The sequence below is a fragment of the Petaurus breviceps genome, unplaced genomic scaffold (genome assembly GCF_028583685.1).
Source record: "Petaurus breviceps papuanus isolate PSGF00001 unplaced genomic scaffold, PetGlider_PUasm1.0 90692, whole genome shotgun sequence".
NCBI classification, from domain to species: domain Eukaryota; kingdom Metazoa; phylum Chordata; class Mammalia; order Diprotodontia; family Petauridae; genus Petaurus; species Petaurus breviceps.
The window spans coordinates 724,362-828,430 of record NW_027187313.1 but is presented as its reverse complement, the minus strand read 5'-3'; the positions used below and the strand labels follow the sequence as shown (position 1 = coordinate 828,430).

Here is a 104,069-nt window from a genome sequence, read left to right as displayed (position 1 = left end):
AAAAATTCCTATCCATGAAAGGGCAATATGTCAAAAACAGTGGGGCTCAGATCATCTTTTCGAAAACAACCTGATTTTTGTTCCCCAGGTACGGGTTAAAAGCAAGCAGGCTGAAGATTAGATCTCCTTTAGCCACAGAAGCATTTGTAAGGGGTGGGGGGAGGGGAACAACAATCTGAGACTTCCATCTAGAAGATGACGACAAAAGACCCTTCCCCCTCCTTTCCCAGGATAATTCTCTCTGGGTTGGGTGAGGGTCTGAGAAGAGACGTTTATTTGCTTGGGGGAAAGTTTCTGTCTGTTTCTGTCTAGGCCCTCCTAGTTTCCCAGCTCAGGTTCATTTGAAGCAGCTTACTGAAAGAAGCCTAATTTTGAGGAGTCCAGCACTAATAGCAGGGGATTCAGCACAAATAGTAATTATGCTCACAGTTGCATAGTTTCTTTTCCCCAACACCTGGCCTGACTTAGACAAGAGTTAAGCTGTGTCTGCAATAGAAAACCAAATCTGCCCCAGGCCTCTGACCCCAGAGGGCTCCCAAATATTGATCTTACACAGACATCTTTTGTGGGGAAGAGATAGAGAAGGGAAGCAGTCAAACACCAATCTACAAAGGACTAAACCTTACTTCAGGTGATCTGAAATATTCAAAGCCTGGACCTTCTCTTCCCAACTCTTCAAATTCTCCTGAATGTAGTAAGTAGCCCCTTGCCAAGTAAGAGAGTCAGAGGGGGAAAAAACTAGTGACTATATTTTTCAGATGGGGCATGAAAAAGAGGATGGTCCTTGGACAGGAAAACTCAACAAGGATATAGCCCAATAAACAAATTATGTTATATTACTGTAATGGAATATTATTTGTTCTGTAAGAAATGACAAAAGGGATAGTTTCAGAGGCATTTGAGAAGATATTAGAATCAGAGTGAATTAATATTTATAAAAATATGAAATGCCCAGGTTAATAGAAAAAGGATTACAGAATTTACATAACCAAATTTTAGAAAAAGAAATAAAAAATGTCATAAATGAGTTCCAAAAGGGAAAAAAAAAACCAAGATCAGGTGGATTTACAAGCAAATTCTATCAAACATTTAAAGAATAATTAATTCCAATACTCAAGTGAGGAATAACCAAATAAAGCTATGGTATATGAATGTCATAAAATACTGCTGTGAAATGATGAAGGGGATGGGTTTCAAAGAAATTTAGTGATATTCACATGATGAAGAATGAAGTGAGTAGTCAGAACAATTTATACAATAACAGCAATATTGTAAAAAACGATATACTTTGAAAGACTTAAAAACTCTGATCAACACAAGACCATCCCAGAGGGCTCCTGATGAAACCTGCTCCCCACTTTCTAACAGAGAGGTAAGGAACTCAAGCCAGAGAGTGAGCCACGTTTTTGAACGGGACCAATGTGTGACTGTTTTCTTTAGCTATCCATATTTGTTACAAGAGTTTAGTTTTTCTTTTCTTTTTATAAAGAGAGGAAAGGTAGGAGAGAAAATAAATGTTAATTTTAAAATAAAATTTAATTTTAAAAGATGAGAAAGAAGAATAATAATCATTATTATTTATAAAGAAAAACGAATACAAACCAATAAGAATTGGGGTTTTTTACTTACACGAGATGACCGAAACCACATTAACTTGGTTTCAGAAAAGGGAAAATGAAGAGATGGGTTGAGGAAGAGGGTCACGATTCCAAATAGGAAAGATGGGGAGGAGAGAGAAGGGACAAAGCTACCTTTGTGGTCAAGGCTGCAAGTCAATCTAGAGCTCAAAGGTAAGGATGGGGAACAAACAAACAGAAAAAAGCTCTGTCCCCTCCACGGACTCTGGGGCCATTCAAACCAGGTTAGGTGGAAAGGGCAGTCAAAAGATCCGGGATCGAGGGAGTTCAAGTGAGGGTCCCATACGTCCCCCTCTCACTCTCAACATACACACTCCCTGGATGGCGGTGTGATTCGGTCCTTTAACTCTTACCTTAGCTCGGGGGGCTGCCGCATGGGTCCGAGAAAGCCCAGTCCCGGACAGCACCAGGAGGGAGAGAAGGAGGAGAAGGCGGCGGAGGCTGGCAGAAGGAAGGCGGGCGGCCATCCTGTACTACTGCTCCATGAGCAAGGAGGCGAGGCGGCAGCCTGGCAGTGGCTTCAATGCAAACCTGCATGGCTGAGTAATTAATGACTTTACAACCAGCTCCACTCCTGTGAGGCAGAGCGGCCCGAGACTAACGGTGATTGACAGGCAGCCCTGAGACACCCAGGCTTGCAGCCCAAAAGGAGGAAGGACTGAGACAGGTTGGGGAGAGTCTGGGATGATGGGACATCTGGGGGAGGGGATGGTGAAAAGAGGACAGAACGAGGTGGGGAGTGCAGGGGGGGAGCTGTGTAACCGCCCAGAGCTTTGATTTTGTGCAACCAAAACGCTTCTCCCCAAATAAAATCAATGAGAAGAAGGGAAACAGTTTACTGAGGGGGAAAAATCTTTGCAGTAAGTTTTTCAAAAAAAGTCAGATACCCAAGATACCCAAAGGAATTGACACCAATATAGAAGAACAAGAGTCATTTCCCATTATGTATATGGTCAAAAAATTTGTACAAAGATCTCAAAAGAAGGAAAGTAAGCTATCAACTACTATATGAACAAATGCTCCAAACATCAACAATAAGAGAAATTTAAACAATTTTGAAGTCCCACACTCCAAAACCATCAGATTCACAAAGGTGAAAAAAAATGTAAGATGTCAATTGTTGGAAGGATTGTGGAAAGACAGGACCAAGTGATTCATCTGTCCGTTACTGATGATATGAGATGCAAACAGCTGAGGGACTTAGTAGTTAAAGGACTGGCCCCATAGAATCAGAAAGGTCTAGGTTCAAGTCTGGTTTTTTTCATATACTAGCTCTGTGACCCTGGAGCAATGATTTACAACTCTCTCCCTCACCCTACCCCCAACTTTTAAGAGCATGGTAGTGTTTCTTGTAGTGAAAGTTAGCAGCAAGTGACACACCCTGGAGAAACAGTGGCTGAAGTAAAAGTCCCTATACAATGACAAGTGTGAGCTGGTGCCAAGGGAAGAGTTGGAATCAGAGAGAGAAAGATCTCCAGAGGTTGAAGACCTCCATGCTGACATTTGATCAGATGTTGCTCAGTAGAGGGAAAATGTAAAATAGTTAAGCAGTCATGAAAAAAATCATTTATGTCTTAACAAGGTACCTTTATTTCTACTGATAATAATAAAGACACTAATGTGATGTGGTAAACAGAGCACTGAATTTGGAATCAGAGGACCTGGATTCAAATCCTGCTTTTGCTACTTACTACATGTACCTACCCAGTACTGACTTCAGAGGGGTCTCCAAAGTGAAATTTCATAAAAATGAAAGAGTGAGCATGAAGGTAAAGAGCTGGAATTATGGCATATGAACTAGTAGGAGATACAGGGTGATGGAGTGAAAAAAGTGTTGGACTTAGAATTAGGAGGCTTGAATTTGAATCTTAACTCTAATGTTTACTACCTGTGTGACCCCCTCTCCTCTAAATCTCAGCTTTCTAGTCCTTAAAATGGAGGTGATCATGCTTGCACCACTGAATCCACGGGGTTTGGACAAAAAAGTGTTTTCTTATCTTTGAAGAGACCTATGGGTTATTATTATGCAAAGGAAAAAGAAAGATGACCACTCTTCCTTCCCGCATCTTATTCTTTAGAGAAAACTTGGGAACAATCAATATTTCTAATACGGATAACAAAAACATTAATATTGAAAAGTAGCTGGTTTGTCTTCAAGACCCTGGAGGCACTTTATAAGCATTTATTTTTCAGTACTGCCCAGCCCCCTCTTTCAATGAATTGTCAACTAACTCCTGCTCAGCCCCATTGCCACCACCAAGGAGCTGGCTCAACCCTTTTAGATGTTACCTCTTCCAACAATGCTCCCATTTTAATTAAAGATTCTTGAAACCTCCCAAAACCAATAGAGTGAACATCTGATGGTGAAATTTCAAATATCACCATAAGTTGGGAGAAATCTTTTGGTCACAGGTCCCTCTCCAAGTCACCTCCTTGTAAAACCTTCTGAAAGATGTGTTTTGATGTAAGGAGAATAAAGACCCAGGTTGCGAGGTGTTCCTCTAGGAGGGCAGGCCTAGATGGGTTACTCTAAAGAAGGGAGAGCATCCCAACGAGCTTGAGAGGGATCATGAGATCACTGGGTATTTTTATAGGAGGGATGCATTATGAAACAGACTTGGATTCCTTCACACTTGTCTGGGGCAGAGTTTGGGGACTGGTCCACTATCTTCATTTGCTTCACAACATGTTTTCCCTTTCAACATCTGAATTCTTTTTGTTCACTACTCCCTTCCCTCAACACAAACTCTTTTTCCTTCAGCTCCTGCCTTCCTGGGTGACTTTCAGGGTCATCCCTGACCAACCTCTAACTAACCTCCCAGATGCAATAATTTGTCAGCTCTTACCAATTCTGTCTCCCTATCATCTCTCACATTCATCTCCTTCTGTCCATTGACATTTAATAACCTTCTAAATAGACTCCCTGCTTCCACATTTTCTCCTATCCAATCCCCAAAATCATCTTCCTAAAGTTCAAGTCTGTCTTTGTAAGCTAGAAGGTCACTCTTCTGCTCAAGGCCCATCAGTGGCTCCCCTATGTTTACCTGTTTGCCTATAGGACAAAATTCAGATTTCTAGGTCTAACATCTAAAGATATCCATCATCTGGCTCTAATCTATTTTTCCAGACCTTCCTTCCCACCCCCACCCCACCCCCAATTCTTCCCTTTGCACTCTCTTTGTTCCAACTCAACTGGCCTGCTTGCTGAAATCTTCACTCTACCTTTCTTCATGCCCTCCTCAAGGAATTTAGTCTTGCTTAATAAAGCATAGATATTTTCAAGTTCAAAGGACCCTTCAAAATAGAATGACTCAATTCCCTCATTTTACAGATAAAAAAACGGAGGTTTAAGGAGCTTGCCTAAAATAAGACAGAACCAGGATTAAACCCCAAATAGACTAACACCCAGTCTAGAGCATTTTATACCATATCATATGCCATACCATATCATAAGAGACCCTTATAGGTCTCTAAGGCATGTATGTGGAAATCTATTTTGAAAAGTTTGAACCATAAAAATTTTACAGTTATTTTTGTGTATAATTATTATATTCTTATTAATCAAAACCCTATATCAAATGACTTTACAGTAAATCTCCAATTAAAAAAAATATTCTACAAATTTGCAATTCTACCAGAAATGAATATATTCATTCCTCCTCGATTTTTTTTAAGCCAATGTGATTAAGTGTAGGAAGTAAAAGTTACAAAAATAGTCATATCCTTTGACCTAATAATCCCATTATTAGGACATACCCTAACAGTATCATCTCCCCTCCTCCCCTCTCTCCAAAAAGTCTATCAGTTCAAGGATTTTCATGGCAAACAAAGGAAAACTGGAAGAACGGCATGAAAGCTAATTATAATTATAGGGGGAAAAGTGAATGGGGATCGGTGGACAAAGGGCCCTGGTGGGTACTTGGAAGAACTGTTATGATTATTTATGTAGTTATAGTAAGAAATTTACATGTGGATAGTTAGTAAGCAAGTGATGTTTGATATTTCTTCTAAAAAGACACTGGATTTTTTAAAAAAGAAAAATATCTTCAACCTCAACTCTGGTTACCCCTCAACCTAGCCCCTCTTTGCCATCTCATATACAGCTTCCTCATTCTTGGAATTCCCACTTCTCCTCTTACTTAGTTGTCCTCCCCATCCCCCATTCAATCACCTTTTTTTAAAAAAAACTAGCCCGAAACTCATCTCTTCCCCAACTCCACTAAAGTGATTTATTCCATACTATCTCAGCATTTCTATTTCTTTTTTTATGCCTGAGTACTTATGCATATATACTATTCTACCCTGCATTTATTTAGGTAGCCCCTTGTATACAGCAAATCCAGTATAATAAATTACAAAGTACATCTTGTCTTTTTCTGTCATACGCTAATTTTTAACATAAAATATGGCTTATGGTAAGAGGTATTGACTAGAACTTAGCAATTTTTTTCTCTTATGGACTTCTGTTGTTGTAATATTTGTCATAATGGCTACTGTCACTATGGCTATTGAATTGGCTCTTTTATAATCATTGCATTCTGTGCACAACTTCATGCCTTCAACTGTCCCTTTGTGACTTGACTCCAGATGCAGACTGAGGATTTAAAGAGTGAAAAATGGAATCAGGTGTTTTGCCCTCCAGTTGGAAGATTCAGCTGAGGATGGATCTGCATGCCAGATGTGGCATAATCAGTGAGAGAAACTGATCAGAATTTCTCTCCCATTCTGGTCTCAAAGATAGACAGAAGAGGAATCACTGAGAGAGGGAATTACTGATCAAAGCAGTTTGCTAAAGTTGGGGATGGACTGGAATGCAGCCAAAGATGACCAAAGAAGAAAAAAGGATGTAGCAGCCCAAGGGAGCTGTCAAAGAGACACAAAGAGGGGAAGAAGGAACTGAGAAGACAGAGCAAGGAGGTTGTTGTAATTCAGTCGTGTCCAACTCTTCATGATCCTGTGGACCATACTGTCCATGGAGTTTTCTTGACAAAGATATTGAAGTGGTTTGCCATTTCTTTCTCCAGTTGATTAAGGCTTGCCATTCATCCTACATTTTCAAATAGGACCAATGATGTCACAGAATGCTATTTTGACTTCTGTGTGAATTGGATTTAAGTGAGGCAGGGTTGAAAAAGTTCTCAGCCTCACTTCCTGAGTCATTGAAGTCCAATGGCAAAACCGAAATCAGGACAATGAGCAATGGCTTGGGATGCAGTGGATGACCCTGGTGTTTTCTATGTCTGATCAAACTCTAAGGCCATCATATGGTACATAGTAGATGCTTAATAAATGTTTACTGACTGACTGACCTTCTAGTTTTAAATCAGTGAAGGTAAGTCTAGGTTCTAACAAAGCTAGTATCAGAAGCAGAATTCAAACCCAGATCTTCCTGACCCCAGCCATAACTCTATCCATGACAATTTGAGGTTAAGTGACTTTCCCAGGATCACTGAACTCAAGTCTTCCTGACTCCAGGTCCACTAAGCCACCTAGCTGCCTCCTGGGGTGGGGTAGGTTGAGGACATGAAGAGGAAGGGGAAAAGGGAAAAGGAGAAAGTAAAGAGAATCCAAAGAAATCAAGAACATAGTAGAAGTGATCTCAAAGGGCCATTTAGACTATACTCTTCTTTCTCCCAGGTTTACACTGTATTAGGAACTACAAAGGTTAGTGACCAAACTCTTGGATTCAGAGCCATCCACAAGGAAGCTCCTCAAATTGATGTTGCCCAATTCATTTCTCTTCTTTTGCTAGAAAGCTAGATTCTGAGATCACACTGCCTAAGAAACTAAAATTCTTCTTCCTCTACACAGGAATTTAGGGTTCGGGAGTAGTTTTCTTGACCTCTCCTCTCAGGCCAGGACAGAACATGTTGACTACTGCTATGCCGCCATTTCTGCCCTTGGTGGCTCAGGCGAGGAGGAATCTCCCCCTCAACCCCAAGAGGTCTGCTCTGCTGCGCGGACTAGATCGCCTTTATATAGCACAACCGATACTCTTTTCAAATATCCAATCAACAGGAAGCAAGTCACTTAGCTGTCTGCCTCAGTTTCCCCATCTGTAAAATTAGATGGAGAAGGAGATGGCAAACTACTCTAGTTATCTTTGTTAAGGAAACCCCAAATGGGGCCACGAAGAGTTGGACATGACTCAACAACCACACATTTTAAAACTATCAACATGGAAGGCACACGTTTTGAACAAATACCCATCAGCTTCTTCATAGGAACAGGTGCTTTTATGAGGATCTGCCTAACATGAAGGAGCCACTTGACTGTTCCCCCAGGACCCAGAGTCCTGCCTGAGCATTGTGATTAGTTTTGGGTTTAGTTCTGAGGAACTCTGACCTCTAATTATGGGGATTAACCCCCACCCCCCATCCTCATACTCTTCGGCTCATTAAGTCCCCTACTGTGGTATCAAATTTATGTTTTAGGGGTGGCCAGGTGGCTCAGTGAGTAAGAGCACCAGCTCCAGTGTCGGGATGACCTGGGGATCGAATCTGGGCTCAGATACTTAGCACCACACCCAGAAATAACTGGCCGTGTAACCTTGAGCAAGTTACTTAACCCTGATTGCTCAAAAAAAAAAATTATGTTTTAGACGATGACTCTAGTATAGAGCCCTAAAGAGAACAGTAATGAGAGATTCAGTGTACAAACAGGAATCAGATATGGGACAAACATAAATCAAATATGGGACAGGCAGTTTATTCCTACACAGAAAGAAATGCTATACCTAGAGGGGAGAAACTGCAGTATATATTAACAGAATCATGTAAACAGAATTCAGTGGCTCAAGTTATAACTACTTTTACAATCTGCTGGAAAGCTGGTAGCTAAACCTCATAAACATTAGTTGTATGTGTGTTCTCTGACTTCATTGGACAAGGACCATAGCACACATGCACAAAAAACTAAATATAGCAAAGCTGGTGGACTAGGCTGTTTATTGCTTGTTCCAAAGGAGTCAGAAAGCAACTTCTCAGTACAAAAGTCTTTTTCTGGCCTCAACTTCATGTATTTCCCCCCAGGTTTTCAAATTTACTGAAGAAGATGATGGGCCCCAGGCAGATAGATAACCTAGGTGTGAAAATCATAAATCAAAATGGAGCAGCACACCAGAAATTTAAGTTTCTTGTAGCTTGTGCCTCTTTTGGATGCTTTCTACATAATAGACATTTGTCTAACTGAATGAACTTGTTCCCACTAAACAGCTGCCTGTATGTCAAGTTACTTCATTGTTAGGCAATGTGGCATACGAGATTGAGCCACAGAATTATTGTTAGGAAGACCCGCGTTTTAATCCTGCCTCAAAAACCTGCTGGCTATGTAACCCTGGTTGAGTCATTTATCTTCTGTTTCTTCATCTATAAAATTTGGATCACCATATCCTACATTACCTGCCTCAAGAGGGTTGTTGTAAGGAACAAATGGAATATAAATGTGAATTATTATTTTATGGTCCCCATCTGTGGATCAAAAATGTATAGTATCATCTAATTTATTGGGCCATTGCAGGTAGGAATTAAATAATGGCATTTGATTTTCTTCATACAATAGAACTCATGATATTTATGCATTTTTTTCTTCTCCACAGCACACTCTGTATGACTTCTCTCTGCATGTAGGACCTTTCTGAAGAGCAGCTGCTGCACCCCCACTGGGTCTCCAAGGCTTGCCAACTCAAATCTGTCAGAGATTTGTTCATCTGTTCATCATTCCCTTTGGTGTGCATGTGCCTGTGTGTTTCACCGCTCAGGTCACTTACAGCCCCGAGCCCCAGCTGGAAAAATCATTAGCCATTTAGAGAACTGACCTGTAAGGCTTGATAGGTTCAACATGTGTGGTCCAGGAAATCATCCATAATGCAAGTCAAACTCAGACACTAACACAACAGTGTCCTCTTGAAGGCACGTGTAACTAAAACTTGTAGCTTTTTCCCTTTCTCAATGTCTGGAAGAGCATATTCCTCACTAGTACCTAAACAGCAAGAAGGAAAATGGCAGGAAGAAATGAGGATATTCTGCCATGTTCATAGCTTCTTAGTCACATTTCTAAGAGTGAAAGGAACCTTTTCCTCTGACAAGGTCAAGGCTACCTAAATACACTAAGGTTGCAGTATTACAGGAGAGTGTTACCTGAAATCACTTGAGATCTTTCTTTGTCTACTGGACATTCCTCCCTCAAAAAAAAAAAATTCAAATAGCAAGGAAAGACAGGCAATGAGGAAAGGTTATTAAGCTGGATAGATTCAGAGGACACATGAAGGTGTTCCCCAATTATGGTAGCATGAGTTAAAATTCTTAGTCCTGTGAGCACTATTTATAAAGGGGGAATCCTTCAGACTTGGTAACCTTGACTTCAATTCCTGGAAAAATTCTAGAACAACTATTGAAAAGGTGTTCTGCAGACACTTAAAATGGGAAGCAGTTTGTCAAGAAAAAAATTGTACGATTAAGGAATTGATGAAAAAGCCATTCTATACTAATATAATGGAATTTGACTATACAATAATAAATGCAAAAATATGAGAAATTTAGAGAAAGGTTGAAAGAATCACATAATCTGAGTCTTTAGAATAAAATATGTAGAACCAAGGGAACAATATAAAAAACAATTATAAAAAGGTAAATTAAAAGATCACTAAGTAACTGGAAACACCAACAGATAATGAGACATACCTCCCCACTCATGGCAGACAGACGGAGGATAGCTGGGACTGAATGATATACATTATCATATAGGGTTATTGTATTGGATGTGTCTACCTAATTATTTTTTTTTGTCACAAGGAAAAATTCAGTCTGGAGAGGGAGTGGGAAATTACTGTGCTCAAAGACAAATAACATCAATAAATGTAATTTTTAAAAAGGAAAGATATCATGCTGTACTAACCATATTTCCTTTTTTTTTTTTTTTTTGGACAAAGTTACCAGATTAGTCACCTCCGTTAAAAGTCCTACTGCAATGCCTCAGGCTAGCATAGAGGTTACCCTAGGTTTTTGAAATCTGTGCAGGTATGGAGTGAGCTCTAGCAGGTCCTACACAGTGTGAAAAGTTTCATATATGGTCTGGGTGATGAATGAATACAAGAACGAATGCATGAATTAGAAAATATTTAAGGACCAAATGTCTGTCATCCAAGTTAAGGTGGGTCATAATCATGGAAGTTGCAGGGTGGTATGATAGTAATGGCATTTAAAGATTCCCCTGTATTGGCTTGGTTTTCAAACTGATTGTGTTAAAACCCAGAGCTTGTTAATCCCACCTGTGGGATGGACTTGTTGATGTGAAAAGAAAGTCCTGAACTGGGAGGAGCTGGTGACGCAGATTTGGAGAGACACAAGAGAGACACAAGAGAGAGGCAGAAGGACTTTTTTTGGAAGCAGCACCTCGTGGAGAGAGAGAGAGACTAAGAGAATTGTTGGTGGCCACTTTGAATTGCCCTGGACTTTTGAGACCTGTCCCCTGAGCTGCCAAGGACTGAGGAGACATGGCTGTTTTGCTGGTACTTTGTCTGTTTTGATGTTGTTTTGCCAGATTTGCCCACTGGTGAAAGACAGTCCTTTTGTTGAAGAAGTCCTGGAACCTGGCTGTTGGCTAAGAGCTCCTGAGACTGTCTTGCAGACAGAGAGTGAATACTGTCCACTGGTGAAGGACAGTGCTGTTGTTGCAGGGGTCTGGAGACTGTCCTGCAGACAGAGTGAATGCTGTCCACTGGTGAAGGACAGTGCTGTTGTTGCAGGGGTCTGGGAACCTCTCTGTTGGTTCAGAAGCCCTGAAGGATTTTCTTGTTGTATGTTTACAGAAATCCTGGGAGAGGGTTTTGATAAAGTTTTCAGGGGTTCTAGGACTGTTCTACAGACAGAGGATGAATTAATGAAGGGACTGGCAATGTATCTTGTGGCCTTGCTAAGCCTTGTCTCCCCAGGAACTAAGATTGCTGAGAACTTGCCTCTTGTCAAGATGAAGAAAAGACCTCCATTTGGGTATTAAGTGCTGTGCTTAAACTTGATGTAACTCTGGGGTAGATTCAATTGTGATCCAGGGGTGGGGAACTTTTGACCTTTTTGTGCTCTGGGATTGAACAAATGAAGGTACTTTACTTATGTTTGGAAACTAATCTCCATTTGAGAAGAGGGGCTTTGTGGTGGACTAAATGAAGGTACAGCCTAGGGGTGGAGAAGTATTTAGAACTGAGACTTTGTAATTGATTGAATGATTGGAAGGTCCTGGGGTGGGGTTGTACTTGGAGATTATTTAATCACTCTTTGTAAATGCTGTATTTGGAATGATGTCATGTTTTGATCTTCTCTGTTCTTGGTTGGTCACTGAATAAAATGGAGAGCACCTATGCTGGTATTTTGAACCTTGGGAAGTTGCCTTTCCTTGGCATTACATTACAGGTGGTCTGCTTCTTGACAGAGGGCATGCTTGTAAAATTTGAAGATGACACAAAATGTAGAAGGGACCATTAACACATTACAGAATGGAGTTGGGATTTTTTTTTAAACTCACAAGATTAGAAAAATGGGTTAAATCCAATAAGCTGAAATTAAATTGGCATAAACATAAAGGTACTATACTTAGGCTCAAAAATCCAACCGCACAAGTAGAGAATGGAAAACAATATGTTGTGTATGAACTGGGCTTACAGGTTTTAGTAGACTACAAAATCAGGAAGAAACATATGACATATAATAGGCAAAATGGCTAATTTAATTTTATTCTGCATGAATGAAATATGAGATAATAAATAAAATGTAAAATAATCCTGATCTACCCCGCCCTTGTCAGGTCACCTTTGAAATAATGCATTATGTGTGACACATTTAGAGAGGGAAATTAGCTAGCTAGAGATTATTTGGAGTATAATCAAGATGATAAAAGAACTCAAAATCACGTCATAATGAAAAGATTAGAGAAAAGACATTGAACCCTGATAACTATCGTCAAATATGTGGAGGGCTGTCACTCAGGAAAGAGATTACATTGGTAAGAACCAAGTGCTCACAGCAGAACCTGAATTCTGTGCCAGTAAACTGGGCTGGATGGTGACTCCTCTAATGACATTCATATGGCTCATGTTTTGCCCCTCATCCAAAGAGTCTTTCTGGGACCATCTGAATTCAGCCCAATTCTGACTCTCTCCCAGAGAAATTGTGTCAGCTTACCTAAAATTGAGCATTCAAGTAAACACTTTTTAAGTACCTACTATGTACTAGGACATTGTTTGAAGTTCTGAGGGTACAAAGAAAGGTAAAAAAAAAAGTCCCTGCTTCAAGGAACTCACAGTCTAATGGGAGAGACAACATGAAAACAACTATGTAGAAGATATATTAAATTAGAGATAACCGCAGCAGGAAAGCACTGAGATTTTAACTGAGACTTGAAGGAAGCCAGAAGGTAGAGATGAGGAGGAAGAGAGCTCTAGGCACAGGTAGCAGCCAGTGAAAATGCTCACTCAGGAGATGGAGTCGTTTCAGGAACAGCAAGGACAATGTCACTGGATTGCAGAGTATATTGGGGCAGAGTGTAAAGTGTAAATAGACTAGAAAAGGGTGTGCTGCAGGGCTTAGTTATGAAGAGCTTTGAATATCAAAGGATTACATTTTTTTTTAGATTTTTCTTTTTTCTTTTTGGAGGGGGGGAAGGTAAGGCAATTGGGGTTAAGTGATTTGTCCAAGGTCACACAGCTAGTTTTGTGTTAAGTGACAAGCTGGATTTGAACTCAGGTCCTCCTGACTCCAGGGCTGGTACTCTACTCACTACACCAGCTAGCTACCCCAAAATTTTTTATCACTGGATTTTATTGAGATAAAGGAGTGACATGGTCAGACATGTTTTTTGGCTAATCAATTTAACAGGAGAATGGATTGGAGAGGGGAGAGATGAGTTAGGGAGACTTGTAGCCACTAGGTTATTGGTAACATAAGCATGAAGTGAAGAGGGCCTGAACTTCTGGGGTGGCAGTACCATAGGAAGAGAGAAGGCAAAGACGTTTCAAAGGTACAAATGACAAGATGTGGTCACAGGTTGGATACGGGGGTGTTGAGAGTGAAGAGTTGAGGATGATACTTTGGTTGCAAGACTGGGTGATTAGTGGTAGCCTTGACAGTAATAGAGAAGTTAGAAAAAGGGCAGGGTTTTGGGGAAAAGATAACAAGTTCACTTTTGGATATACTGAGTTTGAGATGTCCAACAAGCAGTCAGTCAATAAAGGATGTAAATCAAGAGAGAGGTTAGAGTTGGAACGAATAGATGCTGAGAATCATCTGCATGGAGATAATTGGTGAATCTGTAGAAGGTGATGAGATCACCAAGCAAAACAGTATAGAGGGAGAAGAGAAGATAGGGCCTTGGGGGACACTTACAGTAAAGGAGACTGAGGAATGGTCAGAGAGGTAGGATAAGAACTCTGGGAAAGTGATGTAACAACAAAAAAAGTATCAAAGAGAAGAGAGGGATTGATGGTGTTAAAAGCTCTAGAGAGGTCAAGAAGGTTGAGGACTAAGAAAAGGCCATTACATTTGGCAATCAAGTGATTATGAGTACCTTTGGAGAGAGCAGTTTCAGTTGAATGATGAGGTCAGAAGCCAGACTGCAAAGAGTTAAGAAGGGTGAAGAAAAGAAATTAAGGCACCTATTGTAGAATGTCTTCTCAAAGAGTTTATCCACAAAAGGGAGAAGAGATATGGGACAAAAGCTACTGGGATGAATGAACCAAGTGAAGGTGTTTTTGAAGTTGGGGGAAGACAAGGGCATGTTTGAAGGCAGTGGGGAAGCAGACAGGGAGAGAATGAAAATCAAATTGATCTAAATTGAGCAGCAAAGCTAAGCTGGTTTTACATCCTGGGATTGGCTGAAAGAGGGAACCCTGACTTTTAGGTGCGGTTTAGTGATCATGTAAAATGGCATTAGTTTGGACAATTTTCTCTGAGAATAGGGATGAGAAAGGGGATTAGACTGCTAGACAAGACAGGATGGAATGGAATCAAATCACTTATGGTTTTCCTCCAGCTTTGTTGAAAAGCATCTGAGTAGGAGTGAAGGCAGAGGATGGTGGGAGTAATCCAAGGCTGAGGTTTGACAAAGCAGTCTTTGACAAGATATGGGGGCAAATGATTCAAGAGGACTGTATAGAGTGGAACTGCTCAACAAGGGGTCAAAATGGAAAAGGAGGAGTGTGTAAACCTGAACTAGGAATCGGGGTCTATGGGAAAACTTAAGAGCTGTGTGCTATATAGGTGATAATACCCATTTGCACTACCATACACTGCCTGGAAGGTGGAAACTCTTCAGAGACCAGTCAAGGGAAGAGAAGACACTTATACAAATCCCAAACTAAAAGTTCACTACCTCAGCAGTGAAAAGGCTTAGCTCAGCAGAGGAGTGCTCTGATCTGAGCACACAGAACTGATGGTGGGCCCTCACATTAACCCACACGTGTCACGTTCTTCGCCCTCATCACCTCACGGCTGGACTATTGCAATAGCCTGCCTCAAGTCTCTATCTCCCCATTCCAATCCATTTTACATTCATCCACCAAAGCGATCTTCCTAAAGGGCAGGTCTGACCATGTCATCCTATCACTTCACAAACTCCACAATGGCTCCCTATTGTCTCCAAGACCAAACACAGAATGCACTGTCTGTCATCCAAAGCCCTTCATAACAGCTTCCTCCAACCTTTCCAGCCTTCTCACACCTCATTCCCTGCCACATACTCTTCATTTCAGTGACACCGGCCTCCTTGTTCCAAGAACAAGATGATCCATCTCTCAGCTCTGGGCATTTTTAACTCTGCCTATCATGGTATCCTGTAAGTCCCAACTCAAATCTTTTATAGGAAGCCTTCACCAACCCCTCTTAATTCTATTATCTCCCTTTGTTAATTATTTTCTATTTATACTGAATAAAACTTGTTTATATATAATTATTTACATGTCTCCTCTGTTAGTTGTGAACTCCTTGAGGGTAGGGACTATCTTTTAATCTCCAGAGTTTAGCATAGTGCTTGGTTTATAGAAGTTTCTTAATAAAAATTGATTGATTGATTTGTGCTTAAACTTCTAGCTAAAGGACATTAGTTTTGTTCATCTGTTCAGTTCTTTATGTCTGTCAAAATAACTTAGGAGTTTTCTTTATATACCTGTATTTTAGGGGCAGTTAGGTGAATAGAGCACTGGCCCTGGAATCAGAAGGACCCGAGTTCAAATCCAGCCTCAGAAACTTAACACTTACTAGCCGTGTGACCTTGGGCAAATCAGTTAACCCCAATTGCCCTGCTTTCCTCCCTCCAAAAAAGCAATAAAAAAAATAAAATATGTACTTGTATCTTAGATTAATGGCCATGTATCTAAAATTTTGTCATTACTGTAAATTTTTTTCTATTGATTTTGTCTGATGCCTGAAATATATAAAAAACAGATTTTGTTCATTTAGCTTATATCCTGTTAACATTGATAAAATTGTTTAATATCTCAACTAATGTGTTAGTTGAACATTATAGATTTTCTTAAAATATGCAATCATGTCATCTGAAATGGAGATAGTCTACCTTTTACATTGACCATGCTTATTCACAGAAAATCAAAACCTCAGATGTCATACAATCTTTTATGTATATAGGAATTAGCACACTGTCATTTCTTGAATACCTTCAATGATGGGGAGTTCAACACCACATTCTTTTTTGTCTTAATTTTATACCTAACATTTTATAAACCAAGTCAAATAGAGGTTGACTTGTTCTCTATTCTTTGCTCTGGTAATCCAAAAAAATTCAACTTACTTTAATTTTGAAGCTCATAAACTTAATAGGCTGTTTCCTTGAATCCAAAGAACCTTGAAGGGTCTATACCTGTACAAGTGTATCATGGCTTTCTGGGTGTGGCTCCCAGAGAAGGACATCTCTAGTGTCTCCTTTCCCTACTCTTCTCCAAGTATTTTTTCCTTGTTCCAACATGACATCTCTTTGCTACATCCCTACCATTCAAAACGCCATCATAGTGGGACCTTCCCTTTTTTGATTACATCCCTCCCAAAGCAGCAACTATTATTTCACTACATTTTGTAAGAAGCCTCCTCAGGTAAGGCCACACTCCCAGATGAACCCCAAGTTAACCTAACTACCTCAATTTAAGGTTTTGTTTTGCAGGAATATACTACCTATGTGAATAACTCCCACAAAAACACAGCTTGAGATGAAACATTGCCAGAAGTTCATCCCACAGCAATAGATTATAAATTTTCTTCAGTGTCATGGATGGTAGATACATTTCTAAGTAGCCAAAATTAAAAACCTGAAATCTTGACAGAAACCAGACTATATTAGGCCTAGATTCAGTAAAGCTGCTTAGAAACTCTACCAGATATGACACATTGCCATCTGAGGGAGACTAGAGGTTTGCAGCTAGTGCAGAGGGGAGAATGTAAAACTGGGGAGTCTCAGAATGTGAATTCAAGTCCCAGTTCTACAATTTATTGCGTGTGACCTAGGGTAAGTCACATGGCTTCTCCAGATTCATCTGTAAAATAAGGAGGTTGTATTAGATAATCTCTAAGGTCCTTTCCAGCCCTAGATAGATGTGTGGTAGATCCTGTGGGTGAAAAGAGGGGCAGGGCAGCTAGCAGACACAAACCAGTGACAGTAGAAAGGATGTGGGAGGAGCTTCTCTTTTTTCACCAGAAAACTTCTGACTTCAAGTGTCAAATCTAAGTAGTGATAACTCTCAGATGAGTTTGGATACTTTTTCTATAACAAAAACTATCATCTACCACTGAGGTAGGTATAACACAACTCTCCAAAGGAACTAAGCAATGGATAAGTTGTGAGCCTAGATGCCATGTCTAGAAGGAGTCAGTTTAATCAGATCTCAAGCCTGAACAGCCACATAACTTTAATCCACCTTTGAGGACAATCAGTGTGATAGGGACTGAGCCTGTATAAATTTGGCTTAAGTTTTGTATTTTTTTAAACCCTTTTTTTTCTTGTTCTCATGTCCAAAAGCAACTAGGTGAAATTAATTTAATGTCTTTGCTGTGAATGGAACTGCTGCTTTTCCCTAGACGTATATATAAAGTGCTTATAATCTCCCTGAGATACTTAGCAATAGAAATGAATAAAGATTTAAACTGGGCAGCAAAGCCAAACTTGTGTATCCTAGGGTTGGCTGAAGGAACCCCGACTTTAGGGTGGGGCTTCGTGATAATGTAAAATGGTGTTGCTTTGGACAGCTGTCTGTAACAGGCTCTGAACCGAGTTGTAGAGAGGGGTACCTCCTGTCTTTACCACTACCATTACATGTAAAGAAGCTACACTAACCAGGGCCTTTTGATTTTAAAGCTTGGGGATGCAGCCTACCAGAACAAGGACATTCTCATGGAAAGTAGCTGAGATCATTTCTTTTTAGTTGAGCCATTTTTCAGTCGTGTCTCTCTGTGACCCCAATTTGGGTTTTTCTTGGCAACGATACTGGGGTGATTTACCATTTCCTTCTCCAGCTCACTTTACAGATGAGGAAACTGAGGCAAACAGGGATAAGTGACCTGTCCAGGGTCACACAGCTTGGACATGTCTGAGTGTTTCAGAAAGATCAGCCTTTCTGGTTCCAAGCCCAGTCCTTTATCCACTGCACCACCTAGCTGCCCCATTTGTTTCATTACAGGCTAGCTATTAAGAAGGCTGAGTAGTGATTAGTTTTATGTAATTTTAAATCCTGCCTTGACATTTCTGAATAAGGCATAGTTTCTACATGTTCAATAGGTATTAGCATAAAACAAAAGAAATTCTTCATTTAGCCTTTATCATTCAACTGGACATCAAGAACAAGGAAATACTGCCTCAGACTCATGTTGTGCTGGACTGAATGCTCTGTTATAACATTAGGAAAGATTTGTGAGAGATTTTGACAGTAGGGGTCACCTTTCCATTTAAAAGTTCCACAAATTTTCTCTGAAAATCAGATTTGGGGTACTCAACACATTTAAGTAATAATAGTAGCTGGGCAATATTACTGCCAAGTCTTGTTTCTAAGGATATAGCATTTTTTCACCCAAAGAATTATTAAAGCAAATTCTACAAATATAAAATTTCCCAGAAACTAAATCTTACAGTCACTAAATAGGGGAATGAGAAGCCTCAGATATGATGTTTTCCCAGAATTTTTCATTCTTAATTAGGAATGTTGAAAAGGAATTAGATACAAAGAATTTGTCAGCTATTTGGCAGTGCTAAAGGGAAAGCAATACTCTATCTGATGGAAGCAAGTATTCTAGTCACTTCAGAAAATATACTTGAGAGTAAAAATGGGAAAATTCTCGTAGCCTGGATAGAAAAACCCATAAGGGTATGGTGATAGAAGGCTAAGATCTGGAAGAAGACAAAAATTGGCTTTGACTCTCATTTACTATGTCACTTAATTCCTCTGAATCTTAGGTTCCTCAGCTGCAAAAGGGAAAATATTAACGTAACATCTGCTTCACAGCAGAGCAAGGAACAAATAAGATATTTGTAAAGTGCTCTGTAAAGCTTAATTTACTATACTACTCAGCCACTACTATTAATGATAGTTTCCCAAATATGAAAAGAAAAACCAGGAGCTCTGGATAGCAAATATGAGCGTTCTGGTCACAGGAATATCATATCCCAACTGTGAAGTAATATACTGACATCCTAATCTACTAATGAGTCTCTTAAGAATCTGGTAACCCAGTTTCCTAGAGCCTGATCACCTACTGGATGAAATGATAAAACTGAGTTTCTGAAACTGAAAAGTTAAAGATTAGTCCCTGAATGTATGAGGCTCCATCAGAGCTACTGAATGGTTTGCTGCTTCAACATCATCTCCTAGGTGCAACACAGATCATTGAGTCACCTCACTTCCCCTCATACTTACAACTATCACCCACGCTTACTACAGACAAACTATTTCATACTAAATTTAATAAGATCAACAGCAGGTAGAAAGTTACTATGCTGAGGGATGCTAAAAGACGACAGAGGGTCGCTGAATGAAAGCAGTAGATTCCAGGCATAGATGTCCTTACAAAGCTGCTTATTACAAAATCACTTGATACATCTGACATGCTTTGGGCTTTTTTAGACTTAACAGTTGCCAAATGAAAAATATTAACACAATAACTTGACAGCTACAATGTATCAATTTCTTTAGCCTCAGTCAATAATCAATTCATTAGAATAAATTACTGGGCTTTATTTTTGGTTATGACAAGCTATATTGAATAAGGCACATTCTCTATTATCCAAGAGACAAATGCAAAAGCAGCCACTCTTACGTAATGGTGAAAATTCCTGGCAGAATCAGGAATTTTGATATTAATATGGACACCGCTCTTCTAGTTTACATCATTGTATATATTTGGTTTCAGTGTCAACATCCTGTCCTTTTTTAATGGCAATACTTCTTACCCTATTGCTTCAAAGCACTTAGGTCCTCTTTTTAATCAGAAAAATCATCTTTGTAGGGAACACAATTGGCTCTTTGAATAAAAAGTAACCAATATATGGATTTTTACAGAAAATAAATATAAGTTGAAAAACATACCAGAAATGATTTAGGAAGAAAGGAGTCAATTTGGGAAGGGAAGGGATGAATATATAAGCTCTGCAGTTCTTTGCTCTCATGCTCTCCTATGGCTTAGTTTAGTACACTGTATTCTTTATTTTGGGAAAAAGAAAACCAAAAAGATCTGAGAAATACCATTACACAGAGTCAGAGGTAAAGGTCAGTATAAGTGGAAATGAGTTTAATGAAGTCATCTTCAGTAGGGCCTGGGGAATTTGAGTTGTCATCTTTAGATATGTTACAACCTGAGATCTAGAACTTAGCATAAACCAGAAAAAAGGCACATGTGCAAAGTCATCTGAGTGATGCTAGCTCAGGGATATGAGTAACCTCTCCTGGATGAAATCTGATAGTAGTAGCTTCTCTTTGTGTAAGTGTTAGAACAGTCACTAAATGTACAAATGAAGTTCAGAATACAGGAAGAGTCTTAATTGACAGACAAAATGACTCCTGCTTTCTTTTGCAAACTTAATATTAAAGTCTTGGTTTATGAGTATATCTTTGTTTTTTAAATTCATTGTTATCTGGAAATATTTCAGATATATACATGAAAAAATTTAAGGCTACAGGTTATATATTATGTTAAATGTCCAAGAAACAATTCTGTAAGTCAAGCAAGTAACAGATCATAAGTATTTATGAAATATGAAGTAGCATGAACAGGTAATTTAAAAATCTGAATAGCATTTAAAAGACTCTGTTGAGAATAATTTAAGAGATTACAATAGATTAAAGACTTTGGTCAGTTTTTGTTTTTAAAAATGTAGTTTTTAGCTTTAAAAAATATATTACTCATATTGCAATGTCTCTTTATATAGTGCTTATTAAAATGGTCTTTGAAACTGAATACATAAACTTGACATTTTGAGAGAATTAACTTTGATCTTTATATGGGAGGAAAAGTGTGTTATAGCAAAAGCAATGAACAAATCACCAAGAGTTCTAGGTCACATCTTGAAGTGGAGGGGATGTTGAACTGAAGAAAGAAAAAAAGAGCTAATCCCAGGTTCAAGTGCTGACCTAACAGAAAGGCATGCTCCAGTCTGGTTCTCTCCTTAGATAAGACCTGAGGTAGTTCATTTCTGTGGACCGATGTAATAGTTCTTCAAGGCACCACTGATTTTACTTATATTGAGGCCATCTATGATATGTAAATGCTGGGAGAACCAAAACATACTAGATCCCTTTTTCTGCCTCTTTTTCTTAACTGACACTAATGTTTTAAGCTTCTGTTCATATCTTACCTCACTAGTATGAGATTCCATCATTAAGTCAAAAAATTACAAATATGAACCAGTCAAGCTTGGCCTCCTCCTGCCAAACTGAGCCTAACTGTAAAAAAAAAACAACTTGATTTAAATCTATGTGTTTTCTCATTACACTTATTTCCAAAAACACTTTCCTAAATCCTTATGTTTTAAGTATCAATGATGCACTTCAGTTTACCCCAGGGTCTTCTTTTCTTGACAAATTCTAGCTCTTTCCGCCCCTTTAGTCCCTTTAACTATCACTCTCTATGCTTTCTTAGGTATGTATCCCTTATGAACACAAAGTAATGAGGTGACCTCCCCCGAAAAGACATACTAGCCCCGTCAAGAAGTCACACACATCACAAAGAGGTCACCAGATAGTGCTAAGTCAGAGTTCTGGGTCTGTTCTTGGGTCTGTCTCACTTTCGAAGGTCGTTGGTCATTTAAAGCTTAGCTACCTAGTGTTGTCTACTTCAAAACCTTGCAGTCTGTTTGGCGAGAGTCCTCTAACTGAGAACACTAACTCTCTGGTGAGAAGATACCTTCTTATATTCTCACTTGAAACAGTAATGAAGACCCTGTAGTTAACCCTTGAAAGTAATAATATTCTCCTAAGATAGAGACCTGTGATGTTATTTTTTCATATTTAAAAAGAACTCTCAGTTGAAAAAACTATTGTGCTGTATTTCAGAACTGATTGGTTTCATCAGTTTTCATTTAGGAAGCTCTAACAAGAGGTAAAAAGATTTTAAAAGTGCAGATTTGTCCTAAAATTAATAGGATGCTTCTCAGAGTTTTCTCTCAAGTTTTCAAAGACCTATGCTGTCCTTAGTGTAAGCCTATACTGGATAGAATTCTGCGCTTAGCTTCATAGAAAACAACCTTTTTCTTCTATCTTCTTGACTGGTTGGACTGGCAGCACCAGGTGGGAGATGCGACTCCACAAGCCACTTAGTTTGTCTGAATCCATATGATTGAAGGAGCTGGGGGTGTCTGAATTAGTGAACCTAGCCCAAAGCAAGTCCCTCACTTTTTCTTCAGTTTCCCTTGGACCCACACCTGTATCTAGTGTCTCCTCTTCCAGTAGAACTGTCAGCACCAAGGCAACGTCCTTGAAGGCTGCATTCTCATGGTCACAATACTTGTAGAAAATCAAAGTGGAGCCTGCAGGAAGGGACTCAAAGCGATGGACCACTGCGGCTTTCCGTCCAACCTCAAACCCAGTACTTAGCTCGATATCCACAAACAGCTTGATGGTGTCGCTGTCCTCAGAGGTCCGCTGAGCACCATCGATCTTGATGGCCGTGACGTTCTGGGAGGATGTGTAGGCATCAGCAATGAGGTGGCTCAGGCACTTCAAGGTCTCCTTCCCTTCCTGAGCAGCTGTAAAGATGACAGTGGCTGGCTCTGTAGGACTAGATGCATTCAAGTGCTTCTGGAGAAACTTGCGTCCCCGCTGCCAGAGGTAAGAGCTCTGGCCTGGAAATTTGTCCTTCAGTTGGCTGAACTGATTCAGAAAGGCTTCCAAAGCAGGGTTTTTGGGCACATGCTGGGCCTGGGATGAGAAGCTGCCACACCAGGAAATGATGAATACCACAGAAATGAATACAGCCAAAAGACCAATGACACGTCCTGCAAGAAGGTAAAGAAAGAAAATTAGAGAAAGCATGAATCATACATAAATCTTGGGACAATTAAAGAGGAACCAATGAAGACAGACCACTAAGCATACACTTTTACTGGTACTGGTGGCCTTTTCCTAATCCCTCTGACTTTTTCTCAACCCCAAATCCCCTAGACACCCATTCTCTGCTCTGAGAAAATCTTATTATTACAAGGGCCAGGTGAGGAAAATGCCAGCACACATTTAAAAATGACTAACCAAAGATTACTTTTCAGTTTATATCTTGTGACATTTCCTTCCTATTCTGGGAACTTCCATATTGCTACACACGGCAAACTGCTTGCCAGATCTCAATGTTAACACCCATTCTTTCATTCTTTTCCTTTTTTTTTTTTTTTTGCTTTTTGGAGGGGGAGGGCAGGGCAATTGGGGTTAAGTGACTTGCCCAAGGTCACACGGCTAGTAAGTGTGTCAAGTGTCTGAGGCTGTATTTGAACTCAGGTCCTCTTGACTCCAAGTGCGCCACCTAGCCACCCCTTTAACACCCATTCTTACAATTATCTAATGTGCCATTTTTTTTTTACCTACAAATGTATATTTTGAGTTACTTTTTGTAATTTTGGAATAAACAGCTAATTTGCTCCACAGATTCTTTTCAAGGTTCTTTCCCACATCCTGGGTCCTCTCTTTGCTTTCTTCAGGTGAGAGTGTTTCTACTGGTTCTTGATGATGACTTTTAACCTCTGGGAACAAAAGAAGAAAAATACAACAAATCATTAAGAGGATTCTTAGCTATCTAACCATCACTGACCTAAGGGATCTGATTCCTCAAAAGATTTGTATATGTTTTAATACAGATCTAAAATGAAAGGTTATCATGAGAACATTGTATAAAGTAACAGAAGCATTGTGAACTGATCAACTATGATAGACTTAGATCTCCCTAGCAATACAATGATACAAGAAAATTCTGAAAGACTCATGATGGAAAAGGCTATCCTCATCCAGAAAAAGAACAATGGAGTCTGAATGCAGACTGAAGCATACTATTTTCACTTCCCCCCCCCTCTTTCTCATAGTTTTTTCCCTTTGGTTCTAATTCTTCTTTCACAACATGTCTAATGTGGAAATACGTTTAACATGATTGTACATATATAACCTATATCAGATTGCTTGCTGTCTTGGGCGGGGGGAGGAAAAGAGGGAGAAAAATTTGGAACTCAAAATCTTACAAAAATTAATGATGAAAACTATATTTACATGTAATTGGAAAAAAATAAAGTACTATTAAGTGAAAAAGTTTAAAATGTTAAAAAATAAAATCAGGGACAGCTAGGTGGCGCAGTGAATAGAGCACTGGCCCTGGAGTCAGGAGGACCTGAGTTCAAATGTGACCTCAGATGCTTACCAGCTGTGTGACCTTGGGCAAGTCACTTAACCCCAATTGCCCTGCCTTCTCCCCTTCAAAAAAGAAAAATTTAAATGAAAGGTTATTTTTCTTCTCTCAGTTTTCTTTAAGACTTGACATTTGTTTTCCTTCCAACTGGGGGAATACAAAATGTTTCTTCTTGATCAGTAACTACAAAGTGAAGTAAAACTCACTACCTCATAAGGGAATAAGAAAATTTTCTCCAAAGATTTTCAATTCTAGGCTAGCTTTCAGGATGAAGGCTAACTTCCTTTTTTTCTTTTTGGAGGGAAAAGGCAGGGCAATTGGGGTTAAGTGACATGCCCAAGGTCACATGGCTAGTTTTTGGTTAATTTTTTTATGTTAAGTGTGTGAGGCTGGATTTGAACTCAGGTCCTCCTGACTCCAGGGCCGGTGCTCTGTTCACTGAACCACTTAGCTTTCCCCACTATATGATATTGTAAGCAAAATTTAGTTTCTGGCTAATAGATAATTTTTGTATCCAATAACTCACACTAACATGTAGCTTCTAAAGTAAATGACAAGGTAACAATCAGTTTTTATCCATGGTGGCAAAAGTTCTATATCAGTTCTTTCTGTTTACTGGGAAATCTGGATGCAGTCTATTAGTCTTCTGGAAAGAAAAGTACAGATACACCTAAACGATTTAATTTCAGAGATATTTAGCAGGCAAAACTGACAGGTAGACCTCCCTTTGATGAGACAAGCATCAAGGGAAAAATCCACTAAACTGAATATTGTATTGAATTATTCTTTTGTCTGGGTGATTGTGCATAAATGGAATTGTTATAATATACAGGTTTTTCCCATACACAATACAAAATAAATTCAAAAGTAACTGGCTGGGGTGGGGGGTATAGCAGTTAGGAGAACTACAAAAAGACCCCATATAGGGGACAGTATTTGAACTGAGTTTTGAATAAAACTCAATTAGGGGAACTATATAACAGGCTAAGTTAAAGAAGAAATGCATTCCAGGCATGGGGGCCAGCTTATCCAAAGGCACAGAAGAGGGAATGTCATGTTGTGAGGGAGAGTTAATTAGTAATTCAGAAGAAATGTAGGTACAGGTACAGTACCAACAATAAGGGTTCTGAGATAGTTTGGGTTCTGACTCATGTAAACAATAACGTTAAGAAATGTTGATTAGCTACTTTATCTGACTGAATTATTTTTTCTTACCTTGTACTCCAACTCGTTTCCTCACCACAATATCATTTTCTAGTGCTTCTTTAGTAGGAACTGAGCTCTGCGTTTCCATGGTGTCCTGGGGAATACTGGATTTTTCATAATCTTCTCTGAGGACTACAGAGCTGTTCTCCTGGGGAAGGGTGGGACTTTCCTTTTCATTTAAGGAACTGTCAGTGTTTTGATCCAAGGGTCTTTCACATGGTCCTTCTGAATTGTGAGGATAACCTTGTTTACCACTGGGATCATCCTGGCTCTCCTCCTGCTCTGGTTTTATCTCTGGAGAGTTCCCTTCATCAGTTTCACCAGCATTTGCAGATTTATTTTCTGCATCCAGGCTTTGTGACCCTATTGTTTCTACCCCCATGACATCCTTAAGTCCAGAAACAGGACATTCAGCCTGGGTTTCTTCAATGGCACTTGGTACCATTAAAGTCTCCTGAGCCTGAGGAATCATTGTTGGATCTTTTTCCAGATTCTCTTTCATCTGACATTCTGTTTAGAAAAAAATTCACAATTTAGTGTACTTTCTTGAGAATGACTGAAAATGTCCCTCTGCCTTTTAAAAAAGTGGTTTCTGGTATACATTCTTTACTTCCCCTCCCACTAAAGATGTTTTCTTTTGCCTAAATATCATGTTTACATTATCATCATTTCAGTTCTGCTTGGCAGAGCTCCATTTTTCTTTACTTCACCAGTAACCTGGATTCTACTCCTGGTTCTCTTGGCTTTGCTACTAGATGAGCTTTCACCTTATCTTGCCAGGGTCCAGCATCCAGAGCCCACTCTGTATCATGCCTCCTTCTCTATTTGGACCTCTTCCCCACTGGTAACCTGAATTCTACCCCTCAGTACCCCCTGCCCAGTTCTTGCTCCCCTTATTATCTTCTTCCATCAGAATGTAAGCTCCTCAAGAGTAGAACTATCTTGCTTGCTCATATTTTATTCCCCAGATTCAGCACATAGTAAGCACCTAATAAGTGACCTATAAAATATATTATTTTTATCCTGGGAAGACTCTCCACCTATATCTTATATATCTATTAGCAGACTGGAACATTTGAATCGAGTTCTTCTGCCTCTGCTAAAATGATCAGAGCCAACTAAGTATATGAAATCCCAATGCCCTTTAGACTCTACAAACTTTATCCTATAGGCCTTTCCACCATTCTTTTTTAATGTATCTATCATTCTTGAATTTCATCATCATTCTTCAAAATTACAGGTTACCAATTTGGGCATGGCTTCTTAGTCTTTGGAACCAAAAGGTATCTCTATCTTATATTCTGATAAAATGCTAGTTTTCTTTTTGTTTTCCCTGCACTGGAGATTTTATCAGTAGAGTGAATTCCTGGGGTAAATGCTCCCTCCACCAAAGAAGTATATTCTCTGTATATTAGAGAGTTGCCTGAGGAGTGACTAGCTACACGGTCACACAACTAACACAGGACTTAACCCTAAGTGTTCATGATTCCAAGGTTGGCCTTCTATCTGCTACACTATACTTTATCTATCATGTACTTACTATCATTCTATTATTCAGCAAAACTTAATAATAGTAGTCATAGCCAATTAACCTGTGCCAAACTGGAAATACTAACCCAGATATTTTTGTTTAAAAGGGTACTTAATGGACAGTGATTTTTTTTATCTTAATGCATCCTGTTTTCTAGAATACATACCATGAGCCTCAGATTTCAGTACTGCAAAGACTGTACATACCTTCTTGAGGATTTCTGTATCCATTGTCACTCATTTTTGTGCCCTCTCTCTTCTGGATGTGATGTAGTCAGTTTTATTCCCTGGTTTTCCTTATGATGATATCTTGCTTTCTTCTATTTTGTTCAGAAACAACTCTCTCAATCTCAGTAAGTTCATGCCTCCCAGGACCCAGAGACCAGGGCTCAGAGTAACTTAAGGCAAACACAAAAGTATAGTTGATTAATGCAAACACCTAAATAGTTTAATGAATAAAGTTTCTAGGCACATGATGGTAAATAACAATCAGTTTTTTGTAATGTAAAACAGTTACATTCCTTATGCCTAGAACATCCTCCCTCCTCATTTGTTTTACTTCCTTTTGAAATACTATCTAACCTTTAAAACCCAGCTCAAATAACCTGCCTTTCACTGATCCCTCCAACTCTCCTAAATGAAAGTAATTTCCCCTTACTGCTGAAGTCTCTTAGCACTCTGAATTTTTCATATTTATCCTGTTTTATAGTTTTTTTACAAAGATATTTTCTTTCTCCTACTAGGGGCAGGCCCAGTAGTGTATTATTTACTTCTCTACTTCCTTCTGTATCTTGTATAATGCCTAGTAAATAGGCATGATGTAAAAATAATTAGTTAATTTTTTAGTTCTTTAAAAGATTTCTTTCCATTATGAAACATTTTGGGCGAAAAACAAAAACCATCCAGTTATTGTGAGGATGAAACTTATGGTCCTGAGATCATAAACACAACTAAAAATAACCACATCACTGCCAACTATTCTAAATGTTAGAATCTATTATCTTCCTGTGTTAAAGATGATGAAGCTTATCGTAAGCCTATTTTTCTGAGAAGTTATACATGTAATCAAAATTTATAAATGAATTCTAAAATGCTAGAAAGGAACTAAAGTGAAAAGAAAATCATTGCTAAACTATTATTTGTATTCAATACTATATAGATTCTTTATGAGACTTCAATTCCCTTCTAGTTCACATGGATAGATTCAATTTTTACTGCTAATCTGAAGTTAATATTTATCATAATCATAAAATTTCCAAACATATTTAGAAGGGATCTCAGTAACTATCTTGTAGTCTAACTCACACCCAAAAAGGAATCCTCTCTACAATATACCTGAGAAGTGGTAATCCAGTCTCTGCTTAGACTTCTAATGGAACAGGAATCTACTCCCAAGGTACCTCCCTTTACCCCTCTTCAACTTATGGATGCCTCTGAATCTTGCGAAGTTTTTCCTGACATCAAGTTTGAATCTGCCTCTTTGAATCTTTCAACCATTGTTTCCAGTTCTGCCCTCTAGAGAAATTCAGAGAAACATGGGAAGACTGATATGAAATGAAGCAAAATGTAATAAGCAGAACATGGAGAACTATTATGTACCATGATTACAATAATATAAACAGAAAGAATGCTAAAAGGAAGCCAAACTGTGATTGGAAGTGATGATCTCACGGAGAAGAAATGAAATGAACCTCTCTCTTGATTTCAGTAGAGATGTGGGACGACAGTTTTAGAATGTTGTACACACACACTGTCAGAGATTCTTACTGTGTGAATTGGTTGTCCTTAACTTCTTCTTTGTTACAAGGGAGGGGTAAAGGTTGGAGGTGAGGAGGTGGGCTTACCTGAAGATGTGATATAAAAATGGGAATCATCAATAAAACTTACTTTAAAAAGTATCTACAGTAGAAAAGGTCAATTTAGACCAAAACAAGCACCAAGAATCATTATTTGTAATTTGATCTGCAGCTCAGGGATATTGACAGAAAAGCCATACCTCTGACATTCCCACACAAACTTATCCTCCAATATATAAGGAAAGTGCAAATCCTAGGCTTTTTTGAAGTTTCTCCTAAACCTATATTACAAAATAAGTATAGTTCAAAAGAAGATTGTAATTTGACATCAGAATAGAAAATACAGTTTTTTCTCCCAACACTTAAACTTTCAGATTTAATTGGGTTAGAATACAAATTCTGAATGTTCTGTAATTTCCCTTATCACCCAACATTATCTTTTTTCACCACTTGTTTTTTCCTAAATAGAAATTGAACAATTTATTTATTTGTTGCTTTTTGGAGGGGAAAGGCAGGGCAATTGGGGTTAAGTGATTTGCCCAAGGTCACACAGCTAGTAAGTGTTAAGTGTCTGAGGCAGGATTTGAACTCAGGTCCTCTTGACTCCAGGGCCAGTGCTCTATTCACTGAGCCACCTAACCACCCCAACAATTAGTTTATTAAAGAAAAAATCCCCTTGATCTTTCACTAGTAGTGATAATTTGCCATTTCTGACAGCAGATGAAAAGAACTTCCCCTGGGCAATTTCAATCAGCTGAATTTTCATATGGTGCCCAAAACCATAACAGAAGGATATAAAATAACTTCTGTAAAACCCTGGAGTTCTCATTTAAAAGATTTCCTACAGCAATACCACTACTAGGTCTATATCCCAAAGAGATCAAAGAAAAAGTATTCAAATGTACAAAAATATTTATAGCAGGTCTTTTTATGGTAGCAAAGAACTGGAAATTGAGGGGATGCCCATTAACTGGGAATAGCTAAACAAGTTGTGGAATATGATTGTGATGGTATACTATTGTGCTATAAGAAATGACAAAGGGGATGGCTTCAGAAAAACCTGAGATTTATATGAACATCTGGATACAAAGTAAAATGAGCAGAACCAGGAGAACATTATACACAGTAACAGCAATATTGCAATGATGAAAAATACTATCCACCTCCAGGGAGGGAACTGATGAACTCTGAGTATATATTTAAGCATATTTTTTCCACTTTATTTTCCTTGCCTTTTTTTGTTGTAACACGGTTAAAATGAAAATGTGTTGCATGACTTCACATGTATAATAGGTATCATATTGCTGCCTTCTCAATAGATAGGAGAGCATGAGAGAAGAAAGAATCTAGAACTCAAAATTTTGTAATGAATGTATATAAAATACATGTATGTACACATATACATATGTGTGTACATATGTATGTATTTGTATATTTATTTCCTCTATGGTATATTTAATTTTCTTTTTCCTATTGGAGAGCAATTGGGGTTAAGTAACTTGCCCAAGGTTACACGGCTAGTGTGTGTGTGTGTGTGTGTGTGTTTGTGTGTGTGTGTGTGTGAAGTGTCTGAGGCCAGAACCAAACTTGGGTCCCTTTACTCACTCTGCACCACCTAGCCACCCCTGGTATATTTAATTTTCAAGGCTTTTCTAGTCCATAACATTTATTTCATTTTTAGAAGAGTTTCCCTGATAAGTTTTGTATTATGTAATCCCTTGAAAGAGCTCTTAGTTTTACTGTACTCATTTTTTGACAACTACTCCAAGGCAGTGTAGTATAACAGAAAGAGCACTCCATTTAGAATCTGAAACTTTGGTTCAAATTCTGACTGCCACTTTATTATCTGTGTGGCAACTTGTACCACAGGTTCTTACTCCAAGGCCAATGGTCTTTCTACCCTGCTGCCAATTACAAAGCAAAGCTCTTCAGGCCAATGCTATTATCTCTACATTACTGATAAATTCAAATAAATAAAGATTCTGTGACTCACAAAACCAAAGGTTACATGACAATTTCACGGCTTAACTGGTCATCCAGTTCAGATCTCTATATACTACCATACCAGTATGTCCTTCACTGTAAACATTTTACCCCATGTTTCCTCAAGGTGTTATAAGACATCAGAAAACCCCAAAGAACTGGATTAGTGAGGTTAAAAAAAAAATTTAATCTCCCACTATTAGGTAACTTAATCTTTATTACCCCAATGGGTCATTAATTTACTAATAAGATACATTAGAAAAGGTTAGGTTAGAGGCTTCAAAATTAATTTTAAGCCAATAGGAAAGATAAGTTAAGGAGGTATTATCATTATTATTGTTATGATTATTATTTTATATATTATTGTATAATAATGAGTATTATTGTTATGATTATGATTTATTATTGTTTAATGTAAGAATTGAAATAACATAAAAGATGTCTGGCCAGGTACAAGGATCCATTTTAGTTAACAATATAAATTAAAAATATAAAGTTTGGAGAGACTGCTGGCCTCTAAGACTTAGGTTCAAGTCCTCCCTCTTCCACATATAGGCTGTATGACTCTGGACAAGTCACTTAACCAACCCGATAAGCCACCAATAAGATGTACTGCAGGCCTGATCTATTTTGACTGTTAGAGCTCCTCATTGGGAACTGATACAAACAACATCTCAGGTCTGGTAAAAAAGAAATAATAAAGTCTTACAATTCAGTATTTGTGATAATACAAAGAGTTATAATAGGTTTGGTGGGTACAGCTGAGTTTTAAATAATTTTTTTAAAATTCAGTTCAAAACAAACATACTATACTAGTAGGAGGGCTAGACTGGTTTCATTTTCGTCTGCATCTCCACAGCTTTGCAGTGCCTGTCACATAGTTGGTAGTTAATAAATACTTATTAATTGACTGTTACAATGCAAAGTCATTCTAAATATCATGTGTAAAGAAGGACAGGGTAACTTTCTGTGATTTGGAGACAAAACAGGGCATTGCACATTTATATTACATAACCAAAATGGTAGATGCATTAGAGGACCTATGTGTTCAGAAGCCTCAAACTTTCCTCTTTCCCAACTCTTAAAAAAGGCTTTAGAGAAGTTCATCATAAGGTTCTATCTTCAACTCAGCACTATTCTTAATTGTACTACATAGTTAACTGAGTAAGGATTTCAACTAGACCCAGGAGCTAGGTTTCCAGTTCATTCTCTAAAACCTATAAGAGTTCCCCTTTTCCCACCGTTCCACTGAAACACAAAATAATGTATTATTCCTTATTTGGTGACTTTTTTTCCTGAGGGGGGAGGGGAGCTGGGGTTGGTAAACGGGTAATACTGAAAAGCAAGCATTCTAGAAACAAACAATATAAAGTTAAATGTTAATTTTAATCACAGAATTGTTAGTGCTAGGAGTTTAAAGATCAATTCATCTAACCCCTTTATGTTCCAGATGAAGAAATTAAGTTTACTTACTCATAGATTCTTGATCACAGGAAAAGCATTCTTAATAGTGGATTTTGAATCAAAGCCCACTTCAATAATCAAATTCCAAAGGCATGAAACTTTTCAGTTTTCAATCCGGACTGGAAAAACAGGTAGCTACACACACACTCCTGGCCTCAAATCCTTCCTCGGTCAACGTGACAGTGAACTTTGCCTCAAGGAAAAGGCCTCCAGTGGAATGCTGGGAGTAGTAGTTTTTCCTATTTCCTATAAGGAAGCTTATGTAACTATTAAGTTATGACTATTAACAACATGTACTTGCCTTCATTTTTTTGGTAAGCAGTACTTCAAAATTCTTATTTTCAGAAAATTATTAATATTCTAAAGATATGCTCCCATCTTCTGCTGACATCAGAGAGTTGTCATTAGTCCTTTTAACAGCTGAGTAACCCCCGGAAAAGTCCCATCACTTCTCTCAGTCTGTTTCCTCAGTTCTAGAAGTGCTTAATAATAGCACTTACCTCACAGGCCTGTTGTGAGGATCAAGAGGGTTTACATGTATAACGTGTAAAGTGCTTTGCAAATCTTAAAGCATAACTTAAAAGCATTATTATGATTGCTATTATTAATTCTTTAAGTACTTTCCAACCTATAAAGCAGGAACTCTAAATTACTCTGGTCACTTTAAATATATAGAATCACAGAATTTCAGAACTGGAAAAGCCCAGTCCAAAACATGATAAAGAATCCCTTGAAAACCTCCAGTGAAGGAAGAACCCATTATATCCTGAAAAAGCCCATTCCACTTTTGGATAGCTTGAATTATTAGGAAAATTTTCATTATGTAAAGACCCAATTTTCCCTTTTACATTTTTTTATCCACTAATCCTGGTGCTTCCCCTGGAGTCAAGCAAAAGCAATAAAACCCTCTTCCAGGTGACAAGCCTTTTAAATACTTGAACACAGCTATAACATTCTTCTCCCTGCTTACCCTCAAGTCTTCTCTTCTCCAGGATAAATAACCTCATTTCCTTCAACTAATTATCAAACTTACAGGTGGTGGACCATGCACAAGTCATTTACTCTTGAAAGCCTGTATTATAATATCTCTATATCCACAAAGTGGGGATAATAGCACCTGATCTGAACTGCTTCATGTCAGTGTTACTGTGAAGAAAGTTCTTTGTGAACCTCAAAGCATTATATACACATTATTATGGTAACAACAACCAAAAAGTATAACATCCATAAGAAGTGAGAGCATCTAAAAGGAAAAGGTGGTCAAGAGTGTCTAGATCCTTCATAGAGGTATATAGGTAATAATTAGGTAGCACTGAAATAAAAGGCTGTATTAAGCAATTTGATGGTCATTAGCATTTTCTGAGACAGCAATTCCAGTCAAACTGATTGGGTCATAAATTCAAATAACAAAAGTACAGGTAATTAAGGAACTTAGGATCAACTTTTTTTAGCTGTCTTTTTTGAGACAGAAAGCTAAATTCCTTTTTGACCGGGTTAACAATCTGCTATGGGAGATGCTATCAATATAGTTTACTTAATTGTAGCAAAGCATTTAATAAAGTATGTCATGTTATTTATGTAAAATAAAGGATCAACAACCTTGAAATGAAAAAGAAAAAAAAAAGCAAAAGGCTAAGACTAGCAGCTCAGTTTATCTTTCACTTAAAAGTTCAAAATTACTTTATCACCAACAAAAACCCCACAACAAGAGATATAAAAGATACCCTATTTAAAATAACCATAGAAAGTCTAAAATACCAGAGATTATACCTGCCAAGAAAAACCCAGGAACTATATAAACATAATTACAAAATATTTTTATACAAATAAAGTCAGATTTAAATAACTGAAGAAATATTAATCTTTCAAGTGTGGTCAGAGCCAATATAAAAAAAAAACAAAACAACACAATTCTACCTGATCCATTTATTCAATGCCATCCCAATTAAATTGCCAAAAAGTATTTTATTGAGCTAGAAAAAAATAATAAAATTCATTTGGAAGAACAAAAAGTCAAGAATTTCAAAGGAATTAATGGGGGAAATTGTAAAGGAAGGAGGTTTAACAGTACCAGATCTTAAATTGTATTATAAGGCAGTAATAATCAAAACTGTCTAGTACTGGCTAAGAAACAAAGTACACATAAAGTATACTGTAGCAAATGATTATAGGAACCTTATGTTTTGACAAATATAAAGTTTTAAGCTTATGGGATGGATAAGGACCGACTATTTGATAAAAAAAAAGTTTGGAAAACTAGAAAGTAGTGTGGCAAAAATTGGGTGGAGACCAGTATCTTACACCATTTATCCATATAATGTCAAAATGGATACATGACCTAGATATAAAGGAAGATGTCATAAATAAATTAGAAGAACATGGAACATATTACCTATCAGATTTAGGGATAGAAAAACTTATGAATAAACAAGAAATAGAGAATATTGGGAGCTGTAAAATGGATTATTTGTATTACATTAAATTAAAAAGGTTTTGTACAAATAAAACCAATGTTGCCAAGATTAGAAAGAAAGCAGAAAATTGGGAAAAAATTTATAGACAGTTTCTCAGATACAAGTCTCATACTTAAAAAAGATAATTTTGTTAAATTTATAATATGTCATTCTTCAATTGATAAATGGTCAAACAGAGCTTTTCAATGAAGAAATAAAAGCTATACATATGAAAATGCTCTAAATAATTATTGATTAGAGAAATGCAAATTAAAACAATTTTGAGAGATCATCTCACACCTATCAGATAGGCTTAAATGATAGAGGGGGAAAATGAGAAATGACAGAGGGGTTATGGAAAAATTGGGACACTAATACACTGTTGCTGGAACTGTGAACTGATCCAATGATTTTGGAGAACATTTGGAATTATGTTCAAAGAGTAATAAAACTGTGTATACTCTTTGGCCCAGTAATACCACTATTAGGTCTGTTTCCCAAGGTGATGAGGGAAAAAAGAAAAAGAACCTATGTGTTTTAAAATATTTATAGCAGTTCCCTTTCTGGTGGCAAAGGACTGGAAATTGAGGAGATGTCCAACAACTGGGGAATGGCTAAACAAGTAGTAGTATATGATTTTGATGGGAAACTACTGTCCTACAAGAAATGATGAGCAGGCTGATTTTGGAAAAACACGGAAAGACTTGAATGAAATAATGAAGAAATGAGCAGAACCAAGAGAATGTTGTATACATTAACAGCAATGTTGTAAGAAGAATAACTGTGAATGACTAAGTTATATATGAACTTATTCATTGTTATTCTGAGTATTATAAACACTGAAATCAGCTACAAAGGACCTATGAAGGAAGATGCTACTCACCTCCAGAGAAAGAACTGATAACTAGAAGTATGCATAATATAGTTTTACATATACATGTATATATCTGTGTCAAACAGTGGCCTTCTCTACTGCAAGGTAGGGAGAGAGGGAGGGAGACAGCTCAGAAAAATTAAATTTTAAAAAACTGCTAAGTTTCTAAACCAGTGCTTTATACAATTTCATATCATATTTATAAATGAAATCAATGATTTAATTACATAGTGTTAAATTATGTCTGCTACACAGAGATGGGATGGTAGAAGCTGGACAGACCAAAGGAATCAAAGGTCATTTGCTGTTATTGCTAGACAGTACAATAATAGGACACTGGATACAAATCAGATACATCTGGGTCAAATTCAGCCTTAAGACATGTACCAGCTGTGTGACTCTGGACAAGCCATTTGACAGTTTGTCTGCCTCAGTTTCCTTCATCTGTAAAATGGGGATAATAATATCACTTATCTCCCAAGGTTGTTATGAGGATAAAATGAGAAAAGATTTTGTAGAGTTTTTTGCAAACTTTAAGGAGCTATATAAATGCTACTCTAACAGTTTTACTGCTAATGTTTTAATTATTAGAGAGACCTGAGCATGTTTGTAATTCAATCACCATCTGCCAAGTTGCAAATCTTCCCTTGCTATATCACTCACTATTCTCATTCCCATCAACCTCAGCCATACATCTCTGCAATCCTGCTACTCTGTCTTCTCCTTTCCCTGTGCCCTCTGGAACCCTGATCCATTGTTGATGAAACTTCTCTTCTGCTTAGATGGCTTCCTCTTAGTCTTTACAATTTCTTGGACTCAACAGAAACCTGGCTCCCCATTCCTTCAGAAGATACTGCATCACTAGTCATATTCTCCTGTGCTAAATGTACTTAGTATCAGTCAACCAATAAGCACTTAAGTGTATACTCTGTGCACTCTCAGTGCTTGGCACTGGGTATACAAAGAATGGTGGGAGGGGGATGACCCTTACTCTCAAGGAAATTATAGTCTAATGGGGAGATAATAACAAGTAACTAAGTGAATACATAATCTATATAGAGTACATGGGATCAAAGGGGGAAGCGACTCACATCTGGGGGTGGGACAGAGATGAAGCCAGGAAAAGTCTTCCACAGAAGGTGGGCTTTGCACTCAATCTTGAAGGAAGCGAGAAAAACTAAGAGGTAAAGATGAAAGAACATTCCAGGAGGGTGTAGAAGTCTTCTGAACATGCAGAGGTGAGAAAACTAGGGGAGGGACTTTTAGAGGCATGTATGGATTGGATTGGGTAGGGATGGAGGGATTCTTGGAGGGGTGGGTGAATGGGGGATGAGAGGGTGGAGAGAGAAGATATGGTAAAAAGGATAGGGTAAAAAGAGAGGCTAAGAAATAAAATAGTGGGTAAAAATAAAATGGAGGTGTAATGTAATGCCAAGGAAAGGCAACTTCCCAAGGTTCAAAATACCAGCATAGGTGCTCTCCATTTTATTCAGTGACCAAGCAAGAACAGAGAAGGTCAAAATATGACATCATTCCAAATACAGCATTTACTAAGGGTGATTAAATAATCTCCAAGTACTACCCCACCCCAGGACCTTCCATTCATTCAATCAATTACAAAGTCCCTGTTCTAAATACTTCTCCACCCCTAGGCTGTACCTTCATTTGGTCCACCACAAAGCCCCTCTTCTCAAATGGAGATTAGTTTCCAAAACATAAGTAAAGTACCTTCATTTGTTCAATCCCAGAGCACAAAAAGGTCAAAAGTTCCCCACCCCTGGATCACAACTGAATCTACCCCAGAGTTACATCAAGTTTAAGCACAGCACTTAATACCCAAATGGAGGTCTTTTCTTCATCTTGACAAGAGGCAAGTTCTCAGCAATCTTAGTTCCTGGGGAGACAAGGCTTTAGCAAGGCCACAAGATACATTGCCAGTCCCTTCATTAATTCATCCTCTGGCTGTAGAACAGTCCTAGAACCCCTGAAAACTTTAGCAAAACCCTCTCCCAGGATTTCTGTAAACATACAACAAGAAAATCCTTCTTCAGGGCTTCTGAACCAACAGAGAGGTTCCCAGACCCCTGCAACAACAGCACTGTACTTCACCAGTGGACAGTGTTCACTCTGTCTGCAGGACAGTCTCCAGACCCCTGCAACAACAGCACTGTCCTTCACCAGTGGACAGTATTCACTCTCTGTCTGCAGGACAGTCTCAGGATCTCTTAGCCAGCAGCCAGGTTCCAGGACTTCTTCAACAAAAAGACTGTCTTTCACCAGTGGACAAATCTGGCAAAACAACATCAAAACAGACAGACAAAGTACCAGCAAAACAGCCAGTCTCCTCAGTCCTTGGCAGCTCAGGGGACAGGTCTCAAAAGTCCAGGGCAATTCAAAGTGGCCCCCAACAATCCTTTCAGTCTCTCTCTGCCTCCACAAGGTGCTGCTTCCAAAAAGTTCTTCTGCCTCTCTCTTGTCTCTCCAAATCACCAGCTCCTCCCAGTTCCGGACTTTCTTTTCACATCAACAAGTCCATCCCACAGGTGGGATTAACAAGCTCTGGGTTTTAACACACTCAATTTGAAAACCAAGCCAATACAGGGGGAACTTTATATTCCATTACTATCACAGGAGGGAAATTCATGAATGTAAATGTAACGTTTATTGAAGTTCTCTCTTTGTGATGTCAAGGATTGGAAATTGAGGGGATGTCCATCTACTGGAGAATGGCTGAACAAATTGTGGTATATGGCTGTGCTGGAATACTACAAGAAATGATGAGTTCAATGATCTTAGAAAGCATGGAAAGACCTGTATGAAATGAAATGATTAAGAATAAAGTGAGCAGAATCAAGAGAATACTGTATATTGGATACAAATCAGATACATCTGGGTCAAATTCAGCCTTAAGACATGTACTAGCTGTGTGACTCTGGACAGGCCATTTGACAGTTTGTCTGCCTCAGTTTCCTTCATTTGTAAAATGGGGATAATAATATCACCTATCTCCCAAGGTTGTTATGAGCAATATTGTTTTAAGAACGCCTTTGAGCAACTAAGTCATTTTCACTGTTATAAATTCAAAAATCGAAAAATAAAGGACATAAAAAGATGTTCATCGAAAGAACTAATAGAATGTATAATTTTACATATACCTATACATATGTATGTGTAGACACTAGACACATCCTATTTGTGTCTAGTGGTAGCCATCTCTAAGGTGGGGGAATGAGAGAGTCAGGCATGGTAATAAGAGACGAAGCATTGTGACCAAAATACTGCAAGGTCAGTGTAACTAGATCACTTTGTATGCAGAATCAGGTAAAATTTAAGATTTTAAAGGGGAAGGGGACAGATTATGAGGGGCTTTAAAAGCCAAACATTAGTCTTTAATCTGATCTTGGAATAGGGAGCCACAGAACTCAATGCTGTGTCAGAATTAGGTCCATACTTTAGAAAAAAACTAGTCCAGCAGTTGAGTGCAGATAAAATGGAGTGAGGAGAGACTTGAACTAGAGTTCTGGCTTTATGAGACAAGGGATGTATGACAGATGCCATCAAGGTAGAAATAACAAGATCTGACAACAGATTGAATATGGGGGATGAAGTGAGGAATAATGAATGGCCAAGACAATAAGGTTTTGAACCTGAATGACTGGGGACAGGGTAGTGCCCCTCCACAGTAATAGAGAAGTTCAATATGAAATGTAATTCAGTGCTTTAAAAAACAAAATTTTTCTCCATGACATTCTAGGCACTTTACCAAGAAATATTTCAAAATTGTAATCAAACCACCCCCTGGATTGGCTGGCCACAAAATCCACTGGGATCTGTAGTTCTTCCCAGTTTTAGAAGAAATAGGGGTTCCAATCTTGTTAGGTGTTGTTACAGTAATTTTCAGAGATTGGTAACTGACATGACAAAAGTTTATTCTGGTCTTAAAAATAATCTGACAGGAAGGAATTTCTTCTACAAACCTAAGAGATAAGTTCTCTGGTAGGGTACACAAATTAAATTGGCTCTGAAATCAGAGGCTGTGGGCTCAAATCTCATCTCTGATTACCTGTAAACCTTCAAGTAACTTGATCTTTCTGGGCCTATTTTCTTATCTGTAAAATAAGGGGTTAGTCTAGCTGGCCTCTGAAGTCCTTTCCAGCTCTAAATCTATCATCCCAAGGGGGATTTCACTCCTGAAAACAGACAATTTCACTTTTGGACAGCTCTCTGTCATTAAAACTTCTCTAGGTTGAGCTTTGAAGGGTTGCTGGGTGAAACACATATGTTGTTAGGTATATATGTAGCTGCCACCTCACAAACAGAGGAGGGGCCAGAATATAAGTGATCCTCCCAGGTAGACTAAGGCCATAAACAAGCAAACTTCTGTCTAAAATTGTCTATACCTTTTCTTTTTTTAAAAGGTTCATTTCTTTGGGGAAGCTATTCTTGAGCTATTTTTGGCAGTACACTAGTAAGTATAATAGTAGATGAACCCCTTCCTTTCTAGACCACAGGCATAAGAAATTAAGAAAATACCTTCCACAACAAAATGGGCCCAAAGGTAAGTTTTTTATGTGTCTATTATTTTTGCTTATATTAAATCTACTGGTAAAAAAAAAATGAGGCCCTTGAGGGCCCTTTTGACAATGTCTATTAGGTATAGCATTTGATTAATTGTAGACAGTATAATTTAATATTTTACAGTCAACTAATAACGGTGTTTTTTAATGTTAATAATATACTCTCTTTAGACTAGTTTTCTAAAATCCTAAATGCTAGTTAACTTACTTTATACTTTTAAATAACTTTAAACGCAGCAAAAAAACTTGTGGTCTCATATTCCTTAGGCTAAAATAGACCACTTTCATTTTCCATTCCCTGATAGCAATAAAAAGCAAAAAGCAAGTTATTTCTTAGTGTTCTTCCTTTTTTTGTCTTTTGTTCTATTATTTTACTGCAGTCCAGTGTTCATATCAATATCTAAAAAATGAAGCACTGATTTTTAAAAGCACCATTATGTCCCCATATTATGTTACCTAACACAAAGAATATCCTTTATCAATGCTCTAACTAGAGTCTATATGATAAAAACCATAAAACGGCAAGGTTGCATCTACTAATTCTGAATTTATGATCATTTGGCCAAAAGTTGAGACATTGAAGTTTTTATTTACCAAGAGAGTAGTTTAAACAAGATCCTAATAACTTTAAATTCTTTAAACTAATTTCAAAGCAGACTCAAGTATTTGTCACCTATATAAAATTGATATCCTAAACATAAATCCTTTTTTATTTATTCACTAAATCATCTTCCCTGGCCTCATTGGACTAGTACTGGTCACTGTGTCCTTACAATAGAATTTTTTAAAAGACATGAGGCTTTTCACCAATTATGAATATCCCACCCCAGTATTTCAAATTGGTTGTTAAATGCATATAATGCTATTATTTATTATCTTGGTTCTACCTAGTTTTTAAAATTTCTTACTTTAGTCTCTGGCACAGATTCGGTTCTTAATAAATGCTTGATGGATATTAAACTAAAATTGGAAATTGTACAATTAAATCTAGAATAAATCTGTGCAGGAAATTCCTGAAGCAGATTAGAAAAAAATACAGGTGTATTTACCAAATTTCTAATGAAGCAGAAAGCACTCCATAATTTCACATCAGAGGAATGTCAGTTTCCAAAAGGATCAAAAATTTAGAGTTGGAAGAAATGTAAACAATCTCTCAGTTTTAAAGATGAGGAACTGAGGCGCTCAGCAGGACCGAATAAAAGTAAACAAGTAGTCTTACGTCAGCTTGACTCTGCATTGTACCAAGCACCCAGTTTTACAGGTGTAATCGGCTGATAAATGTGTAAGCAAGGCTCTTCAGAATCATTTCAGTATCACGATATGGTTAGCGGATAAACTTTTGTTTTCATTTCTTGCGCTACTCAAATGTTGCTTTAAGTAAATGACTAGGTCGTTCTTCCGGTAGAAAGGGATTTCCCTATTCTTAAGAGTGGACTATAAAATTAAGTGACTGAAAATACAAACATTTCGCCATGATAGAACATACACACACCTCCACTTTACAAGTTTTTTATTTTTTCTCTCCCACTCCTAATTTACAAAGGGTCAGGGAAGGAAGGTGGGAGATCTTTTCAAAGGGTAAATAATCCCAAAAAAACCAAAACCGCATCCCCGCATTATCCACGTCCAGAACCGTCAGTGCCTCCTTCCGACAGGTCAGGAGGAGGTGACCGGCTCCGGCCGACGGCGGGATGGTCAGCCTAGGCACTCCGGCTACGGATTTAACGAAATGGAGGCAGCGGCGGTAATGCCGGCTGGCCTCTGAAGGCCCGTGCCCCGCCACGGCCTCCCGGTGGGGAGGGTCTCGGGCAGGCGGCCGGGCTCAGGAATGCTGCGCCACAGCCAGTCCCCGGCCGAGCCAGCCCCGTGACCACGCTGGCTGCAGAGCCTGGGATGGCCGGCTCCGGCCCGCCGCCTCCTCGGGCCCCTCCCCGCCCCCCGCGCAGGAGGGCCAGGCTCTCCCTTCTCCTCCTTTTGTGGGCCTTCGGCCAGGAGGGCGGGGGTGACACACACACACCCAGCAGCAGCTGACCGAGCCCGGGCACTGCCTGCCTCACAACCCTCGGGAGCTACCATGGGCCCAGAGGAGGCCGGACCCCGCAGCAGCGACAGCGACAAGAGCGGCGGCGGCCGCGGTCCCAGCGACTCCCAGCTACCTCCCTGACGGGCACGGAGCCCCTACCGCCGATCCAGAGAGGAACCCGGCAGGCCAGCCTAGGCCCGCGGACCATGGCAGGCGAGGGGTGGGCAGCGCACGTCACGCCCAGGGCCCCGCTACGACAAGGGAGGCGCCCGCTCGCCCCTCAAGATGGCGACGGAAGGGACGCGCTTGCGTACGGAAGCCCCTCGCCTCAGCGCAGGGGCCGGCGGGAAGTGAGGTTCTCCGAGCTCCCGCCCCAAGTGTACGGAGACTTCGAGCCGCTTGCGTCCGGAGGAAGTGCCCGGGTAGAAAAGCGAACCCAGACACAAGAGTTCCGCCCTGTGCCCGGGAAAGAGGAAGTGGAGGAGAGAGAAGCCTATTATTACCTTAGATCTCGGCAACCCGCTCTCCGCTCGTGCTTGGGACCCGTAGAGATGAATACGAGAAGAACGACCCGGCTCCAGCAGCAGGAGGCTCAGCCACCGCCGCAGCCCTCGCCGGCCACTACCAGGAGAGGGCTTCGGGACCTGCAGTCCTCGGAAGGTGAGTGCGGCGGAGGCGGTCGCCGCCGGTAACGGGCTGGAGAGGCGCGCGCGCGTCCTGGGTGGGTGGGAGGTTTCCCGCCTAGGCGGGCGAGCACCGCTTCGCGCCCCGCGGGGGGTCCTCTTCTCGCACCGCCTCGGCCTCTCGCGAGGGATGGGCTCCCGGCCGGGAGACCAAAGGTGGAGAAGGAAATTGATCGGGAACGGGTGGGACAGGATGGACCCTAGAGTCCCGCGGAGGATGCGGGACGTCCAGGCTGGGAGAGAAAGGAGGACTGGGATGGCGTAACGCGGAACAAACCCTTTCAGCAGCCCCCCACCTCTCCGGAGCTCCCCTGGCGCCTTTCCTCGCCAAGGGGTCCCCTGGATGCTCAGACCAATGGTCCCACCCCCACCTGTTATCCTCCCCCCCCTTCCCCCAGGAAGAAAGAAGAGGGGAGGTAGCCCCCAAGAGGGGGAGACGAAGGGCGCCTGTGTTATGCTTGATGGGGGGCATTGGCCCCACCCCAGGCTCAGTGAGAATTTTGACATTTGTCATCGTTCTTGAGCGCTCTCTCTTGGAGAGTCCATGAGTATTTATTAAGCGCCTACTGTATACCGGACACTGAGCTAAGCGCTGGGAAATGGAAGACCTCCCTGTTTCTTGGGACCTCAGTCCGACGGAGACAAGGCGAAAACCGCGGTGTACGGAGAAGAGCAGGATAAAGGAAGATGATCATTAGGGGGAAGGGGCTAAGGGGCATCAGGAAAGGCTTCTAGTGGCGGGGGGGTCTTAGCTGGGATTCGGAGTAAGCCGGGGGGCTGAGAGGAGGAGGAGGGAAAAGGATACGCGGCGTGGGGATCAGCCAATCAGAGCGCCAGAGCGGGCAGACGGGATGTCGGCGTTCCTGCGCTCAGGGGCCTTTCCTCTCTGTGCGATCCCCTTCCTAAAATAACGTGACCTTGCCCTGAAAGAGCTGGGGAGGGGGCGGCAGCGGAGGGCTTCCACGGCTGAGAAAGAAGAGGAGAAATGAGAACCTGCCCTAGCCGTAAAGAAACCTGACCGGAGGTGAGCTCTGGCCAGGGAGCATCTCTAAGCGCCCGTTATGTGTCCAGCACCTTGCTGAGTGCCTGCGAGTGCAGGAGGGAGACACACCTGGGTTTGTAATGCCAGGTGCAGTTGGGGTTGGAAATTACCCCAAGGTGTGTGTGTGGAGGGGGGCGGCGACAGTGACTCATAGGCAAGGTCACGCAACAGATGTGAGTCAATAGTGAGGTTTGAATTACAAGGCCGTATGGTAAGTTGCATTGATGGGGCACTTATTAAACTCTTACTGAATGCCAGCCCCTGTGCAAAGTGCTAGGGATACAAAGATAGATGAAAAACAGACCCTGCTGTCAAGTGTCTCACATTTTAATTGGTAAACATGTAAACGATTATCAACATGCAAAATTAAAATATATTAACACATATAAATATATATGCAGGGTAATTTGGAAGTAATCTCAGAGAGAAGGCACCATACATTGAGGGGAAGGGGAAGCAAAGGCAACTTGCACAAAATAGGATTTGAGCCTTGAGTCTTTTTTTTTTCTTTCTGGAGGGGTGAAGCCAGGACAGTTGGGGTTAAGTGACTTGTTCAAGGTCACACAGCTAGTTTTGTGTTAAGTGTCTGAGATCAAATTTGAACTCAGGCCCTCCTGAATGCAGGGCCAGCACTCTATTCACTGAGCCACCTAGCCACCCCCAGCTTTGAGTCTTGATGGAAGCTAAGAAGCAGAAAGGAGAAAAAACATTTTAGGAATATGGGACAGCAGATAAAAAGGCACAGAGAGGAGAAATTGTGCCCAAGGAATAGAAGCAAGACTGGTGTTGCCTGATCTTGTGGAGGCTAGTAAAGCACAAGACTTGAAAGGTGGGAAGGGGCCACCTTATAAAAGACTTTAAAAGCCAAGGGATTTCACATTTGGATCCCTAAAGTAGTAGGGAGCCACTGAAGTTTATTGAGTAGAGGAATGACCTGTACTTTATGAAAATCATTTTGGCAGATCACTTAACCTCTCAGTCAGCCAATTATTAAACATTTATTAAGCGCCTACTATGTGTCAAGCAAAAAGGAGGCAAAAGACAGTCCCTGCCTTCAAGGAATGGAATCTCTGGGCCTCAATTTCAAGTTCATCATAAGTAAAATGAAAATAGATGTAATCCTTGTCTGCATCATGAGAGGTAAAGTGAGGTAGTGGATATCTGTCCAGCTGACCTTGAAGCCCAGAAATCCAGATTCAAGTCCTTCCTCTGACATAAACTGACTTTATGACCCTAGAAGTCATTTAGCCCTTCAGTACTCTAGGCAACTCTCTGATACTGTAAGTTGCCAAGAGGGTAGAATGCTGCCCTGCATTGCTAGAGGGAGCAGCCCCCTCCCCTAGTTCTGTGAAAATGGATAAAATCCCAGGTCCATTCTCTAGTCTTATTGTCTGTTAAAAGGGTATTGGGAACAAAGTTCATTATAAATGTGAGCTATATTATTCTTTTTTGGCATTTGATGACATTTGGAGGCTTGTTGATTTCAGAGATTTCACATTCACCGAAGTTTGTATTATTATTGCATGTTTTCTTTAAAATATTTTATTAATTGTGTATGTGTGTTTGTGTTTGTTAAGCAAGATCACACACTTAAGGGCAGGGCTGTGGTCCTGTCATTTTTTCTGGATCCCACACCCAGCACCTGTGCACACAATGAAGGTTCAACTGATAGTCACTGAATGAGAAAAGTCAAAGAATTACTATGTTCTCTACTCTTGAATGGATCTTTGATCTCATCAGCTTGAGCATGTAGCCCTTCAGTGCAGATTGCAGCCCATTCTTCCTTTCTCCTCTTGTACACATTTCCCTCCAGAGGGAAGTACTGGTTTCACTTCTTTAGTATTGCTTCTACATACTTTGCTAGTTAACCTGACTATATAGAAATATTTTCTCTTTCTGACCACCTTCATATGTCTTCCCCACTACTTTCAGTGTTTCTGACTTTGTAAATTCCAAGGTTTGGTTTTTTTTTTTTTAATCTTAACATAATTAAAATTTACCAAGCACCTACACTGTATGCAAAGTACTGTGCTAGGTGCTAAAAAGAATATAAGTGAATAAAGTCTTCTAGTTTGTGGCCTTGTAGGACATACTTAGAGAAGTAATTTTAAAACAATATTTAAATGTTTAAAATTTAAACACAAGTGCAGAAGATATTGCATTCACCAGTTATTTATTCAACAGCTACTTTGTGCAAGGCACTTAAAAGCTAGGGATATAAGAAAAATTATAGACTTTCTCCTCAAAGAAGAGGATGAGACAAATAATAAATATTATGATACAAAATGGAATATGGTAGAACAAGGTAGAGATCAAATTTTGTTTAAAAAAAAAAACCACGAGGAGAGAGCAATGCTTCCAACCCAAGGATTAGGCTTCATTAAAGATGTGGCACCTGAACTGAATAGATGTGTTGTGGTTTTGTTTTTTTTCCCCCCACATATTCTCAGTTTTAACTAATTAACACGTTTTGCTCTTTAGAGGATGAACCATCTTCCCAAACCATCATAAGCCAGACAGTCTCAAAGAAATCACTCAGGAGAGTACAAGAGATACCAGGTAAGAAATGTCACTTTTTCTTTCTTCTTTGCTGTCTTTTGCCCTCTGACCACATCAGGTCTCTTAAAAGTTGATTTTTCAGAACACGTACAATTTCTGGCTTGGCATACTCTCTAGCTTGATAGTGTCCTTCCTGAACTATGGCACCCAGAAAACTGGACACAGTATTCTAGATGGAGTCTGACCACATTTATAATGTTGCCTTGCATTTTAGTACGATAGCTACCTTCCTATTTTATTGTTAAATGTATTTGGAAAAAAACTTGTATTTTTCCTGCTTCCTGGTGATGCTAATAAAGAAGATCCCAATACGCCGTTGGAATATAATCACTGATGAATTAGACAGAAAAAAGTGAGGGCTTATAGATGCAGTGAGATGATACAGGTATAAATACAGATATTAAAGAAGGCTAATTTCTGTTTGTCAAGTTGGAGGGTCTCACAGACCCTCTGCTGATTAGTCCTCTTTTTTTTTTTTTTAATAAAATCCTTATTAGCAGGTTACTGTTTGACAAAATCTATGCGATTTTAAGTTATCCTATTGTGGAGCCAGCTTAAGTCCTACTTCAAAATAGAGAAGGTCGATTATTAAGAATATATAGACTGTTATCCTTGACCAGTGGGTGACTGAAATACTTTACTGAATGACTACAGAAAGACAAATTCTCCTTTCAGGTCTGACCAAGTGCATCAATCCCTATATATAAAGCACTTTGCCAATCTTAAGGCAATATATAAAGGCTAGCTGTCAGTGATTATTATAAGCAGGAGTTTGAAGGAGAACGAGTAACGACTGCTGTGGCATGTACCAGTGAGGATTGATGACTGACTGACTGACTGACAGCGTAAAGCACAACGTGATGATGACACACATCGTGTTATCTTCTTGACAGATGCTGCTTTATTGAGCACAGCAGCATTGTATTATCAACAGAGCAGTCAGTTCCCATATGGGCTAATAATGATATTATTATTAATATTTAATAATAATATGATATTAACAGCTAGAATTTATATGTTGCTTTAAGGTTTGTGAAAGACTTTATAAATATTATGTCATCCTCACAATAACATTGGGAGGGAGGTAACAGCTATCATTATCCCCATTTTACAGATGAGACTGAGGGCAGAGGTCAAGTGATTTGCCCAAGGTCACACAACTAGTAAATGTCAGGCAGGAGTCAAACTCAAGTCTTCCTGGCTCTAAGTCCTCAGCTCTCTTTATTGTAACACCTAGCTGCCTATATCATAACAGTAGAAAAATCTTTAGAATTTCTTTTCCTAGCATATGTGATCCACTTAATTAGTATAGCAAAATTTCAATGTAACAAAATTATTTGAAGAATCCTTCAGAGTTAATGTACATACTTGTTTGTACTTCGTAACTGTTTTTCAGTGTGGGACCTCTATCCACCAATACAGATTGCAATCCCTCTCTGCCTTAGTAAACTATTTTTGCGACTTGCTGTGGCCAAGAATATTCATCACCCAATTGTTAAGTCTTCTGGTGTTAAGCCACTGTGTGCTGATCCTTGGACATAGCTGTAATTCATTGGTATCTTGTACTTAAAGCCTTTCTAGATTAGTAGAGCCTACTAAACTTTTTGTAGCTTTTGATGAAAATCCAAAGTGAACTCTATTCTATAACAAGATATCTGAGTAGGACTTTAGTTGAGACTTATACATTTTTGTTGCTTTCTAATTAATCATTGTGTTTATTGAACATCTGTTATCTCTACTTGAACATTAACAAACTTTTATTTCCCCCACATTTTAAATTTGATTTATTTACTGAGCTAATTTTCAATATTAAAGTCCTACCATAAATCCTTCCTATCCTCCAGCGTATACAAGCATTTCTGCTTGGTGCCACAGTGTCTGAAGGGCTAGACTTAGAGTGAGGAAGATCTGAGTTCAGATGCGGCCTCCAAGACTCATTAGCTATGTGATTCCCCGAAAATCACTGAGCCTCCATCTGCTTCAGGTTCCTCACATGTAAAATGGGAGTAGTGGTAACACCTGCCTGCCAGGGTTGTTGTGAAGATCAAATGGTTCAGTATATACTAAGTACTTTGCAGATGTTAAAAAGCTATATAAATGCTTATTGTTGTTGTTGTTATTTACAACTCAGATTCTATGTACTCTGAGCCAAACACATCATGTTACTTTTTACCACTATTCTCTGAGGTATCCTAGGCTCAAAAAATATAAGTGATAATTAAATCCTTCCTCTTCTCCCATATACCATCAAATCCTCCTTTATAGTCAACAAACTGAATAATTCTTCCCTAGAAATCTGTCCCATTCTACCCTTTCATCTGCTACCTACCTTTTTTATCTTATCTACATTAATGCTACAGTCTGCCAAGTGCCACCAGATTAATCTTCCTAAAAGACCATTTCATAGTATTATTCTTTATTACCTGGAGTAACTGACCTACAGGGAAAAAAAACAAAATTACATGAGATTATAGAGAGACTCTCAATTTCAATCTCCTCATACATAAAGTAGCTTAATTTGATATTTTTTTCTTTCTTAGAGAAAACAAAATATTCATCTCAGTAATTATTAAGTTAAGGACAAGGAGCATAAAAAGAATTCACTAAGTACAAGAGATGTTTGAAAAAATCAGTTCCATATTATGGTCAAAAAGGTAGAGAAACTATGGGAGAAGAGAAGAAGAGATTTGGGGGAGAGTGTTTGAGACATAAAGGTGACTATTTAGTTAGGGATGTTTCATTGTGGAAAGAACAATAGACTTGGAATCCAGAAGGTTAGGTCCAGATCCTGGCCTCTGCCACTCATTAACCCAAGGTGAGAGCTATTAACAATGATAATTCCCTAAAAGTAGAATGAACAACCCCTGTTGCTATTCATTCTCCTTCAGCTGCAATTCCAGCTCTACTCTCCCTTCTACCCAAATTGGAAATCTTTAGGCAAAGATGGAATGTCCACTTGTCATGGGTGCTGTTGAGGGGCTTCTTATTTAGATTAAATTGGAGTAGATAGCCTCGAGAGTTCTTCCATTGGAGGTTCTGTGAAAATTGTCTCTATGAGCCTCAGTTTTTTGTATATAAAGTGGGAATAATGATGCTTGTATTGCCTGTCACACAGGGCTGCTGTAAGGATCAAATGAGGTGATTTATGGGATGCTTTAGACTCTAAATCCCTTTAATAAAAGGATTTGTTCTGTGAAGTTTGGATTCAGTTGAAGGGCTGCTCTTAAGAATGGACCTAGAGGGCCACAAGTTCCTCACCCCTGCTTTAGAGCATGCAAGTTTATTATTACTAATGTTATACATATTTCAAAGTCTCATCAGCTGTCTGAAACCAAATTGGTTCCCAGACTTTGCCCAAAATGATATATGCATCTGTTTGTATTATCACTTAAACCTGAGAAACTTTTTTAAAAAATGTTTTAATAACTGTATTTAAGTATAATTGTTTTCCTTTGTAATCCTGTATGTTTCATATTATGCATTTTAAAATGTTATTCTGAGGAGTCTGTGCCACCAGTTACTAACCCCTGCCTTAGAGGAATGAACAAATGAATAAAAAAGCTTTTATTAAGTTCTACAAACACAAATACTATTGTCCCTGCCCTTTAGAAGCTGCCCCTCTAATAGGGAAAGACAAGACTCATAAGGAATCAGAGTTGGGGCAGGACATGTAGGAAATAAGAGGTGGGTTCAAAGTGGATAGAGGGACAAAGGCAGAACCCACTCCCTGAAATTCTCAGGGAGTCTCCAGTCAGAGGAGTATGGAGTTGGAGCTGGCAGGAACCTCAGAACATCATTTAGTTCAACCTCCTCATTTTATAGATGAGGAAACTGAGGCCCAGGAAGGTTGAGTAATTTGCCTGATGTCACAAAGGGGAATATGCATAGAAGAGAGCATTTGAACTCATCCTCTGGCCACAGAGTCCTTTCACTGTACCATGCAACCTCCCTATCATCTAGGCCTTGAAATGTTAAATTTTCTCATTTCTCTTTTGGTCAGGCTTGTAGAGAGGCTCAATAGAAAAGATACCAAGAGTATCTCAGTACTAGGGAAATGAGTCTTTCCAGCCCTGGTCACCATAGTAAAATCCCCCTGAGGACTGACTGTAATCAAGCCCAGGGCCTGAAGGACCACTCTCTTGTCCCTCTTCTCCCGCAGTTCCTTGGGCATTCCAGAGCTAGAGCCCTCCCCACTTTCCTAACTGGATCCTTGGCTTCAGCCAAAAGCCAGTGTCTCCATTGTCCTCTTTTCCTAACTCTCTAATGAGGCCTTTGCTAATCCTGTTCTTCACAATCTACTCCCCAACTTCATGTAACCCCCACACAAGAGAGAACTGTCCATTGCTTCTGTAGATCATTCCTCAGCGCTGTGCACAGTAACCATATACACAGTAGCCCCTCACTTAAATATCTGTTGAATTGATAGCTGTGTTTTAGAGGTAATCTTAACTGAAGAGCACTCATTGAAGGAACTCTTTCAGCTCTGAAAAAAAGAAGAGAGCAAAGAAGGCATACATACCTTGAGGATTATATTTAACTGACTTAAAAGTGGTTCCTAAAACCTAAAGTGTGTGTGTGGGCGGGGGGGACAGCAGTAATAGGGAAAACTGCCTAGTAAGACAGGAAAGGAGTGGTCACTAACCCTAATCCAGCTTCCATTCATCTTCACATGGACAGGCTTCCCTTCAGAACTACTTCTAGAACTCCTAGGCACATTGAAATGTGGAGGGTTGAAGGATTTGAAATGGTACTTGAAACGGACTGTTGAATGCTAGGCTAAAAACTCTGTCAACAACAAAGTTGTCCTGTCGATTTGACCCTGCGTTATGGCTTCCTTCCTCACATTGCCACAACTCAGTCCAGTTCAAGCTGTCATTGCCTCTGTTGGGCCATTATAACAGCCTCCAAAATAGGCTTCCTAGCCTACAGTTGTTCCTGTCTTCCATCCCTCCTTAGCTGCCAGAATCTTTATTTTTTTTTCTTTTTGGAGGGGGGAGGGCAGGGCAGTTGGGGTTATGTGACTTGCCCAAGGTCACACGACTAGTTTTTGTGTTAAGTGTCTGAGGCCGGATTTGAACTCAGGTCCTTCCAACTCCAGGGCCGGTGCTCTATTCACTGTGCCACCTAGCCACCCCCAGAATCTTTCTAATGAACAAATCTGACCATATCACACCCCTGACCTCCATGGCTCCCTAACTCAGTAGAGCGCGATGCAAACTTGACAGTCAGTAAAAATGTGGTAAGCACCTGTTATGTGCCAGGCACTATGCTAAGTGCTGAGGATGAAAGAGAGACAAAAAATAGGTCTGCTCTCCAGGAGATCATGGTCTAGTGGGGAGACACATGGAAGCACCTGCGCACAAACAGGCTACGTATGGGACCAAATCAGCAGGAAGAAGGCACTTTAAGAGGGGCTGGGAAAGGCTTCCTGTAGGGAGCCGGGGAAGCCAGGAGGGAGAGGAGGGAGAGCATTCCAGGCCTGCGGGACCAACAGAGAAAATGCCTGCAGACGGGATTGGAGTTTGTTGTGCAAGGAGCAGCCAGGAGGCCAGAGGCACTGCATCAAAAAGTACATGGGGGAGTATAAGCTGTAAAAGGCACTAGAAAGGTGGGGAAGGGTCAGGCTCTGCAGGGCTCTGAAAGCCAGACACAGGGTGTTACAGTGGATCTGAGGTAATAGGCAGTCACTGACGTTTATTGAGCAGAGGTGTGACGTGGTCAGAGCTGCTTTTGAGGAAGATCCATTTGACAGCGGAGTGGAAGTTGAACTGAATTGGGGAGAGGCTTGTAGCAGGGAGACCAACCAGTAGGCTATTTTAGTAGCACCTGCACCAGCATGGCAGCAACATCAGAAGAGAGAAGGGGGGCATATATGAGCAATGTTACAAAGGTCAGAATAGCAGGACTTGACAATAGATTTGATATGGGGTGGGGAGGGCTGGTGAGACAGTAAGGAGTCAAAGATGACACCTAGGTTTTGAGCCTGGGGGACTGGAAAGGATGTGGGACCCTCAATAGTAAAAGGGAAGTTTGGAAAAGGGAGAGCTCAGGGAGAAAGTTGAGTTGGACATGTTGAATTTCAGATGTCTTCAGGCCATCCAATTTGAGATACCCAGTAGGCAGTTGGAGATACAAGACTAGAGGTCAGAAGAGAGATTAGGGCTAAATAAGTAGGTTGGAGAACCATTAGCATAGACAATTTGAATCCTTGGGTCCTCTGCAATATGGGGCCAACTTACCTTCCTAGTGTTATTTTACATGATTCTCCTACACATACTCTTAGGATGGCTTACAAGCTTTTCTTCATCTTGTCCTGTATCTTGTGTGTAGACTATCCACATTCCCCTTGTGCCCAAACTTCACTTCCTTCCTGTTTTTGCCTACCGAAGAAATTCTTCCTTCAAAACTCAACTCAGGTGCTGCTTCCTCCAGTTCAGTTCAACAAGCATGTGTTTAGCCCTGGCCATATGTGAGCTAGGTGCTGGTGATACAAAGATAAAAAGCAAATAAACCCTGTCATTAAGGAGTTTACATTTCTACATAACATCATGGGGTTGAACTGGATCTTCTCTTACAACTCGGGATATCTGGTCTTGTTATCCTATTCTGTTATACAAAAATAGAAGATACAAGGTAAGGAGAGGAGAGGAATGAGACTGGAGAAAATAGCAAAGCCTTCCTCTGGAGATGGCTCAGATCTGAGCCCTGAAGGAAGCCAAGGACTCTGTGAGGCGCTGCAGAGGTGGGAGTCTCTTCTGGCCAAGAGTAGCCTGTGTGAATGCGTGGCCATAGCCATGCTATGCTCTGTGGCTAGTAGGCTATTTGTCTAGAATGTAAAGATGAATCTAGAGAAAGGAGTTAACATGAAATAAGCCTCACAAAGGGAGGTTAAAGCTATGTTGTCATGGAGCTGAGCTCATTCCTTTCTTCCTCTCCTATTCTGCCTTTTATTTACTCATGGATGTGCCAGACCCTGGTCAGTCAGGACTGAGGCCATTGCTCCTTTTTGTATCTCCAATGAGACACACAGTACGTTCGTTATTCATTAGTGTTGCTTAATTGAGCATATTAATGAAAAATATTAACATAAAGAATATATATTTCAAAATTGTGTGTAGTCAGTTCCATTATCTGTGCTGTACAGCTAGGGAAGTGATGCACTCAGTGCATATTGGATCTTAGAAGGTCTTACAAGAGTTGCTAAAGGCCAAAAATTCATCACCCTGAAGTGAAGCCAGCTTAGTGACGAATGTCACCAAACTGATCGGAGCTGGGCTGCAGGTCATTATTGAGCCTATGCACATTGAGAGTACTTAGCAGGACTTCATTCCACTGGCCAGAAGACCCCCAAATCAGTCACCTCTGAGTCATAAGGAAGGAAAGAAACAGGGATTTATTAAGAATGTACTATGTGGGGCAGTTAGGTGGAGCAGTGAATAGAGCACCAGCCCTGGAGTCAGGAGGATCTGAGTTCAAATTTGACCTCAGACACTTACCACAAAACTAGCTTTGTGACCTTGGGTAAGTCACTTAACCCCAATTGCCCTGCCAAAAAAAAGGACTTACTATGTGCCAGGCATTGTGCTAAGCACTTTATACATAATCTCTGATTTGATCCTTAAGACAGCCCTGGGGGGGGGGGGGGGGTGGATGCTGTTATTATTCCCATTTTGCAACTTTGAGGAAACTGAGGTAGACAAAAATCTAGCGACTTGCTCAGGGTCATATAGCTAGTAAGTTTCTGAAGTTGGATTTGAACTGTAGGCTTCCTGACTCCAGGCCCACTCCATCTAACTACTGCACTGCCCACTTGCCTCAATGAAGTGCCTTAACACTTCAAGGATAATACCTTGCAAAAATTCTGACAGAAAAAAGGTGCTTGATCGTATCTTAAATGCTAGTGATTAAGATAAAGCATTAGCTAAGCTGAAAGAGAGATTATATTGGGCTTGAGAATACTTTAAATTGGAAGGAGGAACTGTTTTTGTGGGTTTGTTTTTTGTTTGTTTTTTTCCGCAAATGGCCTTTGTAATGCTGTTTTCCCTGACTTAATATTAAAGTTTTAATAATTAAAATAATTTGCATTTCCTGAATGTGTTCAGGCTAGTCAAGTGGAAAAATAATGTACTGGGCAGTTGGAAAACAAACTTGAATTTAAAATTTCCAAAGATAATTCATAAAGCAGATAGTAACGAACATATGAGATAAATTTTATGTTGCATTATATATTTTGGGATTTAAAAAAAATTTGAGTTGAGGAAAGTAAAGGACTTGTATTCAGTTTTCCCCTTTATCAGTGTAGTATTGCTTCTTCACTGTTGTACCTACTTTGATTTTTCATCATGATATAGAGATGTCAAATGCCCACAAAGTACAAATACTGGCAAGCTTTGGAAAGGCTTTGAGCACAGGACAGCAAAAGTTCTGCCTGTTTTCTGAGGACCAGCCTAGCAAAGGGCAGGTTATCAGCCTGCAGCTTGATTTGAGGGATAGAGAGAGGGGGTAGAGTGTGAGGGGAATTACCGCAAGGTTTAAATACAGTATTAAATCACAGATCTTTTGACATTAAATTATTCTTTGATATATGGCAAATTTAGAATTGCTTAGAAATGAGGAGAGAAATTCAATGTATGTGTAATATATTTACTGTTTCTAATCACGTAAATGTATTTTCTTCCTATACTTGTAGCTAATGAGACTTCTGCAATTCTAGTTGACCTTCGTAGACCACCTATAAAAAGTTCAGGATCTGGTAAGAGTTTATTTTCTATATGTTTCTATAGTTCCATTTATTACTATGGTGATTGTAAGACTAAGAAAAAGATTTTCATCTCTACTAGTTAGCGTGGTAATGAAAAACAAAAGGTTGAAGATTTTGTGTTAGATCCATGAAATTGTCTTATGCAGAATAATCAGATTTATATATATATGCCTTTGTTTCATTGGCTTATGAGTTGCTTTCCCATCTGGAGGGGGAGCGAAAAGACCTAAAATATTCCTTATCAGCATATATCTCTACTTAGTATCAATATATTGACTGGTGCCTAAAAGATATGGTCATTCTGTGGCTGCACTGGTATCAGAGGAATTGAAAAGGCACCTTACTCTTTTTTTGTTTTTAAATTGTGTATTCTTAGAAGGTCACTGCATCTTATTTCCTTATATGTGGCTTTGTTTTCTTCTGGGCTCTGATCATTTTTTACTCTTTGTTGCAGATTACTCCTCATTTGGGACAAATGGAAATACTAAAATGAAGGAAACAGGTTGGTGGCTGTGCTTTTAATTTGTCGTTTGTGGAAGTTCTGATTTGTGGCTATATAAATATAAGTAAGGTTTGAAGGCTTACTATATTCTCTATTACAACAGCGTCCTGACTTGACAATTTTGGTTTCAGCTTTACAAAATAGGCAAGTATGAGATAGTAAATTTGTTTGTTAAATGAGTCTTTCATTTAAAAATTTTCATTCATTTTAGCCTCTTTCAAATTCACAGTATTGAGGAGGAGGGGTAAATTTCATGGCTAGAAAGCAGTTTATATGAAAAAACCCTAGGAATTCTTGTATCTCTAGCTCAGTAGGCAAATACTGATGCAAGCTACATCCAGCAAAAAAGCCTGTATGATTTTATGCCACATTAAAAGAAGCTTAATGTCCACAGCAAAGCAGGTGACGGTCCTGATGTGGCCTCCCCAGTCAGTCCCCATTTGGAGTACAGCAGCCAGTTCTGGGACACATCTTAACAGGGCTTTGACAAACTGAGACGCATGCAGAGAAGAGAGCAAGCAGGATAATGAAGGGACTGGAAACTGCCATTTGGATCAGTTTAAGGAATTTGGGATGTGTTTGATCTGAAGAAGAGAAAACCTGGCAGCAGGAAGTAGGGATAGGGCATCTTAGGTTTTGGACTTAAAAGGACTTGAAAGTCTACCCTTCTTGCTTTACAGATGAAGGGGAAAGTCACCTGTTTGAGTTCCACTAGGTGGTACCTGACAGTTCAGATGATAATCCAAGCCCTCCAACACCAGTGAGAATCACAGTGCCCCACGAAATAGTTCTCAGACATTTGGAGGGAGGCCAGGCTTTGTGGGCAGCGTGCTCTGGAGAAGAGGACTTGGGCTAATGGGTAGAAGTTACAGTTTATTCCACCTAAAAATTTCCCAGAAGTTCGTCCAATTTGACTTTTTGATAATATCGTGTCAGAATGTAATTGAGTTTCCTCTTAGCTTCAGAAAGAGGTTGCATAACTACTTGTTTGTTATTTGGAAGAAGAGATTCATGATTTAAGCAGGTATTTTTGGACTAGCTGACTTTGATCCCTTCCCAATTTTAATTCTGTGATTCTTTGTATCAGCCAGGCTTGACTTGCACCAAGGTGAAGATGCTTTTGTGGGAGGAACTGTTAGGCACATAAGTTTCGATTCTTATCAAGGAACAGCTTGATTTCGCAATGAGTCAGAAAAGGAAAGGGTTTGGGGTTTTCTTTAAGAAACTGTTTTTTGGTATGAAGCTTGGCTTAGAGCTTGAGCAAAAGTTTCACTTTGTTCCATAATTGCCCTCTTGTGGCTCCCAAGCATTTAAAGTGGCCCTTTCTCAAGGGCCCTCCCTCTATCCAGTTGGTTTTTGAGTAAAGTTGGAAAGGCCTCAATTCATCTGCTCCAGTGCCCTTATTTTGCAGATCAGCATTTACAACAATTTTTTTAACTTTTCTTTACATTTGAAACAAATATAAGTCACTGTTTCAAACCCTAAAGTAAAATTTTTCTGTAGTTATTACAGAAGTGGTACCTCCTGATTAATTGTGCCCCAGTTTCCATGCAACTAGGAATATACAATAGGAATATTAAGCTTCAGTGGAAATGATTTCCACAAATTGTTGTATCCCATCGGTCCTCGCAGGGGGCCCCTCCCCAACACACACACACTCACTTTTTTCTTGAAGGCATGACTAGCATTGAGCATATCTTTAACCTCTCATTTTTAATTGACCTTCCTAACCATGTTTTATGTTACTTCATTTCATGTGCTTGACCACATCTAACCAGACTGGATTGATTAGTGGTCTGCTTCCCTTTGTCTTCTTGCATTTGTCTAGGCTGCCCTGAGGACTTTGAATGAATATGTTAACTCAGTTTTTCAGTATCTTCATTTTCCTTTAAGGCTCATCTGAATACTGTCTTCTCTGTGACATCTTCACTGATATTAACCCCTAATTGAAAACTATCTCTGCCTCCTCACATTTTCCTGGAGCACTTATTTTTATGAGTCTTCCTTTTACCCACATCACATCCTGACCTATTAGCTGTGGGTCTTACTTCCCCTGCCACACCCAACAGATTGTAATCTTTTTCTGGGCAAGCACTGTGCCCACAGAATCTTTTAATCCCCAGTACCTAGCAAAGTGCCTTAGTTACCCTTGTAGGTATTTAGCATGTGTTTGTCGATATTGAATTTGAATTATATAATTCTGTAATAGAATAATGACAGTAGATCATTCAAATTGTCAGTAAACAAAAATTCATTTGTATGAATGATGAAAATATATTCAGATGCAATTAAATACATCGTAGAGCCTTAGTTGGAAAGTACCATTGAAGTCACCTAGACCACCCCCCACCTGAATAAGCATTTCTTCTACAGTAGACCAACTGGAAGTGGGCTGGCCCAGTGGGTTGTACTTGAAGTTGGGGGGGGGTGATGGGAATGGGAGTTTGAAGACCTCCCCTGCTGTGAAGATAAACTCTGCCCCCTGGTAGGCTGAATGTGGTCACATGGAGCCTGTGGTAGGAGGAGTTTTGCTGAAGGGAAGCAGAGCCCACAGGAAGCTGGTTCAGAGTTAGCCAAACAGGAGGGAAGAGAGAGGTGCTCATTAAGGAGATAGAGAGTTTTGTGAGTAAATCTTGCTCTTGTACTGGTTTGTGGGAAGGCTGAAGAAGGATGGCATAGCTCTCAGCATTATTATGGCTTCTGAATATCTTTGGTACTATGATGGAATCTGCTTACTGGTTTGGGGATTTGGTTGTCTGGTGTCTAAATAAATCCTTCAGCTTTGTCCTCTATCTGGAGAGTTTGGCATGTTTTGTGATCGAACATCATGCGATGCTTATAGTCATGGTCATTATCGTGACTGTAGACGCTGTAGATATTGCATTGGTGCTACAGGGGGTGAAGGTAGGGATGAGACCCCCTCACTTGTGAGGCATGACAGCCTAGTTTTCGGATAGTTCTCTTTTCGTTATTGCACAACTCCAACGTTGTCCTGGGCCTCAGGGATCCATGGGCATTAGAAGAGGGTCTTTGTCAGTGATTCTTGGTGGATCACATCCTGATTTCCTTCATGATATCATTCTCGTGCACTTGACCCCTACACCAAACGGGGACCTGAACTAAGCCCTCTCTCTATATTTGCCGAAGCCCTCCCTTCCCCCTTTCATTGCTCTCTCTCCAGCCTCCAGTGGAGCTAAGAAGTCACTAGGTAATGAAGAATGTCTTTTACGATGAAATGAGACACACTTGTACATGGTGATGGGGAATTCTTTGGGGTTACAGATTCTTAACTGTTACTTCTCAAACAGACCATCTATTTATTTAGTTGTGTTTCAACACTAAGAATTTACACAATCATCTCTGTCTTCTTAGTTACTTTGACTGGGACAATGAAGGATGAATCAAAATGAATATCACTGGAAAAGACAGTTATGAGTTAGACGCGCGAGGTTAGAGATGGAAGTGTCCAAGTGAAACAGCGGAAGGAGCACTGGACTTGGAGTCCTGCCTCAGAGGTTTCTGACTGTGTGACCCTGGGCAAGTCACTCTCTTTGCCTCTGTTTCCTTATCTGGTGGAAATAATAATAGGGCCCACCTCCCCAACATGTTGTGAGGTTCTAATTGAGTGAATATTTATAAAGTATTTTGTAAACCCTAAAGAACTATATAAATGCTAACTTATTATCATTATATCAACAAAATCACCATTTCCTAATGTCCTTAATCATTGTAATTCAGTTATCACAAGGATATACCAAAAGAACCTAAAAGTCTCCTTAGCTGCCTTTTCTAATTTCTTATTTTTTTAAATATATCTTAAAACAATTGTAATTCTCTTCTGTCAAGAACATTTTTTCTTCCTAAATAGGATCTTTATTTAACAAAGCTTATGAATGATCACAAGAAGAGCCAGTTTTTATTTTGTTAGAGAAGCAAGTTGAAATATAGAAAGTTGAAACAGCTATTAGGGAAGCGAAATTGAAACTTTGTAGATTAAGAAGTTGCCAATTTTTGGTCAGGTTTACTTTTAAATATTTATATTTGTCAGTTTTGTAAATTTCATTAAATCAGAGATTGCATTTGAAACCTGCATTAAATCTGAACTCTGAGCCCAACCTTAGCCTGTTGAATGAAGCTTTTTCTCAAGTTTCTGGCCACTGCCTCCTGTTGCATAAGTATCTTTAAATACAGGCAAAATTATCATTTCCACCACTATTTGAAATATGGCTTTATAGCAAATGACCAAATTGTATCCATGAGATGCTGTATCATGATCCTAAAATTACAAAGTGAGCTTTCTTATACCAATTCCAGAAATACTTCTTGAAGAGCTTTTGGGGCTATGAAATATGAGAAATTAATTCATTCTTTGTAATAAGATAGCATTTTAAATTTAGCCATAACTTTTAGGAATTAATTTTGGACATGAGTCTATATCAGATTTGACTTGGAATTTTTATCTAGGATTGCTAACCCTGTTAAAATTTAAATGGTTTATTGAAAAACTAGGTAAGACCAATTGAATAATTACGTTGCTAAATAACCTCATTCACTAACCCTGTTTTCTCAATTGGATACTAAGAACACTTAAACAACTATGTTAGAATGTAATCTCTTTGAGAGTAGGAATTGTTTTTATATTTTTGTATTTGTATTCTGGGAATACACCTAGCACATAGTAGGTGTTTAATAAACACTTATTGATCACCTGAATTAAGGAAAAGTCTGAATTACTATGTCTTTTAAAAATATATAAGAAATTACAGTTTTGTTACTTTCAGGCATATGCAATGAAATAGAAATAGGCTAGCAAAATATTTCCTTTTGGAGGATTTTTTTAAAAATTCTTCCAATGATTGTCTTTGCTCTTGATTAATTTTCTAGTATCATTCATTTTTACTCCAAGAAAAAGCTCATTAAAAGTACAGTAGAGGGGAAGGAATAAATTCAGTAATGAATGTGATATAAAAACAAAATGCATTTTATAAAAAAATCTTTTCTTGCAACTAAAATAAAATACTTCATTTAGAATCAAATAAGTTCTTCTATCAACAATCCAGAGAGAAGCACTGGGCATAAATTTGTGCTTACACTGCAAGAAACTTGTCTTCACTCCTCCTTTGTGACGAATTATCCAATTATGGTGACAGTTTCATCAGAAAAACCAGTTTTAGGGGTGGCCAGGTAGCACAGTGAGTAAGAGCACCAGCCCCAGAGTCGGGATGACTTGGGATTGAATCCAGACTCAGATACTTAGCACCACACCCAGAAATAACTGGCCGTGTAACCTTGAGCAAGTTACTTAACCCCAATTGCTTAAAAAAAAACAAACCAGTTTTTTTGTCCAGTTGCCTAGTTGAGTTTTTTTTTTTTTTACCCTAACTTGTGTATGCTACAGTTGTTGTTATTGTTTGGTCAATCAGTCAGTCACATCCAGATCTTCGTGACCCTATTTGGGGTTTTCTTGGCAAAGATACCAGAGTAGTTTGCCATTTCCTTCTCCAGGTCATTTTACAGATAAGGAAACTGAGGCAAATAGGATTAAGTGACTTGACTGGGGTCACACAGATGTTAAATGTCAATAATAAGTGTCAGGGGCCATATATGAACTCAGGTCCTCATGACTCCAGAGCAAACACTCTTAACCTTTTAAAAAAAATTAAATTAATTTATTTGCTTTTAGTTTACAGCATTCAGTTCTACAATCCCTGGAGTTCCAAATTTTCTCCCCCTTTCTCTCCTCCCCCCATGGCAGCATGCAATTAAATACAGGATCTACAAATACCTTCACATTAAACATTAGTCAGGTTATAAAGAAGGATTATAACCAATGGAGTGAACAATGAGAATAAGGAAACAAAACAAAACCAAAAAAAGAGAGAGCAAATGGTTTGCTTCAATCTGCATTCAGGCTGTACTGTAGTTCTTTCTCTGGATGTGGATATCTCTTTCCATTATGAGTCTTCTGGAATTGTCTTATAACCTTGCAGTGCTGAGAGGAGCCTACCAAAGTTGGTTGTCATACATACAATGTGTCTGTAATTGTGTACAAAGTTCTCCTGGTTCTGCTCTCCTCACTCAACATCAGTTTATATGAGTCTCTCCAGGTTATTATGAATTCCATCTGCTCCTGATTTCTTATAGCACAATAGTATTCCATTACGTTCATATACCACAACTTGTTCAGCTATTCCCCAATTGATGGCATCCCCTTGATTTCCAATTCCTTGCCACCACCACAAAAAGAGCTGCTATAAATATTTTTGTACATACGGGTCCTTTCCCCACTTTTATGATCTCTTTGGTATACAACCCTAGAAGTAGAAGTAGTATTGCTGGGTCAAAGGGTATGTACTTATTTATAGCCCTTTGGACATAGTTCCAGATTGCTCTCCAGAACTCCACCAACTCCACCAACAATGCATTAGTATTCGATTTTTCTGCATCCTCTCCAGCATTTATCATTTTCCTGTTTTGTCATCTTAGCCAATCTGACTGGTGAGATGTGGTACCTCAGAGTTGTTTTGATTTGCATTTCTCTAATCCCAACACTCTTATCTACTATGCCACCTAGCAGCCCCCAAAAAATACAGTAGTGCTTATTCTCATTCCTAATCTTTATGCTATTTATTTTTCCCTTTAGTCCTTCAGTTTCTTATTTGTAATCAGAAATTTATTGTATCAATGAGAATTGCTATCACTGTTATGTCATAGGAGCAAAAGTTTCTGTTAGTGTCATCATAAACATCCTACCACAGGGATTTCTTAATCAGCCAGGTATACATCTAATAATAATAATAGCCAACATTTACATAAAGCCTACTCTGTGCCAGGCACTGTTGGAAGGACGTTACAAATATTATCTAATTTGATCCTCACAAAAACCCTTGGAAGGTAGGTGCTATTATTATCCCCATTTTACAGGTGAGGAAACTGAGCTCAGCAGGATTCAAGTGACTTTTCCATGGTCACACAGCTAATAAGTATCTGAGGCCAAATTTAAACTCAGGTCTTCTAACTGGGTGCACCCAGGACTGTGTTGTGCCACCTACCCAAGATATCTGGTTGAGTCTTGAAACAACTCTAGAGAATGCTAACAGTTTATTCAACTGAAAATGTTGGAGTTATTAGATTCATAGTTCTTCATTTTCACTTTGCAGAATTGTTACTAATCTAGGTATAATTACAACTTTATTTTTTTGCCACTGAAACTGTATTCAAATTAAATGTGACTTTCTTTTCTTCCCCTAGGAATCACTAGAATGCAGAAGGTTGATTTCTCTGAAGAAGGTACTGTCTTCATGCATTTGTTATCTCACAAGCAATTTAATACTGGTTATAAGTAATATTATACCCAGAGACTGGGCTAATAGCAAACAAAATGTCCTTTGGGGTTGAAATTTGTAGAAAAGGGATCATGAGTGAGGGACATGTGCTTGCATGCATTTCTTTTTCACTATACTTTCACAAGGTGCAGAATGGGCAGATAATTCAATAAGAATAGTTTTTAGGAATTGATAGGTACTATTCTATGTATATATAGTATCTTTCTCAAAATGAATTAGTTCTGGGAAACCAGAAGTTCCTGGTATATCCTAGATTTGATTACTATGATTTTTTAAATCAGATATTCTAAAGTTTCATATCATTGTGTTTTTGAATGTCACAAACTATATTTAGTCTTTTAGAGTTCTTCTTTTCAGTATAATATGAATTGATCAACCCATAACTGGCATGCTTACTGGTCTTGTCAGGATCTCAGTTACATATTAAACTTTTTCCGTTTTTGTTTTCCTTGCTCACATTTCTAATACCTAGTGTCCATTTGTTCTCTATGTGGTTTCCATGGTAAGCTTTATTTTTGTTGTTGTTGTTTTGTTTTGGAGGGCAGTTGGGGTTAAGTGACTTGCCCAAGGTCACATGGCTAATTTTTGTGTTAAGTGTCTGAGGCCAGATTTGGACTCAGGTCCTCCTGACTCCAGGGCTGGTGCTCTATTCACTGCGCCACCTAGCCGCCCCCGTCATGGTAAGCTTTATAAAGTTAACCTTTTAGATTTGTCCATAAATGTTTGTTCAGATAATAGATGCCTCAAGGACCACAGAACAGATGTGACTGGCCTTAGCCCATTCAAAATAGATGGCAAGGTGTGATAGTAATGGAATATAAAGATCCCCCTGTATTGGCTTGGTTTTCAAATTGATTGTGTTAAAACCCAGAGCTTGTTAATCCCACTTGTGGAATGGACTTGATGTGAAAAGAGAGTCCTGAACTGGGAGGAGCTGGTGAGCTGGTGACGTAGATTTGGAGAGACACAAGAGAGAGGCAGAAGAACTTTTTGGAAGCAGCACCCTCGTGGAGGCAGAGAGGGACTGAGAGGATTGCTGAGGGCGACTTTGAATTGCCCTGGACTTTTGAGACCTGCCCCCAGAGCTGCCAAGGACTGAGGAGACATGGCTGTTTTGCTGGTACTTTGTCTGTCTGTTTTGATGTTGTTTTGCCAGATTTGTCCACTGGTGAAAGATAGTCCTGTTATTGAAGAAGTCCTGGAACCTGGCTGTTGGTTAAGAACTCCTGAGACTGTCCTGCCAGTCAGAGAGTGAATACTGTCCACTGGTGAAGAATAGTGCTGTTGTTGCAGGGGTCCCTCTCTGCCTCCACGAGGTGCTGCTTCCAAAAAGTTCTTCTGCCTCTCTCTTGTGTCTCTCCAAATCTACGTCACCAGCTCCTCCCAGTTCAGGACTCTCTTTTCACATCAAGTCCATCCCACAAGTGGGATTAACAAGCTCTGGGTTTTAACACAATCAATTTGAAAACCAAGCCAATACAGGGGGATCTTTATATTCCATTACTATCACACAAGGGCATGGACATTATTTGTATACCATGTCTCATATGTGTGCCTGTTAATGATGAAGTATTACTAAGCTGTAGTCATATTTAAAGCACCAAGATCCTTTTGGTGAAAAAAAATTAGTCTCTATATAAACTGCAATAACAACAAAAATTAGCATAATAAATGCAAAGACATTTCTGTATATAGAGTGATAAAAAATAAGCTTTGCCTGTAGTGATAAATGCCTCAGTTTCCCAGAAACATGATCAGATTGAGGATTTGAACATTATTAGACTGTAAGGCTGTGTCAACCAATGATTTTTTAAACAAATTATTATACAATTCCAGGGGAAACTGAAGAGGAGGAGGCAGAATACCATAACATCTCTGACTGTGATGTGAAACCTCCCAGCCATAGCGATGAGGATTCGACTAAGTCAAGAGGTAAATGAGCAGTGTCTGATTATATAGATATTTGGCTTGGGCAAGTTTGTACGAAAAATATTTTAGTCTGAATTTTGCATTTTAAATGAGCACTTGTTAAAAGTTTTTGGTCTATTTATATTCTGGAGTTACTTGATGAGATGAATTATGATGTTTGAGCAAGTTAGCCAAGTTTTAGCCTACTTTGATCACAGGATCTTAGATCTCAGAGGCACTTTCACTATTCCCCTCATTTTACCAATGAAGGAAACAGGTGCAGAGAGACTGTGAGTTACCCAGTGAGGTCCTCGTAGGTGGTAAGGAGGTATACGACCAGGTCCCCCAACTACAACTATTCTTTCCCCTCTGTCATAATTGCCTCTCAGTATTGGCAAAAATATTTAACTTAAATGTGTGAGTAAAAACTTATTTTACCATTATGCTAGTTTTTAAAAAATTAGAGAAATTATGTTGTCATTGGTACTCCTGTTTCTAAAGATTTTTCTGGCTTTAAGAAATTGGTAATAGTTTTAGCCAAAATTTTATCTGTAATTTTTGGTTTAAATTCAGCCCCACATCAGCAGTTGTTATTCTGTGGTTCATGAGTCCAGGTACCTTGCAGACCGTTGAGTCTAACTCCTTCATCTTACGCATGAGGAAACTGAGGCCAAAGAGAAGGGAAATGATCTATACAAGGCACTTGGGTTAAGTGTCAAAAGGAGGAATTTGAAACCAGGCTTTGATTTCAGAACTGGGTGTTCTTTATACCATACGATACTGGTCTTTTCAGTTGTTCAGCCCTAATCCAGGGAGAATTTATCTAAAGAGAGAAAAGTACCGGTGATATTAACAAGATGCTCAAACACAAGTCAAAAAGTCTTCTTGTGCTTTAGTTCCTCTATGACACTGATTCTCAGACTTTCCTCCCACAGTCCCTCCAGAAGCACTGCAGTCCCTTCTGTGCCCAAATAAAAAGTTCATAGTTTTGTCTTGTAGCTGTTTGAGTCAGTGGTCGATGTGACAGTTTGAGTCGGTGGTCTATGTTTTTGTCATCCCTCTCAATAGCAAAACAGACCTTACTAACCAAGAGAGTGAAGCCAGAGAATGAAGCTCTGGGAGACTGAGGGAGGCGACCGACAGTAGTTTTATGCCATTGCTTATCTAGGGGAGTGTGTGACTCCCTAGGACTTCTCAAGGCTTTACTTGGGTTGGCTATCCCGACCATGACCTGGATGAAGTCTTCATCAATTGCTAGTGATTGTCCCCAGTAACAAAAAAAACTGTCTGTTTTTCTGCCTTGGTGTTGTCTCTTCCTCCTCTTCTCCCAGTAGAACCTAAGCTCCTTGAGAAGGTAGCCTGTGTCCTTGTATTCTCAACTCCTAGGACAGTATCTAAGGGCTTGAAAAGTGCTGCTGATTTGAAGTGAATCTTTTACACTAAGGTAGGTAGGAAGAATATATCTGTAGAAGAGAAAGGGGGCATGTGGATTGACAGAAAAGAGATAATTGTTGTATTATATAGGTATGTTTAATGGTGCCACCTTAAAGTTGACTAACCTGCTTCATCTTCTAGCAATATATAAGAATTGGGCAACTACATGATATAGCACTAGACTTAGAGTCAGGAAGGCTCGAGTTCAATTTCAGCCTGAGACATTAGCTGTGTGACCCTGAGCAAGTCACTTGACCCTTTATGCCTCAGTTTCTTGGTCTGTGAAATGGGAATGATAATACTACCTACCTTCACAGGATTGTTGTGAGGTTTAAATGAGATAACATGTATAGTGCTTTGCAAATCTTAAAGCTATATATAAATGCTGTCTATTATCATTAAGCCAGTACTGAGTTAGTTATTCAGAACTTTTTCTTGAATCAAATGGAACAGGTTTTGGAATTTTTTAATGATCCCCAGATTACTTAGTATTCACCATCTGTTAATAGTAAGTTATCTGACATAGACTATAGTTAAAGCACTTTCTAACTCCAGAAGTATTATAAAAATATGAACTTATTGGGGCAGGTAGGTGGCGCAGTGAATAGAGCACCGGCCCTGGAGTCAGGAGGACCTGAGTTCAAATCTGGCCTCAGACACGCAAAAACTAGCTGTGTGACCTTGGGCAAATAACTTAACCCCAATTGCCTTACCTTCCCCCCTCCAAAAAGAAAAAAATATATATATGAACGTATTACGTTAAAAATTTCTTATTTGTAAAGGGAATTTGAGTTTTATCACTTTCAAGTTAATTCAGATACTAGTATAGTACATATTGTAAAGGAAGATTACGTATAGTGGCAATTAACAAGTGAAATTAAGTAAATTAATTTTAAAATTATGATCACAGTAGACTTTATTGCAGCATATAATATATCACAAACATGAAAGTCCTCAAGCATGCAGAAAAGTAACATATTATTTTTTATTTATTACTTTGTGAATGTTTATAATCTTACTATAAAATGGGTTATAAAGCTCAGGTTAAAACTTTAACTTTCTCTGACTCCAGGCTCTAGGAATTTATGATTTCTCTGAAGCTCAAGAATCCGAAAACCTCACTGTGTTTAAATGATCAACAACTTAAATCAGTTGAGGTCTCACAGAACATACCACCTAAGAGTTATTTGAAGTATATAATACCTGAATCTCAGGTATAACAAAGCAGTTCCACAAATAGCACATCCATTTTAGGTAGTTGAACATAGAAGACAATGACAACTGTGACTTTACTTCCTGATCTACTTTTTCATCAACATGATTTTTTTTCCCCAGGATTCATTCTTCTGTGTGATGTATTAAACTTTTAACATTTGCCAACTTTCTGTTATTTTTAAATCTAAATCTTTCTTTGTTTACCTGTATATACTGAAAAGAAAACCCTGAGCTGGGAATCCAGAGACCTGGGTTCCACTCTCAGCTCTGCCATTAACTCCTTGTGTTACCTAGAGAAGTCATATCCCTTCTTTGAGCCTCAGTTTTCTCATTTATGAAATGAATAGGTTAAACTAGAGAACCTCTCAGATCCCTATACTCTGCTGTAGCTTTGTCATTTTGAATCATTAGAATTTTCCACAACTAAAGGTTTTTTAATCACCCCTCTATGCCATATTCTGTTTTGTTACAATTATCTCTAAAGTATACTAGGGAGAAGACAAAAATCAGGTATTACTTTTTTTTTTTTTTTACATATCTGGGAGTTCCCTATGACTTCTCCTACCTACCTCTCACACCCCCCCCCCTGCCCCCCGCCGTGTAACAAACAAGAGTAGGGAAGTGAAACAAGTCATCATACGTGCTATGCCTAAAAATGTATGCCTCCTTCATCTATAGCTTACCCCCTCTCTGACAAGAGATGCAAGTGTGCTTTCCCATCAGTCCTCAAAAATCATTCCCGTTCACTGCATTGATCAGCATTCTAAGGACTTTCAGTGTTATTTTCACTCACTTTAATGTGCTCATTGTGTAAATTGTCCTCATTACCCTGCTTACTTTGATCTGCATCCGTTCGGTCTTGTCTTCCCAAACTTCTCTGAATTCTTCAACTAGGCTGGCCATTTCTTATGATAAAATAATTTTCCATCAAGTTCATATTTGAGTTTGTTCATCCCACTCTCAGTGGATAAACATCCTTTTTTCCTCAGCTACTGTAAAAAGTGCTGCTGTACTTTAATCATTTTTTTTAGTATATGAGATCTTTCCTGCCATCTTTGACCTTGTTAGTCACAATTATGCCTAATGGTAATATTATTGGGTCACACTTAGCATAGGTACAATTCAGTGACTTTTATTGTATAATTCCAAATTATTGTTTAGCAGAGTGGTTAGACCAACTCACAGTTCCACAAACAAACAGTACATGATACAGTTCTAGCAAATACCTTTGGATACCATAGTAGATTCAGTCATTGCCTTATGGTATGGTTTGTTTCTTTATTGTACAACTTAAAATAGGGCCTATGCAAGTTTTAAAATATGAAATATGATGTTATTCAGTATGTCTGCTTGTATTTTTAGATCTCATAGTCAACATCCAGAATTTCATTGGCAGTCATCAAAGAGTATGTTTTTAGACATGTTTCCTTCTCGTCAACTTCTTACTTTTCTGTTTATGGGTAGGTTCAGGTGCTGTTCTCCTCTTTTTTTCCAAGTGATCTTTTGCAGCTTTATTTAAGTATACTAAATAATAAAGAGAAATCAGTGAGAAAAGAAATGAGAGGGAAAAGTGTGCATCTTAAAGTGTCTGAATTTCTTGAATTCCCATTTCTATTCCTAGGCTTGAATTTAAATTTTAAAAAATATACCACTTTATAGGTGTCAATCCGATGTTGATAATGGCCTTGTGATTTTATTCATTGATTACATTGATTTTTTTGATTACATTAATCATAAAATAGTTTTAACCTACTTGTGTCCTTTGGTTAAGAATAGAACTTTTTTGCTCTACTTTCTTGGGTAGGATGCATAAAAAATTTTGATATAATTATTTGGCAATCCCCAAAGTACTCTGTATGTAAAGTTACATACGTGTTTAAAGTTTATTCCCCAATTCTCTTTCTTAAAAGTTATAATCTAATTCAAGAAACCTTGAGGGTTGAATTATTTTTCTTTTATAGACCTTCTTTACAGATTTTTATTTTGTTCTAACATGGCAAGATAGAGATAATCCTGAGAATGGAATAAGAACATTTGAAAAAACTACTTTTCCAAATCCTCCATTGTCTTTATGTGCCTTTTGTTTCGAAGATCTTGGATTTTAGATTTCAATCTGTATTTATACCAAATATCTAAGTGTTACCAATGTAAGTATTTTTCATGGAAATTTGTTACAATAAATGTCTTGGTAACATCAAGATTTTCATAGTTGGTTGTACAAGTTTTATGGATCTTAACTATCACCTTGAAGCTTCACATGGTATAGTGCATAACTCTTACCTTATCACTGTCTGTCAGTAGCCACAAACTTGCTTATAGGTAACATCCAGGCTGTTTAATTGACAAAGCTTCATGTGATCCTGGACATAGTTTCCTCATATATGTGCTAAGGAAGCAACCATTGAAGAAAACGTTATTTGTATTAGACAGGTGGAATATTGAAAAAACTTGTGTCTTAGCCTCCTAAAGAGAAAGAGGGGCAGGGAAGAGAAGGGCAGTCTTGGAATCAAAAACAGTTTGCTGTCTGGTCACCTTGGGCCAATGAAAATCTTATGATCATTATTTTGTTTTTCCTGATCTTTAAAATGAAAAAAAAAAAACCACATACCAAATTCTGACCTGTTAGAACATTTTTGTTTTAGCCTTCTAGATGTTCTGTTTTTTTCTGTCTCTGCTTCCTGTTGCAGGCCAAGAAATAAAACTTCCCAATAAGCAGTCACCATCACTAAGTAAGTACATGAAAGTGTTTGCTTCTTTTTTTCTATTGGCAAGGGGCATAATCTTGCTTTCTTTCCATGAAATATATTACAATCAGACCTGAAATTATTTGGCTTCTTTGTCCTCTTAAATCAAAGGTATGTCAGAGATAAACTGTGTGTGGCAGTTACTTTTGTATTGTGGATGTATTATGTGTCATCCAGACCAGTACTGGATTTTTTTTGTTGTTTTTTCCTTTTTTGACATCAGTACCAAAGTGGGACATCAGGTTGGAAAAATGGAAAGAGTCCATAATTCATGGATAATTTATCTACAAGTTATTAAATGCAGCCCATTTGTTAAAAATTACACTGTAAAATGAAATAGAATTTTATTTGTGTCATTCACTCAGTTAAAAAAGTGATCCCTCCCTGATTAGATATTTTCTGCCTGACTAGTGTCAGGACACTTAAGGATGAATTTATACATAATTTATAAGGAGCACATGAGACAGGGATTAAGGGGTTTTGCCTAACCTTATCTTGGTATCCCACCTCACATATGAATGACCCTGGCCCATCCCCCCCCCCCACCTTGCCTTTTACTTTTACTTCTGAGCTCATTGCTGGTAGTTGTCTTGTTTTGACCATTCTGACTCCCTAACCTCATAACACTGTAGTCTTAATGGACATAATTTTTCTAAAATTATCTGTACATTGAAATTTTGATGTTTTCATTTCTTTCCTTTTACTCCAGCCTTCCAGGCTCCAGTAAAATCTCAAGAATCACCTGGACAAAATGCAAGACTACGGACAAAATCGACAAGTAAGTGGACAAATCTCTGCTTTATTATAAAATGTTCTTAAGATCATTTGCTAAGAGATATAATCCTCTTAAAGTTCTACTTTGTTCATGGAAATGGTATTTTTTTGTTGAGGACAAAAAAGCTTTTTTAAAAGAATATTTGGCACTTTATTGCCAGTGTTTGGTTGTTAGTGGGTAATGATGGTGTTATAAGAATTTGCTTGCATGATGAATAAAAAACAAAAGAAAATTCCAAGGTTGGACTCCGACTTACTCTGTAGACTTGGAGTGACATATAAGATGTCTTGGCTTGTTTGGAATGGACAGAATGACAGTTCCAGTGGTACATTATTCCCGTACTTTATGGCCATTTCTTTACTGATGACACCTTTTTCTGTAGGTTCCCTCTCCAATAAGACATTTGAGTTTAGTTTGTCTAACATAACCTACATTATTTAGAGAAGCTTCATTTCCATTTTGAAGTAATAATGGCTGTAGCATTTGGGTTCTGTTTGCAGTTATATGTTTGGGGTAACTTATTTGATCTGTTTTTAAAGAACTTAAGAAATACTTTAACTTTTCATCATGGATCAGAGTAATATTAAAAATTCAATGTGCGTAATACTTTCAGCAGAAATGCATCAAAAGCAATGTCTTGTCTTTAGAAGAAAATTTATGTAGTACTTAAGTCTGAAGTGACATTCAACCCAAGTGTCTAGTCAGCATTCATTCATCTAGGGCCTATGGCAGGTGAGACCCCTAGGATTTCATAGAGGTTCAGGCCATAGCAGGTCTCCTGAAGCTACGTGAGTGACTGGAATGTAGAACACGCAGAGAAGGTACAGTTTATTGTCTAGGTTGCCTCACCCATGTTTTCCCACAAAGTAAGAGCTGGATTTTGGATAAAGTTGGCCTTCTCCTCTTAAATTTTTTCATAATCCTTAACTGTATTGTATTATAATTGGGCTTAAGTATATCACATAGGTGTCTTTGGCTATCATTGTTAATAGCTAATACATTCTCCTGGCCACTTGTGTGTGTCTGTGTGCTGTGAATATTCCTTATTGTCCATTGCCTCTAGAATACCTCTATCCTTACTCTTCTGCCCAGTACAGCATGGTCTCCCCATATTTCCCCTCGTTTTATTTGTTTTGGGTTTTTTTTTGCTTTTTGGAAGGCAATTGGAGTTGTGACTTGCCTCACACAGCTAGTAAGTATGTTAAGTGTCTGAGGCCAAATTTGAACTCAGGTCCTCCTGACTCCAGGGCTGGTGCTCTATTCACTGTGCCACCTAGCCACCCCCTTTCCCCTTATTTTGTGTTCCTTCTGTTAGCTGCTGCTTGTAAAGCTTTGAAAAAGACTTGAGTAGACTTTTCTTAACATTGCTTTTTGACTCCTTCCTTACCTTGCTAGTCATAGCTAATTTCTATAGCTGTTATTTCCCAAGAACACTATTGGTTGCCTAAAAGACATCTGTGCTCACCATGATGTTATAGTGAGCCCAAAGTACCCCCCCACCAAATACTTTAATACCGCACCAGGTTTGCAGTTCAGCATTATAGAAAATTAAATTACTATGTGTATAGAGTTTATATCATGCATGACCGGTCCATGATGTCATTTTAAAGCATTTCACAAGTGCCTTGAAACAACTTAATGCAGATATGGAGTGGGAAATACCAATTCTAGGTACTATAGCTCTTACTACTTCAAACTGTAGTACCTGGTGTCATAGTAATAATAATAGGAATAACTCTGAGAAGTCTGTTCATTTGGGGCAGGCCAGTTCTACATTTACCTCAAAATAGACTTAGCACAGATTTCCTTTCTCCCTTCTTCACTCCTGCCCCTACCTAATGACTTTCTTTCCTTTCCTTAGCATTCCAAAATTCATGCCTCATGCTCCGACTACATAATTTTGTCAGCTCATATAGAAAGCAGTACGATACTACCATCACCAGGGGTTTAATAGCACTCCACTAGTATTTCAGGGTAGATGACATGTCTATTTCCCACTAGCAAGGGCATTTCCTCCAGTTATTCAGCTTCCAGAATGGCAAAGAACAGAGAAATGAATGGACAAAACCATAGTTCATGAGTTTGTCAGCTACATGGTTGTCCCTTCAGGTTGTAAAGTCATACCGCTGTATAGTAATGATGATCATCTCATATCTAGCACTTGGTAGTACAAATATCTTCACTGTTTTACAGATAAAGAAACTGAAGTTGAGAGGTATACCCAAAGTTACAAAGCTAGTAAGTGTTGGAGCCCGGGCCTCAAACCCAGGTCTCATTCAAGCTGGAAAGGACCATAGAGAGGTCATCTACTCCATCTACTCCAGAACCTGCCCCTGGAGTCCAGGGTCGATAGAGCAACTAGCCAAACCCACATTCACCTAATTAGTAAGTGGAAAGGCCTGAGGCTTGAATGGAGGTCAGCTTTCTTCCAGTCCAGTGCTTTTTACACTTCCCAGAGCTATGTGCTGCTACTGTGTCATTTCCATGTGAATGTGCTAATAACTTGTCTCCTCCTTAGAGAGCTATCTGTTATTGATGAGGATAAAAGGATTACAGTCATCTGTTTCATACTGTGTAGGCAGTGACTAATTATCACTCCACCCTTTAGGCAGGAAGAATATGAACCCCACCCCATAAAAGTTTTATTCTGGAAATTCATACTACTTTCAATATTTTGATTTTGTTATTAAGAATTTTAATTTTGTTATTAAGAATATTATTAAGTGTTCCACATACTGATTTTAAAGCATGTCCTTCCTTATCAATGGTATCAGTGGTAATTGTAGTATGTGTGTCAGCTCTGGTTTTTTAATTAGGTAAATCCTAGGTGTGTTACACAATAACTATTATGGACACCTCATAGACACCTCATCATGATGGGAAATTTTTTAAAAATTAAGAGTCTCTACAATATCTAAGTTCAAATCATAGTTTGAGTAAGAACTGTTATAGGTGATGAGTTATCCCAGTCTAGACTTATTTTGATGACTCTAGCAAGTTCATATTTGTCTTGAGGCTTTTGGGGATTTTTTTTAGTGGAGTATATTTGTTTTTGCTTTTTGGTCTTGAGGCCAAAAATATACCTGCCTGTTCCAGGGATTCTTAACTTTGATATTATATGGGATTGAGGAATACCTGGAAAACCAAAACTTTCCTTTATCTGGAAAAAAAAAATCCAATGTTAGTAAAAATTTGAAAGTGTCTAGGATTTGGGTGATACAAACACCAGACATCAAAGTTTATTTGAAAAAGTCTCTTAAGTAGCCTACATTCAATTCTTTCTCTTTCCTTGCAGCTTCTACAGTAGGCAGGAACTTGATTCATGATCATTTTTCAGATGGTATGTTACATATTAAATTTTATCATGTGTTTGACCTGTTTTCTTTTTCCTTTGACTTGTCCCAGAACATTCTCTATTCTTGTTAAATAATTAAGAGTAAGATAGAATAGTGATACTTTAATTGATTTAAAAGACCTTATCACAAAAAAATAAGAACTTGTAACAACATTCAGCATTGGATCTTCAAATTTTATTTATAACTACTTTGTACAGATAATGTGGATCTGGTTTTATAAGGATTTTATAATTTGCTAAGCAGTTTGATCTTTCATTTGACAAACATATTGAGTACCTATTGTGGATAGAACATTATTCTAGGCTCTGAAAGAGGTACAGAGATAAGACACAAAATATTACATACTGATAGAGAAATCAGAAGAAAAATAACTTATTTGGCCTTGGAGTCAGGAGGACCTGAGTTCAAATCCAGCCTCAGACATTTAATACTAGTCATGAGACCTTGAGCAAGTCACTTAACCCCAATTGCCCTGCCTTCCCCCCTCCAAAAAAAAAAAGCAAAAAAAATTGGGGGGCAGCTAGCTGATGTGGTGAATAGAGCACCGGCCCTGGAGTCAGGAGTATCTGAGTTCAAATCCGGCCTCAGACACTTAACACAAAAGCTAGCCATGTGACCTTGGACAAGTCATTTTGCCCTCCAATTGCCCTCCAAAAAGCAAAAAAAAAAAAGCTTATTTCCTGTTCAGATTGGGGGTGGGGGTGGGGAGGGTGGTAACGATCATAAAATCTGAGATTTAGAGCTAGAAAAAACTTTAAAAAGGTCACCTACTCCAAACCCCTTGTTTTATAATAGATGAGAAAACTCTGAGAGGGGAAGTCAGTCACTTGCCTCTAGTACCAAAAGTAGTCAGTGGAAAAACCAAGATTTGAACCCAATCATTATCTGGCCCCAGGTTTTACTCTCAAGCACAATCAATATCTGCCCTCATCTTTAGGAACTACAGCCATTTAGTCCACCACCCCCTCATTTTGAGGAAACTGGGGCACAGAGAAGCTGAAGTAACTTACCCATGGTCATTCAGGTAACAAGCAACAGAGCTAGGCTTCAAACCCAGGTCCCCTGACTTCAGATACAGAACTCTTTCCATCCTAGGTTGTAGCTGTCTCTGCATATCCTCCTTGTTCCATAGCTGACCCCTGGCCTCACAGGGTCCAGTTGTGGAGCCCTCTTTCCCTGGCACTTATTTTTGTAGTCCCTTCATGTTTATGTTTGGAGATATTTGCTTTGTTGCCTTTGTTACTCAGGGAATGACCACCGTGGGACTTGCTATAGAGTGTTGTGCCCATAGCCCTAGAATTTCTAGAAGTGGTAACTGGGATGACGGTAAGGCTATGGATGGAAGTAGGGAAGGCAAAAAGGAGGAATAGAATTTGGGAGAAGGATGATGATGAGCTCAATCTTGAATATGTAGACTTCAAATTCAGTTTAGAAAATATTAAGTATCTGGAATACATACAGAGCACCACGCTAGGCTCCAAAGATACGGTAATAATAGGGTCCAACACAGATCACGCTGTTTAATAGAGTAGAAAAATATTCACTAGAAATCCTAGGAGGGAGAATACACGTTAACTGGAGGCAGTGTACAAGGAAGAATTTCTCCCCAGCAGTGCTTACTTTGGGAAATATGTAAAGCAAGAGTTCTTAACCTTTTTTGTGCAGTCTGGTGAACACTAGACCCCTTCTCAGAATCATGTTTTTAAATGCACAAAATGTATAGATTACAAAGGAAGCCCAATGATAGGCACATATCATTATCAAAGTATCTTTCTAGGAACAAGCTTGTGGACCTTACATTAAGAGCCTCTGACATAAATGTTCTCTTATATGAAGGTGAAGGCAAGAAGTAGAATCAGAAAGAAATGAAGGTAGAGGTAGTCAACATTACTAGTTGCTAATGAGCTATCAAAAGGGTTAAGGATGGAGAAAGCCCTGAGTTTGAAGGTCTCTGGTAACTTTTGAGAAGGTAGTTTCAGGAGAGTCAGTTGGGGTAAGAAGCAAAACTGTGGAATTCATGTTGCAAGATACTGATAAATGAGTGGGTGGTGAGGAAATTAAGGCATTGGATGTCTGTTCTCTTAAAATGTTTGTAAATATGGTAAAATGAACTCCATGGACAAACAAGGTCAAAGGAGGTAGGAGGCAGTGATGCTTGAAGGCATAAATGAATGGGGTTAGTGTTGGGAAGGTGTGTTACCTGCTCTTAGACACATGAGAAGATAGAAAAAAAAAATGGGTAAAAACAGGAGCTCTGGAGCTGAAAGCTATGACCACACCCTTTTGGTTTCTTAAGTTCTTTCTTTTGTCATGTGATAAGAGTTTTTATTTTTCTTATCTTCGTTGATAACTTTTCTTTTGGAGGGGGAAGGCAAAGCAATTGGGTTTAAGTGACTTGCCCAAGGTCACACAAGCTAATTAAATGTCAAGTGGCAGAGGTTGGATTTGAACTCAGGTCCTCCTGACTTCAGGTTTGGTGCCCTATTCATTGCACCACCTGGCTGCTCCTTTTTCTTATCTTCATTAGAGGGAAATACCAAAATTTTAAAACCTAAATTGAATGACTGTTGTCTTTCTCAATCTTTTCAACAGATGATAACTTCCATAAATCAGACCTTACAAACAAATCGTTATTATCTGTCAACCAGAGTAAGTACTTCTTAATTTCCACTTGACCTTATTCTTCAATGAAATTATGTTAATGATAAAGATAATTCATAGAAGTATAAAATCTCAGAATTGTTAAGGACCTTAGAGACAGACCACCTACTCTAATCTACACTGTATACCTGACCAAGACTCCTTTCTAATTATTCCACAATTCAGTTTTCTGTATTGTTTTAACAATCAGATAGTTAAAGCTTGAAGAAACATGGCTTGAGATCTTCAGGAAGATATTGATTTGAGAGCCTGTTAAATATCTAATATAAGAAAAGCCACACATTGGGGTCTTCCTTTTAAACTCTGTTGGACTCAGTGAAAAAGATGTAGAAAGTGAACAGACTGGGATAGATTTTGTGATAGTTTTAATGCTAATGACCACTTACACTGGACGTTTCAGAATGCTGAAAAACGGCAGAACAAAACAGCACCCTTCTCATAGTTTTATAATCAAGGATGAGAAAATTCCAAACTCAGTTTTGCTACTGTTAAGTTGTATGTATTACAGAAAAAATCGAATGAGCTTATGGTTCCAAAAAACCTGCAACTATTATACAGTTATAATACACAGAGCACTATGTATGCTGAGGCCAGGGTATATGAAGACCAAAGTGAAAACAGTCCTTCCCCTGGAGGAGTGCTAATGAATACATATTCTAGGGTCCCATGTACATATACAAGTATATACAAAAGTTGCAAGATAATTTGGGAAGGGGGAAAGCACTAGCAATTGGAAAAACTAGGTACTGTGGGAGACTGAATATAAAAACAAAATCATAGCTGTTATTAGTAATATGTGGAAGAGATTAATTTAAATTATCCTTTTTATTTTTATTCTCATATTACAATTGCAATAATAGAAAACATTCAATCTAAAATAGTCCACCTTTTGGGTATAATATGAACTAATTTCTTTATAGGAAATTGTGTTTCATAAATTTGGTCTGATATTGTTCTTTTCCAATTTTATATTGCCCTGTGCCACAGCAGAAATAAACAATATTTAGGTATACTATGCGCTCTTATTTCTGAACTGTTTGTGGCATTTTTTCTATTTCTAACTGTAAGGCTATTTTTTTAACCATTTCTGCAGTTTTAGAATTTTAGAATTAGAATGAACTTTAGAAATCATCTGTCAGTGTCCTGTCTAAAGAAACACATGCACATTTACATATGCAACATTGAAGATTTTTGCATACATATTATAATAGAGTAACAGTTCTGTCTTTAGTTAAAGAAATTACATTCTTCTGTTTCATCAACCCTTCATTTTTTTCACTACCCTTCCTCTTATCTTCTAAGTATTTCTAAAAGAACAAAATGGTATATTACAAAGTTTAATGTTAAATTTCAACAAGTCACTGTTCTGTGATGCTGAGAAAGTGATGTTTATGTTTGTCACTTCTGTTATTCCTTAAGCAGATCAGTCTAAAAAGAAGTCTTCTGTCAAAGTGTGGCTGCTGGTGGTGTTAGTAATTCTTGTTGCCCCCAGTTTTTTCTACATGAATTGGACTTCAACCACAAGTGTAGAAACCACTGCTGTGCAGAAATTCCAGAACCAGATGAAAAAACTTATGAATAAGTACCGAAGTCAGGATGAAAAGTTATGGAAAAGGAGCCAGACGTTCCTGGAGAAACACCTGAATAGCTCCCACCCTCGGCCTCAACCCGCCATCTTGTTGCTGACTGCTGCCCAGGATGCTGAAGAAACACTCAGGTGTCTGAGTGAACAGATTGCAGATGCCTACTCCTCCTTCTATAGGGTTCGTGCAATCCGAATTAATGGGACTGGCAGATCCACCCAAGACAGTGACGTTGTCAAGCTGGAAGTAGATAAAAAACTGAACGCGGGGTTCACGAATGGCCAGAATGCAGCTGTAGTTCATCGTTTTGAATCACTCCCCGCAGGCTCCACTCTCATCTTCTACAAATACTGTGATCATGAAAATGCTGCCTTCAAAGATGTGGCCCTGATTCTTACAGTCCTACTTGAAGAAAAGACCCTGGGAACTGATGTAGGCCTAAAGGAGGTTGAAGAGAAAGTGAGGGATTTCCTCAAGGCCAAGTTTACCAGTTCTGAAACCCCTAACTCTTATAATCACATGGATTCAGACAAACTAAGTGGACTGTGGAGCCGTATCTCCCACCTAGTCTTACCTGTCCAGCCTGAAAATTCCCTGAAAAGTGGGGTGTGCTTATAACTATGGGAGAAAAGGAAATATTCCTCATGTCCAAGAACTTCTCAAGCCCCCTGACCAGTAATAAGAATCAGAGCTCTTTTTGCAAGAACTATTTTCTTTTTAAAGGAAATTAAAGTTCTGTTGTAAACATAGGACATAGTGAATGCAAAACATTGTAAATGCTTTTAATTTCATAGTCATCTTAATATGGTCTGTAATCCTGAAGAGAAGATCTTTTTCTTTGTTACATGCAAAATAGTGAAGACTTAACTTAGAGTTGCAATTTGTTTGCAGGTTTCAAAGAGTTCTCTTTGAGAATCTGGGGCAGAGTCATTATAGGTTTGGTCTGATTCATGAATTGATGGACTCCTTTCCCATCAACTTTTCCAGTTTTTTAGTTTAGCTATTTTCTTCCAAAGCTTTCCCTGCCACCTCCCTCGCCCTCCCTGCCCTTGCCCCTGCCCTCCCCACTCCTTACCCCTGATGCTTATGCATTGGCCTCATGGGATGGCAGCTCTTCACACACAGCTCAGCTATGGGCTTTCCTGGTCCCTTTAGCACATTTTAGGTGTGGCTTTATCCTCTTAACTATTTCTTAGAATAACAGAAGCACTGAAAGTTTTCAAGGGTTGGGGAAAGGGGGGAAGGGGAAATCTTGCACAAAATTAAATTTTAACAATAAGCCATTGAGAGGCAGCTAGGTGTCCAAGTGAATAGAGCACCGGCCCTGGAGTCAGGAGGACCTGAGTTCAAATCCAGCCTCAGACCCTTAACACAAAAAACTAGCCGAGTAACCTTGGGCAAGTCAATTAACTCCAACTGCCCTCCAAAAAGCAAAAAAAAAAAGAATCCATTGTAATTAATACATAATAGGGGCGGCCAGGTGGCTCAGTGAGTAAGAGCACTGGCTCCAGTGTTGGGACGACTTGGACATTGAATCCCGGGCTCAGACACTCAGCACCACAACCAGAAATAACTGGCCATGTAACCTTGAGCAAGTTACTTAACCCCAATTGCTTACAAAAAAAAACAACAAAAAAAAAAACAATAAGCCATTGAGACTTGGATGATCGAGGTGTTCATATCATCCTTATCATCCCATTTAATAATTCAATTCAGTCTTTCCTTTTTAGTATGGCCATCTCAAAGTATTCTTCCCATAAGAAATGTCTGATCCTGCAATAACATTTGGAAGGGAGTATATATCATGAGACTTAAGTTCAACCATCCTACCTCTTGAAGGGTGGGCAAATTCTGGGTAGTTTATTCTGAACATATATGTTAAAGCTTTTGATTTTAATAAAAATCTAAAATTGCAGGATCAATAAATAATATTAACTTCTCTGTATATGTATTTTATTCTGAGTCATTTAATAAAACTCTGTGAAGAATATGAAGATTTACTATGCATATAAGTTTATTTTGAGTGCCTCATGCCAAAAAGAAAATAAAGTACCACAGATGAAAAATTTTTAAATGTATATTTAATGTACTTATATATTTCATTTTTAACTTTCAATCTGTAATTTATAGAATTCTTGTCTCTTAAGTTGCTATAGTTTTTCTTAGATTCTTGTAATTATGGAATGACCTAGGGATGGGTTGGGGTTTTTTTTTTGTTTGTTTGTGAAACTTGGAAAATCTTTATTCTCATTTTCTTTCAGAGTGTTATTAGAGCTAGACATTGGTTTCATAATTGCCTTTGAATGACCTATATTTGATAGTAAATAGATAGATGGTTCAATTTTTCTTTGGTGAGGCCACCTATATTCATAAATCACATCGCTACTAAAATGATTTTCTGACAATCCAGAATCATATTATTTAAATCCTTTTCCCAAAAAAATTCCTAAAAGAACAGGAAATGATAGAAACATTGTCATTTTATACATACAAAAAATATTGGGTGGGGAGGTAAATGTTTTTATTAAATATTTTGCTGACCAAATAATTTTAAGTGATTAATATTGTACCTTTTGGAAACATTAATTGTAGCAGCTGATTTGTAAATGACTTTCAAAACTATTTTAGTAATTTAAATAAATTTACTTTTTTGGTTTTTATTCAGAGTGTGGTGTGAACTTAATGAGAAGCACTTAAACACATTGTTTGCTGTCTGCCTGGCCTACCAATTTTACACCATCTATCACGTTCCATCTCCCACCTCTGCCCCTTTGCATGTGGTTCTTTGTGTCTGAAATGCACTCTCTCCTCACCCTGGTCTCTTGAAGCCTTTAAAGTCCTCCAAAGCTAAGCTCAGATGCCACCCTCTCTAGCAAGCTTTTCCTTATCTCCTCCTACAAGCTTGTTAGTTACATCTCCCTCTTGAAATTGCTTTGTATAATTATGTGTTTGCTTATCCATGTGCCTGTAATAATCCCTCCATAGAATGTGAGCTGCTTGAGAGCAGGCCTGTTTCATTTTTTTTCTTTGTATCCCCAGCACCCAGCAGTGCCTTTACACACAGTAAATGCTTAATAAGTATTTGTTGAATTGAATTAAACAATTCTCGAATGAACTTGTTTATATTTGGAGTAATTTATTTTCGTGACCCTTGCTAAGAGAAAGTCAAGCTAAAAAAGTTGGGTGTCCTTCACAAAAATCATTCAATTCACTTCAAATGCCAAGGGCCTACTATGTGTGAGGACAAGAAATCTGGAAACAGAGTGATCCCTTTTTAGCTGGATGAAACTTGGGAGACTTCATGGAAGAGGTGGCAACAGAGTTGGACCCTGAAGGAGGATTTCTGAGGCAAAGATATAGGGGACATATTGACTTAGCAATAAGGTATGTACCTTACAGTCCTCTTCAGGAAAAGGGATCTAAAGAACATCCCTGTAAGCATCAGTTCAGAATTCTAAATCCAAAGAATTGGTCGAATAATTTTCATTGAGGAAAACAAGACAATTGATTTAAAATTTAAGAATTGTCAGATACTACCATTCTGCCTTTGTTTACATAATTCTTGTATTTGTCATCTCTTGGGTAAGATGAGTTTAAAATGACCTCTGATCTTCAAAAAAAGGCAGATTTTATTCCCTTCATTGAAAGGAAAGTATAGTAATTTGTATAGGCTTCTTGCATAGGGGCGAGAGCTAAAGCCCAGGATTCTTGATGGTAGCATACCTTCTCAAAATGGGCTTCATAGTAGTAGTTAATTGTGCCAAGAATGAAATGAAGGCAAAATAATTATTCTGGCAGAATTTATCAGTGATGTTTTTTTAGTGTATATGCTATATGGCTATAAAGCAGACTTGATTTTTAATAAGTAAACATACTAAAGAGGAATGTCCTGGAGAATAAAATTGTTAAATATTTATTATGCCCCTGCTGTGTGCAAAATTCTGTGCTAGGTACCTTGGGGAAATGCATTTAAAAAGAGAAGCTTAAAATCTAATTAGGGTGGGCAAGATGTAAGTATTTTTAATATAAAGTATAATGTGAAAATTACAATGTATTAAGAACCTAATGTGCTAGACACTGAGAATACAGAGAAAAAAAGAAATTCCCTGTACTCAAGGACCATATTCTATTCTGTTGAGGTCATCAGTAAAAAAAAAACATTTATGTATCACTTAAGGTCTGCAAACTTCTTTAAATAATTGATCCTAACAACCCTATAAGATGCAGTAGATACTATTATCCCATTTTACAGATGAGAAAAGTGTTATGGTTAGTAGTAAATGGTTAGAATTGCACAGCTAGTATATTAAGACAGGATTTGAATTCAAGTGTCCCTTAATCCAATGCCAAACTGGATTCACCACACCATGTCACACACACACACTTTTGTTGTTTAGTCATTTTCAATTGTGTCCAACTCTTTGACCCTCATTGGGGTTTTTTTGGCAAAAATATTGGAGTAGTTTGCCATTTCTTTGACTCTCATTTTACAGATGAGGAAACTGAGGTAAACAGGGTTAAGTGACTTGCCCAGGGTCACACAGCTAGTAAGTGTCTGAGGCCAGATTTAAAATCGGATCTTCCTGACTCCAAGACCCTGCACTCTATTTACTGTGCCACCTAGCTGCCCCTATACACACATGTATATGTAATTTTTTTTTTAAGAAATCTGTGATTTCATTAACATCAGGAACACTATATGGAAAATCCCTTTGTGGATACAAATCAGTAACACATCAGCAACTAACATTCTTGGATTGTTGCCTTGGATTTTCCCTGTGGTTAAGTGGCTTGTCCAGGGTCACACAGCTAGTGTTAAGGGCAGAAATTGCACAGGATAAATCTGATAAAATCTGTTCTTGTGTATGTACACATATGGTATTTTGGCCAATCGTGCCTCATAGGTAGATAATACAACAATAATTATGACCAAAATATTCTTACTCAACAACCAAAGATCAGAAGTTTAAGAGTTAGAATTCATCACAATTCAACTAGAATTATTATTAGTAGTGTTATTAATATTAATATAACAATTGTGGTGGGAAGGGAAGAAGGGAGAGAATTTGGAACTCAGAAGTTTTAAAAATGAATGTTAAAAACTGTTTTTACATGTAAGTATGCCAAGAGCATGAAGAATAACTCAGTTCATTGTACACAATTACAGACACATCATATGTGTGATGACTAACTTGGATAGACTGGGCTCCTCTTAGCAATACATGGTTAGAAGACAACTCCAAAAGACTCATGATGGAAAGGGCTATCCACATCCAGAGAAAGAACTACAGAGTCTGAGGGCAGATTGAAGCAAACCACTTGCTCTCTCTCTCTTTTGAGTTTTGTTTTATTTTGTCCCTTCTTTCTCATTGTTCACTCCATTAGTTATAACCCTTCTTTACAACATGACTAACGTTTAATGTGAAGGTATTTGTAGAACCTGTACTTGATTGCATGCCGCCATGGTGGGGTGGGAGGGGGGGAGGGGAAGAGGGGGAGAAAATTTGGAACTCAAGGGATTGTGGAACTGAATGTTGTAAACTGAAAGTAAATAAATACATTTTAAAAAGTAACTCAGTTTAACAGGTTATTTGGGTGCCTATAATAAGCCACTGTCCACGATAAAAAGGCTGGAAATTTAAAGAAGCAGGTGGTGTTTCCTGAGTTGAGAACCAGCTGGGACTACAGCCTCTGGGAAATACAAAAAGTCAGGAAGAACCAGGACCTTGGGTAATAAGCTCACTTGAGAGGCCCCATGACCCTTCACTCCCTGTGGCTTTGTGACTTCATCAATGACTCATAGTGTTTGAATTTGATAATCTAGAGGGCAGGACTTGTGAGAAAACTTCTTAGGTGGCAGAAATATCACTCCATGATAAGATTTCCAAATGCTTGTGCCTTGTGATGACATAAACTGGTATGTTCCAAAGGCCAAAAGTTTGTCCTTCTGAAATATTTCTGCTCCCTCAGGATAAGCTGGTTTGTAATTGTCAAGCCTGCTTAAGCCCAAGAGAAGGTGTATAGTGCATTAGTCCCAGGGAAATTCAACTCCCCAGTCCCGTAACTTTTCCTGAGTCTTGAACACTATACCACTGTTATTAAGTCACAAAAGCCACTTTCTGTTCTTGAAAGATCAACTTCTTGCCTTCAACAATTTCAGTTTTTAGAGATCCCAGTATCTAGCAGGGTAGACTATAGTTTAAATGCTAAAATTGATCATACATTTCGTTCTAGGCATCTTTCTGGCTATGAGGCCAGCTATGTCTCCCCTTCATGGTTCTAAGGTTTAGTTTCTTCTTTTCTACTGCCATCAGGTTGAGCCCCTATTCTGAGTCTGCTCCCCCATGCAGATGCCTCCTGCCAAGACCTCCATCCCACATAAGGAGGCAACCCTTCTCCTTGTCATGCCCTCTATCTGCAAAAGCGATTCCATTCCATCCTCTCTCCTCCATCTGATTGCCCCCTCTATCATCCACATTCTTTCACTTTTATTCAATCTCTCCCTATCTACTGGCTGCTTCCCTGTTCCTTACAAACATGCCTAGGTCTCCCCTATCCTTAAAAAACCTCACTTTGATCCAAGCCCACTAGGTATCATCCCATATCTCTCTTCCCTTTTGTGGTTCAGCTCCTTGAGAAAGCCATCTACAGTTGATGCCCCTGCCTTCTTTCCTCTCGCTGTCTTGCTAACTCCACATTCTGACTTCTGACTTCATCATCCAGCTGAAACTGCTCTCTCCAAAGTTATGAATGAATCTTTAAGTCCCTAATCTAATGGCCTTTTCTCAGTCCTCATCCTTCTTGATCTCTCTGCATCTTTTGACATTGTCTTATCACCCTCTTCTTGATACTCTCTCCTCCAGGTTTCTGTGATATTACTCCCCCGGACCTGTGAACATTTCCTTCTCAGTTCAGACAACATTTCTTGGTGTCCCCTTCTATATACCAGGCACACTAATTTTTTCTCCAGGGGTCAGTGTATCATAAACTATCCCTTTAGAGTTCCAGGAAAATTTTCCCTGGGGTTCTATATCAAAGAGCACCTGAAATTTCTCCCAATGCATCCCTGCCATTCCAAGATGATCCAAATGGAGTTTCTAATTCATCCCTCACTAGGACAAGCAGATGGGGATTCAAGCTGACAGTATGAGAAGAATCACCCTATTTTCTCACTGGGATATCCCTAAAACCCTTAGGGGAAGATGTAACCAGTCCTCTGGACCCCATTAGTTCCAGTGAGCGCTGAGATGAGGACCCTCAGAACTTATAGGTTCACATGCCTTTAGTGTTAGATAAACAACCTCTCAGGGCTAACCCTGGAGCCCTCATAGGTTGTAATAGTCATGCTTAGGGGACCCAACTTTTCAGTGTGAGTGGACATTGGGATAGTAACTCTAGAGCATTACTACAGATATGAAAACACAGTGAAAATTAATTAGAGGAGTTGATGGGTTTGAACTCTATGGCCTTTTACCTTAAAAACTGTATGATTCTATGATAGATACAGATTATTAGAACTCAGTCTACTGTATCCATCTCCCCTTATTTGAAAACTGTTTAAACATCTTAAATTCCAGAAAGTGAATTCTACAAAACAGAAAAAAGCAAAAAGCCATTTTTCAAGTTTTCCCCAAAGCAATCCACTTTCTGAAAAAAAAAAAAAAACCAACTGTGCAAATAGACATGAGTGAAGCTGAGAACTATGCAGAAGAGAAAAAGTAATCTTCCCTACTTGAAAAGAAAGGAGTGTTTAAGTAAAGTGCTAGGCAAATCGGGAAGTCGAGCACGTTCCATTTCTCATGCAATGTGAAGTCATACTTCAGATAACAACATATTTCTGGCGCCTTTCATCTGAGGATTTCTAGGCACTTCTCTGACATTATCTCATAGTAAATGTTATTACTCACATTTTATAGGTGGATAAGCTGAGATACCAAGAGATTAAAAGCCTTTGCCAAAGAAGATAGAATGAGTCAGGAGTCGAGCTGGAAATAATGTCATCCAGGATTTCAGGTTTCTTTGTCTATGACTTAATCATAAGGGGCACCTTCCCAAACTCTTCAAATAGAAAAGGAAATCATTTACATGGATTTTCATATATTCTACCATAATTAAATTGAGCACATTTATTTCCAGTCACAATTGTTCCTTGTGAGAAGGAGGTAATTAGAGGAGTTAATTGTTGAAGATAGAATCTCTTACTTCAGGTTATTTTAATAAAATTGACTCAGAGGTGCTAGTCTTGAGTTGCGATGGAATCTCATCATTTGTCATCAATGTTTCCGGTGCTCTTTCTTTTTTTCTCAGAGAAAAAAAGGCCTAGACTCTTTGCAGATTCTGACTGGATCCTTCTTCAAATGTCATGAGACCAAGAGGCACTCATATTCTGTACATACTGAGGATAGGAGGAACCCCCCCTTTTTTTTGCTTTTTGGAGGGGCGATTGGAGTTAAATGACTCGCCCAAGGTCACACGGCTAGTTTTTTCGTGCGTGTGTTAAGTGTCTGAGGCTGGATTTGAACTCAGGTCCTCCTAACTCCAGGGCCAGTGCCACCCCTGAAAAACCCTTTCTTATTACTGTTTCAAGAAGTCTGCTCCCCATTTCTCTTTAATAAGGACTTTTTCATCTATCTTTTTTTCATCCTGTCTTGGAAAAAATAAGTCCCCATATTCACTTAATGATACTACTTGTTAAAAAAAAATCACGAGTAAACATACAGTTTAAATCATCTTTACACCAGATTCTTGGGCTAATGTTAAACTGGAAAAACAGGATAAAAAATGAAGTACTTGAGGTACCATATGTAATTAAATGTGAACTCTAAGTATATTTTTAGAAGGAGCATTCAAAAATGAATTCCTTCTTTGCTAAGGCCTAAGGAGAGGATTAAAGGTTTCTTTTTTAGCAGTTGCTGACAGCAACAGGTCCTAAACCAGTACAAGGAATTATATATCCACATCTCTGGATAGACTCACCCTTTTCAGTGCTCACCCTTTTCAAGCCTTTGATGTTAATCGGGTAAATGTAGCATTCTTAACCCTAGATACGCAAGTATGGAAAAACTGATTTCCAGATGTTTTCTTTGTGTGAACATAGACATTTCTTCTATCATACTCTCCTTTTTCTCTCTCACGTACAAGGAGATGGATAGGCAGTTAAGGGAAGGGAGAAATAAGGTCAATAAACAGAAAAGTTCTTCAAACACCACTAACACACCAATTACTAACATCTTTTTCTGGTCACTGCTCATTTGCCATGAAATCCACATTATATGCTTTCTACTCTCCAATGTTCCATATGTAAAATGCTCTGGGATAGATGCAATATTGTATATATGAAATGAATAACAATGAAATTGTGTATACATAGTTCCAATTCAATTCAACATAGATTAAACAGCCTGGCATAGTGATACAATGAAGTTCAAGTGAGATAGTGTGTGTGTGTTTATGTGGGGTGGGGAGGAAACGCCCTACCCTGTTTCAATAATGAAATCACTGAAAACCCAGCATGTAATCACAAGATGTTAAATGTAAGGGAGGGATGATGTAGTTCTATCCTGTCCTCAACAATCCAGAGATATAACCATAGACTCACTCAAACAACCAACAGGCCTAGAATTTAATCACAAAGTATAAAATAAATGGTAAGGAATTTCCCTATAATGTGTGAATAGGTCCTTAAACAATCTGAGATATTTTAGGGCGTTGGTCACTGGTTAGAGACAAATGAAGCAACATAAGAAACATCTTGCAGACTTTAAACAGTTTGCACAACTTTTCAAACTTTAAAGTACTATGTAAATATCAATTATTATTGTGAAGTACCAAGACATAGTTCCTGACATCAAAGGAACTTACAATCTAGTAAGAAAATATATAAACATACACACATACACACACACATATGTTTTAGACCTAACCGCTGTTCTGGGTTTTTTTCTGATTTCTTTTTTATTCTTTGTTATATGAGATAGTTTGCTAGGGAGAAAAATGAGGATATACTTGGAAATGTATGTGATGTAAAAACAAAACATATCAGTAAAAATTTTTCAGTACCTGATAAAATATCACACATGTTCATAAATTAATAAGCTATGCCTTAGTCAGTGTGAGAGCACAAGGCAGATTGCGACCTGCCTATAATTCATGTCTTCCTGACTCCATGTCCAGTCATGCATTCATTATACAAAATTGCCTCTTTTTCCTGAGGGCAGGAGATAAACCCCAGAGGTCACCTAGCCACCATCACTAATCCACCTTTCTCCACAAATGGAGACTTTGAGTGATTGGCCTAGGAGAACACAAGTTCTTTTTTTTTTTTTAAGCAATTGGGGTTAAGTAACTTGCTCAAGGTTACACGGCCAGTTATTTTGTGTGGATGTTAAGTATCTGAGGCCAGAACCAATCCGGGGTCTCCCGACTCCAGGCCGGTGCTCTTACTCACTGTGCCACCTGGCCTCCCCAAGAACACAAGTTTTAAGTAGGAGCAGAGATTCAGACTCAAGTCCTCTGACTCCCAGATTATTACTTTTTCCACTGTACTATGCTCTCCCTCCTAAGAGGGTTCAGGTTGGAAGGGACCTTTGAGATCATATACTCAGACTCCTTCAGTACAGAGGAGTTTCACAAATTAGATTAGTTGGGTTTTTAAAAAAATTATAAACCTGTGATTTCATTGATGCAGGTAGCTCCTGGTGAGGGACTCCTTCTCTACTAGTGAAAATTAACAATTGTTCTGCAATTTATAGTTTTAGAGAGTTGTCTGAGGCTCTGAGAGCTTAAGTGATTTGGCCAGGGGTCCCCCAGCAGGCATGTGTTAAAGGTAAGATTCGGCAGTGAATAGTGCACCAGCCCTGGAGTCAGGAGGACCTGAGTTCAAATCCGGCCTCAGACACTTAACACAAAAATTATCCATGTGACCTTGGGCAAGTCACTTAACCCCAATTGCCCTCCAAAAAAAGCAAAAAAAAAAAAAAAAGAAAAGAAATTAAAGGTAAGATTCAAACCCAGGTCTTCCCTACTCTAGGACAGGCTCTCTATCCACTATCCCACAGCTGCCTCCTTTATGGGTCAATGTTATTTGAACATCATCTGGCTTGTTAGAATAAAATAGTATTTATTTTGTGCAAGCTTTTCAATTTGTGGCCTGGCTCATATATAAAACCACACATATATTAAAAAATTGCACTTGGTTCTAAAACCAACCACGTCTGCGTTACTGCCCCATTCTTTGTCTGATTTTTAGCTACCTCTGCTCCCTTATTATATTTCCCAGACTTTCTCTTAGGGAACGAAGTTGGATTTGCAACTAAATGCTAGCTTGTTCTCATTCAACAGGTGGAAGCAGCCAGGCTCAGAATTCCAGGGGCATTTTCAATAACTGATACGCCTCATTAAAACCTGTGGGTCTTCTTTCAGAACTGGCACCCAGCTGCCCTGTTCTATTTTTAGAGAGGTAACACAGATCTCCTGCCAAGAGTGGACAACTTCCCACTGCTTGCCAAAGCAGGGAAAGATCATCCTGCAAAATATGGCCTGGTCTCATTACACATGGCCCCTGGCAGCTTCATCTCATTACACATTTTCTTTAGAATTGCAGCTGTCTTGATAAAAGATATTCCATAACACATTGCATTTTTATCACTTGTTCACGTAGACAACCCTGAAACTTGTATGAACTCATTTTCTATAAAGCATGTACTCTACCCACAGTTAAATGAACTTCTGTATTTGTTAATTGTGTTATCTAAAGGCAATGTCAGCAAGGAATCCCATAATTAGATTTAGAATTGGGAAGAACCTTCAAGATCATGAGTCTAGTTTCCTCATTTTACAGATTAGAAGACTGAGGCTCTAAAAGATTAGTCCATGGGTGGGGAACCTGTGGCCTTGAGGTCCTCAAGCATGGCCCTTTGACTGAATTCCAACTTCACAGAACAAATCCCCTTAATTAAAGAATTTGTTCTGTAAAACTTGGACTCAGTCAAAAGGCAGCACCCAAGGACCTAGGAGGCCACATGTGGCCTTGAGGTCACAGGTTCCCCATCCCTGGTTAGTCACTTGCCCAAGATCACATAGGTAGTAAGGAATAGAACTGCAACTCTGGCCCAGGTCTTCTGACTCCAGATCATGTTTTCCCACTTCTTGAAGAAAAGGAGATGCTTTTTTTCCCCTATTGCTGACCATTAAATAGAACAAATCTTTGGAGAGACTTGTAAGTTCTACATGGAGACTGAATGAATATAGGGGATTCTTATTTGGTTAATTTGACAGAAATACAAGATTTCAAAGATATTTTCATAACTAAGGGTTACAATAATTATCAGGAAACATCTGCAGGGATCTGTCTTTACTGATGTGGGCACTCCCTCCAGTGATGCACATAGCAACCCATCTGTGTGTGCTCCTTGTGTGCCACTGTTGTCCAAATTATCCCACAGAAGATCCATTATCACAGGCTGAGGACCTTTTTGCCCTCCCCATGGCCAGTTCATCTTTCTTTTCCAGTCATACACATAACTCTCTGATGACATCCTTTGTGCCACTTCTTGTAAGCAATTCTTCATTTTTAATATGTCTAGACTTGCTCATCTAATGATACATTTCTCCATGACCCTTTAGTTGGCCCTTAGGTTTAATTAAACCCTCCAATTTAGTTCTTCAGAGAATATGGTATTCTGTATCTAGAAGATGGAAAGCATCATTGGAATGATATTACTAAAATGATGGGTCTTTGTTTCAGGGAGAAGCTTGTGGTCCATAAAAACATGATGCATTTTCTCAAGAACAATCTGCCTCACTGTGCTCCCTCTTCAATTCTGGGTCCAGTTCACTGTCCACTTGAAACTTCTGTCCAAAATACATGTATTTCCTGATCAACGCAATGACCAATCACCATTCCAAAGGTCCAGTGATGAAGTATGTACCCATTTCCTATGAATTTGTCCATCCAATATCATCTCATAGTTTGGATAAGGGATACTCTTTATCTGTTTGCTTTCATACTGTGTATAAAGTCAAGGAAGATTCCTTGGAGTGATTATGAATCTCATTTAGGAGATGGTACAATGTTTTAGGGCTTGATGAAATCATTGGGGAAGGAAAGGGAATAAAACTTTATAAAATGCCTACTATTCATTAGGCACTGTGTTAAGCACTTTTACAAGTAGTATCTCATATGATCCTTACAGCAAGTCTGGGAGGTAGGTACTATTATTATCCCCATTTTACAGATGAAGAAACTAATTCAAATAGTGATTAAATGACTTACTCAGGGTCACACAGCTAGCAAGTATCTAAGGCCAGATTGGAACTGACTCCAGGTCCAAGAGTTCTATCCACTGTGCCACTAGGTGCTTCACACCAGCATCTATGAACAGGAATGTCCAATGAAATAATAATTTTAAAAAATCCTTCATATTCGGGGTGGCTAGGTGGTGCATTAAATAAAGCACTGGCCCTAGAGTCAGGAGGACCTGAGTTCAAATCTGACCCCAGACACTTAACACAAAAACTAGCTGTGTGACCTTGGGCAAGTCATTTAATACCAATTGCCCTCCAAAAAGCAAAAAAAAATCCTTCATATGCTTAAGTCTATGATGCATTTAACTAGATTTAGATTTAGTAATCATTTATTAATACTTACCAATTGCTAAGCACTTATGCACTTTACAAATATTATGTCATTTGATCCTTACAGCAACTATGGTAGGTAAGTGCAATTATTATGCTACTATACCTAATTTACAGATGAGGAAACTGAGACAAAGAGAGGTTAAGTGACTTGTCCAGGGTCACAGAGTTAGTAAGTGTTTGAGGTCATATTTGAAATTTACTTTTTCCTGACTCTAAGTCCAAGGCTCTATCCATGGTGCCAACTAGCTGTCCACATACAAAAAAAAAATTATAGCAACTCCTTTTGTAATGGCAAGGAAGAAACTAATTGGGGAATGAATAAATATATTATAGTACATGGTACATAAGTATGGAATGTGACTATAACATCAGAAATGACCAAAGTAATAATTTGAGAGAAACCTGGGAAGAATTGTATGAACTGATACAGAATGAAGTGAGAGGAACTGAAGCTTTTACACAATAATAGCAACATTGTAAAGAGAAACAACTTTGAAAGACTGAAGAATTCTGATCAGTTCAATGACCAACCATCATTCCAAAGGACCAATGGGGAGCTAGGATAGCGTCTATATGAGTATCAAAAAGGAGGTGTCATAAAGATAATAAAATTTACCAGACTTGGCAATGACTGAATGTGAGGAATGAGGAAAAAGTAAGAGTTAAGGGTGACTCAGAATTTGCAAACTTGGGTGACTGGAAGAGTGGTGATGAGCTCAACAGAAATAGGGAAGTCTGAGGGAGGGATGAATTTTGAGAGAATATAATTAGTTCTATTTTGGACATATAAAGTTTGAGATTCCGGATCATTCAGGTGGTGGTGTCCAGTAAGCAGATGATGTTGTAGTACCAAAGTTCAGGAAAGAAATAGGAACTAGATAGATAGATCTGGAAGTCATCCAAATAATAATGAAACCCACAGGAGCAAACAACTGAAAGCGTAAGGTTCTAGAAAACATTTAGGGGAATTAATAGCAAAAGCATAAGTAGTAGGGCTGGTTTTGGCAAGAAGTATCACTTCTTCCTCTGAGACTGAAGCAATGAAACAAAGAATGGGGATAACATGGGTGTTGAAGTATACAGTAGGGTAAGAGGTAGTTGACATTAGATGGTTTCTATGTTTTCATTAAGGAAGGAGCCAGGATCCTCTCTGGAGAGGGAAGAAGTATTGAGGATAGATGTGATATGATTTAGAGTAGTTGATTGGGAGAATTTGAAAGTCAATAAGGGAAGACTAAAAGGATTTACATACAGTAATGAGGGCTCAGTTGAGATTAGATAATATAAATTTGTAGTGGAACCAATCATCAAGGTAGTATACTTTCCCTATTAACATTGAGCTGCATGAGAGTAGTAGCAGAGAAGGTGTATGATAGGAATAGCACAAAGCTGAAGTTTTTCCAGGTGTGTCTGGCAACCAGAGATAGGTGCAAGGGATTCAAGGGTGGAAGATGGAATATAATTGATCAGGCTAACCATAGGGTCAAGATAGTGAAGGGTGGAAAGTCATACCCGAGCAGGAATGACTGAGAACAAAGCAGGCATTTAGAAGTCTTTAGAAATTGATTTCATATTATTCCCAATCACAATGTTCAGGCCAAATTGGTCTACTGACATTTCATCTCTTTTCTTGGCATAGATTGTCCTCCAGGCTTAGAAAGCCTTCCACCCTCACTTCTGTCTCTGTTGATAACTAGCTTTTAAGGTTCAGCTTGGGTACCACCACCTACACAAGACTTTTCCTAATCCTTCTATGTATATTCTTCTTCATATATATATTTTTTTTTTCTTCTTCTTATATATATATATATTAGTACTTCTCCTTCCCCCTCCCCTAATATAATGTGTTTATAGTGTATATATACACATATGTGTATATATAAGTTTATATGTGTGTACATGTACATATGTGTATATACATGTATATATGCACACACATATCAACTTATCTGTTTTTTTTCCCTCCAGAAGAATATAAGCTTCCCGGGGACAAGGAATGTTTTCATTGTTCTCTTTGTATCCTTAGCATCTAGCATAGTGTCTTGCACATGTCCTTACTCTTTGCTTTACCTACTTGACTAATGGCTTAGAAATGTAGTCATCAAACAGGAAAGATGAAAAGGGAGTGATCAAACCTTAGCTGTCATCAAGTGTGCCAAATGGGGCAGAAATGATAGAGGTCAAGTAATGCAAGGAGGAGTTCTAGGACAAGGGAATGAAGTGTGGGTATGGGAAGGGTCTCCATGTCAACGTCTGCCTTTGAACACACTCCATCACTCTACTAGCAATGAACAAACTTCAAGGAATAATTCAGATCCTATATAATCCAGTTGCTCCAGAAAGCAGTCAGAGGGCAGGATTAGAGGTCCAAGTCAGTGACAGAATGCTGCACAAGGGAAATTGTGAGGAAGAATAATTAGTGCCCTGCTTACTGAACACTGACCCTTTAGAAGGCCATGAATGGAAAAGCAGCCAGGAGACAGTGACTAGCTCCCAAGTAGGATTGGCTGACATGGGGGATGAGTCTAAGCACCTAAACTGTGTCCCTTGAACTCTTAGGTTAGGGATATGCCTATAGGTTTGTGTGGAATTACCTGGGTTTGGGAGGAGCCAGAGGTATGCAGTCCATGTGGGAGTTGTTTTAATATATTTTATTTTATTCCTTTTGCTCTTTTGGTTCTGTAAATTACATTAAGTCATGTTTATATGGTCCACATCATTTTGCCACGATCACATGATCATTATTCATTAAAACATAGGGTCAAAGAAAGAGAAAGCAGTCTCCTACTAGGTAGGAGTTAAGCCATAGACCCCACTCCTAGACTAACAAGTGAACCTTGTCACCTAAGAAGGGAGTGGCTCTAAAGAATGGAGGCTATCAGCTTTCTGAGAATCACCTGGAGCCTGTTTCTCTTTGGAGCCGGATGGAATGCAAAACTGCAGGAATGAGAGTGGGATTGCTAGTTTTTGGTCGTTCTGGTTAAACAGGATCATGTAAGTAGCCAGCAGTGCCCCTTGGTGGTCAGACTCATAGAAGATGCTTAGTATATGCTTGTTGAGTGAATGAACCACTGAGGCAGGGAAGAGATGGAAGGATGAGTGGTTATGAAAATGTGAAAGGAATTTCAGAGTTCTGTATTGCAGAGGGAGCATAGTTAAAGATGATGAAAACAAAGGTGTGAGCATCCTTAAGGATGAATAAGGTGAAATAAAGATGTAGGTACATTATGGAAAGTAAAGTGGTAGAAGAACACTCAGGTAATTGAAGGGACAATGAAGTATATACTGAATATTGAATATTCATGCATGCCTAGCATGAAGGCAAGGATAAGGGTGAAGATGAAAGCTGTGGGCTAGGTATTAAAAATTGTGAAAGAAGCAACCCAGAGTGGGACTTTATGATATATCTGGAGAGATCAAATCTCAAACAGAAGTTGCTGAGCAACTATACCAAAGGGACAATCTGAAAATGGCATTGAGAAGCAAAGGTTATCCTTATTCCTCTTCAGGTTTCTTTAATTCAAGAAGTTAAAAAGAGTGGGCAGTGAAAAAATCCAGAATGAATGGGTGTTTGTTAACAATGGAGTAGGAGTTCCAGAGAGCACAACAGAATGAAAGGGCAGAGAAAGGTATGGACTCTAGAGGATAGGGCTGAGGTGAATAGAGACGAGAAAATGAGGAGAGGGAGTAGGGGAGAAAAGTGTTTTCACTTTAATAGAAGTCAATTCTGAACCCCAAGGAAAAGGGGAGTAAAAGTTGGGAGTTTTCCCATCATTACATGAGAGAAGAACCAGATGATCAGGATTCCTACCCTTCAGTATCCTGTGATGACTGTGCATGGGTCAACAACAAGTAATAAACTAAATCCAGATATAAGGAGTATTCTGTTTTCATTTTTCTAAACTCTGTTCAATAATAGCTTTTCCCTGTTGTTGTCTTGTGGAGTGGTTAGTCAAGCTTTTGTTCAACTTTTAAGAAGTTTTAATTCTATATTGGGGATCCACTGATCAATTCTTAATTCTAAATTCCTATTTGCTAAAAAGTTTGGTAATTATAGGAGTTACAGGGGAATTTCCATTCTGGGTCAGATCTGTGGTTCATTCATAAAAGGATCCTCTTCCCCTTTTTAGATCCAGTATCTGTGATAAGTAAGAGTGATGCAATTACAAATGACTTGTAAGCACAGCTAGGACAACACTCTTCAAAGAAAGTCAAAGGATGTTCTGTATTATGATATTTCTGACAAGGAAATAAGTATCACATTGTGCTTCTCACTGTAGATCATTATTTTAAGACTATTCATTATGACTGAATCATGGCCTTAGCAATGAGTTGTATCAGTCATAAGTACAGACAGGAGATTATTTTTGTGGAGCATTCATTTTTACTGGATACCTCATCAAGTGAACAATTGACTTTACTTAGGTACCTCAGGTACATTAGGTCTGTACTAAGACAGACAACATAGTGAATAGAGGGCTAGCCTTGGAGTCAGGAAGACATGAGTTCTAATCCTGTCTCTGAAATATATTAGTGATATCTGAGACAGCAAATCAGTTTACCTCTCAGTGTCCCTGGAAACCCTCTAACATGAGTTTCTAATTTGTATCTGTGGACAGTGTTTTCACATGAGGAATTCCCCACACTTATTAATCACCTCCCTCCCCACAAGTCTTACTAAAGAATAATAAAATAATAAAAAAAATAAAGCAAATAGAATATATAAATAACAAGAAACTGAAAAATTATAGTTTGCAAAAATACATTTTTCATCTCCTGGAATAAAATACATATATTTTATAGTTATTTTCAAAAGTATTTCAATATTTCAAGGACTTTGGCTCCATACCTTAGTGCAGATTGGAACCTGTTCCATGCTTTACTAGGCAGTTTATTGAATTGATGTGGTTTAAAAATCATTGCCTGGTAACTAAACCTTTTGTGACTTTCTGAATCCTTCAAATAATAGGCATACTGTTTGTCATTGGGCTTATACCTGAAGCTTTTTCAAAATGATGGAGCCTAGAAGAGCACTGTCATCAAATTTGGGAGCTCAGAATTATCTCCACACCATGAGGAAGCTTTGGAATAGGATTTTAGGGGGAATTATATACAATTACTGGTCCAAAATACCTAATGCTTGTAGTAGAGATATACCTCATAACCACTATTTCAAGGCCTCATAGCTTCTATATAAATGTAAGTTTACTAAAGTAATATCCTAAGTTTGGATCAGAAAGTTTTTGACAAAGAATATTATCTGTTCTGAATTAACCCAGATCTAGACATCTATGCCCCCTGTATCTCCATATTTAGGGCCAGTAGGGGTTCTAATGCTTTTTGAACATTTGGGATATTAATATAGGTTCCTAATATCTTCGTTGTAGAGGAGACTGAGGTGACAACATTGGAAGAGAAAAGCATGTTGATCCTCTATCATGGAAAAAGTGTGTGGGACTAGAGCATATTACCATGAGAGAAGAAGAGGCAGCTCTGCTGTAACAGGAGACCGGTGGGAATGTACCCCATTCTCCTTAAGGTAAAAGCTTCCCCTGCTTGTTAGGAGAAATCATGTATGCTTTTCTTCCAGGCAACTATCTGGGGCTACTTTGATAGGAGTGGTGAATAAGGTGATATGATCCTTTGTACAAGAAACAGGTTTAGTCCCTTGCCCATTAATAGACTCAGAAGTGTTCTGTGTTCTGTGAGCTTCAGCGTGTGCTGTTTGATGGGATCTGGAGTGTTTATAGTTATACTTTTGTTCTTTTCTACCCTCGCTTTCTTCCAGGAGACAGCTTTCTTTATTATGGGTCTTCTCAGCTGCTAGTCATGAATGTTACTTTGTACTCTTCATTCAGGTGAACTCTTGCTGCTACCTTTTTGCCTTCTTCTTCCTCTTACTCATTTCCTTTCTATCACTCCATCCTTTCTTGTGTGTTAACATTTGGGTTAGGAACGCTTAGTTTAAGATTTTGCCTGATTCCTTCCTAGTGTCTCTAATATGTTGAGTTCAAGGTTTTCTGCTTTTGTATGAGTGTGTGTGTGTCTTTCCTTCCTTTTTATTGGAATAAGTACCTTTTGTGACTATGATCTCACAAAGTTCAAATTAGTTTTCTTCTTTCTTTAGCTTATTCCTCATATCTAGTCTATTTTCTCTATCCTAACAGAAGCTGAACACTTCTCTGGCTGTCTTTATGAATGGGTCATGTTAAATCTATATTCCTTTTATGGCAGATCAAAGAAAACCCTTATTAATCAGTTCTAGCTCTTCCAGTTTGCCCACTATGTCTGCCCTCAACTCAGTAACAATACGTTATCCAGAAAATTTTAGACTCACAACAAAGAATGAGTTTGACAGAAAACATCCCTACATCTATGAGCCAAGGCATCATATGAGTCATTGGGGATATACAAAGACAAAAGTGAAACTGTTCCTTCTTTCAAGAAAAGCACATTCTATGGAAAGAAACATGTATATATTTAGGTACATAATGTGTACAGGATAAACATACAGTAATTTGGGGGGAGGGTTCGGAAGGTTGTAGCAGCTAAGAAAATCAAGAAAGGCATCAGGCAGTCTCAGTCAATAAGAATTTATTCATGGGGCAGGTAGGTGGCTCAGTGAATAGAGCACTGGCTCTGGAGTCAGGAGGACCTGAGTTCAAATTCGGCCTCAGACACTCGACACACTTACTAGCCATGTGACTTTGGGCAAGTCACTTAACCCCAATTGCCCTCCAAAAAGCAAAAAACAAAAAACAAAAACCCAAACAAAACAACAACAACAACAAAATTTATTCATGTATTAGGAGGTGATTGAGCAGGGACTTCAAGGAATCCAGAATTCTAAGAGTCAAGGGTGAAGTGGCTATGCATTCCAGGCATGGGGGCCAGCCAGTGCAAAGGCATGAAGATAGGAGATGAAATGACAGGCTTGGGAAATAAGGAGACTGGTTTTGCTGGAACATAGGGTGTCATTCAGTCAAACGGCATTTATTTTTAAATAAATTTTTATTTATTTCATTAAATACTTTATTACATGTAAACATTTTTAACATAATTTTTAAAAATTTTGAGTACCTCTCCCTTCTTTGCTCCTGAAGAAGATAAGCAATTAGATATCATTACACTTGTGAACTCATGCAGAACAAATCTCCAGTTAGCTTTGTTTCAAAAGAAAACACAGCCAAAAAATAAAGCAAGAAAACGAGAATAAAAAAAGTAGAATTCAATCAGAATTTAGAGTTCAGTTTTTCTCTGGCAGTGGACAGCATTTTTCATGATGGGTTTTTTGGATTTGTCTTGAATCATGGTCTTGATCAGAGTAGCTAAGTCTGTCACAGTTGAATATCTTTACAATATTACTGTTGCTGTGTACAATGTTCTCTTGGTTCTGTTCACTTCATTTTGCATGAGTTCATATATGTCTTACTTGTCATTTTTTATACAACAATAGTATTCTGTCATAAAATCATATTCCACAGCTTGTTCAGTCATTCACCAATTGATGGGTATCCCCTTGATTTCCAATTCTTTGCCACCACAAAAAGAGATGCTATAAATATTTTTGTACAGAAAGGTCCTTTTTCCTTTTTTAAAATCTCTTTGGGATATGACCTAGTAGTGCCATTGCTGGGTCAAAGGGTATGCAGTTTATAGCTCTTTGGGCATAGTTCCAAATTATTCTCCAGAATATTTGGACTAGTTTATAACTTCACCAACAGTGACATCAACGTCCCAATTTTCCCACATTCCCTCCAGAATCAAATGGCATTTATTAAGGGCCTACTATATGCCAGGTATAGTAGTAAGTGCTGGAGATATAAAAAAACAAAACAAAACCAAAACAGTCCCTTGTTCTTGAACAAGGAGCTCAGTCTAATGGGGGAGACAACATATAAACAACTCTGACAAACAAGCTATATACTTACATAATGGGATAATTGACAAGGAAAGCACTGGAATTAAGGGGGGATTGGGGAAGGCTTGGAAGGGATTTTAGAAGGGCCTTCCTTAAAGGAAGCCAGGAAAAGGGGAGGGAGGGAATGCCATGCTTTTGCTCTAGTTGTCCCTCATGCCTGAGATGCTTTGTCCCTTTACTTCTGCTTGTTAGTTTTCTTGGCTTCCCTCAAGACACAGTTTAAACCTTACCCTCTGGATGAACAAAAGATACATGGTATAAACTGGGGCTGATCTCATAAGGAAGGCACTAAGATTAAGAAGGACTGGAAAGACTTCTTTTTTTTTTTTTAAGCAATGGGGATTAAGTAACTTGCTCAAGGTTACACAGCCAGTTATTTCTGGGTGTGGTGCTAAGTATCAGATCCCGGATTTGATCCCAGGTCATCCCGACTCTGGGGCCAGTGCTCTTACTCCCTGCACCACCTGGCCGCCCCTAAAGCAATCGGGGTTAAGTAACTTGCTCAAGGTTACGCGGCCAGGTGTTTCTGGGTGGGTGCTAAGTGTCTGAGCCCGGATTCGATCCCAGGTCATCCCGACTCTGGGGCCAGTGCTCTTACTCACTGTGCTACTTGGCCACCCCTGGAAAGACTTCTTGAAGAATGTGGGGCATTAACTGAGAGTTGAAGGAAGCCAGAGAAAAAAGAGGTAGAGATGAGGAGGAAGGGAAGTCTAGGTATGGAGGATGTCTAGTGAAAATACTTGGAGTCAGTACATCGAGTAAGAGGAACAGTAAGGAGGCCAGTGTGCCTGAATATCAGAGTATGTGGGGATAATATAGGAAAAATGAAAAGGCAGGAGGGGGCCAGGTTATGAAGGACTTTGAATGCCAGAGGCTTTTATATTTAATGCTGGAGATAACATAGAGACACTGAATTTTACTGGGTGGAAGAGGGGCAGATGACATGGTCAGACCTACTGACATACAGAATTTCGGAGTTAGTGAATATGAATATGGGACACTTATAGGTGATGGCAAGAGCAATGGTATAACCATCTGTGCATAATAACCATCTGTTTGAAATTCCTTTTTGAGGAAGACCAATGACATCATGGGGGTAAATTGGATTTAAGCAAGGCAGTTGTGCAAAGTCATCAACCTCACTCCCTCTTCCAGAGTCACTGAAGTCCAGCATCAAGACAAAAGTCAGGATGACTAGAGATGGCTGTGGACCTTGGTGTCTTTGATGTCTGACCAAGCTCTAAGCGCTTCACAGTGCTTTGTATTCATTGGAACAAATTGTTCTCATCCACCCATTCCATGGGGGGAAGTCTTCACATACTTGGGGTAGATACCCCCTAATTCACTGACAGGTTTGAGGCTTGCTGGTTACATTCAGTAGTGTACCAGGGTGTGGCTGTTGTGCATGCTATAGTTTCTTGAAACCACAGCTGAGAGTTAAGTGCTAGGTAGTCATCAAAGGCAGATGGGCAGCCTTGAAAAGGGCTTGGCAAGCTGTCACCACCAAAGGTACTGGTCCTCCTTGAACACTCCACATAACCCCTGGTGTAGCTATGGTGGAGTGGAAGAGTAAGTGAAGAGAAATGAGTAAACTGAAGAATTGAGTGGTTAAGGTATTGAGTAAAGTAAGGAAATGGGAAGTTAGGATATTTGAAGGAGTATCAATATGTATGTTCCTTACTATGAAGTAGCTAGGGAAGAGAGGAAGACTGTGAGCCAGGTACTTAACTCATTGAGGAAGGAAGGAGAATGTCTTGAAAATCTATAGAAAACAGCCATCAGAATTTTGTGTGATAGATATAGATTGAATGAATCTCAAAGGAGGAGAGGTTATTAAGTAATGGTGGTAGACGGACAGCCAGTAAATGGCAATGTGGAGCAAGGAGTAATTTACTTTTCCTATAAAGAGTGAGTTGGTGGTATGAGTGAAAGTACAAACTTGCTAGAAAGAGAAGCCAAGGAAGCTGTAGATCAGGAAGGAGCTAGTGAGTGAAAGCTGAAAGGAGTGATAAAAGTAAAAGGTTTAAGATCAAATTCAGTTTATCTATGGAGCAAGCATTCCAGAGAGCACAGTGTGTGTTGGGCAGCTTTAGAATGAGAGGTTGGTAGAGGTGGGTTGAAAGGGACATAAATAAAGGTGACGTCAGTGCATGGAGAATGGGGTTTGAATAATGGCAACTGGAGGTTCAGAATCATGGAGTGAGTATGACAGGGTAGAAATACATTAATCATTGAATAATGAGTTGCAATAGGTTATCATTGTTCATGGGGGTTTCTTCCCAAGTAGAGTTGTCTTACAGTATCAGGCAGCTGCAAAGCATGTTGGGGGTGGAGGATGTTAGGGCACATGAAGAATGCCTGGACACAGTCAAGGCAGACCCTAAGGAGCTACAGGAGCCTGTGACAGGAAGTAATGTGGTATAAGCTCAGAAAGGTAGGCTGCAGGCACATTGTGAAAGGCTGTATATGCTAAACACAGAAGTTTCTATTTTATCCTAGAGACAATCAATTAATCAATAAGCATTTATTAAGCATTTACTGTGTGCCAGGCTCCTTATCCCTACTAGGGTAAAACATAAAATCCTCTGTTAGGCATTCCTAGCCTTTTATAACCCAGCCCCCTCTAATTTTTCCATTCTACCTTATTCCTCTACCTCACCATATCCTCTGTGACCAGGGATAATGGTCTCACACCTCTCTGTCAAACAAGATACTTCATTTCCTAACTCCAGTAATTTTCAGTGGTTACCCCTCCTGTCTGGAGTTCTTTCTTTCCTTGTCTCTCTCTGCCTCTTGCCTTCCTTCAAGTTCCAGATAAATCTCATCTCTATAAGAAGCTTTTCCCAAATCCTATCAATTCGAGTGCATTGTTAATATTTTAATTTTAATATTTGATGATATTTTTGCTATTAACATTATATGGATATACAGCACATTAACATGTTAATGTTTTCAATTTATCCTGCATATAGCTTGTTTGTACAGAGTTGTTTGTATAGTGTCTCCCCCATTCGACTGTGAGCTCCTTGAGAACAAGGAATGTTTTGGCTTTTCTTTGCATCCCCCCCAGCACAGGGCTTGGAAGATAGCTGGCACTTAATAAATTTTTTTGATTAAGTACTCAGGACACAAAGAAAGGCAAAAACATACTTCTTGGCTTCAGAGAGCTCACGTTCTTATGTGGAATGTACAGTCATTGGAGTTTCTGGAGAGGGGTGTGATACATGGTCTGACTGTGCATCAGGAATATCACTTTGATGGTTGTGTGGAGGGAGATGCATAAAGATTTTGAGAACAAGTAGGGAGCTACTGTGATGATCCAATAAAAAATGTGATAATTCAACATCAAAAAATGATACTGACCTCAGCTAAAAGAATTTAAAAAGGTAAAATTGGTAACATTTAGCACCTAACTGGATATGGGTGTTGAGGCAGAGGAAAAAGCTGAGGATGACTATGAGGTTGTAAACCTGGGTTGATAGCAGAATGGTAGGGCTGTCAATAGAAAAAGGGAAGCTAGGAAAACAGGTAAGCTTTTG

The 104,069-nt window shown here is 38.9% G+C and overlaps 3 protein-coding genes and 1 long non-coding RNA gene across 11 annotated transcripts in view; 1 reads left to right on the top strand and 3 right to left on the bottom strand.

The window, feature by feature from the left end:
• The window catches only part of LOC138144245 (ADAMTS-like protein 2), a 32,429-nt gene extending 30,416 nt beyond the window's left edge, over positions 1 to 2,013 (bottom strand). The window contains exon 1 of the mRNA XM_069065608.1: positions 1,991 to 2,013. Within this exon, the coding sequence (XP_068921709.1) occupies positions 1,991 to 2,013 (23 nt within the window). The remainder of the gene's footprint in view (positions 1 to 1,990) is intronic.
• Positions 2,014 to 20,380: 18,367 nt separating this feature from the next.
• On the bottom strand, positions 20,381 to 43,045 carry TOR1AIP2 (torsin 1A interacting protein 2). 5 transcript variants are annotated; one of them, XM_069065458.1, is made up of 7 exons: positions 42,906 to 43,038; positions 32,485 to 32,721; positions 28,568 to 28,747; positions 27,440 to 27,630; positions 25,712 to 26,212; positions 23,685 to 23,843; positions 20,381 to 23,108 (listed from the first exon to the last, which is right to left on the bottom strand). In XM_069065458.1, the coding sequence occupies exons 4-7, from the start codon at positions 27,471 to 27,473 to the stop codon at positions 22,345 to 22,347; spliced, it is 1,458 nt and encodes a 485-aa protein (XP_068921559.1). In that variant the 5' UTR covers positions 27,474 to 27,630; positions 28,568 to 28,747; positions 32,485 to 32,721; positions 42,906 to 43,038; the 3' UTR covers positions 20,381 to 22,344. The 5 variants fall into 5 exon arrangements, with proteins under 5 accessions (XP_068921559.1, XP_068921560.1, XP_068921558.1 ...); XM_069065459.1 differs by lacking the exon at positions 32,485 to 32,721 and having other exon boundaries at positions 42,906 to 43,044; XM_069065457.1 differs by lacking the exon at positions 28,568 to 28,747.
• On the top strand, positions 41,665 to 81,631 carry TOR1AIP1 (torsin 1A interacting protein 1). Of its 4 annotated transcripts, none has more exons than XM_069065453.1 (11): positions 41,667 to 43,062; positions 46,609 to 46,686; positions 55,376 to 55,438; positions 55,902 to 55,949; positions 63,201 to 63,239; positions 65,132 to 65,227; positions 70,540 to 70,581; positions 71,306 to 71,374; positions 74,667 to 74,711; positions 77,320 to 77,376; positions 78,808 to 81,631. In XM_069065453.1, the coding sequence occupies exons 1-11, from the start codon at positions 42,609 to 42,611 to the stop codon at positions 79,587 to 79,589; spliced, it is 1,773 nt and encodes a 590-aa protein (XP_068921554.1). In that variant the 5' UTR covers positions 41,667 to 42,608; the 3' UTR covers positions 79,590 to 81,631. The 4 variants fall into 4 exon arrangements, with proteins under 4 accessions (XP_068921556.1, XP_068921557.1, XP_068921554.1 ...); XM_069065454.1 differs by having other exon boundaries at positions 41,668 to 43,062; positions 78,811 to 81,631; XM_069065455.1 differs by lacking the exon at positions 74,667 to 74,711 and having other exon boundaries at positions 41,665 to 43,062.
• Positions 69,245 to 87,326, bottom strand: LOC138144169 (uncharacterized). The gene is made up of 3 exons (XR_011163875.1): positions 86,879 to 87,326; positions 70,133 to 70,238; positions 69,245 to 69,376 (listed from the first exon to the last, which is right to left on the bottom strand). It is a non-coding gene; the product is annotated as an uncharacterized lncRNA (long non-coding RNA).
• Between the last annotated feature and the right edge of the window lie 16,743 nt (positions 87,327 to 104,069).

Excerpts from the sequence above, each read along its gene's own strand:
- TOR1AIP1 (XM_069065453.1), top strand. The coding sequence starts at position 42,609 with ATGGCAGGCGAGGGGTGGGCAGCGCACGTCACGCCCAGGGCCCCGCTA. Across the intron at positions 46,687-55,375 it reads GAGAGTACAAGAGATACCAG|CTAATGAGACTTCTGCAATT; the intron begins GTAAGAAATGTC and ends CTATACTTGTAG. Across the intron at positions 65,228-70,539 it reads GGATTCGACTAAGTCAAGAG|GCCAAGAAATAAAACTTCCC; the intron begins GTAAATGAGCAG and ends TTCCTGTTGCAG.
- TOR1AIP2 (XM_069065460.1), bottom strand. The coding sequence starts at position 27,473 with ATGAGTGACAATGGATACAGAAATCCTCAAGAAG. Across the intron at positions 26,213-27,439 it reads ATACAGAAATCCTCAAGAAG|AATGTCAGATGAAAGAGAAT; the intron begins GTATGTACAGTC and ends TTTTCTAAACAG. Across the intron at positions 23,844-25,711 it reads GAAACGAGTTGGAGTACAAG|AGGTTAAAAGTCATCATCAA; the intron begins GTAAGAAAAAAT and ends TTTTGTTCCCAG.